Source organism: Acomys minous, assembly GCF_964271855.1.
Source record: "Acomys minous genome assembly, chromosome: 13".
Taxonomy (NCBI): Eukaryota; Metazoa; Chordata; class Mammalia; order Rodentia; family Muridae; genus Acomys; species Acomys minous.
In genome coordinates this window covers 105,795,677-105,938,945 of record NC_140495.1, presented here as the reverse complement: position 1 = coordinate 105,938,945, position 143,269 = coordinate 105,795,677, and the positions used below count along the sequence as shown (strand labels likewise).

General features: G+C 50.1%; 4 protein-coding genes and 1 long non-coding RNA gene across 6 annotated transcripts in view; 2 read left to right on the top strand and 3 right to left on the bottom strand.

Annotated features, from left to right (window-relative positions):
• The window catches only part of LOC311581347, an 84,773-nt gene extending 46,969 nt beyond the window's left edge, over window positions 1-37,804 (top strand). The window contains exons 3-4 of the long non-coding RNA XR_014773750.1: window positions 36,996-37,070; window positions 37,677-37,804. This is a non-coding gene — a long non-coding RNA (uncharacterized lncRNA). The remainder of the gene's footprint in view (window positions 1-36,995; window positions 37,071-37,676) is intronic.
• Window positions 36,979-39,944, bottom strand: TFF2 (trefoil factor 2). The gene is made up of 4 exons (XM_084753473.1): window positions 39,459-39,944; window positions 38,642-38,791; window positions 37,668-37,814; window positions 36,979-37,044 (listed from the first exon to the last, which is right to left on the bottom strand). Exons 1-4 carry the CDS (start codon window positions 39,535-39,537, stop codon window positions 37,031-37,033), a joined length of 390 nt encoding a protein of 129 aa, XP_084609599.1. The 5' UTR covers window positions 39,538-39,944; the 3' UTR covers window positions 36,979-37,030.
• Window positions 39,945-51,240: 11,296 nt separating this feature from the next.
• Window positions 51,241-54,051, bottom strand: TFF1 (trefoil factor 1; the record flags this gene model as incomplete). The annotated part of the gene is made up of 3 exons (XM_084754351.1): window positions 51,241-51,318; window positions 52,022-52,174; window positions 53,976-54,051. 3 exons carry the CDS (start codon window positions 54,049-54,051, stop codon window positions 51,302-51,304), a joined length of 246 nt encoding a protein of 81 aa, XP_084610477.1. The 3' UTR covers window positions 51,241-51,301.
• A 15,429-nt stretch (window positions 54,052-69,480) lies between these two features.
• TMPRSS3 (transmembrane serine protease 3) lies at window positions 69,481-87,143 on the bottom strand. Its single transcript, XM_084753185.1, has 10 exons — window positions 86,778-87,143; window positions 86,300-86,423; window positions 82,724-82,849; window positions 81,476-81,519; window positions 80,972-81,137; window positions 80,065-80,234; window positions 77,532-77,627; window positions 75,523-75,665; window positions 74,741-74,893; window positions 69,481-70,909 (listed from the first exon to the last, which is right to left on the bottom strand). Exons 1-10 carry the CDS (start codon window positions 87,001-87,003, stop codon window positions 70,892-70,894), a joined length of 1,266 nt encoding a protein of 421 aa, XP_084609311.1. The 5' UTR covers window positions 87,004-87,143; the 3' UTR covers window positions 69,481-70,891.
• Window positions 87,144-100,050: 12,907 nt separating this feature from the next.
• UBASH3A (ubiquitin associated and SH3 domain containing A) lies at window positions 100,051-133,993 on the top strand. Of its 2 annotated transcripts, XM_084754004.1 has the most exons (14): window positions 100,051-100,200; window positions 101,831-101,884; window positions 106,119-106,305; window positions 107,533-107,731; window positions 110,738-110,907; window positions 112,048-112,256; window positions 120,779-120,905; window positions 124,940-125,039; window positions 126,362-126,484; window positions 127,328-127,420; window positions 129,216-129,360; window positions 129,974-130,080; window positions 130,967-131,076; window positions 132,888-133,993. In XM_084754004.1, the coding sequence occupies exons 1-14, from the start codon at window positions 100,088-100,090 to the stop codon at window positions 133,023-133,025; spliced, it is 1,875 nt and encodes a 624-aa protein (XP_084610130.1). In that variant the 5' UTR covers window positions 100,051-100,087; the 3' UTR covers window positions 133,026-133,993. The 2 variants fall into 2 exon arrangements, with proteins under 2 accessions (XP_084610130.1, XP_084610131.1); XM_084754005.1 differs by lacking the exons at window positions 129,974-130,080; window positions 130,967-131,076.
• The last annotated feature ends 9,276 nt before the right edge of the window (window positions 133,994-143,269 follow it).

The following is a 143,269-nucleotide window of genomic DNA, read 5'->3' as shown; positions in this document are numbered from 1 at the left end:
ACGGTGCTCATGGTACTCATGGTGCTCTTGGTGCTCATGGTGCTCATGGTACTCATGGTGCTCATGGTACTCATGGTGCTCATGGTACCCATGGTGCTCATGGAACTCATGGTGCTCATGGTGCTCATGGTACCCATGGTGCTCATGGTACTCATGGTACCCTCTGTGCTCATGGTGCTCATGGTGCTCATGGTACTCATGGTGCTCATGGTGCTCATGGTGCTCATGGTAGCCTCTGTGCTCATGGTACTCATGGTGCTCATGGTACCCTCTATGCTCATGGTGCTCATGGTGCTCATGGTACCCTCTGTGCTCATGGTACTCATGGTGCTCATGGTACCCTCTGTGCTCATGGTACCCATGGTGCTCATGGTACCCTCTGTGCTCATGGTACTCATGGTGCTCATGGTGCTCATGGTACTCATGGTGCTCATGGTGCTCATGGTACCCTCTGAGCTCATGGTGCTCATGGTGCTCATGGTACCCTCTGTGCTCATGGTGCTCATGGTGCTCATGGTACCCTCTGTGCTCATGGTGCTCATGGTGCTCATGGTACCCTCTGTGCTCATGGTACTCATGGTGCTCATGGTACCCTCTGTGCTCATGGTACCCATGATGCTCATGGTACCCTCTGTGCTCATGGTACTCATGGTGCTCATGGTGCTCATGGTACTCATGGTGCTCATGGTGTTCATGGTACCATTTGTGCTCATGGTGCTCATGGTGCTAATGGTACCCATGGTGCTCATGGTACCCTCTGTGCTCATGGTACCCATGGTGCTCATGGTACTCATGGTGCTCATGGTGCTCATGGTACTCATGGTGCTCATGGTACTCATGGTGCTCATGGTACCCATGGTGCTCATGGTACTCATGGTGCTCATGGTGCTCATGATACCCGCTGTGTTCATGGTGCTCATGGTGCTCATGGTACTCATGGTGCTCATGGTGCTCATGGTACCCTCTGTGCTCATGGTACTCATGATGCTCATGGTACTCATGGTGCTCATGGTGCTCATGGTACCCTCTGTGCTCATGGTGCTCATGGTACTCATGGTGCTCATGGTGTTCATGGTGCTCATGGTACCCTCTGTGCTCATGGTACTCATGATGCTCATGGTACTCATGGTGCTCATGGTGCTCATGGTACCCTCTGTGCTCATGGTGCTCATGGTACTCATGGTGCTCATGGTGTTCATGGTACCCTCTATGCTCATGGTGCTCATGGAACCCTCTGTGCTCATGGTGCTCATGGTACCCTCTGTGCTCATGGTGCTCATGGTACTCATGGTGCTCATGGTGTTCATGGTACCCTCTGTTCTCATGGTGCTCATGGTACCCTCTGTGCTCATGGTGCTCATGGTACCCTCTGTGCTCATGGTACCCATGGTGCTCATGGTACCCTCTGTGCTCATGGTGCTCATGGTGCTCATGGTACCCATGGTGCTCATGGTACCCTCTGTGCTCATGGTACTCATGGTGCTCATGGTGCTCATGGTACTCATGGTGATCATGGTGCTCATGGTACGCTCTGTGCTCATGGTGCTCATGGTGCTCATGATACCCATGGTGCTCATGGTACTTATGGTGCTCATGGTGCTCATGGTGCTCATGGTACTCATGGTGCTGATGGCACTCATGGTGCTCATGGTACCCATGGTGCTCATGGTACTCATGGTGCTCATGGTACCCATGGTGCTCATGGTACTCATGGTACCCTCTGTGCTCATGGTGCTCAGGTGCTCATGGTGCTCATGGTGCTCATGGTACTCATGGTGCTCATGGTACTCATAGTGCTCATGGTACCCATGGTGCTCATGGTACTCATGGTGTTATGGTACTCATGGTACCCTTTGTGCTCATGGTGCTCATGGTGCTCATGGTACTCATGGTGCTCATGGTGCTCATGGTGCTCATGGTAGCCTCTGTGCTCATGGTACTCATGGTGCTCATGGTACTCATGGTATCCTCTGTGCTCATGGTGCTCATGGTGCTCATGGTACTCTTGGTACCCATGGTGCTCATGGTACTCATCGTGCTCATGGTGCTCATGGTACCCTCTGTGCTCATGGTGCTCATGGTGCTCATGGTACTCATGGTACCCTCTGTGCTCATGGTGCTCATGGTGCTCATGGTACTCATGGTGCTCATGGTGCTCATGGTGCTCATGGTAGCCTCTGTGCTCATGGTACTCATGGTGCTCATGGTACCCTCTGTGCTCATGGTGCTCACGGTGCTCATGGTACCCCTGTGCTCATGGTACTCATGGTGCTCATGGTACTCATGGTGCTCATGGTACCCATGGTGCTCATGGTACTCATGGTACGCTCTGTGCTCACGGTGCTTATGGTACTCATGGTGCTCATGGTACTCATGGTGCTCATGGTACCCATGGTGCTCATGGTACTCATGGTACCCTCTGTGCTCATGGTGCTCATGGTGCTCATGGTACTCATGGTGCTCATGGTGCTCATGGTGCTCATGGTGCTCATGGTGCTCATGGTACTCATGGTACCCATGGTGCTCATGGTGCTCAAGGTGCTTATGGTGCTCATGGTACCCATGGTGCTCATGGTACTCATGGTGCTCATCGTACCCTCTGTGCTCATGGTGCTCAGGGTGCTCATGGTACCCTCTGTGCTCATGGTGCTCATGGTGCTCATGGTACTCATGGTACGCTCTGTGCTCACGGTGCTTATGGTACTCATGGTGCTCATGGTACTCATGGTGCTCATGGTGCTCATGGTACTCATGGTGCTCATGGTGCTCATGGTACCCATGGTGCTCATGGTACTCATGGTACCCTCTGTGCTCATGGTGCTCATGGTGCTCATGGTACTCATGGTGCTCATGGTGCTCAAGGTGCTTATGGTAGCCTATGTGCTAATGGTACTCATGGTGCTCATGGTACTCATGGTACCCTCTGTGCTCATGGTGCTCATGGTGCTCATGGTACTCATGGTACCCATGGTGCTCATGGTACTCATGGTGCTCATGGTGCTCATGGTACCCTCTGTGCTCATGGTGCTCATGGTGCTCATGGTACTCATGGTACCCTCTGTGCTCATGGTTCTCATGGTGCTCATGGTACTCATGGTGCTCATGGTGCTCATGGTACTCATGGTGCTCATGGTGCTCATGGTACCCTCTGTGCTCATGGTACTCATGGTGCTCATGGTACTCATGGTGCTCATGGTACCCTCTGTGCTCACGGTACTCATGGTGCTCATGGTACCCATGGTGCTCATGGTACCCTCTGTGCTCATGGTACTCATGGTGCTCATGGTACTCATGGTACCCTCTGTGCTCATGGTGCTCATGGTACTCATGATGCTCATGGTGCTCATGGTGCTCATGGTGCTCATGGTACTCATGGTGCTCATGGTGGTCATGGTACCCATGGTGCTCATGGTACTCATGGTACCCTCTGTGCTCATGGTGCTCATGGTGCTCATGGTACTCATGGTGCTCATGGTGCTCATGGTGCTCATGGTACTCATGGTGCTCATGGTACTCATGGTGCTCATGGTACCCATGGTGCTCATGGTACTCATGGTGCTCATGGTGCTCATGTTACCCATGGTGCTCATGGTACTCATGGTACCCTCTGTGCTCACGGTGCTCATGGTACTCATGGTGCTCATGGTAGTCATGGTGCTCATGGTGCTCATGGTACCCATGGTGCTCATGGTGCTCATGGTGCTCATGGTACTCATGGTGCTCATGGTACTCATGGTGCTCATGGTACCCATGGTGCTCATGGTACTCATGGTGCTCATGGTGCTCATGGTACCCATGGTGCTCATGGTACTCATGGTACCCTCTGTGCTCATGGTGCTCATGGTGCTCATGGTACTCATGGTACCCATGGTGCTCATGGTACTCATGGTCTTCATGGTGCTCATGGTGCTCATGGTACTCATGGTACCCTCTGTGCTCATGGTGCTCATGGTGCTCATGGTACTCATGGTGCTCATGGTGCTCATGGTAGCCTCTGTGCTCATGTTACTCATAGTGCTCATGGTACCCTCTGTGCTCATGGTGCACATGGTGCTCATGGGACCCTCTGTGCTCATGGTACTCATGGTGCTCATGGTACTCATGGTGCTCATGGTGCTCATGGTACCCTCTGTGCTCATGGTGCTCATGGTACTCATGGTGCTCATGGTGCTCATGGTACTCATGGTGCTCATGGTGCTCATGGTACCCTCTGTGCTCTTGGTGCTCATGGTGCTCATTGTACCCCTGGTGCTCATTGTACCCCCTGTGCTCATGGTACCCATGGTACTCATGGTACTCATGGTGCTCATGGTACTCATGGTGCTCATGGTACTCATGGTGCTCATGGTACCCATGGTGCTCATGGTGCTCATGGTACCCATGGTGCTCATGGTACTCATGGTACCCTTTGTGCTCATGGTGCTCATGGTACTCACGGTGCTCATGGTGCTCCTGGTGCTCATGGTACTCATGGTGCTCATGGTGCTCATGGTGCTCATGGTACCCTCTGTGCTCATGGTGCTCATGGTGCTCATGGTACCCATGGTGCTCATGGTACCCTATGTGCTCATGCTACCCATGGTGCTCATGGTACTCATGGTGCTCATGGTGCTCATGGTACTCATGGTGCTCATGGTGCTCATGGTACCCTCTGTGCTCATGGTGCTCATGGTGCTCATGGTACCCATGGTGCTCATGGTACCCTCTGTGCTCATGGTGCTCATGGTGCTCATGGTACTCATGGTGCTCATGGTACCCTCTGTGTTCATGGTGCTCATGGTACTCATGGTGCTCATGGTGTTCAGGGTACCCTCTGTTCTCATGGTGCTCATGGAACCCTCTGGGCTCATGGTGCTCATGGTACCCTCTGTGCTCATGGTGCTCATGGTACTCATGGTACCCTCTGTGCTCATGGTACTCATGGTGCTTATGGTACACATGGTGCTCATGGTACCCATGGTGCTCATAGTACCCTCTGTGCTCATGGTACTCATGGTGCTCATGGTGCTCATGGTACTCATGGTGCTCATGGTGCTCATGGTACCCTCTGTGCTCATGGTCCTCATGGTGCTCATGGTACCCATGGTGCTCATGGTACCCTCTGTGCTCATGGTGCTCATGGTGCTCATGGTACTCATGGTGCTCACGGTACTCATGGTGCTCATGGTGCTCATGGTGCTCATGGTACTCATGGTGCTCATGGTGCTCATGGTACCCATGGTGCTCATGGTACTCATTGTACCCTCTGTGCTCATGGTGCTCATGGTGTTCATGGTACTCATGGTGCTCATGGTGCTCATGGTGCTTATGGTAGCCTCTGTGCTCATGGTACTCATGGTGCTCATGGTACCCTCTGTGCTCATGGTGCTCATGGTGCTCATGGTACCCTCTGTGCTCCTGGTACTCATGGTGCTCATGGTACTCATGGTGCTCATGGTACCCTCTGTCCTCATGGTACTCATGGTGCTCATGGTACCCATGGTGCTCATGGTACCCTCTGTGCTCATGGTACTCATGGTGCTTATGGTGGTCATGGTACTCATGGTGCTCCTGGTGCTCATGGTACCCTCTGTGCTCATGGTGCTCATGGTGCTCATGGTAACCATGGTGCTCATTGTACCCTCCGTGCTCATGCTGCTCATGGTGCTCATGGTACTCATGGTACTCATGGTGCTCATGGTACCCATGGTGCTCATGGTACCCACTGTGCTCATGGTGCTCATGGTGCTCATGGTACCATGGTGCTCATGGTACCCTCTGTGCTCATGGTACTCATGGTGCTCATGGTGCTCATGGTACTCATGGTGCTCATGGTGCTCATGGTACCCTCTGTGCTCATGGTACTCATGATGCTCATGGTACCCATGGTGCTCATGGTACCCTCTGTGCTCATGGTACCCATGGTACTCATGGTACTCATGGTGCTCATGGTGCTCATGGTGCTCATGGTACTCATGGTGCTCATGGTACTCATGGTGCTCATGGTGCTCATGGTACCCTCTGTGCTCATGGTACTCATGATGCTCATGGTACCCATGGTGCTCATGGTACACTCTGTGCTCATGGTACCCATGGTACTCATGGTAATCATGGTGCTCATGGTGCTCATGGTGCTCATGGTACTAATGGTGCTCATGGTGCCCATGGTACCCATGGTGCTCATGGTACTCATGGTACCCTCTGTGCTCATGGTCCTCATGGTGCTTATGGTACTCATGGTGCTCATGGTGCTCATGGTACCCTCTGTGCTCATGGTGCTCATGGTGCTCATGGTACCCATGGTGCTCATGGTACTCTCTGTGCTCATGGTACTCATGGTGCTCATGGTACTCATGGTGCTCATGGTTCCCATGGTGCTCATGGTACTCATGGTGCTCATGGTACTCATGGTGCTCATGGTACCCATGGTGCTCATGGTACCCTCTGTGCTCATGGTGCTCATGGTGCTCATGGTACCATGGTGCTCATGGTAACCTCTGTTCTCATGGTGCTCATGGTACTCTCTGTGCTCATGGTGCTCATGGTACCCTCTGTGCGCATGGTACTCATGGTGCTCATGGTACCCTCTGTGCTCATGGTGCTCATGGTGCTCATGGTACCCTCTGTGCTCATGGTACTCATGGTGCTCATGGTACTCATGGTGCTCATGGTACCCATGGTGCTCATGGTACCCTTTGTGCTCATGGTGCTCATGGTGCTCATGGTACCCATGGTGCTCATGGTACCCTCTGTGCTCATGGTACTCATGGTGCTCATGGTGCTCATGGTACTCATGGTGCTCATGGTGCTCATGGTACGCTCTGTGCTCATGGTACTCATGGTGCTCATGGTGCTCATGGTACCCATGGTGCTGATGGTACTCATGGTGCTCATGGTGCTTATGGTACCCATGGTGCTCATGGTGCTCATGGTACGCTCTGTGCTCATGGTACTCATGGTGCTCATGGTGCTCATGGTACGCTCTGTGCTCATGGTACTCATGGTGCTCATGGTGCTCATGGTACTCATGGTGCTGATGGTACTAATGGTGCTCATGGTGCTTATGGTACCCATGGTGCTCATGGTACTCATGGTACCCTAGTGCTCATGGTGCTCATGGTGCTCATGGTACTCATGGTGCTCATGGTACCCTCTGTGCTCATGGTACTCATGGTGCTCATGGTGCTCATGGTACTCATTGTGCTCATGGTGCTCATTGTACCCTCTGTGTTCATGGTGCTCATGGTGCTCATGGTGCCCATGGTGCTCATGGTACCCTCTGTGCTCATGGTACCCATGGTACTCATGGTACTCATCGTGCTCATGTTGCTCATGGTGCTCATGGTACTCATGGTGCTCATGGTACTCATGGTGCTCATGGTACCCATGGTGCTCATGGTGCTCATGGTGCTCATGGTACCCATGGTGCTCATGGTACTCATGGTACCCTCTGTGCTCATGATGCTCATGGTGCTCATGGTACTCATGGAGCTCATGGTGCTCATGGTGCTCATGGTACTCATGGTGCTCATGGTACTCATGGTGCTCATGGTACCCATGGAGCTCATGGTACTCATGGTGCTCATGGTGCTCATGGTACCCATGGTGCTCATGGTACTCATGGTACCCTCTGTGCTCATGGTGCTCATGGTGCTCATGGTACTCATGGTGCTCATGGTGCTCATGGTGCTCATGGTAGCCTCTGTGCTCATGGTACTCATGGTGCTCATGGTACCCTCTGTGCTCATGGTGCTCATGGTGCTCATGGTACCCTCTGTGCTCATGGTACTCATGGTGCTCATGGTACTCATGGTGCTCATGGTGCTCATGGTGCTCATGGTACCCTCTGTGCTCATGGTGCTCATGGTGCTCATGGTGCTCATGGTACTCATGGTGCTCATGGTGCTCATGGTACCCTCTGTGCTCATGGTGCTCATGGTGCTCATGGTACCCATGGTGCTCATGGTACCCTCTGTGCTCATGGTACCCATGGTGCTCATGGTACTCATGGTGCTCACGGTGCTCATGGTACTCATGGTGCTCATGGTGCTCATGGTACCCATGGTGCTCATGGTACTCATGGTACCCTCTGTGCTCATGGTGCTCATGGTGCTCATGGTTCTCATGGTGCTCATGGTACCCATGGTGCTCATGGTACTCATGGTGCTCATGGTGCTCATGATACCCTCTGTGCTCATGGTGCTCATGGTGCTCATGGTACTCATGGTGCTCATGGTGCTCATGGTGCTCATGGTACCCTCTGTGCTCATGGTACTCATGATGCTCATGGTACTCATGGTGCTCATGGTACCCTCTGTGCTCATGGTGCTCATGGTACTCATGGTGCTCATGGTGTTCATGGTACCCTCCGTTCTCATGGTGCTCATGGAACCCTCTGTGTTCATGGTGCTCATGGTACCCTCTGTGCTCATGGTGCTCATGGTACTCATGGTGCTCATGGTGTTCATGGTACCCTCTGTTCTCATGGTGCTCATGGTACTCTCTGTGCTCATGGTGTTCATGGTACCCTCTGTGCGCATGGTACTCATGGTGCTCATGGTACCCTCTGTGCTCATGGTGCTCAAGGTGCTCATGGTACCCTCTGTGCTCATGGTACTCATGGTGCTCATGGTACTCATGGTGCTCATGGTACCCATGGTGCTCATGGTACCCTTTGTGCTCATGGTGCTCATGGTGCTCATGGTACCCATGGTGCTCATGGTACCCTCTGTGCTCATGGTACTCATGGTGCTCATGGTGCTCATGGTACTCATGGTGCTCATGGTGCTCATGGTACGCTCTGTGCTCATGGTACTCATGGTGCTCATGGTGCTCATGGTACCCATGGTGCTGATGGTACTCATGGTGCTCATGGTGCTTATGGTACCCATGGTGCTCATGGTGCTCATGGTTCGCTCTGTGCTCATGGTACTCATGGTGCTCATGGTGCTCATGGTACGCTCTGTGCTCATGGTACTCATGGTGCTCATGGTGCTCATGGTACTCATGGTGCTGATGGTACTCATGGTGCTCATGGTGCTTATGGTACCCATGGTGCTCATGGTACTCATGGTACCCTAGTGCTCATGGTGCTCATGGTGCTCATGGTACTCATGGTGCTCATGGTGCTCATGGTGCTCATGGTACTCATGGTGCTCATGGTACTCATGGTGCTCATGGTGCTCATGGTACGCTCTGTGCTCATGGTACTCATGGTGCTCATGGTGCTCATGGTACTCATGGTGCTGATGGTACTCATGGTGCTCATGGTGCTTATGGTACCCATGGTGCTCATGGTACTCATGGTACCCTAGTGCTCATGGTGCTCATGGTGCTCATGGTACTCATGGTGCTCATGGTGCTCATGGTGCTCATGGTACTCATGATGCTCATGGTACTCATGGTGCTCATGGTACCCATGGTGCTCATGGTACTCATGGTGCTCATGGTGCTCATGGTACCCATGGTGCTCATGGTGCTCATGGTAGCCTCTGTGCTCATGGTACTCATGGTGCTCATGGTACCCTCTGTGCTCATGGTGCTCATGGTGCTCATGGTACCCTCTGTCATCATGGTACTCATGGTGCTCATGGTACCCTCTGTGCTCATGTTACCTATGGTGCTCATGGTAATCATGGTACCCTCTGTGCTCATGGTGCTCATGGTGCTCATGGTACTCATGGTGCTCATGGTGCTCATGGTGCTCATGGTACCCTCTGTGCTCATGGTGTTCATGGTGGTCATGGTGCCCTCTGTGCTCATGGTACCCTCTGTGCTCATGGTACCCATGGTACTCATGGTACTCATGGTGCTCATGGTGCTCATGGTACTCATGGTGCTCATGGTACTCATGGTGCTCATGGTACCCATGGTGCTCATGGTGCTCATGGTGCTCATGGTACCCATGGTGCTCATGGTACTCATGGTACCCTCTGTGCTCATGGTGCTCATGGTGCTCATGGTACTCATGGTGCTCATGGTGCTCATGGTGCTCATGGTGCTCATGGTACCCATGGTGCTCATGGTGCTCATGGTACCCATGGTGCTCATGGTACTCATGGTACCCTTTGTGCTCATGGTGCTCATGGTACTCACGGTGCTCATGGTGCTCCTGGTGCTCATGGTACTCATGGTGCTCATGGTGCTCATGGTGCTCATGGTACCCTCTGTGCTCATGGTGCTCATGGTGCTCATGGTACCCATGGTGCTCATGGTACCCTATGTGCTCATGCTACCCATGGTGCTCATGGTACTCATGGTGCTCATGGTGCTCATGGTACTCATGGTGCTCATGGTGCTCATGGTACCCTCTGTGCTCATGGTCCTCATGGTGCTCATGGTACCCATGGTGCTCATGGTACCCTCTGTGCTCATGGTGCTCATGGTGCTCATGGTACTCATGGTGCTCATGGTACTCATGGTGCTCATGGTGCTCATGGTGCTCATGGTACTCATGGTGCTCACGGTGCTCATGGTACCCATGGTGCTCATGGTACCCTCTGTGCTCATGGTGCTCATGGTGCTCATGGTACTCATGGTGCTCATGGTACTCATGGTGCTCATGGTGCTCATGGTGCTCATGGTGCTCATGGTGCTCATGGTACTCATGGTGCTCATGGTGCTCATGGTGTTCATGGTACTCATGGTGCTCATGGTGCTCATGGTGCTTATGGTAGCCTCTGTGCTCATGGTACTCATGGTGCTCATGGTACCCTCTGTGCTCATGGTGCTCATGGTGCTCATGGTACCCTCTGTGCTCCTGGTACTCATGGTGCTCATGGTACTCATGGTGCTCATGGTACCCTCTGTTCTCATGGTACTCATGGTGCTCATGGTACCCATGGTGCTCATGGTACCCTCTGTGCTCATGGTACTCATGGTGCTTATGGTGGTCATGGTACTCATGGTGCTCATGGTGCTCATGGTACCCTCTGTGCTCATGGTGCTCATGGTGCTCATGGTAACCATGGTGCTCATTGTACCCTCTGTGCTCATGCTGCTCATGGTGCTCATGGTACTCATGGTACTCATGGTGCTCATGGTACCCATGGTGCTCATGGTACCCACTGTGCTCATGGTGCTCATGGTGCTCATGATACCATGGTGCTCATGGTACCCTCTGTGCTCATGGTACTCATGGTGCTCATGGTGCTCATGGTACTCATGGTGCTCATGGTGCTCATGGTACCCTCTGTGCTCATGGTACTCATGATGCTCATGGTACCCATGGTGCTCATGGTACCCTCTGTGCTCATGGTACCCATGGTACTCATGGTACTCATGGTGCTCATGGTGCTCATGGTTCTCATGGTACTCATGGTGCTCATGGTACTCATGGTGCTCATGGTGCTCATGGTACCCTCTGTGCTCATGGTACTCATGATGCTCATGGTACCCATGGTGCTCATGGTACACTCTGTGCTCATGGTACCCATGGTACTCATGGTAATCATGGTGCTCATGGTGCTCATGGTGCTCATGGTACTAATGGTGCTCATGGTGCCCATGGTACCCATGGTGCTCATGGTACTCATGGTACCCTCTGTGCTCATGGTCCTCATGGTGCTTATGGTACTCATGGTGCTCATGGTGCTCATGGTGCTCATGGTAGCCTCGGTGCTCATGGTACTCATGGTGCTCATGGTACCCTCTGTGCTCATGGTGCTCATAGTGCTCATGGTACCCATGGTGCTCATGGTACCCTCTGTGCTCATGGTACCCATGGTGCTGATGGTACTCATGGTGCGCATGGTGCTCATGGTAATCATGGTGCTCATGGTACTCATGGTGCTCATGGTACCCATGGTGCTCATGGTACTCATGGTGCTCATGGTGCTCATGATACCCATGGTGCTCATGGTACTCATGGTACATTCTGTGCTCATGTTGCTCATGGTGCTCATGGTGCAGATGGTGCTCATGGTACCCATGGTGCTCATGGTAGTCATGGTGCTCATGGTGCTCATGATACCCTCTGTGCTCATGCTGCTCATGGTGCTCATGGTACTCATGCTGCTCATGGTGCTCATGGTCCCTCTGTGCTCATGGTGCTCATGGTACTCATGGTGCTCATGGTGTTCATGGTACCCTCTGTTCTCATGTTGCTCATGGAACCCTCTGTGCTCATGGTGCTCATGGTACCCTCTGTGCTCATGGTGCTCATGGTACTCATGGTGCTCATGGTGTTCATGGTACCCTCTGTTCTCATGGTGCTCATGGTACTCTCTCTGCTCATGGTGCTCATGGTACCCTGTGTGCTCTTGGTACTCATGGTGCTCATGGTAGCCTCTGTGCTCATGGTACTCATGGTTCTCATGGTACTCATGGTGCTCATGGTGCTCATGGTGCTCATGGTACTCATGGTGCTCATGGTACTCATGGTGCTCGTGGTACCCATGGTACTCATGGTACTCATGGTGCTCATGGTGCTCATGGTACACATGGTGCTCATGGTACTCATGTTGCTCATGGTACTCATGGTGCTCATGGTACTCATGGTTCTCATGGTACCTTCTGTGCTCATGGTACTCATGGTGCTCATGGTACTCATGGTGCTCATGGTACCCATGGTGCTCATGGTACCCTCTGTTCTCATGGTACTCATGGTGCTCATGGTGCTCATGGTACTCATGGTGCTCATGGTGCTCATGGTACCCTCTGTGCTCATGGTGCTCATGGTGCTCCTGGTACTCATGGTGCTCATGGTACTCATGGTGCTCATAGTACCCATGGTGCTCATGGTACCCTCTGTGCTCATGGTGCTCATGGTGCTCATGGTACCCATGGTGCTCATGGTACCCTCTGTGCTCATGGTGCTCATGGTGCTCATGGTGTTCATGGTACTCATGGTGCTCATGGTGCTCATGGTACCCTCTGTGCTCATGGTGCTCATGGTGCTCATGGTACCCATGGTGCTCATGGTACTCTCTGTGCTCATGGTACTCATGGTGCTCATGGTACTCATGGTGCTCATGGTTCCCATGGTGCTCATGGTACTCATGGTGCTCATGGTACTCATGGTGCTCATGGTACCCATGGTGCTCATGGTACCCTCTGTGCTCATGGTGCTCATGGTGCTCATGGTACCATGGTGCTCATGGTACCCTCTGTGCTCATGGTACTCATGGTGCTCATGGTGCTCATGGTACTCATTGTGCTCATGGTGCTCATTGTACCCTCTGTGTTCATGGTGCTCATGGTGCTCATGGTGCCCATGGTGCTCATGGTACCCTCTGTGCTCATGGTACCCATGGTACTCATGGTACTCATCGTGCTCATGTTGCTCATGGTGCTCATGGTACTCATGGTGCTCATGGTACTCATGGTGCTCATGGTACCCATGGTGCTCATGGTGCTCATGGTGCTCATGGTACCCATGGTGCTCATGGTACTCATGGTACCCTCTGTGCTCATGATGCTCATGGTGCTCATGGTACTCATGGAGCTCATGGTGCTCATGGTGCTCATGGTACTCATGGTGCTCATGGTACTCATGGTGCTCATGGTACCCATGGAGCTCATGGTACTCATGGTGCTCATGGTGCTCATGGTACCCATGGTGCTCATGGTACTCATGGTACCCTCTGTGCTCATGGTGCTCATGGTGCTCATGGTACTCATGGTGCTCATGGTGCTCATGGTGCTCATGGTAGCCTCTGTGCTCATGGTACTCATGGTGCTCATGGTACCCTCTGTGCTCATGGTGCTCATGGTACCCTCTGTGCTCATGGTACTCATGGTGCTCATGGTACTCATGGTGCTCATGGTGCTCATGGTGCTCATGGTACCCTCTGTGCTCATGGTGCTCATGGTGCTCATGGTACTCATGGTGCTCATGGTGCTCATGGTACCCTCTGTGCTCATGGTGCTCATGGTGCTCATGGTACCCATGGTGCTCATGGTACCCTCTGTGCTCATGGTACCCATGGTGCTCATGGTACTCATGGTGCTCACGGTGCTCATGGTACTCATGGTGCTCATGGTGCTCATGGTACCCATGGTGCTCATGGTACTCATGGTACCCTCTGTGCTCATGGTGCTCATGATGCTCATGGTTCTCATGGTGCTCATGGTACCCATGGTGCTCATGGTACTCATGGTGCTCATGGTGCTCATGATACCCTCTGTGCTCATGGTGCTCATGGTGCTCATGGTACTCATGGTGCTCATGGTGCTCATGGTGCTCATGGTACCCTCTGTGCTCATGGTACTCATGATGCTCATGGTACTCATGGTGCTCATGATACCCTCTGTGCTCATGGTGCTCATGGTACTCATGGTGCTCATGGTGTTCATGGTACCCTCCGTTCTCATGGTGCTCATGGAACCCTCTGTGTTCATGGTGCTCATGGTACCCTCTGTGCTCATGGTGCTCATGGTACTCATGGTGCTCATGGTGTTCATGGTACCCCTCTGTTCTCATGGTGCTCATGGTACTCTCTGTGCTCATGGTGCTCATGGTACCCTCTGTGCGCATGGTACTCATGGTGCTCATGGTACCCTCTGTGCTCATGGTGCTCATGGTGCTCATGGTACCCTCTGTGCTCATGGTACTCATGGTGCTCATGGTACTCATGGTGCTCATGGTACCCATGGTGCTCATGGTACCCTTTGTGCTCATGGTGCTCATGGTGCTCATGGTACCCATGGTGCTCATGGTACCCTCTGTGCTCATGGTACTCATGGTGCTCATGGTGCTCATGGTACTCATGGTGCTCATGGTGCTCATGGTACGCTCTGTGCTCATGGTGCTCATGGTGCTCATGGTACTCATGGTGCTGATGGTACTCATGGTGCTCATGGTGCTTATGGTACCCATGGTGCTCATGGTACTCATGGTACCCTAGTGCTCATGGTGCTCATGGTGCTCATGGTACTCATGGTGCTCATGGTGCTCATGGTGCTCATGGTACTCATGATGCTCATGGTACTCATGGTGCTCATGGTACCCATGGTGCTCATGGTACTCATGGTGCTCATGGTGCTCATGGTGCTCATGGTAGCCTCTGTGCTCATGGTACTCATGGTGCTCATGGTACCCTCTGTGCTCATGGTGCTCATGGTGCTCATGGTACCCTCTGTCATCATGGTACTCATGGTGCTCATGGTACCCTCTGTGCTCATCTTACCTATGGTGCTCATGGTAATCATGGTACCCTCTGTGCTCATGGTGCTCATGGTGCTCATGGTACTCATGGTGCTCATGGTGCTCATGGTGCTCATGGTACCCTCTGTGCTCATGGTGTTCATGGTGCTCATGGTGCCCTCTGTGCTCATGGTACCCTCTGTGCTCATGGTACCCATGGTACTCATGGTACTCATGGTGCTCATGGTGCTCATGGTACTCATGGTGCTCATGGTACTCATGGTGCTCATGGTACCCATGGTGCTCATGGTGCTCATGGTACCCTCTGTGCTCATGGTACTCATGGTACCCTCTGTGCTCATGGTGCTCATGGTGCTCATGGTACTCATGGTGCTCATGGTGCTCATGGTGCTCATGGTGCTCATGGTACTCATGGTGCTCATGGTGCTCATGGTTCCCATGGTGCTCATGGTACTCATGGTACCCTCTGTGCTCATGGTGCTCATGGTGCTCATGGTACTCATGGTGCTCATGGTGCTCATGGTGCTCATGGTACTCATGGTGCTCATGGTACTCATGGTGCTCATGGTACCCATGGTGCTCATGGTACTCATGGTGCTCAAGCTGCTCATGGTACCCATGGTGATCATGGTACTCATGGTACCCTCTGTGCTCATGGTGCTCATGGTGCTCATGGTACTCATGGTGCTCATGGTGCTCATGGTGCTCATGGTAGCCTCTGTGCTCATGGTACTCATGGTGCTCATGGTACCCTCTGTGCTCATGGTGCTCATGGTGCTCATGGTACCCTCTGTGCTCATGGTACTCATGGTGCTCATGGTACCCTCTGTGCTCATGGTACCCATGGTGCTCATGGTACCCTCTGTGCTCATGGTACTCATGGTGCTCATGGTGCTCATGGTACTCATGGTGCTCATGGTGCTCATGGTACCCTCTGTGCTCATGGTGCTCATGGTGCTCATGGTACCCATGGTGCTCATGGTACCCTCTGTGCTCATGGTACCCATGGTGCTCATGGTACTCATGGTGCTCATGGTGCTCATGGTGCTCATGGTGCTCATGGTACTCATGGTGCTCATGGTGCTCATGGTACCCTCTGTGCTCATGGTGCTCATGGTGCTCATGGTACTCATGGTGCTCATGGTACCCTCTGTGCTCATGGTGCTCATGGTGCTCATGGTACCCTCTGTGCTCATGGTACTCATGGTGCTCATGGTACCCTCTGTGCTCATGGTACCCATGGTGCTCATGGTACCCTCTGTGCTCATGGTACTCATGGTGCTCATGGTGCTCATGGTACTCATGGTGCTCATGGTGCTCATGGTACCCTCTGTGCTCATGGTGCTCATGGTGCTCATGGTACCCATGGTGCTCATGGTACCCTCTGTGCTCATGGTACCCATGGTGCTCATGGTACTCATGGTGCTCATGGTGCTCATGGTGCTCATGGTGCTCATGGTACTCATGGTGCTCATGGTGCTCATGGTACCCATGGTGCTCATGGTACTCATGGTACCCTCTGTGCTCATGGTGCTCATGGTGCTCATGGTGCTCATGGTGCTCATGGTACTCATGGTGCTCATGGTGCTCATGATACCCTCTGTGCTCATGCTGCTCATGGTGCTCATGGTACTCATGCTGCTCATGGTGCTCATGGTCCCTCTGTGCTCATGGTGCTCATGGTACTCATGGTGCTCATGGTGTTCATGGTACCCTCTGTTCTCATGTTGCTCATGGAACCCTCTGTGCTCATGGTGCTCATGGTACCCTCTGTGCTCATGGTGCTCATGGTACTCATGGTGCTCATGGTGTTCATGGTACCCTCTGTTCTCATGGTGCTCATGGTACTCTCTCTGCTCATGGTGCTCATGGTACCCTGTGTGCTCTTGGTACTCATGGTGCTCATGGTAGCCTCTGTGCTCATGGTACTCATGGTTCTCATGGTACTCATGGTGCTCATGGTGCTCATGGTGCTCATGGTACTCATGGTGCTCATGGTACTCATTGTGCTCGTGGTACCCATGGTACTCATGGTACTCATGGTGCTCATGGTGCTCATGGTACACATGGTGCTCATGGTACTCATGTTGCTCATGGTACTCATGGTGCTCATGGTACTCATGGTTCTCATGGTACCTTCTGTGCTCATGGTACTCATGGTGCTCATGGTACTCATGGTGCTCATGGTACCCATGGTGCTCATGGTACCCTCTGTTCTCATGGTACTCATGGTGCTCATGGTGCTCATGATACTCATGGTGCTCATGGTGCTCATGGTACCCTCTGTGCTCATGGTGCTCATGGTGCTCCTGGTACTCATGGTGCTCATGGTACTCATGGTGCTCATAGTACCCATGGTGCTCATGGTACCCTCTGTGCTCATGGTGCTCATGGTGCTCATGGTACCCATGGTGCTCATGGTACCCTCTGTGCTCATGGTGCTCATGGTGCTCATGGTGTTCATGGTACTCATGGTGCTCATGGTGCTCATGGTACCCTCTGTGCTCATGGTGCTCATGGTGCTCATGGTACCCATGGTGCTCATGGTACTCTCTGTGCTCATGGTACTCATGGTGCTCATGGTACTCATGGTGCTCATGGTTCCCATGGTGCTCATGGTACTCATGGTGCTCATGGTACTCATGGTGCTCATGGTACCCATGGTGCTCATGGTACCCTCTGTGCTCATGGTGCTCATGGTGCTCATGGTACCATGGTGCTCATGGTACCCTCTGTGCTCATGGTACTCATGGTGCTCATGGTGCTCATGGTACTCATTGTGCTCATGGTGCTCATTGTACCCTCTGTGTTCATGGTGCTCATGGTGCTCATGGTGCCCATGGTGCTCATGGTACCCTCTGTGCTCATGGTACCCATGGTACTCATGGTACTCATCGTGCTCATGTTGCTCATGGTGCTCATGGTACTCATGGTGCTCATGGTACTCATGGTGCTCATGGTACCCATGGTGCTCATGGTGCTCATGGTGCTCATGGTACCCATGGTGCTCATGGTACTCATGGTACCCTCTGTGCTCATGATGCTCATGGTGCTCATGGTACTCATGGAGCTCATGGTGCTCATGGTGCTCATGGTACTCATGGTGCTCATGGTACTCATGGTGCTCATGGTACCCATGGAGCTCATGGTACTCATGGTGCTCATGGTGCTCATGGTACCCATGGTGCTCATGGTACTCATGGTACCCTCTGTGCTCATGGTGCTCATGGTGCTCATGGTACTCATGGTGCTCATGGTGCTCATGGTGCTCATGGTAGCCTCTGTGCTCATGGTACTCATGGTGCTCATGGTACCCTCTGTGCTCATGGTGCTCATGGTACCCTCTGTGCTCATGGTACTCATGGTGCTCATGGTACTCATGGTGCTCATGGTGCTCATGGTGCTCATGGTACCCTCTGTGCTCATGGTGCTCATGGTGCTCATGGTACTCATGGTGCTCATGGTGCTCATGGTACCCTCTGTGCTCATGGTGCTCATGGTGCTCATGGTACCCATGGTGCTCATGGTACCCTCTGTGCTCATGGTACCCATGGTGCTCATGGTACTCATGGTGCTCACGGTGCTCATGGTACTCATGGTGCTCATGGTGCTCATGGTACCCATGGTGCTCATGGTACTCATGGTACCCTCTGTGCTCATGGTGCTCATGGTGCTCATGGTTCTCATGGTGCTCATGGTACCCATGGTGCTCATGGTACTCATGGTGCTCATGGTGCTCATGATACCCTCTGTGCTCATGGTGCTCATGGTGCTCATGGTACTCATGGTGCTCATGGTGCTCATGGTGCTCATGGTACCCTCTGTGCTCATGGTACTCATGATGCTCATGGTACTCATGGTGCTCATGGTACCCTCTGTGCTCATGGTGCTCATGGTACTCATGGTGCTCATGGTGTTCATGGTACCCTCCGTTCTCATGGTGCTCATGGAACCCTCTGTGTTCATGGTGCTCATGGTACCCTCTGTGCTCATGGTGCTCATGGTACTCATGGTGCTCATGGTGTTCATGGTACCCCTCTGTTCTCATGGTGCTCATGGTACTCTCTGTGCTCATGGTGCTCATGGTACCCTCTGTGCGCATGGTACTCATGGTGCTCATGGTACCCTCTGTGCTCATGGTGCTCATGGTGCTCATGGTACCCTCTGTGCTCATGGTACTCATGGTGCTCATGGTACTCATGGTGCTCATGGTACCCATGGTGCTCATGGTACCCTTTGTGCTCATGGTGCTCATGGTGCTCATGGTACCCATGGTGCTCATGGTACCCTCTGTGCTCATGGTACTCATGGTGCTCATGGTGCTCATGGTACTCATGGTGCTCATGGTGCTCATGGTACGCTCTGTGCTCATGGTGCTCATGGTGCTCATGGTACTCATGGTGCTGATGGTACTCATGGTGCTCATGGTGCTTATGGTACCCATGGTGCTCATGGTACTCATGGTACCCTAGTGCTCATGGTGCTCATGGTGCTCATGGTACTCATGGTGCTCATGGTGCTCATGGTGCTCATGGTACTCATGATGCTCATGGTACTCATGGTGCTCATGGTACCCATGGTGCTCATGGTACTCATGGTGCTCATGGTGCTCATGGTGCTCATGGTAGCCTCTGTGCTCATGGTACTCATGGTGCTCATGGTACCCTCTGTGCTCATGGTGCTCATGGTGCTCATGGTACCCTCTGTCATCATGGTACTCATGGTGCTCATGGTACCCTCTGTGCTCATCTTACCTATGGTGCTCATGGTAATCATGGTACCCTCTGTGCTCATGGTGCTCATGGTGCTCATGGTACTCATGGTGCTCATGGTGCTCATGGTGCTCATGGTACCCTCTGTGCTCATGGTGTTCATGGTGCTCATGGTGCCCTCTGTGCTCATGGTACCCTCTGTGCTCATGGTACCCATGGTACTCATGGTACTCATGGTGCTCATGGTGCTCATGGTACTCATGGTGCTCATGGTACTCATGGTGCTCATGGTACCCATGGTGCTCATGGTGCTCATGGTACCCTCTGTGCTCATGGTACTCATGGTACCCTCTGTGCTCATGGTGCTCATGGTGCTCATGGTACTCATGGTGCTCATGGTGCTCATGGTGCTCATGGTGCTCATGGTACTCATGGTGCTCATGGTGCTCATGGTTCCCATGGTGCTCATGGTACTCATGGTACCCTCTGTGCTCATGGTGCTCATGGTGCTCATGGTACTCATGGTGCTCATGGTGCTCATGGTGCTCATGGTACTCATGGTGCTCATGGTACTCATGGTGCTCATGGTACCCATGGTGCTCATGGTACTCATGGTGCTCAAGCTGCTCATGGTACCCATGGTGATCATGGTACTCATGGTACCCTCTGTGCTCATGGTGCTCATGGTGCTCATGGTACTCATGGTGCTCATGGTGCTCATGGTGCTCATGGTAGCCTCTGTGCTCATGGTACTCATGGTGCTCATGGTACCCTCTGTGCTCATGGTGCTCATGGTGCTCATGGTACCCTCTGTGCTCATGGTACTCATGGTGCTCATGGTACCCTCTGTGCTCATGGTACCCATGGTGCTCATGGTACCCTCTGTGCTCATGGTACTCATGGTGCTCATGGTGCTCATGGTACTCATGGTGCTCATGGTGCTCATGGTACCCTCTGTGCTCATGGTGCTCATGGTGCTCATGGTACCCATGGTGCTCATGGTACCCTCTGTGCTCATGGTACCCATGGTGCTCATGGTACTCATGGTGCTCATGGTGCTCATGGTGCTCATGGTGCTCATGGTACTCATGGTGCTCATGGTGCTCATGGTACCCATGGTGCTCATGGTACTCATGGTACCCTCTGTGCTCATGGTGCTCATGGTGCTCATGGTGCTCATGGTGCTCATGGTGCTCATGGTACTCATGGTGCTCATGGTGCTCATGGTACCCTCTGTGCTCATGGTGCTCATGGTACTCATGGTTCTCATGGTGTTCATGGTACCCTCTATGCTCATGGTGCTCATGGAACCCTCTGTGCTCATGGTGCTCATGGTACCCTCTGTGCTCATGGTGCTCATGGTGCTCATGGTACTCATGGTGCTCATGGTGCTCATGGTGCTCATGGTACCCTCTGTGCTCATGGTACTCATGATGCTCATGGTACTCATGGTGCTCATGGTATTCTCTGTGCTCATGGTGCTCATGGTACTCATGGTGCTCATGGTGTTCATGGTACCCTCCGTTCTCATGGTGCTCATGGAACCCTCTGTGTTCATGGTGCTCATGGTACCCTCTGTGCTCATGGTGCTCATGGTACTCATGGTGCTCATGGTGTTCATGGTACCCTCTGTTCTCATGGTGCTCATGGTACCCTCTGTGCTCATGGTGCTCATGGTGCTCATGGTAGCCTCTGTGCTCATGGTACTCATGGTGCTCATGGTACCCTCTGTGCTCATGGTGCTCATGGTGCTCATGGTACCCTCTGTCCTCATGGTACTCATGGTGCTCATGGTACTCATGGTGCTCATGGTACCCATGGTGCTCATGGTACCCTCTGTGCTCATGGTGCTCATGGTGCTCATGGTACCCATGGTGCTCATGGTACCCTCTGTGCTCATGGTACTCATGGTGCTGATGGTACTCATGGTGCTCATGGTGCTCATGGTACCCATGGTGCTCATGGTACTCATGGTACCCTCTGTGGTCATGGTGCTCATGGTGCTCATGGTACTCATGGTGCTCATGGTGCTCATGGTGCTCATGGTACTCATGGTGCTCATGGTACTCATGGTGCTCATGGTACCCGTGGTGCTCATGGTACTCATGGTGCTCATGGTGCTCATGGTACCCATGGTGCTCATGGTGCTCATGGTAGCCTCTGTGCTCATGGTACTCATGGTGCTCATGGTACCCTCTGTGCTCATGGTGCTCATGGTGCTCATGGTACCCTCTGTGCTCATGGTACCCATGGTGCTCATGGTACTCATGGTACCCTCTGTGCTCATGGTGCTCATGGTGCTCATGGTACTCATGGTGCTCATGGTGCTCATGGTGCTCATGGTAGCCTCTGTGCTCATGGTACTCATGGTGCTCATGGTACCCTCTGTGCTCATGGTGCTCATGGTGCTCATGGTGCTCACGGTGCTCATGGTGCTCATGGTACTCATGGTGCTCATGGTACTCATGGTGCTCATGCTACCCATGATGCTCATGGTACTCATGGTGCTCATGGTGCTCATGATACCGATGGTGCTCATGGTACTCATGGTACCCTCTGTGCTCATGTTGCTCATGGTGCTCATGGTGCTCATGGTGCTCATGGTACCCATGGTGCTCATGGTACTCATGGTGCTCATGGTGCTCATGATACCCTCTGTGCTCATGGTGCTCATGGTTCTCATGGTACTCATGGTGCTCATGGTGCTCATGGTGCTCATGGTACCCTCTGTGCTCATGGTACTCATGATGCTCATGGTACTCATGGTGCTCATGGTGCTCATGGTACCCTCTGTGCTCATGGTGCTCATGGTACTCATGGTGCTCATGGTGTTCATGGTACCCTCTGTGCTCATGGTGCTCATGGAACCCTCTGTGCTCATGGTGCTCATGGTACCCTCTGTGCTCATGGTGCTCATGGTACTCATGGTGCTCATGGTGTTCATGGTACCCTCTGTTCTCATGGTGCTCATGGTACTCTCTCTGCTCATGGTGCTCATGGTACCCTCTGTGCTCATGGTGCTAATGGTGCTCATGATAGCCTCTGTGCTCATGGTACTCATGGTGCTCATGGTACCCTCTGTGCTCATGGTGCTCATGGTGCTCATGGTACCCTCTGTGCTCATGGTACTCATGGTGCTCATGGTAGCCTCTGTGCTCATGGTACTCATGGTGCTCATGGTACCCTCTGTGCTCATGGTGCTCATGGTGCTCATGGTACCCTCTGTGCTCATGGTACTCATGGTGCTCATGGTACTCATGGTGCTCATGGTACCCATGGTGCTCATGGTACCCTCTGTGCTCATGGTGCTCATGGTGCTCATGGTACCCTCTGTGCTCATGGTACTCATGGTGCTCATGGTGCTCATGGTGCTCATGGTACTCATGGTGCTCATGGTGCTCATGGTACGCTCTGTGCTCATGGTGCTCATGGTGTTCATGGTACCCATGGTGCTCATGGTACTCATGGTGCTCATGGTGCTCATGGTGCTCATGGTACTCATGGTGCTGATGGTACTCATGATGCTTATGGTACCCATGGTGCTCATGGTACTCATGGTGCTCATGGTACCCATGGTGCTCATGGTACTCATGGTACACTCTGTGCTCATGGTGCTCATGGTCCTCATGGTGCTCATGGTGCTCATGGTACTCATGGTGCTCATGGTACTCATGGTGCACATGGTACCCATGGTGCTCATGGTACTCATGGTGCTCATGGTGCTCATGGTACCCATCGTGCTCATGGTACTCATGGTGCTCATGGTACCCATGGTGCTCATGGTACCCTCTGTGCTCATGGTACTCATGGTGCTCATGGTGCTCATGGTACTCATGGTGCTCATGGTGCTCATGGTACCCTCTGTGCTCATGGTGCTCATGGTACCCATGGTGCTCATGGTACCCTCTGTGCTCATGGTGCTCATGGTACTCATGGTGCTCATGGTACTCATGGTGCTCATGGTTCCCATGGTGCTCATGGTACCCTCTGTGCTCATGGTGCTCATGGTGCTCATGGTACCCATGGTGCTCATGGTACCCTCTGTGCTCATGGTATTCATGGTGCTCATGGTACCCATGGTGCTCATGGTACTCATGGTACCCTCTGTGCTCATGGTGCTCATGGTGCTCATGGTACCCATGGTGCTCATGGTACCCTCTGTGCTCATGGTACCCATGGTGCTCATGGTACTCATGGTGCTCATGCTGCTCATGGTGCTTATGGTACTCATGGTGCTGATGGTACTCATGGTGCTCATGGTACCCATGGTGCTCATGGTACTCATGGTGCTCATGGTGCTCATGGTACCCATGGTGCTCATGGTACTCATGGTGCTCATGGTGCTCATGGTGCTCATGGTGCTCATGGTACTCATGGTGCTCATGGTGCTCATGGTACTCATGGTGCTCATGGTACTTATGGTGCTCATGGTACCCTCTGTGCTCATGGTGCTCATGGTGCTCATGGTACCCATGGTGCTCATGGTACCCTCTGTGCTCATGGTACCCATGGTGCTCATGGTACTCATGGTGCTCATGCTGCTCACGGTGCTTATGGTACTCATGGTGCTGATGGTACTCATGGTGCTCATGGTACCCATGGTGCTCATGGTACTCATGGTGCTCATGGTGCTCATGGTGCTCTTGGTGCTCATGGTACTCATGGTGCTCATGGTGCTCATGGTACTCATGGTGCTCATGGTACTCATGGTGCTCATGGTACCCTCTGTGCTCATGGTGCTCATGGTGCTCATTGTGCTCATGGTACCCATGGTGCTCATGGTACTCATGGTACCCTCTGTGCTCATGGTGCTCATGGTGCTCATGGTACTCATGGTGCTCATGGTGCTCATGGTAGCCTCTGTGCTCATGGTACTCATGGTGCTCATGGTACCCTCTGTGCTCATGGTGCTCATGGTGCTCATGGTGCTCATGGTACCCTCTGTGCTCATGGTACTCATGGTGCTCATGGTACCCTCTGTCTCATGGTACCCATGGTGCTCATGGTACCCTCTGTGCTCATGGTACTCATGGTGCTCATGGTGCTCATGGTACTCATGGTGCTCATGGTGCTCATGGTACCCTCTGTGCTCATGGTGCTCTTGGTGCTCATGGTACCCATGGTGCTCATGGTACCCTCTGTGCTCATGGTACCCATGGTGCTCATGGTGCTCATGGTGCTCATGGTACTCATGGTGCTCATGGTACTCATGGTGCTCATGGTACCCTCTGTGCTCATGGTACCCTCTGTGCTCATGGTACCCTCAGTACTCACAGTATTCATGGTGCCCACAGGACTCATGGTACCTTACAGTACCCATGGTGCTCATGGTGCTCATGGTGCTCATGGTGCTCATGGTACCCTCGTTGCTCATTATACTCACAGCACTCTTGGTATTTATGGTACAGTAGTGCAATGAGTATTTATGACAAATCATGGTTACACATCTATTCTACTGAAAATGTTTAAGCTCTGCAGATTTGATAATATTTAAATTGGGAAACAGATTTTATTTTTATCTATTCCACATAAGCAAATTGGTTGGCTCATTAATAACTATAACATATACACACCCCAAAAAACACCTACTTGGCTGTCAGTCATAGCAAGTCATAGCAGACCACTTAGCAGTATGGGTATATCCCGGACACATGTCTTCTTCTTTTAAAAAAATGTTATTATGTTTAGTTACGTATTGTGCGTGTTTGTGTGTGTATACATACACACATGGCATGTATGGTGGTCAGCAAACAACTTGAGGGATTGGTTCTTTCTTTCTGCCATGCTGCCAGCAAACATTTTCAGCCTTTACCTGCTCCCTAACCCACACCCCAGACAGAATTTTGCTGCGTAGCCCTTGCTATCCTGGATTCACTTTATAGATCAAGCTGGCCTTGAATTCAGAGAGATCCACCTGCCTCTGCCTCCCAAGTACTGGGATTAAAGGCGTGCGCTGTCAAGCCCAGCTCACATGATATTTGATCGTGTGTTCACTGCACTTTGTGCTCTATCGTTGCTTTAGATGTTGTCTTAGTTAGGATGCCTATTGCTGTTGATAAAACATCATGACCTAAAAGCAATTTGAGGAGGAAAGAGTTTATTTCACTCACAGTCCCATAGAATAGTTCATTATCAGAAGCAGCGAGGGCAGAAACCTGGAGACAGGCAGGTGCTGATGTAGCGTGGAGGGGTGCTGCTTACCAGCCTGCCCCCTGTGGCTTGCTCAGCCTCCCTTCTTATAGGGACCCAGGGCCACCAGTGGAGATGTGGTACAATCCATAATGGGTTGGACCCTCCCCCAATAAGCATTAACTAAGGAAATGCCTTATGGTGGCACATGCCTTTTTTTTTTTTAAGATTTATTTTATTTATTATGTATACATTGCTATGCCAACCCTCCAGAAGAGGGCATCAGATCACATTATAGATGGTTGTAAGCCACCATGTGGTTGCTGGGAATTGAACTCAGAACCTCTGGAAGAGCAGTCAGTGCTCTTAATCTCTGAGCCATCTCTCCAGCCCCGGTGGCACATGTCTTTAATCCCAGCACTCAGGAGGCAGAGCCAGGCATATCTCTGGGTTTAAAGCCAGTCTGGTCTACAAAGTGAGTCAAGCACAGCCAGGGCTACACAGAGAAACCCTGTCTTGGAAAAAAAGAAGAAGAAAGAAGAAAGAAGAAGAGGAAGAGGAAGGAGGAGGAGGAGAAGAAGAAAAAGAAGAGGAAGAAGAAGAATAAAAGAAAAAAACCTTACAGCCAGACCTTATGGAGGACTTTTCTCAACTGAGGCCCCCTCCTCTCTGATGACTTTAGCTTGTATCAAGTGGACATAAAACCATCCAGCACTAATTAGAGCGGATTTGCTGTAATGTGCTAGGCTCCCCCAGCGTGTCCATCTCATGCTTGCTGTGTCCACGGAATCGGAGCATTCTGAGTGATGTGCTATTTAGTGCATGTACAAGAACAGCCTGTGTGATGTTTGCACAGCAACTGCTCAAGCACATATTTCTGAGACTCTGTCCTATTATTGCACATATTGGCTGCGTGGGGCACAGACTGCATTCCTGAGCAGGACAGGAGCAAGGACTAGGAGATGGGGACCACTCACCTTCAACACTGTGACTCTACAGCACCAACTGTGTCCAGGAGCCATCTCAGTATGTCACACAAAACAAAGGAAAGTGGCTGTTCTGAGTTCCAGGAAACTGCCACTCACTGTCCCAAGATGGGGGATTGCTGAGTGCTTGTCGCCACAGGGGGACAAATGTCAACAACAGACAGTGGGAGAGAGTCCCTCACTTTTCACAAAATCCACCACATCTGGCACTGGAATCTTTTCCACCGGTGATGGTCACCTCTGCAGCCCAATAGACAGCATTTTACTGTTTCGGGGGAGACAAAAGGCAGAGGCAGCCTTAGGAAAGATATGGGTTGCCAAAACATCACAGCTACAGAAAGGATGTGTCAGATGGACCAAGCCCTCCGGTGGCCCTAGAGCCTCAGGTCGGGCAGCTCTATAGTGGCCATCAGGACAGGCCTGCTGGCTTCCTCTGCTTGAGAGAGCAGCATCTCACAGCTTCTGCCACCCAGGATGCTGAGGATGACAACCACTTTGCTGTCTGTTGAGGAGACAAAAACCTTACATCTCTTTCCCCTCACTCCTACCTACGTCTCCTCCAATTCTTCTCTCCAGTCACCCCATCACTGGTGTGTAGCCCTACCACAGAACTGAAGCAAATGGTGAAGTCTGTGGTCAGTCAATCACGATCACAAACGCGCCTGCATAATCCCTATGTCCTAACAGTCTCATTTTCCACACCCACACACCAAAGTCTAACCATCCTCCCAGAGCCATCATGCCCAACTTGTTTGTTTGTTTGTTTGTTTTGGTTTTTGTTTTGTTTTTTTTTTTTTTTTGGTCTTTTGAGACAGGGTTTCTCTGTGTAGCCTTGACTGTCCTGGACTCGCTCTGTAGACCGGGCTGGCCTTGAACTCACAGCGATCCGCCTGCCTCTGCCTCCCAAGTGCTGGGATTAAAGGCGTGCGCCACCACACCCGGCTTGCCCAACTTGTTTTTAAATGTCTTGGGGCAGGGGGAGAGTTTTAGCTGGGAGTTAATAATTGCTGAGTTCCTGCAGGCAGAAATACTCCTGAACGGAGAACAAACAGTCGATTTTTATTAGCCATCACCATGTGCACAGGTTCCAACCAGGTGCCGTGGGAGATACAAAGGAGACTATGTGGCTGCTGTTGATAAAATGCTTGCTGTCTGGGGGGGGGGACCTTGACTTCCAACCCCAGGAGCAAGTCCACCTGTAGGGTCACTGTCCTCTAGCAGCTCAATATATTGGGAAGGATTGATTGGGCGATGTATTCATTTTGCTGCACGTGCAATGGGTGGACGGGAAAGACCAGTTCTACACGGCCTCAGGACTAGCACATCACTACGTCTGGCAGAGGCCAAGGCTGCTCTGAGCAAAAGTGGCGTGGAAAGTGATGGGAGATGCTACTAAGGCATGGGGCATGGGACGGTCCAGAGCACCATGTGCCAGAAGAGACCCGAGTTAGACATATCAAGCTCAAGGACCAAGAAGACACAGACAGCAGCTAGGGCCGGGGCCTCTCACCTTTGTTTAGAGGGGAGGGCACTGCTCCTATCTATAAGCCACCTTGTGCTGCCACTGGGCTTGATGGATGTAACTGACCAAGCTGGGGCTTTCTTTGTAATTCCATTGACCATCAGCGTGATAGGAATTAGACTCGGCTGGCCATACTGGCTCACTTAGAGAAAGTGATTTCTTAGTTTTATAACCTGTTTTATGAAAGGTTATATATCCTGGGAGGCAGAAGCTGTGAGATGCTTCTCTCTCAAGCAGAGGAAGCCAGCAGGCCTGTCCTGACGGCCACTATAGAGCTGCCCAACCTGAGGCTCTAGGGTCACCGGAGGGCTTGGTCATCTGACACATCCTTTCTGTAGCTGTGATGTTTTAGCAAACCATATCTTTCCCTAGTTTTCTTCTGTTTAACACTGTATCAAATCATTCTGCTACAGTGTCATTTTATGTGTTAATTGTATTGTTAAATGTAAAGTATGTTTTGAAAGAGGAACAGGAGGAATAAAAAGAGGAAGAAGATGACCCTGATGATTGACAGGAAAAAGGTGGGATAAATCTCATTGGATGCTAATATCTTAATGTCATATTCGCAGAAGACATCACAGGGGATACCCGGAGAGTGAAACAGGCAGTTGGGTCTATATGAAGGGCAGGGTGTGTGGTAGAGCCACACAATGGACCAGAGACCAGTGTGCCACTGCCACTCAGTATGATCACGGCCATCTTGTACAGCAAACTCCACAGGCACTCAACACGAGGGCCAGGCCGACTTGCCCCACCGTGCTGGTCAAGGTCCACCCTTCACGCCGCAGTGACTCCCTTCTCCAGGCAGAGCTTTGACCTCAGTTGTCCTTGAGTTTCTCTCACTAGCCTCTCCTACTGGAGGACAGTGGAACTACTTCCTGCTCACCTCCCGAGTGCCCCCACAAGACAGAGGGTAGCCTTTGCAAGGGTATAGTGAGCAGAAGAAATAAGCCTGAGAAATCAACGTCGATGCCCTGGCCCAGAGCATGCCCATCAGAAGCGTGTGGCCCCAGCTCTGCACTGTAAGGGCAGACGTTAATTCTCAGCGATTGCCTGACTCTGAGCAGCCATGGGGCTCCTAGGGGGATTAGAAAATTGTCTCCAAGGCTGTGCAGTTGCTTGCCATTCTGTCGTGAGAGAGCCAGGTAAAACGGCAGCAGGCAGGATCCTGGGCCGGCTCCTACTGCTGCTACAAGGGCTATTTAGATTATAATCAATACTGTTGTGTGCCCAGGTACATGGCAAACAACGCGGCCGTAAAGCAGAAGGGCTGATAAGTAGCTCAGGGGTCATTAGGAGGGTTCTGAGTGATAAGGACCGAGAGCACGAGGAGCCAGAGGTGCCCACCCTTCCTGCATACCTTCCTGTGGGAAGAAGCCATGCCAAATTCTGCCATGACAGAAATCCTGTGCTTAGCCTGTATGCTGTGACCTCGAGTTGCTGACCTTTACCTCACAAGGTCTTGTGTTCCAGGCTATCCTTGGACTATTTACCTTTGAAAGAAGTAGGGAAGTCCCAACTTGGAACCACCCAGAGGATCTAGGAAGCTCTTACAGGGAACTACTCAGAGAGCTAGGAAGTTCTACAGGGAGCGATTCAGGCTATTGTATTCTTGCCCAGGGGCTAGGGTGAGTGAGATTAGAACAGATCCTATTGACCTTGCTCTATATATGTTCCTGCTAGTCGGCAATAAAGTGACTCTTGATCAGAAATTTCCTGACTTGATTCATTATTTCTCGAGTCTCTGTATCCTACTTCAATCCCTACTCCCTCTTTCAGGTGAACCCTGATTCGATTTTTCCCACAGGCTGGGACACGACACCTTCCTAGGTAACCAACACGAAAGATCTGCAGATCCCTCTAGAAATCACCTAAAGTCGCTTAGAGGGGCTCACAGCATAGTAGAAGTGGGACAAAAAGGGTATTGAGGTGTCTCATCAAAAGAACAATGTATAGCCAGGTATGGTGATGAACGCCTTTAATCCCAGCACTCAGGAGATAGAGGCAAGTGGATCTCTGTGAGTTCGAGGCCAGCCTGGTCTACAGAGTGAGTCCAGGACAGTCAGTGCTGTTACACAGAGAAATCCTGTCTTGAAAAACACACACATACACACACACATAATTTTTTTTTATATACTTTGTGATACCGTAGAAGAGTTTTAAGTGGATTTGTCCAAGGGAAAACTCTAGAAGCATCCATTTGTCTGACTACTGTCAGGGTTACAGCTATTCTCCGCTTTAGCCCTGTGTGTTTCCTGACCAGCAATACACTCCCTTTCTGCTCTCACCAACGCACACTGACTGCATGGCATTCAGTGGTTCTCCAAGCAAGGTTTATAAAACATCTCGATGACCAGAGGTGATTTAGTTCCCAGGCCTCAGAGCTGGGAACAGGGGCTGCGGTTTTTAACATCAGAGAAGACAGAAGCCACGCAGACACAGTATGAAACATGTTACAGTTTATAGCCAAGGTGTGACAACAGCAAGCAGCCTGTGATGGGGGCTGGGAAAACCCATCTGCTCTGTAATCCACGAACAGGGAGGTTGGGACAGAATTGGTCCGGAAGCACCATCGGCACAGGAAACACCATGAGATAAGAAAAGCTAAGTGGACAAAGCCAGTAAGATAACGTTTGCGGAGGCAATTGCGATACCGAATCTGTGGTTATGTCTATCGGACCGTAATCCTGAAATAACACAATATCTTACCTGCCCAACATTTGACAGTATACATATGCATGAAGAAAACAGTAGACCCTATAAAGTGGAAATGTTAGAGTCACATTACCATCAGGCTTGACAAAACCAGGAAATATTGATGTTTTTAAAAGAGCAATGAGGGGATGGAGAGATGGCTCAGAGGTTAAGGGCACTGATTGCTCTTCCAAAGGTCCAGAGTTCAATTCCCAGCACCCACATTGTGGCTCATAACCATCTATAATGAGATCTGGTGGCCTCTTCTAGCCTGCAGGTGTACATGCAGACAAAGCAATGTATATATAATAAATAAATACATCTTAAAAAAAAAAAAGAACAATGGGCCAGTAGGATTGGCGGGGCGGGAGGGGGGGGCACGGTGATGGTGGCGAAGGCACTTGCCACGTAAGCCAGGCAATCCGAGTTCCATTTCTGGACTCCAAGTGAGCAACAAATGGGCGGGTTTTGAAATGACAACAGCTTGGCAGGGTTGTTCTAGCAGAGATGGAGGCTGAAGGATACCAAGCAAACCAAGCAAACAGTAGTTCTGAGGAGCAGACCTGGAGCCAGGTCCCAGTGCTCAGCCTCAGGGAACCCTAACAAGCTTCACACGCCAAGCAGTCCTGCTCTGGAGGACCCTAAGAGGTGCCACACAGGAAACACAGGCAGTGAAGTCATGAGTCTCCTAGAAGAAAATGTAGCAGGAAGTTTTTGTGCCTTGGTTTAAGGCAGGTGTTTACACACACACACACACACACACACACACACACACACACACACACACACACACTCACACCATCATCATCATCAAAATTAAAAGGACTTACTCTTTGCCAGACACTAGGATGAGTCATGGTAAGCAGAAGGAAATATCTGCACAGCACACATCCATACAGGACTTGTTTGTTTGTTGGGTGTAAACCTAGCCTGGCCTAGAATTCACTACACCGCCAAGGCTGACTTCAACCTTACAAATCCCTCCCTCCTCCTCTCAAGGTACAGGAATTATAGGATGAACCTGTATCAGGGCCCCAGACCTTAGCATGACTGACTCCATGATGGAAGTGCCATTCAGGCTGTAAAACTCAGCATCTAGACAGTACCATCTGTCAAAAATGAAAACAGAGACCTAATCCATCCAGGCCCATAGTTCTGGGAAGTCACTAAATGTACTAACCTTACTTGTTGGCTTCAGTTCTGTTCTGGACAACTGTTATGTTTGTTTGTTTTTTGAGACAGGGTTTCTCTGTGTAGCCTTGACTGTCCTAGACTCGCTTTGTAGACCAGGCTGGCCTCGAACTCACAGTGATCCGCTTGCCTCTGCCTCCCAAGAGCTGGGATTAAAGGCGTGCGCTGCCGCCGCCACCACCACCACCCAGCTTGGACAACTGTTCTTAATTGAAGTGTATCAACCAAGGATGTGTTTCTTGGGCTTAAAAGCTCACCCTGAGAAAGGCTGGGGGCTACAGTGGGATCCTGAACACCCAGTCTAGTCACTGGTTGGCCAACAAAGGCATTCTATTGCCTTAACCCCATGTCCAAACAGTCTTCTCTGGGGAACACCTCACACCACAACACTTGCCTAGGACAGCGGAGTTATGGGTGGGATGTGAGAACACTGACAGAAAACAAAAACAAAAACAAAAAGCCTAAACTAAACAAAAGGCCTCACCAGAGTCAAAACTGTATAAACTGGGGCTGGTGGGATGGCTTGGTGGGGAAAGTACTTGCTGTTAAGCCTGAGGACTTGACTTCAATCCCTGGAGTCATATGGTGGGAGGAGAGACCTCTAAGAGAGATGGGGTAAGGGAGAAAGAGAGGTGATCATTGGCTCTTGGAGGGGTATGCCATGGGCACAGGGCGTTGGCTCTTGGAGGGGTATGCCATGGGCACAGGGCGTTGGCTCTTGGAGGGGTATGCCATGGGCACAGGGCGTTGGCTCTTGGAGGGGTATGCCATGGGCACAGGGTGTTGGCTCTTGGAGGGGTATGCCATGGGCACAGGGCGTTGGCTCTTGGAGGGGTATGCCATGGGCACAGGGCGTTGGCTCTTGGAGGGGTATGCCATGGCACAGGGCGTTGGCTCTTGGAGGGGTATGCCATGGGCAAAGGGCATTGGCTCTTGGAGGGGTATGCCATGGCACAGGGCGTTGGCTCTTGGAGGGGTATGCCATGGGCACAGGGCTCTCATTGCAAAGGTCCCAGGGGTGGGGCAAAATGATGCTCATTGCTTGACGAAAATAGTTTTTACACAATTGTGTGCGTTTGTCAAACTTGATGAATTTACTTAAGTTTTATTATTTTTGATTTGAGACTTGGTTTCTCTCTGTAGCCCTGGCTGTCCTGGAAGTTGCTCTAGAGGCCAGGGTGGCCTCAAACTCAGAGATAGCCTCTAGTCACTGCCTCTGAAGAGGTGGGATTAAGGATCTGGCCACCCCTACCAGGCTACTTACTTACATTTTAATGCGCATGACACGCACCAATACATCTGATTTTAAATAAAAGTCTGTGCTATAACTATTACCCTTATGAGTTCTACTAATGAAAAGACACTGGGTTGGTTACCCATCAGGATTGTTGGCACCTACCTGTGGCTACTGAGAAGTTTGGAGGCAGGCTTCTTCCCGAGTCGGCCAGCAGAGGGCACCAGATAACAGTGGCTGCCAGACGGGAACTACCAGGCAGGACTCAGAACGTATTTTACTGGGCTACTGAATGCTGAACAAAAATAAGTATGGGGGCTCCTGGCCACGGGCCTTTGGGGAAAACCTTGGTAACTCTGGCTCTTTTCTCCAAGCCTCCAGGAGACGGAGTAGGATTAGGGTGGGTCCCTTCCAGCAGGGCTTGGAGCAAAGTGGCATAAGGCTGGCTTCCCAATACATTGCCTTTCCCCAGCCTTTCCCAATCCATGTGACTAACCTGGAAGCAAAGGCTGTCCCGTGGATAGGCTGGACTCCCTCCCTGGGTTGTTTCCACAGGCACAGGGGTCTGGGGAAATAGGAGACAGCTGGAAATGGTGACAGCTCATAGTACTGAAGGGCAGGAGGAAGGGGACTGTGACGAGAAGAAGGGACACATGGGCAGGTCTGAGATCCGCAGAGCCAGGACAGGTGAACTGAGGCCCAAACCTCTTCTTCATCTGCTTCTTATCAGACTGACGGCTGCAAGGCCCTCCCACCAGGCCCCGTCTTTCCTGCTTCTCAGAGGTTCCTCCTGTGGTGGCAGGCACAATGGGTGCTTCTGACAGCAGATGGCATGGAAGGACGGGCAGAGAAGGCAGAAGCCATGGAGGGACCTTAGAGGGAAGGCAAGGGGAAGGAGACGAGATGAAGAGGAGAACATTTGAGGCAGTGGGGTTACAGGAAAAAGAGAGGCCGCTTTTCTGATTGCATCAAAAGTCACTATTGCTCCAGAGCCAAGAGGAGACTGTTGGTGGCCCTCTGGGGAAAGCAGAGGATGACACAATCTGAACACTGCTAGATGTCACGGGGCCAGCTAAGTCACAGTGTGAGGCAAGCAAGAGTAGAGTAGCTGAGAGACCTGCGACTGACAAGCGCAGCCCAGAGTGATGCGGACAGCTCTGCTGTGTTTTGTCAACTTGACACAGGCCAGGGTCATTTTGGAAGAGGGACTCCAGCTGACAAGATGTCTTCTTGAAAGGGTTGGCCTGTGGGCAAGCCTGTGTGTTTTCTTGATTGGTGGCTGGTGTGAAAGGGCCCACCTCAGTGTGGGTGCTGTCACACCTAGGCAGGTGGCCCTGGGTCCTATAAGAAAGCAGGCTGAACAGGCTATGAGGAGCAAGCCATGAGCAGCGTTCCTCCACGGCTTCTGCATCAGCTTCTGTCTCCACGTTTCTGTCTTTTTAAAATATGTATATATATTTTTTTATTAATTTATTCATATTACATCTAAATTGTTATCCCATCCCTTGTATCCTCCCATTCCTCCCTCCCTCCCACTTTGCCCCTTACTCCCCTCCCCTATGACTGAGACTGAGGGGGACCTCCTCCCCCTATATACACTCATAGGGTATCAATTCTATTCTTGATAGTCTGATATCCTTCCTCTGAGTGCCACCAGGCCTCCTCATCCAGGGGATGTGATCAAATATGGGGCACCACACGTTTCTGTCTTGACTTCCTGCCGTGAGTTCCCGTCATGGTGGCCTGTGATAGCGACGTGTAAGCCAAATAAACCCTTCCCTCCCCAGTTGTTTTTGGTCAGCGTTTTCCCCTAGCAACAGAAGAGCAAACTGTAGCACAATCCTCGGACTGTCACACAGCTGAATATGACTGACCGGCTCAGAAAATGGAACAGTCGTTTCACCAGAGTTTCCCAAGAAAAAAGTGGGGTTGGAGTGGAGCAAACTAGTGGTCCAGGTGTTAGTCCTGGAACTCAGGACTTCCCTAGGCAGCAGGGCAGGCCACTGGGTGATGCTAAGTAGCCTTCTTAGGCTGGGGAAAGGAAAGGAGATGAAAAACTTATTGGAAGCCAGCCTTCCGCCATCACTGAACCCTCCCGGCCCCTAACGGGATACCATCAACAGCCCTTAGACCAGTGGTTCTCAGCCCTTCTAATACAGTCCCTTATGTTGTGGTGACCCCCGAAACCATAAAATTATTTTCACTGCTATTTCATAGCTGTAATTTTGCTGCTGTGATAAATCATAACATAAATAATTTTGGAGATGTAGGTTTGTCAATGGGAGTCACAACCCACGGCTTGAGGGCTGCTGTCTCAGACGGCGCAGTGAGGAGTAGCCCCTGCTGGCACCTCCCTACCCACAACTGCCTTAGTGATGCTTTCTCTTTCAGCAACTTCCATTCGAGTATGTTATTAAGGATGCGCTCAGGCCAAGAAACACAGTTCAGGGTGCACTCCTGAGGCCCAGACCCTCACTGCTCTTGTTCACATTAGGAAAAGGAGGCAGTTAGTAACCAGGGACCACATCAAAAGTGAGTGGTCTGTGGAGCAATGGGTAAAAATGAAGGATTTTAGGAACTGAACTGTGGTTAGAGGTCATTTGTTATTCCTATAGGGCCAAAAGTCAGGGTCCACTGAGTTCTTTATTTGGTTTGGTTTGGTTTTTCGAGACAGGGTTTCTGTGTGTTAGCCTTGGCTGTCCTAGGCTCACTTTGTAGACCAGGCTGGCCTTGAACTCACAGAGATCCACCTGCCTCTGCCTCCCCAGTGCTGGGATTACAGGCGTGTGCCACCACTCCTAGCTTCAACTGAGTTCTTTAAAAAGAACTGAGTGTGTAGACGTGTAGACACGGTGGATTCTGAAGTTCACATAAGCACACAGCTGTCAGTGCTGGAGTGGCCTAGAAGTAACCAGTGGCTTGCTGCTCTCAGAGGGAGTAAAGAGGTGTTAGGAATATATCCTTACACACCTGTATATGCACACATTCACACACTGATGCTCACAGAAGCACACACCGATGTATTCACACACATGCACTCATTCACACGCTGTTGCTCACACATGCACGCACTGGTGTGTTCACACACATGCACATAGTCACACACTGTTGTTCACACATGCACATACTGGTATGTTCACGCACATGCACATATTCACACACTTATGCACACACATGCATTCATATGTGTATGCATATACCCACATACACACCCTGTATTCACACCCAAGCACATACACTCCCACACATACACACACTCACATACACACTGCCATCATCCATGGGCTTCAATGAAACCAAAGTTAAACTTGCCGGGTTTTAAGTTTTCTTTACTTGGAAAAACCCTGTGTCTAGCCACTGCTGAGGGTCAAGATGGTTTTAAAAAAAAAACAACCCAGAAATTGATGGCGTCTGGTTGAGACTTTCTTCTTCTGGCTTGCAGCTCCCAGGGAACCGGTGGCTTGGCAGCAGTAGCTCTCAGTAATGACAGTCTGGAGATGGAAAAGCACAGTGGTTGGTAAGTACACCAAAGAGCCGCGAGAGCCTGAGCTCAGAAGTGTGGTTGTCTCATAACAGACAAGTTCTGAGGGAGGACAAAGTGAGACAAGGATGATACCCAAGCCATAGCATCCTCTGAGGGCCTATTTACCCCAAACCGTTAGAAATTCCCCAGGAGAACATGCTGGCCAGTGTGGGTGGTCACTTGACAAACCACTGAGAGAAGGGAGGATGGCTCAATCAGCAAAGCGCCTGCTGTACAAGCCCGAGTGTCTGAGTTCGGGTCCCCGGAACCCACATAACAAGGTAGGTGTAATGAGGCATGGCTGTAATTCTAGTGTTGGGAGTGGGTTTGAGGGGGGCAGGGGGAGATACTCAAACCCCTGGAGCTCACTGCCCAAACCAGCCTAGCCGATTGGTGAACTCTAAGTTCAACGAGAGACATTGTCTTAAAAAACTGGGGTGGAGAGAGGCTATGGAAGATACTCATTGTCAAACTCTGGCCTAAACACACACACACACACACACACACACGAGGGAGGGGTGCTCCGCAGGTGGGAGTGTGTGGGAGCAGCTCATGCCAGGCCCCAGGCAGACCCCACCTGCAACCATTTACCTTCCACAGACTGTGGGAAGAAGCACCAGGGCACCTCAAAGATCAAGTTGGAAAAGCAGCACTGTCGATCGGCGCACTCCTCGGGGCTGATACCGGGGTACCCACAATTCTTACGGGCTGACACTTCCATGACACACTGCTCCGATGCTGGTTATGGGGAAGAGCAACATACAAGGCTCTGTCAGGCTGGCCACTCACTGAGGGCCACCAGTTCTGCTTTCCCAGGGACGTTGGATTTGCAGCCCCAGTGCACCCAAGGAGCTCCTTGGCATGGTGTCTCTCAGGATGATAATACCTAGGGGCTGGCCGTCCTTCCCACAGGAGGGCCCTAGTGTGGGGAGGTTGTCACAGGTGAGACTATCTACAGAACTGAGACCTCGGGAAAACCACGACTGAATCGGATCAACTCTGTGAAATAAGGGTAGCCCACTGTACCAAGCCCAGAAGAGGCGGGAAGACACTGATACCGGAAGGAACCTTGCATATAGCCACCCACCAGCATGATGAACACTGGGGAAGGATGCTCCCCACCGTGAGTGTGCCTGTGGTGGACTCACACACAGCTAGCCACGTGCATACTATATTCTGTTTGCCCTGACTCGAAACCCATTCCAAAAACAAGACAAAACAAAAACAAAAACAAAACAAAACAAAACAAAACAAAAAACAGCTGCCAGAAGCCTCAACACCCTCTTAACATCTGAAGCCTGTTTGCAGGGTTACTAATGCCATCTTATCTAAGGCCTCCATTTCTCTCTAGAAGTTGCATTTTTAGGTACAGGCACGTGTAGGTATAGGGTTTGGGATGGTGGTCAGGGTTGGGGATAGAAGAGGCACTTTTAAGGCTTCCTTTTTGTTAGCCTAGGCTAGCTCCAGACAAACAGCCTGGCTTGTAAGTACCTGCTTTAGGCCTTGCCCAGGGCCTCTGTCCTAAGCTAACGGCTGGCAGGAAGACCCGGCTCTCCAAAGTTTACCTTGGTTTGGAAGTGGGTGGAAACACCAGGGGACCCCGCCGATGCTCGAGTCAAAGCAGCATCCAAGATCGAAGCACTGGTCACTGGTGATGCCGGGGAAGCCACAGTTCTTCCTGTTGTGGGGTGTCAGCCTAGAGCACTGGCAGGGAGCTGTGGGGAGATTCGTTGTGGTCAGCTCTACCCAGTGTGCCAGGTGCCTGCCCCCAACCTGCTCTGGGGTCTTAGGAACCTTCCAGAATCCCATTGCCCACGGAGTGACATGAGGTCTTATTTTGCCCATGTTAGAGCTGTCTGGCTTCTTCCTGAGGAAACCACAGGCTTTTATGGAAACTTTGTTTCAGTTGAAGAGAGGGAGGGAAGGAAGGAGAAAGAGGGAGAGGGAGAGAGAGAGAGAGAGAGAGAGAGGGAGAGGGAGAGGGAGAGAGAGGGAGACGGAGACGGAGAGGGAGAGGGAGAGAGAAGAAACACGGCAACACCACAAACCTTCTAAAGAGGGTGACCTTGTGGACCTGGGCAGAGGTCAAGGAAGAAGGGGAATGAGATAGGTCCAAGACATCAGGCCCTCCTACCCTCCTAACCAGGCTGACACCTGTAGACATGGCCCTTCCGAATAAGAGATTTTGGGTGAGAGTCACACATTAGCACACAGGCTGCTGTCCAGCTCCTTACAAGCTGTCACCGTGCCTTTGTCCTTTGAGTCAACATAAAGAAAAGCCCCACGGAGTACTGGTGATGGGTGGCCTACTGCCCACCACTTGTGAAAAGTCGAACAGGTTCCTCCCCTCACCTGCAGAGTCTCCCATGCACTTTTACTTACAAGGTTTCTTGCCTTCCACCAGAGCACACAGCCCTAAGAGGAGGACCACTGCAAGGAGAGGGGCACCTCGAGGTACCATGTCTGCTCCGCTGTTCCTAGGCAGCCTGCAGAATGCTCAGTTCCCACTGGCTGGTATTTTATTGGCTCCTGTCTGTTTGTTCAATCATTCTGATAACGTCCCCCTACCAGTGGCCCCAGCCTTCTAGATCCTTTGTCTAAAAAAAAAAGAGCTGACATAGATCCAAGTGGAGGCCTGGAGGAGGCGGGAGAAACCCCTGAGAGTGTAGTCACAGGGTGGGTCACTTAGCAAGAATCAGGGTCCGTGCCAGGCTGCTGACTGGGGAATGGGCCACGTGTGCAGCTGGATCTGGGCACGAGCAGGGTCACACCCAGGAAGGGATTAGCCTTGTGCCCTGTTGCTTGGGATAAAGTTTGTGGCTTCCATAGTGACTTCTGGTTTTTTTTTTCGTTTTATTTGTACTATTTGGAGTGAGGCTACAGGGGAAATGAATGGCACAGAGAAGGGCATTCCACCCAAGAGCCCTCTTGGGGATGGGGAGCATCTCTCACAGGACCGTGGGAGGCACCTCTAGGGTACCTAGTTTGCATCCCTGATGCAGGGCACGCTACTGGAAGTGAAGAATTAAACTCTCACCATTGGAAAGGCAGCATTTAACAGTGCAGTTCAATAATCGTGCTCACCTGAAATTATGTACACCCCCACTGCGCAATGCCACATTCTAAAAGAGAGAAAGTGATATAGTGAAGAAAAATTGGTCCAAAGAAAACCCTGGCTGTTAGCATGGCTAACAGTGAATCCAAAAACTCTGTGCCTGGCACCAAGGGCGCATGGTGTCATCACGGGGGCCTCTAACAGGTCTGGGCAGCCCCATTTATTTGATAGCTCTACTAGTTAAAGCACAGGCTCTCTCCACTCACTGCCTGTAGCACTTACTCCTCGGCACCTAGGCAGACATTCCACAACACTAACGTCTCTAAAGTATGCGTCTCCACTGCAACCTACAAGTCTCTTCTCAGCCCCTTGCAGCCTCGCTTCAGACACTCTGGCCTGGTCTCATGGCCTTTTCTCCAGAAACCCGAGCAAGCCCTCCATGGCCCCGTGACTCTTAGATGTTGCACTTTATAAAAGCGGTGACGAGGTGATTGGTCTGCTGCTCGATCATATATGTCTCTTGGACCAGTGCTACCATGTGCCTCAGCCCCGACCAAAGCCTGCACAGCTGAGCCTGGGATTTGTTTCCTGTGTGGCTCTGTGTGAGCAGCAGGCCCCGGTGACTCTCCTGTCAGCTGCTCTCTTTGCAGTGACTCTTCTTTCTAGTGAAAGTCTTTCTAATGAGGTTGCAAGTTTACACCCGGGAGCAAAGGATCCTGCCCTCCAGTCACCCTTTCTGTTGTTCCAGTGCGGGGAATGCGAGGGCTCTTTAGAGCAGCACTAAACGCCTTAACAATTAGATGCTTCCACTTACCAGGAGATTGAGATAGATGCGAGGACTTCCTATTGGGACTCTAGGTGAGAGAAGTATGGAAGAGTGGGGAAATAGAAAGATCCAGAGGGTCCTAGAAACCTACAAGAAGAACATCGTGACAGGCAGATCTGGGCCCAGGGGCTCTGCTCAAACTACTGCACCAACCAAGGACTATCCATGCAGTAAACATTGAACCCTTACTCAGATCTAGCTAATGGACAGGACATTCTCCACAGTTGTGTGGAGAGCGGGGACTGACTCTGACGTGAACTCTGGTGCCCCATATTTAACCACTTCCCTTTGGGAAAAAACACAGAAAACAACAAAAAAAAAAACAAAAACCAATTAGATGCTTCCTCCAGCCTTGCTTTGAGCACAACTTTAAATATTAGCACAGTCTGTTTCTTGCCAAACCTCACATTCTTCTTTTCTCTTTGCTTTTTTTCTCTGGATTCTCATCATAAATTTGGGTCAAAGCAGCAAGTAAGAGCTGTAATATAGCCTGAATATTATTCTGTCTCGAAACTTCCTCCACTAAAGAAAATTAGTCCATGCTTTTCTTTTCTTTTTTTTCCTTTTTTTTTTTTTTTTTTTTTTTTTTTTTGGTGAACCAAAGAATTTTATTAGGGTTAATTACGGGAATGTGGGGGAGGGGTTATTTACAGAAGCAGAAATGACTCAAAGGCAATTATGCCATCAAAACCCATCCTAGCATGGATGACAATCCATGAAATCTGGAAATCCAGTACACTCTGCACAACCTGCGTGTAGCAAACGTAGCTGGAGTCCATGCTTTTCTTAAGGACATGGGCAGAGTGTGTCCAAATTCCTTGCCAGGGTAGAGGACAAATGGCCTCTTGATCAACTCCAAATAAGGTTTCTTCTCCTCTCAACTCTTACGAGCATCTCTTTGCCACTATCTCTTTTCTGTCTACGGTCTGGGGTTCTGAACTCCCGCCAGAACATCCCACTAACTTCTGCTTGCAGCCCTCTAGGACTTGTCTAACCTTATCTGAAAATTCCACTGTGTTGTTCCCAGACAAGTGACAAAGGCTATGACCCCTGAGGTCAGCTTTAATCATGGCACATCTCTCCACACTAAGTCTTTTGTATTAGTTAATTTTCCTCTTGCAGTGTTAAAATATTGACAGAAGCAACAACTCCAGGGAGTAAGGGTTCTTTACGGCTTACAGCTTGAGGGAGATTTCACTCTAGTATAACAAAGAAGGCAACGTGGCAGGGTGGCACCGTGGACGTGTGTGTGTGTGTGTGTGTGTGTGTGTGTGTGTGTGTGTGTGTGTGTGACAGAATTCTTCATATGGCTTCCAGACCAGGTATCAGAGGGCTCAGACCAGAATAAAAGGTGATGTGGCCTCACGGCCTTTCCTAGTAGCCTGCCTTTGCCACACAGGCATTTTCTTCCCTTATATGTTCCACAACATCCATTAAGTGTCCAAACATTTGAGCCATGACCGTGTGAAACACAAAAACAAAATCTGTAGAAACAAATCCAGAAATGGGAAGGGGGGGGGGAAGATGAGGAAACAGCAACAATAAAAAGAACCCTCTGCAAGGAAAGGGCTGAGAAACATGAAAGTGGAAATTCTGAGAATAAAATTGCATCTGAAATGGAATATTTGCTGTGTAGTTTTAGATAGATACAGCAGAGGCAGCTGGTTTGCTCCAAGCCAATGGGATGTCAACCGTTTAGACCACACTAGAGTAAAGGGGCTGGAGAGGTGAAGAGGATTTCAGTGACTTCTAAGATAATTCCAGACAGGCTCACCTAATCAGAGCACTGGTGGGAGGGAAGAGGAAAAGAATTGTTTATGAATGAAACCTTGAAGAAACGCTGGTCAGCTTTTTAACAAACTTGATTAGAGGTACGAATTCACAAATTCCAGAAACTCAAAGGAAGATAAATTATATATATATATATACACATATATATATATAATATATCACCTTGTCAGAAAACATTGATTAAGAAAATTCTTTTTTGTAAAAGATTTATTTATTATGTATACAGTGTTTCACCTGCATGTGTGCCTGCACACTAGAAGAGAGCACCCAGATCTCAGCATAGACAATTGTGAGCCACCACGTGGTTGCTGGGAATTGAACTCAGGACCTTTGGAAGAGCAGCCAGTGCTTTTAACCTCTGAGCCATCTCTCTAGCTTGATTAAAAAAATTCTTAACCACCTCAAAATTGTTTTGAGATGTATAGAAGAAGTCATTATTTGGAAACCTGTCCTCCAAGGTACCCCACAGGGACTCCAGGCTGAAGTCTCTCTGTGTTGCCTCTGTCCAGCCCTTCCCCTAACTCTCAGGCTGGGTTGGCTCAGTTATGGCACTTGCTTGATTGACCCTCTGGTAGCTTTCAACATACAGCTTAATCGAGTCTGTACAATTTCTTATTTGGTTTGTATATTGTAGGGAGCCAGACTGACCCAAGGCCATCTCAGAGGCCCTGTGAAAGGACAGAGGAAGCTTTAGTTCTGTGTCCTGGTCGAGAGCCAGTGCAACCAGAGGAGTCAAAGTTGCAGCTTCTGGGGACCCAACTCTCTCCCCCCTGGGGTGTCATTAGCAGTCCTAAGGCAGCTGTGTCTGAGGTACCCTGTCTTCTCTTTGCCTACATTATCTGATTTAGCTCCCTTCTGAAGTTGGCCACCACCACCCCAAATACACACACACACACACACACACACACACACACACACACACACACACAGACATACACACACACACAGACACGATACTCTACTTCTTAATTAACTTGCTTGGCATAAGTCATCAGCCTATGTAAGATCTCCTGGCCCCAGCTATTGCTCTTGCCTTCTCTCTCTCTTGTCATTTTTACTTCTCATCTCTGGTCCTCCCACTTGACACCTTGCTGTTTGGGACCCTTATTACTATGGGTTCAAGCCAGTACATCAATGACTTGCCATGTTGCTGTTGAGAGCAGGCCGGGCTTATGTGGCTCACACCGTTCCAGGCTTCCCTCTGAAGAGTTGCCCCATGGGGGCACAAGTCCCGAAGTTAATGATCAGTGCTGAAGGATTCCGTGAATCCTGGTTGAATTTGGGAATTTCTAATGACTCAGACACAAGGGCCACTTTCTCCCACTCACGGCTAAGGAACTTCTCTACTTCTCTTTAAGGGGCCTGTGCCTGCTTATCCAGCAGTAGGCAGCTGCCCACCCACAGAACTGCTCAAAGACATTACTCCAGTCCTTCTACAGAAACACCGGCCATCACATCTTGATACTGCAGAGCCTGGATCCCATTCATACTAGCCTGAGCACCTCCCCATGTGGTCCCATGTGTGGGCTTCTCTCCCAATCTTGAGTGTGTGAGTCACAAACTCATTGTTTTCAGTCCAACTTTGTGGGTGGAAGGTGTTTGGCCATCCTTGTAACTCTAGGAAGGGATCCCTCCCTCTCCAGAGAGCTGTAGTCTTATCTTTGGACTATCTTCAAGGATGTTTGTGCAGTAGATAACCTTGGGAGGTAGATAAGATGTCTCTCCCAGAGCAAAGGGTCCCTAAGAGCAGGGTTCCTCCCCATACACAATGCATTGTACATGGAAGTACCCTCTAAGCCTGTCCTATCATCTTAGGGAGGTGGCTCCAGGACCAAGGGAACATTCCAAGCAGTATGCTGTTTGTGCTGCTGGCTCCACAGGAGTAGGAAACCCTTTGTCTCTAGCCCAGGCATGGCCACGCTTACACCAGTGCTTGTGCGACTAAGACAACGCAGATCCCGGCACACTAACTTATGGGTTTGGAAGTAGCATTATATATTGTCCCTTCTCAGACTGGATGGATTCACCTCCTGGGATGGTTCAGGTGTGAATCTTTCCAAGGTGTGCCCTTCCAGGCTCTCTCTACTAACTCAGATGACGTAGACACACACATACACACACACATACTCATCAGCACGTGTGTGTGAATGCGTGATAGCTTTGCCTAATTGACTTTTTTTTCTGCTCAGAAAAGCTCATCTTAGTATTAATCACTGAAAAGAGAGGTTAAGATACACCTTTGAAACTGGCCACAATGGTGCATGCCTGTAATCCCTCCCAGCACTCTGGGAGACAGAGGCAGGTGGATCTCTGTGAGTTCAAGGCCAGCTTAGTCTACAAAGCAAGTTCAGGATATCCAAGGCTACACAGAAAAATCCTGTCTCAAAAGAAAGAAAGAAAGAAAGGAAGGAAGGAAGAAAGAAAGAAAGAAAAATACACCTTTGAAGTTCCATTTCTTGTCCTTGGGTCCCTGACCACAATCTGCCTGATGGCTTCAAAACCTTCCAGGAAACTCCTTGGCTGACACTTGCCAGGTCAATGTCTTCCTCCTTAGATTCCGTCTTCCATGAGGCTCCCAAGCAGTAAATAGTTCACCACGTGGCCCCTCCACCATCACAAAGTCAAGGATGTTTTCTTAAGTTAGCATTATCATTCTCCGGTGTTCTAAATGACCCTGCAAACATGATCAAAAGCCAGAGCTTGACTTGAACACTAGTTCCTGGTCTGGCCCCTAGTTCAACATTGAACAGAAGCCCAGGCTTATGTGGGGTATTATCTGAACCCAATGCTCCAGACCTGAAAGGTTCATAGACCAAGCAAAGGTACAATCCACACAGGTTTGCTGTATCAGCTCCAGTGCACAGTGGGAAGTGCAGGGAAGAAGAGGTTCAAGTCTAGGCAAGACTTGAACTCATGACCCTCCCGCCTCTCTGGCACCAGACCGTCAGCTATGAGATACTCAGGGTCGTTCCCTGCCTCTGTATCCCCCTCTCTAGATACCAAGGGTTGATTGAATCTAGGGCCAGCCATGTACTAGGCAAGCACTCTACCCTTGAGCATACACTTTATGTTTTATTTTTGAGACAAGGTTTCAACAAATCGTTTGGTCCTTGAACTCACCCAGACAGGACTTGAACTCATGATCCTCCCGCCTCGACTCCTGGAATAGCAATGACTACTTACATGGACCACTAGGCCCACCCCCTTCCTGTCATCTCTACCTTGCTGACTCCTTCCCTCTCCTCATCAAATGGCACACCTTCAAGGTTACCAACTCACTTGCCATCTACAAAGAATAAGTCTTAGGAGAGTCACTTGTCCCTCACAAGTGTCTCTGAGCGCCCACTGTCTACGCTGGATGCATCTTCCATTCTTCAGACTTTCCATTTATAGGAGTTAACCAGTCTCAAAACACAACAAACAACTAGGACACCAAACCTTTGACAAGTGCATTGGTCAGGGCCCAAGGACTGCAAGTCACCAAGTTTCCTAGGATGGCCTTGAACCGGTGATCCTCCTTGCTCAGCCTCCTGGATAGCTCTTATTGCAGGTTTGAACCACCAGACTGGGGTAGTATGAGCTGAGTTGATCCTCTGTGCCCTAGACTCACAGACCAAAGCCTAGCCGCAGTGCCTTGGAGCTGCCTGCATTTGGAGATGTTGTTTCCAAAGCCGTTCGTCCACAAAACTATTCACCGTGTCAGCGAGTTTCATCACATGTGGTTGTGCTGACAAAGATGTCAAGAAGACTTGACAAGTTCTCAGCATTGGGTTAAGATCAAGTGTCTGGGTCTGAGCTCATTGGACCACGGGGCTCATTTGACCAGTGCCTGTTGAAGGAGTTTTATTTTGAACAGATGGTGGTTTTTAAAGTCTTAGAGTCTGAGGATTCTGAGCGTGCTGATGGAAGGCAAGCTGCCTCCCTAATTCTGATTCATAAGCTTTGGGTTCCTCAAAAAGTAGAGAACAGAAGCCAAAAAAAAAAAAAAAAAAAAAGCAGAGGGGGGCCTTGAGTACAGAGCAGAGCTCTGTCCACCAAGCATGGGTGAGCCCCAGGATCGATCGACTGCAGAGATTAATGACTGGGTGACGTGGCGATTGCACAACACGCTATTAGCTTTCACCGTTAATAGCTTAAGTAGCACTGTGATACTAATTGCTGCTCAAAATCGGAGCCCTTGTTTCTTCATCCTCAAGGAGGTGGCCAATGTACACAAGCCATGTCACCCCGCACTTAGGGGTGTGTCACCGAATATGCCAAAGGGAGCTCCGCCTTTAGGAACGAGTCACCATGTTTGAAAGAATGGCTATAATCTTGAAATTTTTGAGTGCACGGGAGGTGGGGCAGTGTGCTTTAACCAAATAGATATCGCAGCAGTGGTCCTGGCAGGGTGGGAGTTACTCCTGCCGTGAGAAGAGCTAATTCGTACTCCGACAAGACAATGAGCCCAGAGAGCGATTTTGTTGAAATAGAATTTTAAAATAAAAGCCATTCCCAGGGCTTTGCAGCAATGTGTGTGTGCACGCCAGTAACGTGCACAGGCACAGAACACCCTTGGGTTCCATATGTGTTACAGGAAGTAGGCTGGGGCTGGGAAGCTGGGTGAGCAAGAAGAAATGCTTGCTGCCACTGCAGAAGATCCAAATCCCAGGTTCCCAGGGTTCCCAGGACCCATAGCTCCTAACTGCCTGTTGCTCTGACTCCTGGGGATCTGACACCCTCTTCTGGCTTGCTCAGGCCCCTATACACACACACACACAAGCACACATACACACATGCATGCATGCACGCAGAGTCTTTTTAGGAAAAAAATGCATTTATATTATCTGTGGCTTGCACTAAATTTAAAAAGCTAACAAGTGCACCCTCATCCCTCAGACAGGGTCCTGGGCATCAGTATGGCTTTAACAGCATCTCTAACACTGGTTGTCAATGGAATAGGAAATTCAAAAGCAAACGCAAGCACTGTTTCTTGGGAGTGGAGAATCTCTTGTCAGAAATAGAAGGAGGCACCCCCATATCACAGATTCCCCCATGAGCAGGCCGACCAGACCGGCCAGGAAGCAGCCGGTACATTACAGCGTTGCAAAGGAAGGTCTGTACTGGGAGTTTCCAGTCCTATGGAGTCAATGTGGAATGCTCTCAGCTGCTTATCTTGTTGGGCGGTTGTGTGCCCTTTGGAGATGTGCTGGGTCTTAGGTCAGCTCCAGCTCCCTTTTGTGCACAGCTCTACAGCCTGAAAGAAACCCCTGAGGGCTTCGCCCATACTCACCACACACCTGCCCCATCAAACCGGATCCTTCATGATGATTGAGTGTAGGAAGCAAAGTGACACGCTGGCCCAGTGGTATAGCACTTGCCTTTGTTGTTGTTTTGTTTTTCTTTTTGTTTTTTGTTTTTTGAGACAGGGTCTCTCTGTGTTAGCCTTAGCTGTCCTGGACTCGCTTTGTAGACCAGGCTGGCCTCGGACTCACAGCAATCTGCCTGCCACTGCCTCCCGAGTGCTGGGATTAAAGGTGGGCACCACCACACCCAGCCACTTGCCTTTTTAATCCCAGCACTTGGGAGGCAGAGGCAAGTGGATCTCTTGAGTTTGAGGCCAGACTGGTCTCTACAGAGAAAGTTCCAGGACAGCCAGAACTACCCAGAGAAACCCTGTCTCCAAAACAATCCAAAACAAAATCTCATCTGTCTTTAGTTACCTTGATCTGCCAGGTACACTGGCCACGTGACTTACACAAATGTGCTCACCTCAGGGGGTGCACTTACCACTAACCAGAACTGGACACATAGTCTAACCAAACTATGAAGGAAGATGTGGCCCTTAGGACTGTGTTGAGCCCCAGAAGAAATCCCAGCATGCCATGGTTCTAACTGTGAAAGGCACCATTCTTGAGGCTAGTCCTGGACTGAATAAAAAGAAGAAAGCTTGGTGAGCAGCAGCATGGCGCCCTCTCTGCTTCCTGACTGCAGATGCAATGTGACCCCTCAGGCTCCCGCCACCATGCCTTTTCTGCCATGATGGACTGTGTCCCCACCAACTGTGAGCCAAAACAAAATTCTCCTTTCTTAAGTGGCTTTTTTGGGGAGGGTATTCTCTCTCTCTCTCTCTCTCTCTCTCTCTCTCTCTCTCTCTCTCTCTCTCTCTCTCTCTCATTTTTTGAGACAGGGTCTCTCGGTGTAGCCTTGGCTGTCCTGGACTCACTTTGTAGACCGGGCTGGCCTCTAACTCACAGGGATCCTCCTGCCTCTGCCTCCCAAGTGCTGGGATTAAAGGCGTGCGCCACCACACCCGGCTTCTTGGGTATTTTCTTACAGCAACAAGATAGATAACTAGTGCAGACCGTATGATTAGAGGAAATAATGGAGAGGTAAGGGGTATCACTCTGATCCTCACAGCACATGTATGACACAGAACACATGTCTGCAGAGTATGGGTGCCATCAGATGCCAGTAGTCATGAGCTTTGATTCCAAATATTCCACAGCACATGCATGACACAGAACATGTGACTGCAGAGCATGGGTGTCATCAGCTTTGAATATGCACAGACCCTTTTTCTTTCTTTCTTTTTCCTTTTTTTTTTGTTTTTTTGTTTTTTGTTTTTTGTTTTGTTTTGTTTTTTGAGACAGGGTTTCTCTGTGTAGCCTTGTCTGTCCTGGACTCACTTTGTAGAACAGGCTGGCCTCGAACTCACAGCGATCCATCTGCCTCTGCCTCCCAAGTGCTGGGATTAAAGGCGTGAGCCACCATGCCTGGCTCAGACCCTTTTTCTTGTCATTATTTCCTAAAAGATGTGGTAGGACCACCATTTAGGACTGTGCTACCACTGTACTGGCATTTTGAGTAACAGGTGATTTCAACCATGTAATGGGACAGTGTAGGCTGTGTGCACGTTACCACACCATTCTACCTGAGGACTTTGTTGTCCTTGGGAGTTCCTAGAGCCTGTCTCCCAGGGACACCAAGGGGCAAATGTGTGCACTTGTCATGGGGGACAGGCTCCTTCTGTCCCACGTGTTTCTCTTTATGGGAGATGTCTCCTGGATGAGCTCATTTCTCTACTCCTCATCCTCGTGTCTGACTAACATAAAAAGAGAGAGGGATCCACAGGGTTCAATCCTTCCTTCTTCCTCCTGGGAACCATATGCAATAAGCATCTAGGTAGGGTCTCAGATGGAAAGAGGGATCCAGAGGCCCTGACCTGCTTAGTTGAGCTCCCTGGAGTGGGCTTGCTGCCCCCAAGAGGTGGGCTTCCCCACCCCATGAGAGCTGTTAGAGGTGGTGGCAGCTGTGATCCCCTTCTCAATGAAGCTGTTCATCTATAATGGCCATGCCAGGCAGTGACAGCTCCAGGCGGCCCTGTGTCCCTTTACTGCCCCTAACAGAAATGGGCCCAGCATGTAGGCCCACCGCTACATGTCTGAATGACTTAATAGTAAAAAAAAAAAAAAAAGATGGTGTTGGTCATGCATTAAACCTGCCCACAGCAAACGAATGAACTGGAAAATAGAGTGAGAGCCAAGAGATGATGAAGTTCAAAAGCCCCTCCTCACCAGGTGGAAGAAGCCTGGTGCCAGCTGAGGGTGGAACGCGTCTCCTTGGAAGAGATGCACAACTTGCCAGACCATCTTGCCAGAGAGACTGGAGCCCAGACAAAGTGATGGATGGAACCACACTTTGACCAGGCTGCTAAGCTGTACACACTTCCTGCCCTCTATTTAAACCTAAGCCTCATGTCAGGGTCTCGAAGATGGACTAGGGATAGAGGGCCACTTGACCTTTTTGTTCCTCTTTCCAATGTGGCCACATTAAATGAATCTGTCTGTCTGTCTGTCTGTCTGTCTGTCTGTCTCTCTCTCTCTCTCTCTCCCCCCCCCCTCTACTTCTCATTGTTGTGTCTTGACTAGTCCTCTCCCAGAACCGGAGACTGATCCTGGTTTGTTAGGAGTTGACAATAACTACAGCATCATGGAAAGATGGGTCTCAGCTTTTGGTCAGTCCCTCCTCCCCTGGATGGTGGTATTCGATGTCTGTCTTCAGGATTGATGAGGCCACAGCTCCAGATTGTGTTGGAAGCCCATGAGATCCCCCTCACTATGCCCCTGAGACCTCTGCCTTTGGTCTCAACCTCAGTGATAACCAGCAGAACTAATGACAACCAACCAACTAGATATAGGATATGTCACACCCGCTTCCAGCTACCTCCCTTGGACACCTGCAGTTAAAGGTTGAACCACAACAAGAAATCAGTACCCAAAAAATTGCATTTGACTACCAAAGAAAAGAAAGTGGTTTGCAGTTTTGTTTTGTTTTGTTTTTGTTTGTTTGTGTTTTGTTTGTTTTTTAAGGAATGAAGAACACAGAGTAGCATTCATCTCTTTTAATTTTCAGCCGAATTTGAGGACTAGAAGTCAGAGAGGTTGACCTGTGTCACCAGGCCAGATCCAGCCACAGAGCATGTGTGTATGCAGTGGCTGGGCCAGGTGATTCCAGTGCCTGGGTTGGTGGTGGTGCCAAGTCTTGATGCAGCCCCGTTCTCTCGGGTGGAATCTAGAAGGGACATTCTTCTAAAGAGAGCACAGATGAAAAGAACTCATGTTGTTTTCCTCTTTAAATGACTGCAGGAAGCTTTGACTCTAAGTACCAATGGGAACAGTCTTTGTAAGACATAAACTGTCAGGACTGGAGAAATGGCTCAATTGGCAAAGTGCTCGCCTTGCAAGCAAGAGGACCTGAGTTCAATCCCCACACAAGAACTTGCACTATGGTGAATCCCAGTACTGAGGAGATGGAGCCAGAAGGGCTCCCAAGGCTTGCTGGCCATGCAGCCTATTACTCATCTCAGTGAGAGACCCTGTCTCAAGAAGGAAGGTGGATGGCTCCTGAGTAATGAGACATGATGTTGACCTTGGCCTCCATGCACATGCATACACATGTCCACATGTGCCTGCGTGCACACGCCCACTTACACAAACGCACAGAGAGAGGCTGCCTTAACAGTCTGCTTGCTGACCCCTTCACTCCTGCTCCGGAGAGCATCCGAGGACGTATCTTGGATTCAGGCAAAGAGCCAAGTAAAAGTGGTCCTCTCCCTTGCCAGACTTTCAGCCCTGGCCCTTCACCTCTAGACCTGGATCCAGCCATGTCACAGGCATCCAAGCACCACCAGACAGGTAAAGACCAACCAGTGACACCGCCTGGCCCCACAGTCTCACGTAGTCCTCCCTACTAACCAAACCCTTATCTCAGCAATGTTAAAAGTGACTGTACCTTCTAGAGGCTCTTGGACGGGCATAGGATGGAAACACCATGGAAATCCACGGACAGTGTTATCAAAACAGCAACCTTTGTCCTTGCACTGCTGGGGGGTGACACCAGGGAAGCCACAATTTTTCCTTTCTCGGGGGTTCATGGTACACGTCTCTAAAGTAAGGACAAAAAAAGCAGAGAGGTAAGTCATGGGCTAGGTTCCTCGAGTTGCCCACGGTCTCAGTAGCTTCCTTCTCCGAGGAAACAGGACACTACCCGCTGGGATCCAGGTTCAAATTATGCAAGGGGATTATAGTCCTCACTTGCAGATGCAGAAAGCCTAGAGCTCTGGGACAGTTTGAGGACCAAGGCTGGCACAGCCGCACCTGCTAGGTGATGTACCACGTGGTCAGCACACTGTACTCAGCTAACAAATAAATCCTTGGTGAGAACTATACTTGCTGGCTAGGTGTAGGAACAGACTTGGCAAAAGCCAGGCACTGGGCCCAGTGACAGCATGCAGAGATGGAAGCAGAGGTCTTACCGTGCCCTTCCTTTTGCTCCAGGAAGCCGGTGCTCATTCCCAAGGATGTAGCTTTGTTTCAGATTTGACAGACAGCCAAGTAAAAGAGGGGCCCCTTGCCAGGCTTTCAGGCCTGACCCCCGCCCCCAGCCCTAGACCCAAATCTAGACACTAACAGACCCATGAAGGACAGGAGCCACACAGTACAGTCAACCATCCCAGTGTATGGAGGGTAAACTCAGGGATCCTGGGAGCCCTCAAGAAGGGCTGAGGACCGTAAGACTAAAGGATGGAGAGAGGGAGCTTCTTCTAGAGGAGGCTGAGAGGATGACAATAAGTATCCCAGGCACATATCAGAGGCCAGAGGCCTGGGAGGGTGGGAGTCATCAGGGGCTGCTCTCAGGGCTCTTCTCTTGTGTGAAGATCCACTGAAATATTCTGAAGAAAGGGCTCTTATCTTTCAAGATAAGATCGGGACCTGGCATCCATCTGCTGGTGGCCTCTGAGGGGCACCAGTCTCCAAACTGTGGTTCTGTTATAAAGCTAAGGTGACTATTGGCCACCCTGCAGGACAGCCAGGGGTCACAAAAAGCCCTGAAGCCATGGGAGAATCAGCAGCCAGAAGAGGGAGGGATATTTCTGCTCTCCTGGGGCCTCCAACTCCTCTTCCCAGAGGACTTAAAGATCTCTGTCCTGCCCACGTATTTGTGGTCGCGTGAGGAAATTATTGAAAGCGGGTTCCCTTCAGGAGTGGCGCAAACAACCACTCTATTTTATAGGATATATCTTTATATATCTACGGATAAATCTCTATGGAAGCAGGATCAAGTACAACATGTGACCCAGAAACAGGTGTTGAGCTCCTGAGTCCAGGGAATGGGGGGCGGGGGTTGGGGGAGGAGTGCAACTCCCACACTGGCCACTGTCTCACACCTTTCGTTGATACCCACCAGGCAGATGCTGTTCCCAGTCTACAGGCAAAGCAGCTGAGACAAGGTCATGGGTCACAAGGTCCTCCATCCCCGTGAGGGATGAGGGCCAGGTGGATGACACAGGGCTATGGGAGGGATTTGGCTCCAGGGACTCAGGATCAGGATGGATCTGTTGAAGGCCTAGTTACATCATAAGTGGGGCAAGGCCGCCTGCCGGGGAGAGACTGGCTGAATGTTTGGAAATGAGGATTTAAGATGAGTATAACATCCACATCATCAAGGGAAGATGGAGGCCTGCTGCAGAAGCCCCATTCTCCCTGCACCCTTATAGGTCCTCCTAGCACCCCGCCCTGCTGCTCCATCCTTCCCTGCTCTTGTAGTCTTGTAAACAGAGTAATGGCCTTCAAGGGCTCAGACCATTGGCTGCATAGGGAAAGGCTAGAAATAAACAACCTGGTCACAATAGCCTCTGGAGTCCAATATCTGCTGTGATCAGTGGGAAACAAAAGGCTCTCCTTACCTGCCTGCTCCTGGGCGAGGCTGCTGAGGGCTAGCATGAGGACCAAAGCGAGGACACAGGTTACCTTGCGCTCCATGGCAGCTTCACAGGAAGACCACGAGTGACAGGTGAGCCTCTGACCGAGTTCTTGCCTTTATACTGCTGGTCTGTTTGCTTGGGGTGAGATAGCATTTGCCAAAGGAGGGTCCACAGTGAGTAAGATTACAAGGTGTTTCTGAGATGCAGTCATGGGCTGAGAGTGTGCTGATAGGGGAGGCTAGTCCCTCTTGTAGCGTACACTGGGAAACCAGGGTAGCTCCCTGGCACGACCTTGATCTAGACCCAGGTGGTATTAGCAAAACCCTCCTGCTGAGTTAACAATGCCTCCTCAGTCAGAACTGACTCATAGCAAGAGACTGCAGGGAGGCCCTGCTGCATCAACAACACCCCCTTCCAAGTGACCCAAGAAGAGCCAGTGAGCCCCCAAGTGATCCAAGAAGAGCCAGTGAGCCCCCAAGTGATCCAAGAAGAGCCAGTGAGCCCCCAAGTGATCCAAGAAGAGCCAGTGAACTCCCAAGTGATCCAAAAAGAGCCGCTGAGCCCCCAAGTGATCCAAGAAGAGCCAGTGAACCCCCAAGTGATCCAGAAGAGCCAGTGAGCCCCCAAGGGATCCAAGAAGAGCCAGTAAGGCCCCAAGTGATCCAAGAAGACCCAGTGAGCCCCCAAATGATCTCAGGAGAGACAATGAGCCCCCATGTGATTTAAGAAAGAGCCAGTGAGCCCTCAAGTGATCCAAGAAAAGCCAGAGAGCCCCCATACTTCCAAAGTAGGTACATGCATTGTGTCAACCACTTGGAGGATCCAGGTCACCTGGTAGCAGGAAGTATGGGGCTGGGCAAGCTAAGAGGGGAAAATAAAGAGCCAGCTCCCTGCTGGCATGACTCTCTCCTCTACAGGGATGAACCTTTAGGATGCATCTTTCTAGCATCCCCTTCATTCTTGCATGTGCATGTGAGCAAAGCATTCCTAGGTCCCTTACTGAGGAGCCGTGCTCAGTGGGAGCCTGTCCCAGTGACAGCGTTGGGCCCTGAAAGTTTGGAAAGAGTTCAGGGTCCTCATCAACACTGTACATGAATCTTGACCAGCTCACCTAAGTGATTCCTTCTTTTATTTTTCTATTTAAGATGAGACCAGGCACATTCTGGGTGCTGTGGCCATAGACCGTTATTGTCTTTGCAGTGGAGTCCTTTTAGGAATAAGAATAAAAGAATGAAGGAAGGAAAAATAATCGTATACAAGAGCTAAGTGGAAAGCAGACACAGTGTGCTGCCTGGCACCTGCTGCTCCTTGTCCTCAGCCTTTGCCTCAATGTCCCCAAAAAGGCGCTCTACCTCCTGGGTCATAGTCTCTAAGAGGATGCCCTGTGCCCAGCACTCTGACTTACCCTCCTCTGCCTCTACCTTCATGATTGATCTCATGATCGAGCACGTGCAGCCACTCTGTAATGTCTGCTCACTGTTTGTACCCCTCCCCTAGACTGGAAGGTTCGTGAGAGCAGACTGTTTTGTTCTTGGGAGTGGCCCAACTTCAAGACCACAGCTTCAATAGGCATCAACTGTAGCTGTGAAGACATGAGTGAGTGAATGAATGAATGAATGAATGAATGAATGAATGAACCAACCACAGCAAAAGTGCTCTTCCTTTGGAGATAGACCAAGAGACCTTCATGCTAGCCTGGAAGAGGCTCTTACTAAGTAAGCCCCAGAGATCCTCGGGAGAAGAGCACGGATCAGAATAGAAGTACCACTCCCTTTTCCCTCCACTGCCCTTAAGCAAGGCCACAGGAGAGGGTCTGACAGGTAGAACCGGGGGCCTTCCGTGAGAGAGCTGAGTTCATCACACCCAAGGCATGCGGGGTTTCCTTGGTTCACAATGAGAGGGCTCAGAAAGCAGCGTGGAAACTGTGTGGCAGCTGAGAGACACAGAGCACAACCGACTCCAGATCTGTGTGGACCCCAGATAAACATTCACACGCATGAAGAAGCAAGATGAGCTCTGCCCGCCTGTCTGTGGTAGTGAGAGGGGGAGATGGGGAGAGGAGGCTCATAGGTGCTCATCAGCAAAAGACAGGCGAAAGGCTTGAAGTATATGGAAATGTCATTTTTGTCACACCGTGACCTACTCTACATGCAGTATTACATTGGGTACCTTGCATGAGAAGGAAATGAATTGGCCACACGAAGACATAGAACACAGTTATGTCAAAAGAGTCCACCTAAGACTGTAGATACTCAAACATCAAATATTGGCCAAACTAGGCCATCACCTAGGTAAGAAACACGCAGACACATATGGAAAGGGAAAGGCCCCGGCCTCAGCACAATGGCACGTAGGGGAAGAAGAAAATGAAGAGAGGGCACAGAAGCCCTCCATGCTTCTGCCGGGGTGTGGTTTGCTGAAGAAAATAAAGAAATTCTTCAAAGGCCAGTGAAAGCCAGTGCCATTCCCTGGGGTGGATCTGGGGATGCCCAGTGCTCCTGCAGGGCCACCCTAGGACCTCAAAGCTGAAACACCACAGAGACACCTACAGACCTTCACTTAGTGCACTAGAAATAACCACGTTCCAGAAGCAACCACAGTGTCTGTCAACAGATGAGTGTGTAAGAAAGTGATGACGTATTCGCAGTAAGGTTTGTGCAGTCATGAAAAAGGATGGTATTTTGTCATCTGCAGGAAAACAGAGGGGACTGGAGAGCATTGTGAGCAGGAAGTCAGGCTTGGAAAAAGCACCATCTGTGGAACGGAAACGAAGAGGAGGGCACCGTGTTCACTGAGATAAGCCAGGCACAGAAAGACATACACTCATGTGCAGAAGCTGAGCAACTGAGCTCACCGTGGAGCTGATGAGCACTGGGGGGCTGGCTGGGGTGTCAGGAGCGAGGGTTGGAGACGGCGGACGAAAGGCATAGGGGACAGTTAGAGAGGAGGCTAGCTTCTGATGTCCTTAGACACACAGTAGGACAGCCATGGCCGATAACAGTTTAGTGGACCTTCGTGTTGGTGGCATAGAAAGTTGACGGTGTCAGGCGACAGACATGCCAGTTGCCTCCATCTCATCACTGCGCATGGCTACCATACTCACACATCACACTGCACCCTATGAGCGCCGATGTAAACAGCCAAGTGTGGCAGCCCATGCCTGTAATCCCAACACTGGGGAGGTGAAGATAGGAGGACTGTGGAGGGTGCCTCACTGGCAGCCGACTTAATCTAATTAGCAAGTCCGGGTTCAGCGAGACCCCCGGCTGAAAAAAAAAATATGGTAGAGAAAGAGACCTGATGTTGACCTCTGGCCTGATACACTTGCATAGTGAGTGCACCCAGCCTACACACTTACATGTATACAAACAAAATACAAGTAAAACTCAGCTACTGGGTCCTGTAGCAGACTTGCGTGCTTTGCAAGCTGGCCCATCTTGCTGCCTATGGGAGCAGCCCTCCTGGGGCTTTCCCATGTCTCAGCTCGGGCTGACAGTCTCCTACTCCAGCTCTTCCCATGGAGGGAACTTGGAATGGGGGCGCCAGTTTCTCCTGTGCTTCCTGCCTACTCCGCCCAACCACACCCAGCATGGTGCACCCTGCCTCCACCTCCCCTGGCTCTGGGTGTTTGAGTGGCAGGAGAAGGGTTGGGAGGAAATGAGTTTACAGTGCACCTGCCCTCCCCATAGTGGTATCTGGACTGGATCCAACAATCTTGGGGCCACATTCTTGCTTCTCCACCTTGCTGGCTTTAGGAGCCCAAAGGGACTCACAATGTCTTCCTTCCTCCTCAAATAGCCCAGGATGGGGAGGCAAGCCCATGTCCTATCAGGCCTCAGGCTAACACGGAAATTGCAACCAGTGAACATGAAGCCCCCTTACCTACCAAGGTCCTGGGAGATCTGAGGCACCAATCACTCAGTCAGGGATGCTGAGACACCCTAGCCATCAGGGATGCTGAGACACACTAGCCATCAGGGATGCTGAGATGCTGCTGAGCGCAGCACTGAGCTTCCGAATCCTCCTCCAGCCAAAGGAGGAATGGATGAGCAGTGCAGTAGGGTGCGGGTGCCAAGAGCAGCTGGTTTATGGCAAGAGAACGATGACAAGGATTGGGGTCCACTGGCTTCTTCGGGGAGACCTCTATAAGCTTCCCAGAAGAGGGAAGAAACAGCTCTAAGAATGTCCCCCAAGAACAAGGCAAATAGACTGTGGGCAAGGGAACCACAGGCAGGAAGGCTATGTATAAGGAGGCCAGAGAGAGTGGGCAGGGAGCCGGGACAGGAAGGCTATGGGTAGGGGGGGCCTCTGGCTCCCTGAGCTGTGGACCATGAGTAGGCGGACATATCCAGTTCACTCTCCCCAAGACCCCTGCCTAAAGTGGAGCAGCCCTCCTCTCAATGAATGTCTCCAGACAACCACATCGTGAAACCATCTTGTCTTTACGCTCAGTGAAACGAGTCACACGCAGACACACAGACACTGCGCGATCTCACACGCCTGTGAAATGGTGAAAGACTGACCTGGGGGAGCAGGGTGTCGAACAGTGGTCACGAGGGTCAGGAAAGCATGTGGAATTGGAGCACTGTTGGTCAAAGCAAGAGAAGACTAAGCTTAAGAGATCTTCGGAGCAGTGCCATGATTTGTACTAATGACACTATTAGCATGGAAAATTCTTTTTTTTAAATAGATTTATTTATTATGTATACAGTGCTCTACCTGCATGTAACTCCTGCATGCAGAAGAAGGTACAAGATCTCATTATAGATAGTTGTGAGTCACTATGTGGTTGCTGGGAATTGAACTCAGGACCTCTGGAAGAGCGCAGCCAGTGCTCTTAACCTCTGAGCCATCTCTCCCGCCCTAGCATGGAAAATTCTAAGACCTGATTTTAACTATTCTTACATTAAAAAAAAAAAAGTCCATATGGTGACACTCAAGATACTTCAGTAACTTGACCTGGGCCAGAGGGATGGTTGGTGGGTAGAGGTGACTGCCGCCAAGCCTGACGGCCTAAGTTCCGCCTCCAGGACGCCACATGATGGAAGGACAGAGCTGACTCCTGCAAGCTGTCCCTCTGACCTCACACGGGCACACATGGCACACATGCACCCCCACAAAAATTAAGTAAATAGATGAATAAATGTGTGAAAGAGCAGTTTGGCTTAAGCGGCTCACGAGGTACACGTTTTGTTTTTTAATTGTTTGAGGCAGCGGAGTAGAGGGCACGAGGTCCGCGTGCTCACAGGGAAGTACTGGGGAAAGCAGGAATGTTAGGCACTCAGCCTTGTCTCTCCCATGGAAGGGATTTATAGCTATTTCCACCCAGAAAATGGGGAGCGGATGTAGCTAATAGCCTGGTGATCTGTGTTATCTTGGGGGCCACTTGAATCCCCCAGACTACTATGTCTGTCCCAGACTCTTCCTCCCTAAACCTTTATCCTGAGCAATGTTTCTCAGTCAAGAGAACCCATTTTTTCCCCCCTTCAAGACAGGGTTTCTCTGTGTAGCCTTGACTATCCTGGACTCATTTTGTAGTCCAGGCTGGCCTCAGACTCACAGAGATCCACTTCCCTCTGCCTCCCAGAGTGCTGGGGTTACAGGTATGCGCCACTGCTCCTGCCTATTTTTTAAAATGATTTATTTATTTTTATTTTATGTGCATTGGTGTTTTGCTTGCATGTATGTCTGTGTGAGGGGGTCAGATCCCTTGGAACTGGAGTTACAGACAATTGTAAACTTCCATGTGGGCACTGGGAATTGAACCTGGGTCCTCTGGAAGAACAGGCAGTGCCTTTAACCATTGAGCCATCTTTCCAGGCCCTAGGACCCATTCTTATGTGAAGAGGCCAAACAGAATTTGTGTAAGACTTATACTTTGCAAAGAGTTTTGATGTAGTCATTCTTTAACTTTTATCGTGACAACTGTCACCAGGAAATTTTTTCCAAAGTTGTACTATGTTTAAAAATGTAAAAAATAAACTCCCCGGGGTCATACACTAAACATTTGAACCAACACCAGCTAATTAAGTCAGGTAAAACTGGATTTCCATCTTGCCTCACACCAAGCAATCATTACTCTGCCAGCCCTGGTGTTCACAAAGTCCCCCACACAGCAGGGTCTGTACTTATAGCACACAGTGGCTTTGAACTTGTGATCCTTGTGACTCGTCATCCCTGGTGCTAGGGTAACAACAGTCAGGTAGCACCAGGTCTAGCTGTGCACACGTATTTTAAAACATCATTTTATGTGTCATAAATGTATATAATTTTACTTCTGAATTTTAAAATTAATAAACTAAGATGTATATTAGATATATGCACATGTATGTATATTTGTGTGTATATACATATATATTATATATGAAATGACTTAGTAAGGGGCCCACAACAGTTTTCAGAAGTCCCGAGGCTCCCGTTGGTGCTGATGTGGGATCCATAGCCCCTCAGCTAGGATGGGGGCCATGTCCCCAATAAAGGGCCCTAGAGTGAGGCTGTGGGACCATCCGCAGGTGTCTCTCCTATACCATACTGATGTCCTGACCTCCAGCAGCTGACACTGTGCCCTCAAAGATGACGAAGTTCAGGTGGAGACAGGGTGGATGTGATTGTTTCCTTCTAAAACAAGAGACCCGGCCACAGACACATCCTGTGAGTTCACTGAGGCAGCCATAGAAGCCAATGCAGTCTGGATCCTGGTGAAGAAAACCGTGAGGACCTTCCCAGACAATCAGTACCAGCTCTGAGCTGACTCAGACCCTCAGACGCCCAGACTCCATCCGAGTCTCCCGAGAGCAGCTGTGGGCTGCAGGTGCCTCTGGCCCCACCATGTGGGCAGCAAGGGCTCGCATCCTCCCGTATTGGAACCATCACTTGCAGAGTTTGAGGATTTTCAATCTATGTAGAGAATAATACAGCTACACTGTTACAGCCAAAGGAACTGGGCCCTGCAGTTTAAAACAACCTGAGAGGAAAATGGAAGGCAGCACAGGTGCTAGGACTGACAGGGTAAGAGAAGGTAGGTCTGTGGCTATCTCTGAGTTCCACTTCCCTATTAACTCAACTACTAGTCGTGAAGGATTAACGTTCATCATTGAAAAGGCAGTATATTACGGCGCAATTCAATAATTTTGCTCTCCTCAAATCAAAAGGAGTGACGCTGCCTTCCTGTCCTGGCAGGTGAGTCAGAGGGTAAGATACGGGGCTGGTGTTTGACTTTTGGGGGTGTTCCTTGGACCCACACCCCACTGATGTACTTTCCCTGAAGCTATTTCTGCACACCTTCCCTGAAGTCAAACACAGACTTGAGGTGAGCTGTGGGCTCCTGTAATCTTTCAGATATCAGCCGCTGGTGAGCGGAGCCACCCGTTCCTGCCCAGTGAGCCCTCCTTGCCCCACCCCATAAATCCCAGCGCCTCACTCCACGTGGGCCAATGAGGGGCAGAAGATATCCAGGCTCACGAGTGGTATATGATGCAGATCTCCAAGCCCTATGCCTTGTCCTCTTTGCCTCTTGTCACCCTCCTCCTCTGCCTCCCACATCAGCAGCTTCAGTGCTGGCCCAGCCTGGCAGTGAGTGAGCATGTCACAAAGGGGACGGCACCATGATTTTGAAGTGTTTAAGTGGGAGGTTTGGATAGTTTCCCTGCGTCTTTTCTATTTCTCTATAAAATGAGACAATGAAAAGTGATTTCAAAAAACTGCAGAGACAGGCAGATCTCAGAGAGTTCGAGGCCAGTCTGGTCTCTATAATGAGTTCCAAGCCATCCAGAGCTACAAAGTAAGACTCTATCTAAAAATAAAAAATAAAAAAAGGTTAATAATATTGACAATGCTATATTAAAACTGACAGCATTTAAAAGAGATAAGACACAAATAACTAATGCCATGAATATAGCAACAGATATCACCACAGACCCTACAGCCATCTAAAGGATCAGAAAAAAAAAAAAAGATTTGTTTTGCTCGTGATATAGTCGCTAAGAAGACACAGACCAATTCCTCAAAAATTCCAAACTGCTAAACTCAATTAAGGTGAAAAGTTGTTCCAAACAGTCCTACAATCTTGCAAAATTTTGAATTCATAGTTGGATTTCTAGGTCCAGTTTTTAAAATTAATACCAATTTCACATGATTTCTCTGGAAAACAGAGACTGGTGAATACTTCTTTCTTTCTTTATTTATTTATTTATTTATTTTTGGTTTTCGAGACAGGGTCTCTCTGTGTAGCCTTGGCTGTCCTGGACTCACTTTGTAGACCAGGCTGGCCTCGAACTCACAGCAATCCACCTGCCTCTGCCTCCCAAGTGCTGGGTCTAAAGGCGTGCGCCACCACACTCGGCTCTTCTTAACTAATTTATGAGCTCATTATCACCCAAATACCAACCAAAGCTAACCAAAGCCAACAGATCAGGGTTATTCGTGAACTTAGGCACAGACTTCTTCAAGAAAACACCAGTGCATAAAAAGAAGTATATGCGAAACCAATTAGGATTTCTTCCAATTAGGTAAGATCGATAGAACTCTAAAAATGGCCACAACGTGACTCACCATAATAAGAAACTAAACAAGAAAAATCATACAACCATATCAACTAAAGTAGAAAAACCAACAACATGTAGCACCCGTCTGTGGCTTTAAAAATCTGGAGAGATGGCTCAGAGGTTAAGGGCACTGGCTGCTCTTTCTGAGGTCCTGAGTTCAATTCCCAGCAGCCACATGGTGACTCACAACCATCTATAATGAGACCTGCTGCCCTCTTCTGGCCTGCAGGTGTACATGCAGTACAGAGCACTGTGTACATAATAATAAATACATACATAAAAGATAAATAAATAAAAATAAAAATCTCTTAGAATTGTGGTTACAGAAAAGCATCCACAAAATGCTCTGGCGATGTCGTATTTACTGGTGAAAGACTGGATGCTTTTGTCCTAAGGTTGGGAGTAAAGAACGGATGCTCCTTCTTATTCAGTGTAGTAACTGAGATGGTTGTTACGTAATTAAGAGAAACATACACAGATGAGACTAAATAAAACTGTTTGAAGATGTCATGACCACATCCACCTACATAAGGTCTTCAGGAGGTAGGGGTGCAGCTCCGGAGTGCGTCACATCATTAGCCTGTGCCCTCGAGGTCCTGGGTGAGACCAAATTCCAAGGAAACTAAAAAAGAGCTAAAGAGTCCAGCCAGGCTGCAAAAGCCAGCTGCTCCTCCACACACTGCCAGGAAACGTGCAGAAACACTGAAAACCCTACTGCCCTTACAGTCCCTCAAAAAATGAAATACAGAGTGAGACCTGTGTGCAGAACAAAAACAATGGCAAAACAAAACAAAACAAAACCCGACAGACTCCCGAAGACAGTTCAAAGGAAGTAAAGAGCCGGGCGTGGTGACACATGCCTTTAATCCCAGCACTTGGGAGGCAGAGGCAGGTGGATCGCTGTGATTTAGAGGCCAGCCTGGTCTACAAAGCGAGTCTAGGACAGCCAAGGCTACACAGAGAAAACCAAAAAAAAAAAAAGGAAACAGTGATGGGTACAGAATACTGACGGTGGGTCTGGGCAAGAGATGTGTCAGTTCTCCCCCAGACAGATCCGGTTCCCATGGAAATCCCAGCAAGGTTTTTGGTAGACATAAAAAAGCTTACGTTAGACTCTCCTTGGAGAGATGCTGGCCCCAGAAGAGCTGAAACAATCTCAACAACAAAGAGTGATGTGGGAAGAGTCCCTGATACGTAGGTTTACCATTGTGTGAGGTCAGTCCTGGAGGCAGTGTGGCCGTGGCCGAAGGGCAGACATACAGGTCATGAAGAACAGCTGAGGATGATGAACAGACCTCAAACATACGCCTGAGGACGATGAACAGAACTCAAACATACGCTCAGGCTATTTTGGTAAAAGAGTAGCCACAGTCCAGTGGAGATATCACTGGTGGAGCAAAGGAAGTCTGTGGGGTGGGGTGGGCGTGGGGGTTGGGGAGGGACTGTGGGCTGGTGGGGGGGCATTGCATCAATTACACCTCATTCAAAACACAATATACACCACAGAATTAAATGTAAAACATAAAACCTTTAAGAGAAACACAAACAGAATCATCTCCCAGGACCTAAAACTAAGCAAAATGTTCTCCAGTTTTGTTTTTTGTTTTGTTTTTCTGTAAACTTGAGACAGGAAAACTCCAGCGACCGGACCTCACCTTATGCTTAGCATCGTCAACTCGACACAATGGAGCATCGTCTGGGAAAAGGGTCTCAGCGAGGCATTGTCTAGGGCAGGATGGCGTGAGTTTATAGCTGTGTTTGTGTTGGTTCTGTTCACTGAGGTGGGGAGGACCCCGCTCACTCCAAGCAGCGTCATTCCCTAGGCGGAGGATCCTGAGCTGTGTAAGCACAGAGGTGGGACTGAGCACAGGAAAGCACGCATGCGCGCATTTCTCTCTGCCCTTGGCTGTGGGTGCTGCGACTAGCTGCTTTAGGTTTCTGCCCTCTGGCCTTCTCCATAATAACCTAGAATTACCAGCTGAACTAAACCCCCTTTCTGGCCTCAGACCTTTTAGTCAGGAGATTTTGTCATAGCGACAAAAATGAAACTAGGACATCAACCTTGAATTGTTTGTTTGTTTGTTTTTAAAGACTGATTTTATTAAAAGAAAAAAAAGACCGATTTTATTTTGAATGAACGTATATTTGTGTGTCTGTGTGCACACAAGTTCAGGTGTCCACAGAGGCCTCAGATCACCCTGGAGCTGGAGTTACAAAAGGTTGCGAGCGAGCATCCCCGCCTGGGTACCGGGAACTGAACTCAGGACCACCAAAGAGCAGCTCCTGCACACCAGCCACGCCTTCTAGGGCACCCCAGGAGCTAGTGAGAGCAAAGAGAGGGATGGCAGTAGGGCCAGGGGCCGCACCCTCCACAGGTGACTCTTGATAGAAAATGAGATGACAAGTGTCCAAAATACACATAAAGGAGAGTAAGCTCAGCTCCCCAGAGCCTCAGTTAGCACCAGGGTACGAAGGAGAGAAAGGAAAAGGCCAAGAAACCACAGTGGGGAAAGCCAAGAGTCCAGGCCCCGCCCCTGAGACATGAGCCCAGTGCTTGGAGAAGAGCTTTGAAACTTTGAACAAGCTTTGCCTGTCATTCTGGTAGAAGAGGAGGAGAGAAAAGGGAGGGGCTGGGTTAGGGGAGATGGAGGGGACCCGCTATGTCCGGTAACTTCTGTGCTGTGATAACTGAGATGTAACCCCGCCCCCTCCAGTTGTAACCCCGCCCCCTCCACTGCAGTGATCATACTCTGGCCATTTCTGTGTGAACTATACCCTGAATCATCACTTCTGCCTGACTCACACCACTCAGGCAGCCCGGGATATGGTCCAGGTCTTCTGGGAGATATCCTGGGCTCCAGTTTTTCCGGTAGCCTCTGATAATGTTTGCTCTTTGGAATGAAGAGATATGGAGACTTTTTAAAGCAAATGGTGACGTTAAAGTCTATCTTTGGGTGGCTTCTCTTTATTTCCAAGTCAATGTGCTGAAGCACTCAGGTGGTCTGTGGTGGTGGCTTGTTCTTTTTTTTTTTTTTTTTTTTTTTTTTTTAGGTTTTTCGAGACAGGGTCTCTCTGTGTAGCGTTGGCTGTCCAGGACTCACTTTGTAGACTAGGCTGGTCTTGAACTCACAGCAATCCGCTTGCCTCATAAGCCTCCGTAGTGCTGGGATTAAAGACGTGCACCACCACGCCCAGCTGGTGGCTTCTTCTTATAGCCGTCATTCATTCATCCCACTGGAATGTGTGAGCATTGTGTAGGTCCTCAGACTCAGTGCCAGGGACGCGGGCATCAATGGACCAGCTTCATTCCCAACAAACCTTCAGCTTAGAGTGGCAGACAGGCTCACACACCAATGACATTGCTAAGAAGGATTACAGTCCATGTGTATATGTGCAAACAGTCACATGCGCTCCGATTTGCACACATGCACACTCACGCATAGATCAAGAAGGCCATGAAGAAAGAAGGGATGTATAGTGGTTTGAAGGAGATGTCCCTTGAAGGCTTGGGCATTTGATCACTGTGTCCCCAGTTGGTGACGCTATTGGGGGAGGTTTGCATGGCTCAGCCTTGCCGGGGGGAGTTATGTCCCTGGGGACGGGCGTTGGGGGTAAAGGGCTACTCTGCATTTGAAGATGGGAGCCTCAGCTTCTGCTCCAGCGCGGTGTCTGCTGTTTGTCGCCGTGCCTCTCTCCCACGAAGGACTCTCACCCCTCTAGAACCATAATCCAAAGTAAACTCTCACTTGGCCGCGGCACTTTGTCACAGCCACAGAAAAGTAACTAACTCGGAGGAGGTTAGTGAACATGAGGGATGATAGAGTCTACACAAGCACACAGATGGGGGTGGGGGAGGGGTGCGTGCAACAAAACTGGAAAACAGCCCAGCTCAGGAAGGTGCTGCTGGCCAGCCAGCCAGCATGTCTCTGCATGCTGAGCTCCCCCACAGGCTCTGCTCAGACACAGAGAATGGTCTGTGCCTGAAGCAAGTGGAATAAAGCTTGCTTTTCACATGCATTGGGGGACGACAAGGCCCAGGAGGAAGTTTCTTTAAGAGAGATTTATTTAAGTTGATGCCATTTAAAGATGTATACAACAGAGGGGCTGGGCAGCTGGCTCAGTGGGTCAGATTGCTTGCAGGCAAGCGTGAGGACCGAAGTTCAGATCCCCAGATCCCGTGTTTAAGACAAACATGTTCAACATGGGCACATACACCCGTAATTCCAGTGCTGGCCAGGGCAGCACAGAAACGGGGTTTGCCGGTCCTTGCTGGTCAACAAACGGCAAACTCCAGATTCAATGAGAGACTTTGTCTCAAGGGAATAGGGAAGACAGAGGACAACACTTGACATCAACTGCTAGAAAGAGAAAAGCATGACCTCCCTGATGACCTCTGGCTTGAGTGAGCAGCTGTCTCTGGGAAGACCAAACACTGCCCTAGCGGAAGGAGTCATCCAGGAGCTCGGATCACCTATGCCTCTGACGGCTTTGAATGGGTTTGCAAAGTGTCTGGTCCCACGTTGCGTTTGTTCCCACTGCTGGTACGACAAGCCATTCTAAGACGGTACAGGGCTGGGCCAATGTGTGGCCTTGGGAAAGTGCTTCCCTCCTCATGCCCTGGACTCCTCATCACAGAAGAGGGATCACACCAGTCCAGTCTCTTAGTGTCACTGGGCTAGCATTTGGGCATCTCCACTTGAAAGCTAGTATTTGAGAGATGAGAGCTTGTGGGGTTTGTTCAAGGACCAGCACCTTAGCAGATGGATAAAGCTGTCTTTAGGGCTCTGCCTTGGAGAGTCCAGGGATGCAGCTTACGCGGAGGGGGGGGGGGAAGAGAAGGAAGAGAGGAGGAGGAGGGGAGCAGAAAGGCTTTGTCTTGAATGCAGTCTTAACTTCTAGCACCTTTTTAAATTTTTTTTATTTATTTGCATGAGCGCCCTACCTGCATGCACACCTGCCTGCCAGAAGGGGGAGCCAGATCCCATTATAGATGCTTGTGAGCCCCCATGTAGGTTCTGGGAATTGAACTCAGGACCTCTAGAAAGAGCAGACAGGGCTCTTAACCGCTGAGCCATCTCTCTAGCACCCTTTCTGTTTTGCCTGAGCTCTGTGGTGGAGTTCAAGCTCCTGAGAGGAGTTCCGGCGTTCCCTTCTGAAGGGCATGGTGGTTTCCGTGAGCCAAGCGTCACAGAAATGCCCATGCTTCTTGGTAAAGACTATGGAAAGGCAGTATGTTTTATGTCATATGAGAAACACTAGATGTTCTAGATTCTGTAATCTAAAGAAGTATGATTTAGCCGGGCATGGTGGCACATGCCTGTAATCCCAGCCTTCGGGAGGCAGAGGCAGGCGGATCGCTGTGAGTTCGAGGCCAGCCTGGTCTACAAAGCAAGTCCAGGACAGCAAAGGCTAACACAGAGAGACCCTGTCTTGAAAAAAAAAAAAGTATGATTTAGCAGCTAGCATATTGATCCTTTAGCGGGTTTCTTTCTTTAGAATTTTGAGTACCAGGTAAAAAGGAAGGGACTTGAGGCTTGCAGAGGATTAGGGGAGGTGACGCAGGCCTTGTGGGTAGGCAAGGGGGGCAGGGTGGGGGCGGGGACAGGGGCGGGGCACTTAGGGAACGGAAGCAGGCCTGAAGAGAGGAATTAGGCCTGGAAGGAGAAGACCTGAAGAGGGGCAAAAGGAGGCTCTGCCAAGAAAGGCTCCTAAGGAGCAGCGGAGCTGTCATGGTAGGAGTGTAGCGACAAAGAGCTTATTAGTAAAATGTGCAGGGCTCGGACCAGGCACCCAGCCCATGCTGATTGGCTGGTTGCTGTTTGTGTTATCCAAGACTATAAGCAACAACAGTGATCAGAGAAGGATGAAGTCACAACCAGCTGGAAATTTCCTTCTGCCAGCCTCATAGTCCGGCTCTCTCAAGAGGGATGGTTACATAGGGAAACGCCTCATCTCACAGCTTATACATATCACATAGACACTAGCAGTATTTTCAAAGAGAATTTGGCAAAATCATATATGGTCCAAAGGTAATAAGTGGAAAAGCCCAGAAAGAAACTGTTGGTAAGTCTTCAGTTACTTTTCTGAGTAGCATGAGGAAATCTCAAACTTTTCCGCTCCACCCCTCCAGGACATAAATGGTGCCTTTGTGCAGTGTGTCCACACGGTATATGCTATCCACCCACTAGGTTGGGGGGATAAGGGTTTCACACCACATCAGTGACCTAACCTGAGTGTTAGGAACTGAGCAGCTCTAGACAGGAGGGTGAAGTTGTGGTTTAAGATTGCCTTGGCCAGGGCTGGAGAGATGGCTCAGAGGTTAAGAGCACTGGCTGCTCTTCCCGAGGTCCTGAGTTCAATTCCCAGCAACCACATTGTGGCTCGAAGCCATCTATAATGAGATCTGGTGCCCTCTTCTGGCCTGCGGTGTATGCTCAGGCAGAGTACTGTATACATAATAAATAAATAATTCTCATCTGTAGGCCTCACCTGTCTGCTCTCTACCTGAAGTTGGAGAGGCTGCAAAGGACACGGCTTGACTTCTCCAAGGCTGCCACATCTGCTCTGTTGTGCTGGGTAGTTTTATGTCAACTTGACACAAGCTAGAGGCATCAGAGAGGAAGGAACTTCAGCTGAGAAAAAACCAGCTCCATAAGATCCAACTGTAGAGCACTTTTTGAATTAGTGATTGATGAAAGAGGGTCCTGCCCATTGTGGGTGGTGCCACCCCTGGGCTGGTGGTCCTGGGTTCTATAAGAAAGCAGGTTGAGTAAGCCATGAGGAGCAAGCCAGGAAGCAGCACCCCTCCATGGCCTCTGCATCAGCTCCTGCCTCCAGGTTCCTGGCTTGCTTGAGTTCCTGTCCTCGCGGCTTTTGGTGATGAGCAGCAATATGTAAGTGTGAATGGCCACGCGTTTCTATAACTGCTGTGCTTTATTGTTAGCTATGATTGTCCATCTCTTCCTATGACTAATAGATAAATTACACCATACAGATGAGCGCATAGGAGAAAGAACCATCTGTATAAGGCTCAGAGTCACTCGCAGTTTCAGGCACCCACCCTGGGTCTTGGGACATTTATTCTACTCACAGAAATCTGAGTCGTGGCTCTGATCTGGACAGGGTTGAGTCTAAGCACAATGGCTATGTGCCAGTTTGTCTTGGTGGTGTGTACACACACACACACACACACACACAGAGGCACACACACACCTTTCCTGTTGCAGCCACAAGGCAACCGATTCATATTCTGAAGACTTACTCTGTGACAAGCTTGAACGACCAATGGCTACATCCTCATGTAACCCTCTTCTGTTCCGGGGTAATCTGGGAACCACAGGACTGTGAGCCATGCAGGAGGGTCCCAGACGCCATTGGCTGTGGTACATTAGCGGAATGCCTGAAGGGGTGGGACAGACCCGATGACTTAGGACCCTTCTATTCAACTTGCTTTTAGTGTCCTCCAGTCTTGTCTTTGCTGAGGCCTGGGTCCCTTACTCTGTTTATGAGTCCCATGATGCAATATGGGATGCCTCTAAAATGCTGAGGAACCTGTTCTAATAGGAAAATGCTAACTCCTGACGTGTGGAGCCCGAGGAAATGTGCGCCCAAGATTTCCGTTCCCGTGAGCCATCACCACTCATTCACTCACTCAAGCCTAAGGTCAAGCCAAGCTAAGAGAAGGGGCACCTTCCAGAAGCAAGGCATTCGTCAAGCACCAAATGCTATGAGAAAATAGTGGAATAAAACCTTAGGCTGGGCCGGGCATGGTGGCACACGCCTTTAATCCCAGCACTCAGGATGCAGAGGCAGGTGGATCACTATGAGTTCAAGCCCAGCCTGGTCTACAAAGCGAGTCCAGGACAGCCAAGGCTACAGAGAGAAACCTTTAGGCTGAAGCATTCACAGAGTCTGCCCACTCCTGAAAGGGGCTGTTGGAAGTAGACATTGGGATGAGATCCTGGCCTCAGGTCTGCACCGGCAGGGGTCGATGGTTCTGCAGGAGAGCTTGCCTGAGTTGGAAGCGGCTCTGAGGAAAAAAATCTAGAGAGATGGCAGGGACGAGTGCGGCTGATGCACATGAGTTGGGGGGTGGGGTGCTTTTGTCTTTGTGAAGCACAGACAGAGCTCCAAGGTCATGTTAGCCCCAAAGCCCAGTGACCGACTGGGGTCTTTAGCAGCAGGCAGCCCCAGGCGTCAGGGTATGGAGCGTGCTCTTTCCTCTGGCTCTGTTTCAGTGTGATGTGCAGAGCAGTTAAGGTTGGACCTCACTTCCACCATGGCCACACAGGAGTCCAGGGAAGGCTCAGGCCGTGTCCACCCTCAGGAGCTTGGGTGCTGGCTTGTTCCCTCTCGTCAAGTCTTCAGGTCTCTCTACAAGTGAAAACAGAGGTCACCATCTTTTCCCCTGCAAGCCATGTGTTGGACATTATGACTGAGTTTCCATTAAACGTTATCAATGGTCATTGGGGATGGCTGGGTCTCTGAGGGAGGAGGGTGCCAGCTCTGGATGGCCCCCACCCAGAAAGGCCTCTGCACTTTTCAATCCCTGCCTAAGATTGTCCTCAGTCTGCTATATGAAGGTGCTAGCAGGTGCATCTTCCTGAGGACTAATTTGAGTAATTTGAAGCAGAATAAGTTTGTTTTGAGCCCTAAGGGGAGAGGAAAACATGGTAGGGACAAGTCAAACCCAGGACGATCTCTATGAAAGGGAAGAGGGCTTCTGGATCTTTCTTGAGCTACTCGGAAAGAGATTCAGAAGCAGGTGTGTCTGGAAGGTGACATCTCCTGCAGGCCCTCAATGGTCAGAGGCACCTGATCACTAGGATACCCTGAGAGACTGTCACAATGCCCAACCAGCCACCACAGCGAAGCCCCTCAGGGAACAGATACTTGAGGAAGCAGCCCTGTCTTTTCCTGTTGGCCAGGGAGTCTTAGTACACCAGCCCTTCTAAAAGGATGTTTATTTTTGGTTGTGAGCCTAGCCTTTAACGGCTGAGCCATCTCTCCAGGATGTTCAAAACACTAAGATCACCTGGTCCCTACATCAAATCCCCACCCCCCAACTGAGCCTGACTGGCAGAGGGTCCTGTCTTAGCAAAAATCTAGGGAGATGGCAGGGACAGGTGCAACTTATGCGCATGAGTTGGAGGCGGGCGTGGGGGGTGGGGGTGGGGGGGGAGTGGGGGGTACATTTGTCTTTGTGAAGCACAGACAGAGGCCCGAGGTCCTTAGCAAACAGCCAAGGGAGGATTTGCCCACCGCAAGTTTGCGATCTGTTGATCCCTCTGGGCAGTCAGGCTGAGGTCCTGATCTGGGTGTGGCTGTACTCATAATGAGTCCTTACTAGCTTGAGGAGTGTTGTAGGACCCACCACTGAGTGTAGCACACTGGCAAGGAAGGACCCCATCCCTACCACGCACGCACGGCTTCCCAGCCTGAATCCCTGACTGCCCCGTACTCCTGGATGGCTGACGCATGACAGGAGTAGATTGTTGGCTTTGTGGTGGTTTAGCCTTTCAGAACAGTCACGTGGGACCTGTGTCGCAAGAGCTGCCACAGGAAGGGCCACTTGCTTTCCAGGGTTTCTCTATCTCTTGCCACACACCCCCCAGGTACACATGGCCCATCTGCGTTCTATTCTTATCGGCACAGTGCCGTCAACGGCCTCTGCACAAGGAAGTCACCTGCTCAAATGCCCATTTTCACAAGGGGAAGACAGGTGTTGGCTAAATTCTGTACTGAAGAAAAGCCTGTGGTACTAGTATAATAAAGCCAGCAGACTGCTCCAACTGGCAGCCTCCTACCAGTCCGGGACTAGCAGCCAGGCCTACACGTGCCAGCCCCTTTGGATTCCATCATGCACCATAGAGGGAAGGCAGGCTGCAGAAAACCACAGCTGTGACTAGCAGTTCTGAGACCTGAACCTGCCCCGCCTCGCCAGCTGCCACCTCATCTCCACCCTTCCCCGACACAGGAGCCGTGTTCAGGGTTCTTTCTCAGTTAAGACCAAATACAAATGAAGAAGCAGAGAGCTGGGGTGTAGCTCAATGGTGGAGCCCCACCTAGTACACACAAGACCTTACATTTAGTCCTCAGTACTAAAACTGAAAAAGAAAAAAAGACCTTGAGTTAAACCAATAATGAAGAAATAGTAATTAGGACTGGAGAGATGGCTCCAGAGGTTAAAAGCGCTGGCTGTAGAGGACCTGGGTTTGACTTGCAGCACCCACATGGCAGCTCACAGCTGTCTGCAAGTCCAGTCTGAAGAGAGCCGATGCCTCTTCTGGCCTTAACAGGCCTCAAAGACACGCACGGTGCACAGACATACAGGCAGACAAAACACCCGTACACATAAAACAAAAATTAAATTAAAAAAAAGAAAGAAAAGAAACAGAAATTAACACCTGAGGAATGCTAAGGGAGTTCTTGAACGTATCTTTTCTTATTCAGCCAAAGGCTTCAAATGACAGGAATTCGTTATAAAGGTCCCCTTGGTGGCTCAGTGGTTAAGAACACATACTACTCTATACTGCAGAGGACATAGGTTTGATCCCCAGCACCCACATTGGGCAGTTTACAACAGCCTGTCACTCCAGCTCCAGGGGAATCTAACCTCCTCTTCTGACATTTGAAGGCATTGTACTTACACACACACACACACACACACACACACACACACCACACATACACATACACATTCCTCCACATAAACACATAGAAAGACAAACACACACACACAAACACATACATACACACAAACACACACACAAACACATGCACACATACAGAAACACATATGTACACACACATAAACACACACACAAACACGTGCATACAGACACACAAAACACACACACACACACACACACACACACTCCCTCATCCCTGCACATAAAAATACACAAAGACAAATACACACTCACGAGCTCCCCCACTTCCCCCCACAGATATAGACATACACACACACCATTACAAAATAAAAGTAAAATCTTTAGTTAAATAAATAATAACTTAAAAAAAAAAGTCTGTGTGCAGCTCAGTGGTAGATTACCTCCCTAGCATGCATGAGGCTTTGGGGTTGAATCCCGGAACCCCATTAACTAAGTATGTTGGTACATACCTGTTATCCCAGCAGCTGGGAGGTAGAGGCAGGAGATCAGAAGTTCAAGGTCATCCTCAGCTACCCAATGAGTTAGGTGCCAGTCTGGGTTTCACAAGACCGTGTGTCAAACACCACAGACACACAAACACACACACACACATACACGTATAACTTATGAAGGTTTTGGAACCCCACAGCTGAGGAGACTGAAGGGCAGGAAGGAACACGGTTTTCCCTTGGGATGACAGGAAGATTTTTAGAACTGAACAGAGGTGGTGACCACACACATCGCCGTATCAAATGTCAGGAGATACTGTCTTTTAAAATGTGGTCTCTGTTACGTAAACCTCACCCCTACTATGTCAGGAGAAATATCTATGAAACTGGACTAGGGAACAATGTGAGGCCAGTCTGGGATAAAGTTATTAAATATTTGCCTAGTCTCTGGTCTGTGGCTGGACCTTACCTCCCTGCAGGCCTTCCCCACTCAGAAGGGAGTGCACTGTGGACATCTGGCTCTCATTGCAACAGGGCCTGTGTCAATTGGGACATCTCTTTGCCTGGTGCCCAGTGACTCTCAGTTCTTTGGTGGCTCAGGGTTCCCCTGCCTTCCTCTTGCTCACCTGGAGCCTCTGTAGACCTGTCCAGATTCCCCGTCTCTGAAGCGATCCTTCCTGCTTTTAGGACTCCCTGTTTCACCCTGGCCCTCAGCAAGGTGTTAACTTCACAAGGGCATTTGGGAGTCCCCCTCACCCGCCTCTACCTCATCTGGACTCAACCCACCCACCCCTCTGTTCCATGCACATATGGCATCCTTAACTCACCCCATTCCAAGGGGACACCTCATCCACCGGTCACCCTTTTCCCTGCTGAGTCAAGCGGGCCCATTCCTCCAGTCCCTCCCCTGTGTGTGCCTGGATCACACCCGTGGGATTAACTGTGCTCTAGAGCTGACACCCAAAGCCACCAGATCACTGCAGAATCAGCATCCTTTCCAACCCCTCCCGGCTCCCTATGGCAGAGCTGTGGTCACACTGGGTGCAGGGAACATGTGAGCTGGTCAGTCACCTCCACCTCCAACTGGGGGGCACTCCACCCACCTCCAACTGCTCATGAATCCAATCCAGGAAGGAGGTGATGCGGGTGTAGACTCCGGGCTTGTTCACCTCAGCACAGCCAATTCCAAAGCTTGTGGCCCCCACCAACTTCCACAGTCTCCTCTCCTGGCACACCAGGGGTCCCCCGCTGTCTCCCTGGAGAGCAGACGAGGGCAAAGGTCAAGAGGATGGAGCAGCTCACTTCCCCGGGTGGCACAGACGCTCCCATTCACAGTGCGCATGGGTGACACCACGTGCACATCTCTGCCCGTGTAATTCTAGAATGGATGGGGCTGTCCCCAAGCCTTGGCTTCTGGCCTGTGTGGGAAGGGTCTCCCCGCCAGGTCCCAGCCACCAAAACTGTGGAGGTCAAGGGTGGCCTGTGCAGCCCATGAAACTGGAAGGGAGAGTAGTGTGCGTGAGGCGACCATCACTCACTGTGTTTACAGGTAGTACTGAGTCTCACCTACTGTGGCTTTTGGGAGCCCAGACCCATCAGCTCATACCTGCCTGCTGCTCTGGTTGGCCCCCTTACACACTGAGAATCAGGCTGGAGAAGATGAGGGAAGGCAACACCCCATGCCCTGGAAGACTGGGAACCTGGGTAAACACAGGCGGCCGGGCCACCACTGGGAAAGCCAAGGCTATCTCTTCCTTGTGCCATGTAAATTTGCTTTTTGTTCAGTCACAGGGAAGCTGGCAGAGGCTTGTGTGCCATGGGCTGGGTCCCTATGCCGGACCCTTGGCTGCAGCCGTGGCCCCAAGGGTAACTGGAAGTCCTTTACCTGGCAGCTGTCCACGCCGCCCTTCAGATAGCCTGCACAGAGCATGGATGGGGAGATGATACCGCCGTACACATCCCTGTGGTTGCAGATCTTGTTTGAAATTAAAGGGACGGCCGCATGGTTCAGGATAGGGGAGGCGTCACCTGCCTCAAAGTAATAAGAAATGTGCAGTGAGGAACCTGGTTAGAGAACAGAAAGACAGGAAAACCAGGGGACAAGGGACGTGCCACCTGACACAAAGCAGTCACAGTTTGGGACTGCCACGGAGCACATGGAGCCCAGAGTGTCCCTGCTGAGGGCGCTGTACGTTCTCACCTCTGCGTCAGGGCCACTTACTCCCTTAAGGGACCCAAAGTAGAAGAGAAGAGGGAAACAGTAGACAAATGTTTCTTCCCACGGCCAGCCAAGCCCTTGACCTACCCCAATCAATCCACATTACAAAAGGGAAACTGAGGCCCCCTGAAGGCCACACAGCCAGCAGTAGGGTGACCCTCCAAATAGAGGTGTGGGCCCTGGCCTTGTGGCCATGCCATTAGCCAGGGAACCTCACAAGTGTTCAATAGCCCGGATGACGTGAGTAAACTCATTAGGACTACAAGGACTTATCAATGACTCAGAGAAGCAGAACTTAAGAGACAGATCAGCCTGTCGGCCTTGAAGCCTAGGATGAGGCCATGAGCCCAGGAGTATAGAAGTAAAGGTCATAGGATAGCTGTCATTGGAGCCACCTAGGGAGCCAGCCTACCGGCACCAGTGACCCCTGAGGCTGACCGGTGGCTTTCTGACCTATAGCTGGAAGGTGATAAACGTGAGCTGGCCTAGATTTTGAGAGCTGGAGGCAGAAGAGTTGCTGTGAAGTTCGTGGCTAGCCTGGGCTACATAGTGAGTTCCAGGTCAGCCTGGGCTGCAGTGAGAGCCTGCATGGAAACGTCTCCAGAGGAAAACACTGAAATTCCTGCACAAGCTGAATTATATAAGCCCCGTCTTATTTGTCTACCTGTAACCAGGACACGTGACCTTGTTTGGAGCAGCCTTTACAGAGGCCACTAAAATACCATCTCGAGGCCAGGTCATCTTGCGTTTAGGGCAGTCTCTAAACCCAACATGGAGACAGGGATCAAGGGACTGAGGAGATGGGTCAGCCAGCAAAGTGATTGGTTCAATACCTAGAAACCACATTAGGGAAAAACAAATAAACAAACAAAACAACCACCTAGACACTGGGATTGCAGTGATGCATCATCCAGCCAAGGAACACTGAAAATTATGAGACCACCAGCCCCTGGGGAGATGCTGGGACAGACCCCCCACCTCAGGCCTCTGGACACCTTGACCTCAGACTTTAGAACTATGAGAGGACTCATGCCTGCGCTTTGGAGCTTTTTGAGCCATCCAGACCACTGTAGTTTGCTACAGTTTCTACTGACAGCTGCCTGGCCTGTGTCTAGAAAAATGCACAAAGGAAAGCCATTGCTGGGGACCTTGAGCACCGAGACCATGTCAGCACTGTGCCTTGATGCAAGGGACACAGATGTCCCTGGCAGGTATGTGACCATGACTGATGGTACTACCGCTACTAAAGCAGTGGGGGCTCCTGGGAGCACCTTCTATTCCATGTTTGTAGGCGAAAATAACACACCGTGCCAGTTCTCTCAGGCCTATGCCTGCCTTTTGCACAAAGCTTGAGAGGTCATCAAGGTGAGCTTCACGTACTGCGTCAGTAGAGTAAGAGGGGAAGGGGGAAGGGGTGGGTGGAGGTCTCTCCATGGAGAAGTACCCACACATCTCCCTCATAGCTCATTTCTCTCCAGAGAAGCCTCAGAAGTTCACACTGTCCGAAGCTGAGTGACACCATGATAGCCCAAGGCTACCCTACTCAGCTGTGTGTTGCTGTGAACAGTCGGCCCACCCTAACGCCCCGAGCTGGGACCTCCAAGCATCCTGAGAGGACAGCACAACGGAACATTGGAGGGGCCCTCCTCCCAGCCTCTGGCTTTCAGACCACTGACCTCCGTCCTCCGTGGCCCCCCATCCTGATGTCCAGCACAGTTTCCCATCGGGGAAGTTCTCTTCAGAGTTGGGCAGACAGATGGGCTGGATGGTCTCTGTCAGAAGGCAAACAAGGATGTGAAGTCCCTGATCCAACTGACCTTGTGTTCAGGTTTCCGAATCTACCACCTCCTAGGGAGCGGTTTGGCTTTGGTCATTGAAGGCAGCTGGCTCAGAGCAGAAGCCCCGCCCACTCATCCCCCAGAGTCCCTAAAACTCCACTGTAGCCCTAGACTGTAGCCTGAGTCCCCTGGCTGTAAAAGATGGTTCAGGCTTGAGGCCTAGGTGGACCTCATCACTGTTGCAGGAACCATAGGAGATGGTAAACAAAGGGTTGATTTATGACAAGATTTTATTTGCCCAAATGGGCCCCGGGTCACACTTGGCCCTTGGGTCCAGGTTGGTCACTTCTGGTCCAGACCTTAAGTGTATACTGTACTTCCCAGAACATCACACTGTGGATGTTCTCACTGCCCCTGGTGTTTGTAGTGGCAGCAGGCCTGTATCTAGGCTGTGCCACTGATACCCGAGCAAAGCCCAGCAGCTGCATATTTAAGCCCAGGGCTTTCTTATGAGCAGCGCTGGAGATGCCGTCCCCACTCCCATCCTGTGTGGTGATAGCAGAAAAGTGGAGACAGGTAGAGACATGTTTGGCTCTTTAGCTAAATACATCACAGACATCTCCTTTTCTAGAATCAAGCATCACCACAACAATTAGCAAACAGCAGCCCCGCAACCCAACCCCAGCAGTGTTTCTCTCTGTTGCTCTAGAAATCACACACGCTCATCTTGGGGACGTCCCTGCCTGCCTTCCAGAGTGTTTATCCTTGGGAAGGTCAGGACTTTCACTTAGGCCAACATCCCTCCTGTTTTGTGCCACTGACCGAATGACAGAGAGTTCAAGTGGGGCTGATGCCCCCCTGTTATAGGGGGGTCCCATAACAGCCAGAGGGATGAGCTTGGACTCATAGATGCAGTCTCCATAAGTGCTTAGAGTCGGGGGGAGAGGGGGGGAGATCGGGTCTAAGAACACCCAGTGAGCTGAGGATGCCTAGCACCATCCCAGAGGTGAGGAAGAGGGAGGCTACTGCCAAGCCCTCAAGTTGCCCCATCCTGGAGATGACCTACAAGATGTCCCACGCAGCAAACACCAGGGCAGGAAAGCGCTGTCTGCCCTGGGTCCCTGAGGACAGGCGACTCTCTTCCACCACCTAGTGGCAGCAGGTGGAATGGCCTAGAGAAGCTCTTCCTGCCTGCTGCTGGCACCAGACTGAGAGGCCAGAGAGTAGGACCTGGAAGGCTGTGAGAGTAAGTTAGCACTAGAGCCACAGCTGAAATTAACAAACAAGATGGAAAGAAGGCAACAGGCTGGAGCCCTGTGAGAAGGCTCAGTCTCCTGACATACTCACATTGAAGGCACATCATTTGGGCCGGGAAGATGGCTCAGCTGGCAAAGGGCTTGCTGCGCAAGCATGAAGACCTGAGCTTGATCTATGAGACCTATGTGAAAAGCCAGCTGTAGAGACACTGAGCCTGTGACCCAGTGCTGGGGAGGGACAGACAGACGGGTCCCTGGGACTTCTTGGCTAGTCAGCCTATTAGGTAACTCTAGACCAGTGAGAGAACCTGCACCCCCCAAAAAACAAGGTGGAGAGTCCCTGAGGAACAACATTCAAGGTGACCTCTGGCTTCCATGTGCATGCACACACATACACACCTACTCTTAATGAGCAAACACAATGCACACACATACCGACACACACCTTTAATGAGCAAACAAGAGCATATATACACACATACACACACCACATGCCTTTAATAAGCAAACACAAATGCACACACAGGAGTGTGTTCACACATACCCCTTTAATAAGCAAACATGATGCACACATTCAGGAATGTATATACACACAAACACCTCACATACCACACACCTTTAATAAGCAAACACAAATGCATGCACACACATAGGAACATGTACACACACCACACAGTAAGCAAATGCAATGCTTTTGCATATACACACACCTGTAATAGGCAAATATAATGCACACACAGGAGCAAGTATACATGTATACACAGCACACCATTAATGAGGGAATGCAATGCGCATACACACACTTTTAGTAAACAAGCACAGTGCACACACATAGGAGCAAGTATACACACACAATTATGCACACTTTTAACAAGCAAGCATGATGCACACACACAGAAGCAAGTACACACACATGCACACCACACTGTTAATGAGGAAACACAAAGCACACTCACAGGAGCATGCACACAACACATACATACACACATGTGCACACACACATCTTGAATGAGCAAACACAACAGACCTATGTCAACACCCAGCTGAATCAGATGTTGGAATTTCCTGGCAAGGATAATTAAGCAGCCGTCCTAACAGTGCTTCAGCAGGCAGCCCCTTGAGACAAAGTAAAAAAAAAAAAAAAGCAGCTGCCAGGTGTAGAAGCCCAGACGTACCGTCAAAGGTGAGTGGCTCAGCCAGCTTCATGAGGGCGATGTCATTGCCCAGCCGCTTTGGCTTGTACTTGCTGTGGTAGATGATTTTCTCCACCAGATGGGAGGGCACAGGACTGTCCATCAGGGACACCAGACCCACCTGGATGGCCCAGGACTTGGGGTGGTAGAGGCTGAAATGCACAGAGAGGTGAATCTCAGGACAGACCCGTCCATGCTGAGCTCTAGTGTCCCAAGAGAGCCGAGGGAGATGGTGAGAGATGTCACCAGGCAGGAGATGGCCCTACACATCTGTGCCCCACATTGACCACACTCCCAAGTCCTGCACGGACACAGAATACCCCATGTACATCCCAGATAGGTCACTCTCTCCACTGACACCCAAGAAACATGCATTTAAGAACTGGGCTTGGCTTTGCTCTCTGTGGAGGCCGTCTGGACCTTTTTCCATTGGACAGTAACCAAGCAGGGAGAAAAAAGGCAGAGAACCAGCCACTGAGTCTAAGATTCTTTCTGTGATTTCCTTGCCATCTAAACTCCTGACAGACAACAGCTTGGTGGGGGTTCACTATTCTCTGGGTGACCTGCACTTCCACCCCATGGTACCCTGCTCTGCCATAGCATGGATGACCTCTATGGGTCTCCTTCTGCCCTGAGCCTCCTTTCTCCTTTTTCTACCTTTTCTGTGCCAGCCCAGTTCATGTCACTCCCAGACACAGAGACAGGTCCACTGTGAGGAAGGCGAGGCTGCACGGCTGCACGGCTGCACGGCTGCACGTGGCTTTATGGAGACTGGCTTCCTGCCTTCCTGCCTTGTCCTCACTCCCAGACCACCTGATCTCCATCTGACCCAGGACCAAACAAGGCTCTGGGAAGAGCAAAGTCTGCGGCAGCAGGCTCAGGCACTCACTCGTAAACGCAGTGTGCAGCAGTGACGATCCACAGCGGGGTGATGACGGAGCCGCCGCATAGGTGGTACCCCTGGAACTGGAGGCTGACCTGCCAGGGCCACTGCTTGAGTGACGACATGTTTCCACCCACGATGCGGGGGCTGTAGCCAGTTCTCATGCCACAGGCTGCAGAAGAACAAGGGTTTATGGGTAAGCTGTGTGGCCTTTTAGGGGGGAAATGCTGTCAGCACCCCAAACCTCCTACCTTGTCCCTGTGCCTGTCCCCCACCCAGAGCTCACACCAATCCCACAGTGGGAGCTGGGGTAATGAGGGTTTGTGGGAGGCAGTGGGAAGAGCTGTTAGTGCAGAGAGTATGTGTGATCGCCCCGCCCTTCTGCAGTGTCCCTGCTGACAATGACCTCCTGGCCCCACATTAGCATCCAGGAGAAGGGGTCTTGAGCTGTCCCAAGGTAGGGGATATGACTCCACAAGGACGGGTTTCCATGTTGCCTACATAACTTACCTGAGCACTTCAAGGTGACCACGTGGCCTGAGGCACAGCCTTCCCTACAGTGGAAAGGAACAGTTCATGGACAGGCAACAAGCTGCTGTTTGCAGGGCAGAGGTCACAGACATGGAACCTGGGGCCTGGGTATCAGAGGAAAGCCTGGCTTCAGAGCACCTGTGGCATGTGGCCCCTACTTTAACCTGGGCCCCAGCAGGGAGCTCTCTCAGAGCTGGGGACCTGACTGTTGCTAAGGGAACCTGGTTTTTCTTTCCCAGAGTTTTTTTTTCGGGGGGGGGCGCGGGTGAAGGACAACTGGTGACTGTGAAAGCACTTTACAAAGGCTATTGTCTTAGCTTCCTCTTCCTTTCCTGCTTGTTTGCTTACTTTGAACACATACACACACACATACACACAACCACACATATACACACACATACACACATACACATAAACACACAAATATACACGTACATACATACAGGCAGACACACTCACATACACATACACATATACTCTCTCATACATACATACACACACTCACACACATATATACACACACAACCACATACACATACTAAGACACACTCATATACATACATACTCATACATAGAAATATACACATACACACATAACATGAATATACACACATACACATACATACATGTAATCACATATTCACACACATACATACATAATACACACATGCATATACACAAGTGCTCATACATACTCACCTACACACATATATACACTCACACATACATATACACACCCTCAAACATACACACACATACACTCATACACTCATATACACAAACATACATAGATACCACACAACTCACACACACATGCATACACACATGTATATAGATAGACACAACATGTATACACACATACATATACTCAGAGACATGCCTATACACATATACTCACACACACACACACACACACACACACACACACACACACACAGGACTCCCTGTTGTCAGGCAGGCCCAGCAGTGGCCTAATGGCATACCTGGCTGCTGTTGCTCTTTTACTGGACTTCCTTTCTGACCTCTACTGAACTGTATTTTCCAGGGTTGGGGGGGTTCATCCCTGCACCCTGGCCTATGCACCACCATCCTAACCATAGCAGTGAGCTCCACCCTTGCTTGTGGAGGTGGCATTCTTTCCCCTCATGGAGTGCACCGCAGCCTCACACACCCAGCCTATGCCTCAGCACCAAGGCGGACAGCAGTGGCATCTATATAACCCCTTACCTCGTGTACACAGAGTGGTGTAATGCGGTCACCTTGTCATCCGGCAGTAAGTGGTTGATGGATACAAAGTCGCCCTGGAACTGCTCCTCAAGTGCGTCCACTCTGAGGTGGTCCGAGCTTACATAGCTGCAGGCACATTGGAAACCCAGACCCAACAGTCGCAGTGACTGAAATGTCAGTCACCCCACAGCACTCACCAGGTTACAACATTACACTTTGAGGACCTCACTTGGTCCTCCTCAAGTCACCAAAGGCTTCATTTTGCTGATGAAATGCACATGCTATAGCCAGGCATTCCAGGCTGGCTGTGGCCTGCAGATCTTCTTGCTGACCCACAGTCCACAACCTGGCCTGCCCACCCACCCAGCTCCAGCCACAAAGAAAGACCACTTCCTGCCACACATAAGTGGTCTCCACCCTGCCCACTCTAATGTACTTGATTTGTTGGGAGCCAAGCCTGTGGGGAGGCAGCTAGAAGTCTAGCTCCTGAGGGTGAGGGTTAGGGGACCAGGAGAACCTGTCCACTTTGCCCAGCACTGTCATGGAAGGCAGTGACTCAAGAACCCTGGGGCAAAAGCAAATGGGTTCAGTGCCAGGAGACAGGTGTACACAGCCATGGTACAGAAGACTCAAAGAACCTAGACTGTGGTAGCACATACCCAGAATATAAGAAATAGAGAAGAAAAAATGCAGAATTTAAAGAGTCCCCAAGGAAGGAGAGGAGCAAATCATTCTGCAAATGGCTAACATCTCACTAACCCAGGAGTTTGTCACACCGGATACCACCCAATTGCTGCTAAGCACCACAGGGCAGGGACTCATGTAAGTACAGTGTGGTATCCAGTCGAGCATGGGTTTGAAGAAAATGCCATCAAGATGTTTTTTCAGAGCTGGGTGGTGGTGGTGCATGCCTTTAATCCCAGCACTTGGGAGGCAGAGGCAGGCGGATTGCTGTAAGTTTGAGGCCAGCCTAGTCTACAAAGCAAATCCAGGACAGTCAAGGTTACACAGAGAAACCCTGTCTCGAAAAAAACAGCAACAACAACAAAAAAGATGTTTTTCAGGCATTTCCCTGCTGAGGGAGGCTGCAGTAGAAGGCCTTGTGTGAGGGAGCCTGCTTTTGCTGTGATGTCAGGTCATGGGGAAGATGGGGAAGATGATGAGCTGGCCCAGAGGGAGCCTAAGTGTCACAGGTGGAACCCACAGGCCACCTCAGAGCAGCAGCCACCCCCAGCACAGCCACAATCACCCCCTCACCACAGCCACGATCCCTCCTACTGACCACTGAGCCCACACAGCCTTTTAAGGTGGATGCCGATGTTATCCATTCTAAAGGAGGAAAGCAGTCGAGCCTCACAAGGCTGGCCTGAATCTGCACCAAGATTTGAGCCAACTGGCTTGACTCGTTTGGGTTCTGATTTTTGTTGTTGTTCATGGTGGTGGTGGTGGCAGCAGCGGCAGCGTTTTGCTTGTCCACCGCTATTCCAGATATAAGAGCTAGATGGCATCAGAGGAGGAGGGATTCTAAAGAGAGAAGGGAGCAGTGGGGGGGGGGGGGAGAATAAACAAGAACATAGAGTAAAGCCAGAGGGGCTGAGGCAATGGGAGGGTGGCATGCCCATGGTGCAGGAGAAAATGGTACAGGGAGACGGGTGTAACCCTAACCACCCTCTCAGAGGGAGGAAATGGAGGCTCGGGGTTGGGGGTGGCAATTAGAACCAGGAGCTGCCAGCCCTGTCAAGTGGCTCCAATGTACCTGGAGGCCTGAAGCTCCTATCCAGGGTCCACAAGGAGGAGTGCAGAGGACTTGAGCTGAGCGTGTTGGGACAGTATGGCGATGGCTAGGGATTTGGAAGGGAAGAATATTCCAGAAGAGAAAAGGCAGAATGGGAAAGAGACTGACAGGAATCAGATACGTGATGAGGAAACTGAGGCTGTTTTGGTGTATGTGCATGCGTGTGTTTTGGTGCTGTTTGAGTCTCCTCCTTTTCTTTAAGCAGTAAAAGCTATATAATTTTCAACATTGTCTCTGAGTAACCTTTGCAGCTGTCACTGAGTTTCAGTCGCAGCCTGTTTTAGAGCCCAGGCACGCAGAGGGGAGACAGACCTGAAGGACCTCAGCTGCAGGGCATCTAGGATCCTGCTGGCTTGGATTCCTCCCCAGATGGTGTGTGCAGCCATGTGATTTTGAGGGTCCTGCTTCCTGCATTATAAACTAGGATGTCGGTCTGTCTGAGTTTGCCACTGTCGATCTGGCTCAGCTCCTAAGATGAGTGTGGGAACATGGGAACCTGCCTGTAGTAAATTGTGATCTACAGAACTGAGAAGTCAAGAGGTGGAGCTGGAGAGATGGCTCAGTGGTTAAAAGCGCTGCCTGCTCTTCCAGAGGTCCTGAGTTCAATTCCCAGCACCCACATGGTGGCTCACAACCATCTATAATGTAATCTGATACCCTCTTCTGCAGATAAAGCACTCATATGTAATAAATAAAATAAATAAATCTTTGAGAGAGAGAGAGAGAGAGAGAGAGAGAGAGAGGTAATGGCACCCAAGGAGGCAAGGCATGGGTCAGGAGTCAAGAGGGACGGCCGTGAAGGAGAGGGTGCCCTCAGTTGGCGCCACAGTGTGGAAAGCCAGCAGGTGGCTCCTAACACTGAAGGCAGAAAGATACTGTCTTAAATGGCCTCCTAAGGCTGAGGGTGTTTTGAATAACTGCATCCTTTGGGGCCCTTGAGGATGTGTGTGCAGACATGGATATGACCAGCAGGACCAGGTGCTAGTGTCTCAACATCTGCTCTTTAATCTGCAAAGCACTGAGCCAGAGTATTTTTTTTTTCCACTCAGAATTCTAGGCTTATGAGAACTGTTCACTTTCCATTATGGTTTTTTTTGTTTGTTTGTTTTTGTTTTTGTGGTTTGCATTTTGGTTTGGATGATTTTTATTTTTGACCAGAACTCACTTTTCAGCTCAAGCTGTTCTCAAACTCTCCATGTAGGCCAGGCTGGCCTGGAACTCACCTTGCTTCTGCCTCCTCTGCCTCCCCAGGGCTGGGATTACACGTGTGCCAGCACGCCTGCTTATTGCAATGGTAGAATGAACCCCATGGCTTTGTGCATGCCGGGTCAGTGCTCTACCCGCCCAGCCCCAGCCCCAGCCCCAGCCCCAAAGATCTAAATTGCTTTTGCAGCTAAGGCCCTAGCCTAGCCATGAGAACTCCTTCAAACACAATGTTCCGTGTGACTTGGAGTCACCTAGCTGCTTGGGCCTTGTCTTGCTCCCTGTGAAGGAAAACAGAGCCAGATACCATGAGGTTGCCGTAAGAATGAAGTGTGAGCCAGGCGTGGTGGCGCACGCCTTTAATCCCAGCACTCCGGTGGCAGAGGCAGGCGGATCGATCTGTGAGTTCGAGGCCAGCCTGGTCTATAAAGTGAGTCCTGGATGGCCAAGGCTAACACAGAGAAACCCTGTCTTGAAAAAGAATCAAGTGTGACATGCTAAAACATCTAGAGGGCTCTTGACTGACCTGCAGCGATCTGCCCTTATTCTGTCATCCTTGTCATTTGTTCCTGACTCACCTGGGAAACCCCAGCTGGGCACAGGCAATCTTGGCATAGTGGCTTTTCCAATCATCGGAGCACATGGTTCTCCATGCAGCAGCCGTGAACACTTGGAGGGCTGCTCGTTGGCCACTCACCCTCACTGGTCAGGCAGAGGGAGAAGGGCAGTGAGTACCAGGGCGGGCAGGCTGAGGCCGGGCAGAGACCACAGCACCCCATTTTGTTCCACGAACCCCCTCTTCCAACCTGACCCATTCCCACCCACAGCCCCTCCCCACAAGGCGCTGCAGTTCTCACGATCTGTACCCTGAGACACCCCCCACACTCAGAGCCTGTCTAGTCTCCCACAGAATAGTCCTTCTAGAACCCCACTAGGCACATCCCAGCTGAGGACAAGGCATGGCGACGGCTACGCTTTGAATCCATCTAACAGGAACGGCAAGCGCTGGGTTGTGTTCACTCTCTATTCCTTCCTGCAGTGAACCGTGTGACTCACCGCACCGGTATTCGTCCTCCCCGTCCTTGCAGTCAGAGACCCCGTCGCATCGAGCTGTCAGTTCAATGCACTTGAAAGATGAATGGCACCTGTACTTGCCAGAGCAGTCGAAGTGGACTGGAAAGAGGAGGAATGACAGAATGCTAGCGAGTGGCCCCTTGGGTGTGCAGCACAGACAGCTGGGCCATGCAGCCTTGGACTTGCCCATCAATAATGAAACCTGCATTGAAACTACATGCCAAGCATCAGCCTGTTTCCTTCAGCCTTGCTCCGGTCCTGAACTCCAAGGGGCGGGGCTGCCGCACCCACGGTATCACTCCCTCCAGGAATCACAAGTCAGGGTGCATTTAGGGTTCAAAGGCAAGAACAAAACTGCATGGCTGTAGCCAGCTCACCAAGCCAGCCATGCAAGGGTCTCAGATGAGCCCTCTCAACCAGCCATGCTTTCTTCTACTCTGGGCCTGGAGCCAGTGAACTGTGGGACACACGGCTGAGCAGGAGGCAAAGTACACTGCCCTGTGCTGCAGTTACTTTAAGGAGAAAATGAGAAACTATGTGAAACTGTGAGAGAGCCCCTCCCTCCCCGTGACCCACTTTCTCAAAAGCCTCCCTAGGAAAATAGCCGGCACGCGTGGTCTGACTTGAATGGAAGTCTTTGTCTGCTCCACCCCAGCCTCCCCCTTCGCATCCCAGAGTCCTGTTTCATCAGCTACCTTTGAGTAATTCTAACTGGGCAGATACTCAGGTGGCAGAGCCCGGAACACAGCCAGCAGCCCCTGCCTATTCCTACTCTGGTTTGACATTCGTGCCGGCAGACAGAACCCGTAGCCATCAAACCAAAAGGACACCGGCCACCAGTAATTAAGGCCAGGCAGCAGCAAGTATGAACAGGGGGTGGGAGTTAGTGGGGGCTCATGCAAGTTTAAACGCTGGAGCGGGTACCCGAGCAGCTACTCAATTATGAATAGCACTCACCTCCCAGGCCGATAGCCAGCGCCAGTATCAAGGCAATGATCCCGATGACGATGATCGGAAAAAACTTCAAGGGCAGCAGGGACAGGATCTGCGCAGCCACTGCATCTGCATCTGAGAACCGAAGGGGGGGGGCGTGGGGAAGCTAGGGGCCACCAATTTTGAGTGACATAAAACTTAAAAGTTGAGCCACGTGTCCTGTGTCTCCTCTGTACAGAGAAAGTGCCCGCCCAAAGAAAGCTGACTTCGTTAGATGGATGGCCACGTTGTCTAGGTCACTGTCACTCTCACCCTCCCAAGCTATGGCCCAGCTCTCTGGTCCAGCTTAGGAGACATTGCTGTGGGTTGAAAAGTATCCTCAAAAGGAACCTTTGACACCCTAACCCCCAACAGCCAAGAATGAGATCTCACTTGGAGGTCATAGAGAAAACTAGTTAAGATGAGGTATCCTTAGGGCAGCCACTAATCTTGTATGACTGGTGTCCTCGGGAAGGGGGGGGGCGGATATTTCAACACAGACATGCATAGAAGAAAGATGGCAAGAGAAGACTCGGGGAATGGACAGCCGTGTAATAATGAGGGCCAAGGGCACAACGATATGTCCACAATTCAAGGAGCTGCTGGTCAAAGACCTGCATCTGTATAGGGCCTGGCGGGTCTTGTGTGCATCCATGAGCATGGGACCTTATGGCATCAGGGACCTCAGACTTCCAGACCCCAAGAGGGAGACAAGAAGACTGTTGACTGAGCCACCCACCTGTGGCATTTTGTCCCAGCAGCCCTGGGAGAACAGTTGAAGAAAGTCCCAGGTCCCGAGGATGTGTCCAGAGATGGGAGTGTGACATGAAAATTTTATACCCATGTGCTTGAAGCAAGGGCGACGCCGGGCTCTCTCAAACCATCCCAAGCTGGCCTTTCCCCGACAGAGTGATCTTCCCGCCTTTGTTCTAGGCCGTGTACCCCATTTGGGCAGAGGCCACCATACATGGAGCAGTCCCCCAGTATGGGGCTGTTCAGTAGTAGCTCACTGCCCGGTTGATTATATCTCCGGTCCTCTTCCATATCAGAGCTGGCACAGCTCTGCTTGCAGCTCATAAAGACTGGGGTTCCTAGACTCTGGTTCCTTCAGCTCTCATGGGCACCACCCACTGGGGAGGGGGCTGGCGGTGACAAGGGTGATGAGGTCATCTGCTATGCAGGGAGTGACAAATCCCTGTCCTTGACCCAGGAGCCTCATGTAGCCTGGCTGAATCATCTATGAAATCACAGCCGGCTAACCCACTACAAGTAAGGTGACCGCTGATACCCAAGTTGCCCTGGATAGCTACAGCATGTTGACCCCCTCGGCTCTGGACACACTTGGCTTGATGGTTGGTTTTCTGTCAACTTGACACAAGCCAGGATCATCTGGGAAAAGAAAATCTCAACCGAGAAAATGCCTCCCTTCATCAGATTGGCCTCTGAGCATACAGAGAAAGCGTTTTCTTGGTTAATATGGAACACAGGAGAGCCCTGCTCCTTGTGGGTACCACCACCCTGGTTCTGAATGGCATAAGAAAACAGGCTACTGAACAAGCCAGTAAGCATCACTCCTCTGTGGCCTTTGCTTCAGTTCCTGCCTCCAGGTTCCTGCCCTGCTTGAGTTCCTGTCATCACTTCCCTGGATGAGCCGATATAACTCTTTCCTCCCTGGGCTGTTTTTGGTCATGGTGTTTATCGCAGCAACAGAAATCAAACTCAGACACTTGGGATTGTGGGTAAAATGCATCTCTCTCCAGAGGCCCCACAAAGGCCTGACAAGCAGGAAGACCACCCAGCCTCCCTGGAAATCAACAACAACAACAACAACAAAAAGAACCTAAATTCATCCTAACGTCACAATGACTTTGCTGTTGCCACATCTGCTTTTGCTCACAGTGGAAGGGCCCGCCAGCTTCTCACACAGCACAGGGGTGGATCGTGTTTGCTTGCCATTTGTGTGAGATGGGAGATGTGTCCACAGAGCTTAAGAGCAGATGCAATTTTTGACCCAGCAATGTCACTTCTAGGAATTCATCTTAACTCTGTCATGAGTGTACACAGATTCCAATCTCCACACACCCTGTGGAGGGTGACTTTCATGAAACTGGCAAACAGGAAGTAGCCTGAACAGCCAACAAAAGGGCATCAGTAAAGCCTTGGCGTTGCTGTGGCACACACGGGATAGGGTTCCTTAGGGGGGCTTTTCAATCCGTAAACTCACTCCTCCCACCTGCCCTTCATACTCTGTGAGCAGTCCAGATGGCTTAAAAAAAATCCTTAGGGGATCTGGATGCACATTCAGAGCGGTGTCCACGTTCCCACCCTCCCCCAGCCCCAGGGGTGGTCATTTCTACTGAGCCTGACTCTCAGGACCAGCAAGCAGCTGTCAGCATGAAGACCCCATCGGAACAGACAGGGAGGGGCAAGGCGGGGGCGAAAAGGGGGAATTGCCTTACCGTGCAGGTATGTGACTCAAAAAACCTGCTTTCCTTCTTTTCGTAGTTGGACCACTCATTTTAACCAGGCACTTATCCTCTGGTGACACACAGCTTGCCTGGATTTTCTAGAAGGGCTGTGGCCACCAATTCTAAGGTCTCCCCAGAGGGCTCAGAGTTTTCTGGGACAGGATTTGACCCCTTTTGGAGTGAACCAGAACCACTGTGGAGTTTGGATCTCTGAAAACCTCCCAAGAAGAGAGCTTTAAAAACAAACACGCAAACAAGAACACTGCCTCCAGGGAATTCAACAAGTACTCCTGGGCACCCTCCAACTCTGTGGTTCTGCGAGATCAGGAAATGGCAATGTGAAAATACCCAGGGAGGGTGGGAGTCACAGCAGAACCATAGAGTTGCCTCATCTAGCATGTGTAAGTTTCGGGTTCAATCCCCAGTACTGGAGAGAGGAAAGAAGGAAAGAGAGAAAGACAGACAGAGGGAGGTGTGCATGTATGTGTGTGTGTGTGTGTGTGTGTGTGTGTGTGTGTGTGTGTGTGAGAGAGAGAGAGAGAGAGAGAGAGAGAGAGAGAGAGAGAGAGAGAGAGAGAGAGAACACAAGGAGACGCCCCCTACCCCCAGACACTTGACCACATTCAGCACATCTACAAAAGGCCCACACCACAAAGTCCCACCTACCTGGTGCCACAGGACTTATTTTCAAATCATCCAAGCCAAAGAGCGACCGGAAGGAGAAAGGGGCTTCGGCTGCTGGAGGATCGTTCTCCCCCATGGTAACTATCTCAGGACCTCTGATGCCGGCTTCCGGCTCCACCTCCACCTGCTTAGGCAGGGATGAGCAGGGTTGGTCCCTGTGGGAAGTGTGGGCACCAGGGGTGCCTCTGTCCCATTTTAGATCCTTTCAGTCAGACATGAAGCCCACTTCCCTGTGGATTTGTCACAAACACCTGTCTACGCAATTTTCTCTGAGCCATTGTAAGCAGAGTGGCTTCTATAGCTGACAAAAGAGCGGAACTTTAATTCCTCTGAAGCGACAACGATGGTGCCCTCTGTGTAGCCAATCTTAAAAACCAATCAAGTGGCACTTTTAGAGATAAGCCTTTTTGCCACACAAAAGTCACTGCGTCACTATTTGGAAGACCGTGACTTTCAGAAGGATTTTTAAGACTGCCGTCCTCTGTCCTTCAACGTTTTGGTTTTTCTTTCTAGCCATAAGGTTTACCTGTCATAGACATAACATGTCCCGATACTCTATTTGTGTGTCTCAAATTGTAGGTAGCGTCAGGGTAAGGGCACAGTCACACTATCGGTAGCTTCCCACAAGCACAGCCCTTTCCTGGCTCACGCTGGCATGACCTAATTGAAAATGAAAGTATCGGAGCCCTGGGGACCCAGGCCACCCAGCCAAGTGAGGAGTGGCTGGGAGCCTCTGCCTCAAGGCCAAACCCACACAGGGCTCAGGGCTCTGTTTCCTGCCGTAGAGAGCTTCCAGAGAGGTCCAGAGAGATGGAGGGTGCTCCCAGGTGGGTCCTGGGTCATCCTCCCAAGCACACAACCCCGGGCGCTGTAGGAATCTGCTTCCATCAAGGCTGAGGTCCACAGAGGCCTGCTGAAGGCTGGTGAGCACCAATGACGAATCTATGTCTGCCTTCTTGCTGACTACCTGTTGTGTTTATCCACATCCCAAGCAGAGCTGCTCACCATCAAAAACTAACCTTGCTTATCACAAGGTTCTAAGGCTCTAAGATTTCGGCAAAATCAACCCTTGGGGGTGTATTCCCTCCCAAGGAGGCCTTGGTTGGCAGAGCCTACGTGGGGAAGCAGGGAACTTCCTCAGAGTACATCCTGGAAGCGTCCCCTCCCCCAGGGGTCCCTTACTTACCATTTCTGGAGCCGCCATCATTCAAAACAGTAATAATTTCCCTTTTCATTATAAAAATGAGCAGGCGGGTACGCGGCTGGCAAAGGGGAGTCCAGTAGGGAAACAGTTGTACCAAGTCACTCAGCCTTGTCGACTCCGTCACTGAGGCCGGCGGCATCACCGCGGCGCCTCTGTAACTCAATCTGGATGTGGCTATCAGGTGGCCCTGGTGGTATGGCCGCAGAAATGGAGGGAGCAGCTTGTAAATAAGCAAAGCCAGAACCATAGGAGTGTCACAGAAGAACCGTAGGGTCCAAGAACACTCCTTTTGTTAAGATGAACAAAGGAACCACACCCAGTGCCGAGCAGACAGCCCCACAGAAGGGCAGGTCGGCACTTTGCTGGGCAGTGCCATCCACCCAGGTGACTGAGGACAAAAGGCTCAGACTGGAGGGAGCCATGCACTTTGCAGGGACTCGGAGCTCTATGCTGCAGGGGTCTCAGGACATCTGAGTTCTCCCATGTGGCCTTGGGCTGTAAAGCATGCCGGAGGAGATACAGATGGTGACAGAGAGGATGGTCTCTAAGAAGAGACCCCAGCATAGGATTTTCTTAACAGGCAGCCATTACTTCAAAGGCAGGAGAGAGGACGCACCTGAGAAAATCCCCATGCTCGGAGACAGAGGAGGAAAGGTCACTGAGGGAGGAGACTCTGGAGTCTGGTATGGAGCTCAGACGAAAGTTAAGTTCCTGGTGAGTGCTGGACTCCCAGAGTCTGAGCAGGCTGTGTCAAACATGAGCCTCAATGGGTACACTCTGTGCTCATGGCAATGGCTGACGAGGTATTTGGAAGCACTGTCTCCTGATGCTGAGGCAGGAGGATCATGAGTTTGAGGCCAATGGGCTACAGGACAGGTTCTAGACCAGTCTGGGAGTAGTAAGACCTGAGGGGAGGGGTTGCCCAGGCAATATAGTTCACTCCATATTGCTGCCTGCCTCCACGTTCTCCACCCTTTCAGACATGTCTGGATTCACTCCAAGTCCTCCGTGTTTACAGGCCCTTTGTCATCTTTGACTACTCTCCTGATCCCAAAATGAACATCTGTTGAGATGGTCATAGGAGATTCGGCTCTAGAACCTTTCTCTACTTTCTCCAAATCGAAGCATCTTAGACAATGATCTAGAATGTTCTATCATAACCCCCACGGTGACCTAGATTGTGAACCTAAGTGGTCAAACAGTACTGAGGTATAACCAAGAGCCACCAGGATGTAGGCCAAAGGTCAAACAGCTTTCACATCTCCCTCGGCACCACTTGCATACAGGTGAGTTCTCTTTGGCAAGTTTTGGAGTCAACTATTGATTTGGATGGTTTCTTTTCTCTGTCTGACCTAAAAGAGAGCTTTTTAAGGTATGAGGAAAGGAATACATCAGCCAGAGGATTTCCTGGCTGATGCGAAGGAGCTTTCTCCTCCCTCCCTTGTCCCCGCGCCTTCTTTCTTTCCTTCCTTCCTTCCTTCCTTCCTTTGTTTTGGTCTTATTTCCTCGCTTCAGCGTCACGTTGTGTAGCCCAGGCTACACCATTCTGCTGCTGCAGCCTCAAATTCTGGGGTTACAGAGAAATGAGTCAAAACATTTTGTGTTTCAGTATATTATAGATATAAACATAATTGCTGAAGATTTTTATAGACTGACTAGAACTTACGGGGTGTAGAGTGTGCGTGTGAGTGTGTGTGTGTGTGTGTGTGTGTGTGTGTGTGTGTGTGTGTGTTGGAATGTTGCAGGGCAAGAACCAAATCATCTTGGTCTACCTTTAATCCCCTTCGCGGTCATTTGTCACCCATCTCTTTGTCTGACCTAACAGCCCTTCAACCAACAAGCAAATCCGTTGGAATGCATAATTCAACAGACCACCGACTTCTCCCACCCTTAAAGCTAAGCATGGCGTCAGATGGCATCTGAGAGTTATAGGAGAGATGTCTCAGCTCTCCTGGAGCCCATCTATCTGATGTCCCTGGCAACGTGTTTGAAAATGCCTTCACTTAGACTGCCTTTTGTTCTGTGACTATAAAAAGTTCCCGGGACATTTCCACAGGGAAGCATTGTCCTTCAGGGTGACTGGACGCCAGGTGACTCCCAGCTCGATCACAGTGCCCTCACTGCCTCTCAATCCCCTTTGGGGCAGCAGGTGAGTTTTGCCTTGATGGTAGCAAGCTTTGTCTGTTTCTAACATTCAAATTCAAGATAAACAAGTTGACTAGGAAATTCCTCTTGACTCCCTCAGAGGAAAAGGAGGGCAGATGGAGGACTGGAGTCCGTCACAGCAAAAGGAAACAGGCCAAGCAGAGAAAGGGTGTGTCGGCTGACCGTTCGCTGTAGACTATGAAGGAGAAGGAAGGTGACAGAAAGCAAAATGGTGGTTGTGGGGTTAGGGTGGAGTGAGAGGAAGTGGGGAGATGCGAATCAAAGGGTGTAGATTATAGATAACGTCGCATGGGCACATCCAGAGTCAGGTGTGTGATCTCACAGCTACAGTGCAGCACTGAATGCTGGGAAATGTGGAAAGCTGGTTTCAAAGGGCAGAGGGTGGAGTTTGGTTCCCATCGCCCATGTTAGAAGGCTCACAACTGCCTGTAACTCCTGCTCTAGGGGGTCCCCAACACCCCTCTCTGGCACCCTCACACGTGTGCATGCATACACACAAATAAACCTTTTTATTTAAAAATAAAAAATGTGACAACTTGAGAAGTCATATATAGAGAAGGGATTGTAATTAAAGTTTTAAAATATTATAGAAAAATAAACTCACATTTTTAAGGTGAAACACTGAAGTCTCTTCTCTACAATAGGGAGTGGCATGGGGGCGTTATCACATCTATTCAGCATCTTATTTGGGGGCCAATGTAGTACAATAAAAGCAGAAAGACAGAGAGACAGAGAAAAGAAAGGAGATTGGAAAAAAAGAGGATAAATGAGATGAAAAAGAAGGAAATATAAAAAGGAAAATCATAAGAACCAGTGAGCAAAAAGGACATGAAGCTGACTGTGGTGGCCCACACTTTTAATCCTAACGCTGGGGAGGCAGAGGCAGGTGGATCACTGAGTTTGAGGTCTGCCTGGTCTACAGAGTGAGTTACTTTATAGGGCAGCCAGGGCTACACAGAGAAACCCTGTCTCAAAAAACCAGAAGAAAAAAAAAAGTGGCTTGTCAAGTTAATTCACAAACACTGATGCAGAACTCCTTAATCAAGTGTTAGTGCACTGAGTCCAATGACTAATAGTAAAATATTTAATGATATATTCAAGTATATTTATTACTATATAAATGCTATATATAAGTATTACCTGTTACATAATATAGTATAATCATAAAGAATAATATAATATAATAATATATTATATATATATAATGTGCATGTATACGTTTGTTGTATATTTCAGTTTCAGGGGACCTGATGCCGTCTTCTGGCCTCTGTGGGCACCAGACATGCATATGGTACACATGGGTACATTCAGGTAAAATACCCATACCCATATGTATATGGTTATAGACTCAGAAGATTAGTCTTAGGAAGCCAGATTTACTTAGCATCAAAAAGCTTACTTTTTGCCTTCAGTGGAATAATAAGGCAAATTGTGGTATAATAAAATCACATGTAGCCCTAATGCTTCAACAACAACAACTTGAAAGGGAGAGGAAAGCTGCTGTTATTGGGGAAGATCAGATCTTAAGTCAATAGAAAATGCAAAAGAATTATCTGCAGATCCAGGGGTGATAAGCAGACTCAGCGAGGTCTCTGAATGTGGGATAACCTTATACAAAAATCAGCTGTCCTTCTCTACCACTGCCAACAACTGGGAACTAATGCTATTTTAGAGCATCATTTACATGGAGAGATGGCTCCATGGTTACGAGTACCAGCTGCTCTTCCAGAGGACCCAGGTTCAGTTCCCAAAAATCCACATGGCTGTTTGCATTGTCATGATAGGTCACAACTAGGTTGTTATTCGGGGGACCTGATGCCCTCTTCTGGCCTTTGTGGGCCACATACGTACATTCAGGCAAAATACCCATACACATAAAGATTAAATATGCATTTAAATATTATTTAAAACCAGGCATGGTGGTGCACTACTAGAGTCCACAAATTTGGAAGGTAGAGGCAGAAGGATCAGGAGTTCAAGGTCATATTTAACTGAGTAATGAGTTCAAAGCCAGCCTGAGCTATATGATGAAATCTATATCGTATATATGCATAAATTATATGTATGCAATTTATAACAGCAACAAAAACATAAATGGAGGGACCATTTCATTGGGTAAAGTGCTTGTCATACAAGCCTGAAACCTGAGCTTGAGCCCTAGAACCCACACAAAGATGGAGGGAAGCCGGACATGCCTCCCAGCACTCGGGAGGCAGAGGCAGGCAGATCTCTGTGAGTTTGGGGCCAGCCTGGTCTACAAAGTGAGCCCAGGACAGCCAAGGCTAACACAGAGAAACCCTGTCTCAAAACAATATACACACATATGCAAAAAAAAAAAAAAAAAAAAAAAGATGGAGGGGGAGAAGCAACTCCACTAAGTTACCCTCTGACCTCCACACATGGCCATGATGTGCATGCACCCACAGGTGCACAATAGACACACACAAAAATCATAAATGGAATATTTTTTAATTAAGAAAAGAAACTAAAAACTAAAAACACTACCAGGAGAAATTAAATAGAGAGATCTATACCATGTTCATGGACTCAAAGGCATAATACTGTTCAAATGTCGATTCTCTCTCAAATGATCTGCAGATTCAATCTAACCTCATAAATTGTTTCTGGAAAAATAATAATAATAATAACAATTAATGACTGGAACTTTTGTTGCCTTTAGCATTCCTTTCCTTGCTCTTTTCTTAAGATCAGTTTTATTGAGGCTGACTTCACAGGCTTTCAAATGAGCCCATTCTAAATACTCAGTTTGGCCATCTTGGGGAAAAAAAAAATGACACCACTGTAAACACCAGTCAGTCAGGTCCCTCAGGCCACAGCTTACTCCCACCCTGCCTCGGGCAACCACTGGTCCTCACAGCTACAGATCAATCTTAGCTTGTCTGGCCCCGGGCACTCAGCACAGTGAGCTTTTCTGTGCATTGGTGTTGCAGGGAGCAGGGCGGTGGGGTACTTCCTGGAGCAGGGCGGTGGTACTTCCTGGAGCAGGGCGGTGGTACTTCCTGGAGCAGGGCGGTGGTACTTCCTGGAGCAGGGCTGGGGTACTTCCTGGAGCAGGGCTGGGGTACTTCCTGGAGCAGGGCTGGGGTACTTCCTGGAGCAGGGCTGGGGGGTACTTCCTGGAGCAGGGTGGTGGTACTTCCTGGAGCAGGGCTGGGGTACTTCCTGGAGCAGGGCTGGGGTACTTCCTGTGTGTGAGCACAGCTCCCCTGAGCACACAGCTTCTATTGTCTGCCCACAGTTGGGTCTGACCTGGGCTATTTGGATCATTTGGGACTATGACGAGTGAAGCCACCGTGGACGTTTTAAGAGGGGTTTCTGTGTGGACGCGCATTTTCAGTTTCCCCTGGTAAAATCTAAAGTCAGAACTGGTCATGTAGTAATTGTATGTTGACCTTTGTGAGACATAGCTTGGACGTGATTTCCAAAGGAGTTGGACGAAGTACAATCGCATGAAAAACACAGGTGTTTCGAGAGTTCCCTGGCCTTGTTAAAGCCCGGCCTTGTTGGCTTTTTTGACGTTAGCTCCAGGTCTCGCTGTGGTCTTCATCTACATCCTGCAGGGATGGATGAGGCTGGGCATCTTTCATGACTGTCTCTTCTTCATCAGGCATCATCTAGACACTTTCCCAGTTTTAGGCTAGTTTTTGGTTCTCTCATTAGCTGTAAGAATGCATCCTTCGCATATTCACTGTATATTCCGGGTATCAGGCCAAGTATGTAGGTGGGGAACGTTTTCTCCCACTCTGTGGCTTAACTTTTCTGTCATTTCCTTGACAATACTTTTCAAAGACTAAAGGTTTATGAGTTTGATGAAGCCCCATGTGGAAGAATAAAAGATCACCCACTGTGATTGCTATGCCCTAAAAACGTTTTATAAACCAAGACACAGAATGCAATTTTTTTTTCTTCTAGGCTTTTTTTTCACAGATTTTATAGTTTTGGCTTTTACATTCAAGCCCGTCATCCATTCTGAATTAACTCTGCACATGCTGTGCTGTTTCCCCAGCAGCCCTTCCTAGGGGGAATTACAATGCCTGATTATTGACCAATATCTGTGTGAGCCATTTGTACCCTCCACCGTACACACGCAACCTGCTCTTCGAATTTACATTAAAAAGCTAAGAATGTAGAGCAACCTCACAGACACAGAATCAGGGTGCTCTCACATCGTAGTGATTAAAGCACAGACGTGGCAACGACAACGGACAAACCATGACAGAGAACATGACAGAGCAGGAAGAAAACTACATCAGTCGGTCACACAGCTCACAACACCGCTGGCTTGTGCTGGTCTTGTCGATGGAAAAATAAAGAACCTTTAGCCCTACCTCACACCACACACAAAGCGATTTCTACCCGGCACTGAGCTAACCAGGAACGACAGATGACAGCAAATCTTCTAGAACACAGCTGAGGAGACCATGTTCACCGGAGCGGATAAACAACAATTTCTCAGACAGGATGCAGAAGATGCCAACCAGAGCTTCCACAGAGTGATTTTTAGAAAGACTGACAAGGAGGGGAAAGGAGCAGAGAGCTCCCCAGAGAGGCTGTTCCGTGACCAGTAAGCCCGTGAAACAGCCCTGGTATCACAGTCCTTCTCGAAAATGCAAATTGAAACCTCAGTGAGATGCTGGGTATGAACACAGAGCAGAGGGCTGCAAACGCCAGGCCTCTCACCCTCTGCTGGCCAGAGGACCGACTGTCACCCTAATACCACAAAAAGAAAAAGAAAAGAAAGAAAGAGAAAAAGAAAAGAAAAGAAATCAGCTATGACAGAGCGTGTGTTCTGGTGTTCTATTTACCCGAGGGTTGAAATTACCCTACAAAAGAGATTTGTGGGGGAAGGGCATAGCCACAGGAAGAGTTCAGGGTGGGACAGGGATGCTTCTAAGGGTCTGGAAAGTTCTGCAGCATAATTTCATAACCTGGATTGCTGGCACTGGACAAGATCAGCCTTTGCTGTACAGACAGTCCTGGGCACTGCAGCATCTGTGGGTTGACATCCACTAAGTTGCCCGCATGTCCCCACCCCTCTCAGAGTTTTGGCAACCACAAATGTCTCCAAGGTGCTGCCAACTGTCCCTTTCGAGAGGGGTGTAAAGCTAAAAAGCTCTGGGTGTTACATTATTGGTTCATTGACCCTGGGCGGGGGGTGGGGGTGGGGGTGGGGGTGGGGGGGGAAATATGTTCAATTTATGGAAATCCCTCATGTTACAAGCATAGCATTGAACTTCAAAAGTTCTTCAATAAAACAGGTCAATGAAAACCAAAAATAAAAAAAAAAGAAAGAAAGAAAGAAAAAGAAAAGAAAACGGTTTTCTAACATGTTTAGAGAAAAAACAAAACAACAGCGTGTCTGCAGACATGGAGGCTTAAGGCCCAGGGTGGCGAGGGCAGGTGCCCAGTGGAACAGCCAAGGGAAGCCTATTCCAGGCTTCTGATCCCCCCCAACCCTGTCCCACATACTCAGGTATCCCTCCTTCCAAATGCTTCCCCGAGCGCACAGCAGATCCCGATGATGAGCTTTGCGGCAGACCCCGCTGTGGATGCAGGTGAGTTTGGAAGCCGCCGCTGTGAACCCACAAGGAGAATTCAAGCCCAATCATTGTGCAAACAGGATATTCGCTGGTGTCAGAAAGATCAAAAAAAAAAAAAAAAAAAAAAAAAAAGACTTGAGGTTTCTCTTCACAGCCTCAGCCTGCCTCCTTCTCCCCTCTCCCTTTATCTGGCCCTTGCAGTGAGCAGGCGCCTTTTTGTACAGCAAGCAGGAAGACATGGCTGCGGGGGAGACGCAGCTCTATGCCAAGGTCTCCAACAAGCTCAAGGGCCGCAGCACCCCCTCGCTCCTGGACCCTCTCCTGGCCATGGGCATTCCCACACATACCGCGTGAGTACTGCGGCTGCCACGGCCCCACCGCCTGGCTTCTCTGCCTGGGTGGACCCCTCTGCTCCACCTGCCATACAACTGGATAACGGAGTGGTGCTGACTTCCTGCTAAAGTGCTCGCCTTATAGTGTGAAATGGTGTCTGAGAAGAGGGCTCCCCTTCCTCCTGTTTATACATGGAATGGTCTTGGCCTTCTGATGGAGACCCCGAAACATGTGCACGTCGGCAGCCATGTGGGTCTCTGGCTGCCCACTTGGGCTTGGAGTAGAGTGGGAGGGCAATCGCTCCTGCAGAGCAGTGACTCCAAAGGCGACATTTCAAGTTATCTGACGCTGATATGGCTCTCTAAGGCTAGGATCCCCTGAAAGAACCACCATTTGAGTTTCTAAGCAGCACAGGGAACGCCATTTGTCTCCGGGAGAAAGGAATGGCCTGTGAGAAATTCCAGAGACAGCTGAGGGCTCATCCAAAGCCGCCAGGCTCAGGGAGGAAAGAGATGCTGCTGACCTTAGTGGTGGTGCTGCTCATTGCAAACCTGCCTCTTAGCTGTGGTCCTCTCAGAACCTTTCTCCCAGGGAGACACATCAGAAGTGTGCTTCAGGGGACCCAGGGCTCAGGGAGTGAGCCCCATACTCCTTCAATGAGATAACAGCACCCTGGCCATCCTGGAAGACATGATACTGAAACTGGTCCCTTCTCCCAATACCACGGCTTTGTTGACACTAAATGGGGAACAGAACCCAGTCCCTCAGGGAGCCATCAGTCACGCGTTTACCATCCAGCTGCGGGTGAGAGCACCAGGCCTAAAGAGTAAGAGCCTGCTGTGAGCCTAGGACAGGGGCCGCCTCCCAATGCCTCCGAGACCCCACTGTGTTTCACTGCTCAGGTTGTATGGGGAGTTCACCTTCAAAATCGCTGCTAGCTGTTTACAGTTGACTGCTAACAGTAAATACCCGAGTGTCTTAAAGTTCTTCCATAGGCAAGGCTCATAGCATAGCCTCTCCAAGCAGCTACATTCCTCATGCAATTAGCGGTAATGCTGGGCGGCACCGCATTGGGTTCCAATGGGAACCAGCTGTACCAGCCAGTGATTTCTGGGTCCGTGCCCACTCCCATGTCTTTGGCCCAGCTCAGCCAAACTCAAGTCAACGGATTTACATGCCAGGTCCGCAGATTGAAAAAGACACATGGGAGCTTCGAGGAAAGCAGCAATGAGCATCTGAGAGTGAGGGACCCAGGAGAGGGATGTGGACCAGCCTGCCCAATTGTTGCAGGGCTGCATCTGTCAGGCAGCACAGGCCCGAGGCAGAAATGCAGCCCGTCCCAGCCGACTGCAGCATCCACAAGCGTTGCAGGGTAGCAGGGCGTAGAGAGGAGAAAGCAAGAGAGAGCAGAGGCCAGGCCTTCAGTACCAGGACTCCAGGGCCCAGGAACAAGAGAGCGAATGGGGCTTGGGGCATGAGTCACTGTGTGAAAGATGGAGATCTTAGTGTAAGGGCACTTGTTGGGAAGTCCAGCAGCTTGGCCCTGGTAGGGCACAGCGTGGATGAGCAGCCATTTGACTACTAGAAATCAGCCCTTCCAAAGAAGAGACAACTGAGCCTTGACCATCCTGTGTTCACGTTCCACAGGCTCAAAGCACTAGCAGCTACAGGGAGGAAGACTGCAGAGGAGGCCGCAGACTGGTGAGTGGGGTGGGAGCTGCAAGGGTTATAGGGGGCTTGGGGTGACACCAGCAGGGCTCTGCCTCTCAAGGGTGGGTCCTCTGAGTGGGATGGAGTGTCTGCGGAAGTGACTCAAAATAAGATCCATTTCCACCCATTAAGAGAGAAGAGAGAATCTAGAGATTTTCTCACTTAAAAGCCAGATTTACAGCTCTGCACGGATTCTGCCCAGCATGCTGGGTTCCAGTACAAACACACATGCACGCTTGCACGCATATGCACACACAACTGATTTATTTCAAATTGAGCTCAAAAAGAGATTCATGTTTATGATATATATTAACTAAGTAGGAAGGTGTCATCTTTGTTGATAAAAAAAAAAATGCACCTTGCTCTCAGGCCACCGCAGATGAGAGGCATTTAAAGACAACCACGAGTCCCTAAGGTATCTCTGGGTACACCTGTAGGGGGGCTGGGGAAAGAGGATGCTCCTTAACTCTCACTCCAGCCACCCGCTTTAGGTGGAGGGTGGGGGTGGGACTGAGGTGGCGGGTAGGGGTGAGCCTTGGGAGGGGGGGAAATCCTTGTTCTTAGGAGCTTCTCCCCAGCCCTGGTGTCACTTGACACCATCTTTCCTCCCAGCTGGGAAGTCCTCCTGCTCCTATCTGAAGAAGCCACAGTGAGAGTTGAACTGAGCCAGCCAGCCGTAAGAAGCAGATCCCGGCCTTGGCTGTGGCCAAGTGACGAGGGCTTACCTATAGAGCAGGGGGACCTGGGTCCTGTGTTAGGTCCCTTATCCTGTTGATGAAACCAAATGCTTGACAAAAGCAACGTGAAGGAGGAAGGGCTGATTTGGGAGTGTTTGAGGCTGTACTCCATCATGGTGCAAAAGCCATGCCATGGGGCAGGAGGGTGAGACAGCTGGGCTCTGTGCATCCGCAGTGAGGAAGCTGAGAGAAATAAATGTTTGGTACCAGAAGCACACTCAGAGGCGCTGCCCTCCTCCCCACTGTTGCTCGGCCCACTCTTTGCTTTTTCTCATCCCAGTCCCCTATCCATGAGATGGCATCACTCGCTCAGGGCAAGTCTTCCTTCCTCAGTTGACCCAGCCTAGAAGCTCCTTCATGGACTAGCCTGGCAGTTTCTCTTCTGAGGTTGATTCTGGAGTCTAGCAAATGAGCAATGAATATTTACTATCCCAGGTTCCATGCCTAACCCCACCTAAATGAAACAAAAGTTCCTCCAGCACTGGAGAGAAGGCTGTTTGGGCCCAGGGTTCTGTGTTCTGGGAGAACCCCTTCCTGTAAGACCACAAGCCGCAGAGCTCACAGGCAGAGGGCGTACAAGCAGAAGGCTCACAGGTAGAGAGCAAGGATGCACAGGCAGAGGACACACAGGCAGAGGGTGCATAAGTAGAGAGTGCACAGGCAGAGGGCTCGCAAGCAGAGAGCATACAGGCAGAGGACACACAGGCAGAGGACACACAGGCAGAGGGCACACAGGTAGAGGGCACACAGGCAGAGGACACACAGGCAGAGAGCATACAGGCAGAGGGCACACAGGCAGAGGACACACAGGCAGAGAGCATACAGGCAGAGGGCGCACAGGCAGAGGACACACAGGCAGAGAGCATACAGGCAGAGGGCGCACAGGCAGGGGGCACACAGGCAGAGGGCGCACAGGCAGAGGACACACAGGCAGAGGGCACACAGGCAGAGGGCGCACAAGCAGAGGGTACACAGGCAGAGGGCACACAGGCAGAGGGTGCACAAGCAGAGGGCTCACAGGCAGAGAGCTAGGATGCACAGGCAGAGGTCTCTCAGACAGTTGGTGCACACACAGAGAATGCACAGGCAGTTGATGCACAAGAAGAGAATGTACAGGCAGCTGGCTCACACACAGAGGGTAAACAGAGCTCACAGGCAGTACCTCCACTAGACAGGGGAATGCCCAGAGTCCCGACAGTCTGACAACACAGACAGACAACACAGAGGCAAAGTCTCTACAAGACCTGGGGACTGCCCAGAGTTCCAGCCATCTGAATTCAAAGCCAGCCTCCAAGTTCAAACTCTTCACTATAAGCCAAGCTCAGTGCTGGGAGGGGCGGCGTGGATGTCACCTGCCAGTAACAGCCTAGCCAGCGAGACTCACCAAGGAAGAGGGATGAAGCCAGGTCCCCTACACTTAGCCAAGAGTGGTCCTAACATCTTATAGGAATCAGGGAAGCACGGGATTAAGAAACCATTAAGTCACAAAGGACCTTGATGCTGTTGAGGAGGAGGCAGTGTACAGTATAGGTCAGCGCTGGGAATATGGGAAGCTGACCACCTAACTCCACATAGTTCCCACTCTAGCAGAGATCTTAAAAATCAGATACATGGAGTGCTCGATTACTGTGCTGGAAACTTTGAAAAAGTGAAAGTAATTGAAAAGAGTGGTGCATTGAATAGGAATGTCCCAGAAAGACTCATGTGTTTGAATGTCTGGCTCTTAGGGAATGACCCTATTAGTGGGTGTGGCCTTTGTCGGGGTGGGTGTGGCCTTTGTCGGAGTGGGTGTGGCCTTGTTAAAGGAAACGTGTAGTGGTGGGAGTGTGGCGTGGGGGGTTGGGGGAGTAGGCTTTAAGGTCTCAGATGCTCGAGCTAGGCCTACTGTGGCATTCACTTGATCTTGTGGATCAAGATGTAGACCTCGCAGCTCCTTTTCCAGCCCCATGTCTGCCTGGACACTGCCACATTTCCCACTATGACAATACTGGACTATGCCTCTGAAACTGTGAGCCAGCCCCAATTAAATGCTTTCCTGTGTAAGAGCTGCCAAGGCCATGGTGTCTCTTCACAGCAATAGAAACAAAAACATCCCTGGATTTGGAAATGGGTAGAAGCAGTGTTCCATATGTGTTGGATGGGTTGTGAGGCAGCCTTGAGAAGACCCTGTCCTTCACACGGCAGAGCCCGAAAAGCAGGTCACAGAATGGCTTGAACAGTAGCTCATGATTTTATGCAAACACACACGCACATACTTGCTGGACCTGCTCAAATGCTCACCCCAAAGGGGTGAGCTCAGGAAAGAGGCACAAGGAGAGCCAGGAGGTACAGGCCCACCTCTGTTGCAGATTATCATCAAAGAGAATTTGTTTACACATCCGGTGTCTGCCTGGTGATAACACCCCGCTTTGTAGCTGTAATGTGACATCACAGGCAAGTGTCCATCACCAGGAGTCCTCCAAAGCTGTAGTTTCAACGAGCGCATGCCAAATAATATGACTCCTGTTTAGCTTTTGCGTTAGAGAGATTTTCCGAGTGAATTTTTGCCTGTGCTTCTTGCTCGTCCCTGGGGAACAAATGTCTTGAAGCAGAAATATTAATTTAAGACACTGAGTATTTTCTTCTGCATGTGCTGGCAGACCGCTGTAAGGAATGGGGGCACGCCTGCAGCTGTGGTCTGCGCTTTTGACACAATGGAAAAAAGCACTGAACCTTTAAAATAAATGCCTATCAGCCAGGCACAGTGGCACAAGCTTGTAATCCCAGCACTCAGGGAGGCAGAGGCAGGTGGATCTCTGTGAGTTCAAGGCCAGCCTGGTCTACAAAATGCATTCAGGACACCCAAGGCTACATAGAGAAACCCTATCTTGAAAAAAACAAGCAAACAAACAGATAGACAAATTGTATCTTTTTCATTTTGGAATGAGCTTGTCTTTGGTGCTGTACATCAGTTTTTCTTGTATTTAGAGTGATTTGCTTAGCTAGGTGTGCCTCACACCTATAATCCCAGCAGTGTGGAAGCCCAACTGGTATAAACAATGATCTGTCTCAATAAACAAAGAAATGCTTTTTAATAGAAATAAATAAGTACTTTTTGAGTTAAAAAAAAACACACACAGCAGTATTCATCTAAATGTTGTCCAATCTTTTGTGGTTCCAATTTTTCCATTTAACTTGAAGTCTATGGTGAAGTCAAAATGTGAAAATTTTTCCCTGTGTGTTTCAATACCACAAAGGTACCTAGACCAGCACTCTTCTAAATGTTGGTCATTGGCATACTATAATGGGGCTGAGAGGAGGAGGAGGTACGCATTGGTCTAGCCTAGAGCCACAGAGCCCCACCACTAGGTGCCATCTTGCAGGGATGGCCACAGCGCTGATGTGTTTGTGTGAGATCAGCGTGCCCCACACTTCGTGCTGGTGTCACAGCTGTTACATGTCCTCAATGGGGACAACCCCAATTGACATGAGAGTGTTTTCTGTTGCAGGCTGCGTGGCCACTGCAGTGACCCTTCCCTGGATGACCCCATCCCCCAGGAGTATGCTCTCTTCCTCTGCCCCACGGGGCCCTTGCTGGAAAAACTCCAAGAGTTCTGGAGGGAGAGCAGACGCCAGTGTGCGAAGAACAGAGCTCATGAGGTCTTCCCTCATGTGACACTCTGTGACTTTTTCACGGTGAGTCCACTTCTGAGGCCTTAAATGCTCATCACTAGTTTCCTCTGATAACCAGGCAACAACAGAGCACAACTGACTTATTCTAATCAAGACATTAGCGTGATCTGGCTTCTTTGCAAGGAATCTTTTCCTTCCTCTGGTCAACTTCAGTTCATCCTTCAGGACCCAAGTCATTTTAGAGTCTTCAGCTCCCCAGGCAGAAGGAGATGTGACCCTAGACTCTCTGCATCTCTTTGTAACTATCTCTAGGAGCACATTTGGGTGCTATGAAGGTGATATGCCCCTCTAGGAACGCAGATGTTGCCCTGGTCCTTGTCCATCCAGAGACTAGCTAAATCCTGAACTGAGCAAAAGCCCCTGTATGGTGAGAACACTGATGAGTGCTGGGTCTGGCTAGGCATAAACCAGGGTCTTCTCTGCATCAGGGCCTGGCCCTCGGGGAGGAAAAATGATCAAATCAGCAGCCTTCCCAGGGAACATAGCCAAGGCAAGAGGATGCACGGTTGCTGGACAAAGAAAAGAAGGCCTGAGGTTAAGGAGGAGGACCTGCAGCCGACTCCTCTACACCTCTGTTTGATGATTTCAAGAAGGGCCCCCCTACACCTGGGACATCAGGGCAGAGCTTCCTCCTGCCCTGTTCCTCCGCAGTGCTAGAGGAACACAAAGCACAACGGGCAGCAAAGAAACTTCCAGAAGCTATCCCCTGGGAAACAGCACCTCCCACGCATCCACGCAGCATCCCTATGTGCCTGAGACCAGCGGGTCTCTGGGGTCAGAACTAAACCACTGCTTCCTGTGGTGGAGGGGGGTGGGGGGAAGGGGGGGGAGGGTCCAAGCTGGGATCCCCAGGGACGCCACAAGCTTCCTCAGAGTTGACTGGAGAATTCCAGAAAGTAGCATACAAACTGAGAAAACCAAGGCTCACAGAAGGAAAGAGGACTGACTCAGGAGGTGACAGGGTTGGAGGGGTAGGGGGAGCAGTGATAGGGGGGGCAGGGGGACTGCCAACCTAAGCATGTAAAGGGGATTATGTTCCAGGAAGACTTCTTATCCAAGATGCCTCAAATAACTGAGCAGATGATATAGGGGGGCTGTGACCCTTCACCCCATAACTGTGGGGGCTGGATAGGGAATATCCTTGGACAGAGCAATTAAGCCTTAATTCTCAACAGGTGGATCAACTCAGCAAGCACTGAGGGCTCGTGCTCTCTGCTTCTCTTCCCTTAGTGTGAAGACCAGAAGGTGGAGTGTTTGTACGAGGCTCTGAGGCGTGCTGGGGACAGGATCCTGGGCTCCTTTCCTGCCCTGGTTCCGCTTGCTCTCCATTCTTCCATCAGCTACCTCGGCTTCTTCATCAACGACGGCCCTGCTGACGTCATCCGGGAATTTGCCATGGCGTTCGCCACAGAGGCATCAGTCTTGGCAGGTAGGAGACCCCAGCTGTGGGCAGATACACCGAACCATGCCCCAAGGCCATGATGGGTTACCTCCTGTCTGTGGTGATGGCTCTTTAATGGCCATCCTCCATGGGATGGTTTGGCTCTTTTTCTAAGGCAGCAAGGACATCAGCCATTGCCCTCAGACAGACGTCTGTCTCTATGTGCACAGATGGGTCTTATAGGTCTCACCTTAAGAGGGGCGGCAGGGGCGGGGGAGGGGGAAGTTCCAGGGGTATATCCCAGTTGGTAGAGTGCTTGCCAGGGCATGACATTCTACCCTCAGCGCTGCGTATTCCAGGCACGAGGTCCACACACCTGTAACCCAGAAAGGGGAGGCAAGAGGGTTGGAAGTTCAAGAACGTCCTTCACCATATAGCAAATGTGACTCCTACCTTTATTACATGAGACCCTGTCTCAAAGAAGAAAAAGAGAAGGAAGGAAGGGAGAAAGGAAGGGAGGGAGGGAGGGAGGAAGGGAAGGAGGGAGGAAGGGAGGGAGGGAGGAAACTAAAGCTGAGACTGCCCAACAGGAATCCCTGCCCAGCATCACTGTATTAGGTTATACAGGGTCCCCCTCCCACCACCAGGAGCCCCAGAATGGCACCTTACTTAAGATGCAATTAATTAAGATGAAGTCCCACTGGAGTAAAGTGGCCCTAAGTCAATAACTGGGTGACTGAGACCTAAATCAAAACCCTAAATCGATAACATGGTCCTGGAAAGGACACATGGAGATAACGAGGAGACCACTTGACCACAGAGGCAGAAATGGGCAGGATGGAGCCCCAGCCAAGGGAGGCGGGGAGAGGGCTGACACCAAAGGACCCACCCTTAGAGCCTTGGGAAGGAATGTGGCCCAGCCCACACCTTGATTTTGAACTTCTGCCCTCCAGATCTCTAAGACAATAAACTCCTGTTGTTTTACACCACCCAGGTTGAGTATCCTATTGCGGTGGGAAGTGGGTGCTATGCTCACCCATCCTGGTGGCCTGGAACTGAGCAGTGTGCCTCATGGACCACTGCCAGGGCTCTGTGTTGATAGGCCTAACTTCCTGGGAGAGCTAGCCCTGGCCTCATATCCATCTCCTGACCCTGAGTGGGCTCTCCCGGCTTCCCAGGCTATGCCTCAGTCGGACCTGAGTTGCTAGGAGAACCCCTCCTGGGATGACAGCTCAGGATGCCCCAAGTCCCTCCCTGCCCACACTGGCCCTCTCAGTGAAACTGAACCCAGGTTCACAGGGCAGCAGAGGGAAAACAAAAGCCTATTCAGAAGTCAGCATGACTCACCCCTGGGGCTCTGGGGAAGCCAACCCAGGTCTTTTCCAGGCTGTGCTGACTCACATGGGGAGCCCACCCCTCCCCAGCTACTAAAATAAAATGTCACAAAAGGAATTTCCCATCACCTACACACACCTTCATGCCACCTGTGCAGGCTGCTTGCCCAGAAGCTTAGGGTTCAGGGACCTGGCCAGGGTCCATCTGGCTGGGTCCCCTATGGTGAACTGATCATCATGGTGTCTAAGCCTTCCAGAACTTTTGTGAGTGAAATAGCAAGCACATCCTATTTGCTTCCCAACGTGCACCAAGAGATGACAAGCAGCTTTTGGGCACTGAGAGTCCTCAGTGGACTCCAGGGTCCTGGAACCAGATGTCTTTATCCTCAAGTCCTAGCTGTCAAAAAAGAAACTAAGCTGGGTGTGGTGGTGCCTGCCTTTAATCCCAGCACTTTGGGAGGCAGAGGCAGGTGGAACGCTGTGAGTTCGAGGCCAGCCTGGTCTACAAAGCGAGTCCAAAACAGCCAAGGCTACACAGAGAAAAAACCCTGTCTCGAAAAGCAAAACAAACAAACAAAAAAAGGAAACTAAGTTAGAGTGTGACTCTCAGTTAGGGCCGCTGTGGTGACAAGGACAGAAGAGCCTTGAAGTAGGTCTCTCCACAGCAAAGTCGGTGTGATTCCTATTAAGACATCAGGCTGCTTCCTCAAAGCCTAGGATGCTTATGGTCAGCTGGCCCCAGATCTGGCTGTCCCTTTGATACTATCCTCTGTTGTTTACCAACCCGAAGGACTCAAAGGCCAAGCTGGAGTCAAAAAACAAAAATCAAAAAACAAAACAAAACAAAAAAAAACCCTCTCAAAGGGCAGAGGTCATCACAAAGCCTGGGCCTCAGGGCTGCCAGGGTTTCCAGGAAGGAGAGTCAAGTGAACGTTAGACATGCCGCAAGTTTTACAGTCCATCACTTGAGGAATTTTCTTCCTGAGATTCTTCTTTAAGCAAGAGGCATTGGCCTGAGCTGGAGTAGTGGTGGTGGTGGTGGTGGTGATGGTGGTGGTGGTGGTGGTGGGTGGCTCAGTGGGTAGAGTGCTTGCCTAGCAATGATGAAGCCCTAGGTTCAATCCCCAGCAATACCTAAACCAGGTGAAGGGGTACACACTTATGATCCTGGCACTCAGGAGATAGAAGCAGGGGGATCAGAAGTTCAAGGTCATCCTCAGCTACATAACAAATCCAAAGCAGTCTAGGACACGTGAGATCCCGTCTCAAAGCGAAACCAAACCAAACCAAGCCAGCATGAGCCTAGAGTCTAGGCCCCTGTCGTGTGTGTGCACCAGAGTAGGAAGGGGCCGTTCACTGCATTTCTGTCATTCAGACTAGCTTGCAGACTAAGAGCTCTGAAGGCCTTGAGCCACATCCCTGTGCCTGCCTTTTGTTTTTCTTCAAAAAAAAAACTCTGCAAGCATCCAACCACATCCTTCCTAATAGAGAGCCCAGTCCTTGTCAAGAGAGCCCCCCCACCACTGCGGAGCAGGTGCGGTAGAACAGAGCCGTGACTGGGAAATGTTTCTGCCTGTTCCAAGAGGTAGCAGTGACATTCAGGGGCAGGTTCTCAGCACTCCCATTCTCACCCAACACTCACAACGGGTACCCGACACGCTGTGTTCTCTTGGCATTCGGGATGAGCGAGCCAACAGCCCGCATTTGCTTGATTCCACAGACTGCGCCATCAAGCCCTGCACCAAGCAGCTGCACCTGACCTTGGCCCATAAGTTCTACCCTCACCATCAAAGGACCCTGGAGCAACTGGCCAGAGCCATCCAGCCCAGCCATACCTGCCAGTGGACAGCCGCCCTCTACTCCCGAGACATGCGTTTTGTGCACTACCAGGTGAGAGGCCCTGGCCAGCCCAGCCTTTCCTACTGGTAGGAAGTGAATAAATGTTCCCCTAAAAGCACTTACTCTCACAACCTTCCCTGAAGAAAAGAGGGGGCTTGCCTCTGATAGAGCCCTCTCCTCATGTGCAGTTTAGAAGTAGCATTCCTTTATAGATAAGTTGGGCATATACAGTCATATCAAAAGACGATGAAAGCCTATTGTCGAGATGTGTTAATACATGGTTTGCTTTTAAACTCATCCTACGTAATGATTCCGGAGGGGGGGGGTGCTTTATTCCAAGGTTTCCTTTCCTAAGAGCTGATTGGTTGAGGAAGAAAGTATGTCACACAGGGCCTAAGTATGAGGAAGCCACAACATTGCCTGTCATTGGGGACATTATAAATAGCTTCACACCAAGGAAGATCGACATACACATTTGGTCACACTATAAGGTCTTTCCTATAAGAGAAACAGGTGTGTGTGTGTGTGTGTGTGTGTGTGTGTGTGTGTGTGTGTGTGTGTGTAAATGATGGATGAGTGGGCGGGTGGGTGGACAAGTGGATGTCTGGATGGATGGATGGATGGATGGATGTCTGGATGGATGGATGGATGAAGGGGAGTAGGTAGATGGACAGATGGACAGATGGATGAGTGAATGGGTTACTGACGGGTGGGTAGGTGGATTGAGAAGTAGATAAACGGACAGATGGATGACTAGATGGATGAATGAATTAGAAAATGGATGAGTGGATGGATGGACAGATGATGGAGAAGTAGATAGAGGGGTGGGTGGATGGGTGGATAATAGGATTTGAGCAGATGGACAGATGAATGCGAGGGTAGGTAAGTAGGTGGTGTGGGTGGGCAAAAGGATAGACAAGCATGTGCAGGCAAATAAACAAAGGTCGGAGGGTGAGTGGTGGATGGGTTCACAAAAGGATGGGTAGAAGGAAGGAAGATAGACATAAACTTTTACTTCTAAATCTACCCTAAGATTTCCACGCTGCGGTTTTGGGCTATGTTCTACACTGTGCTTCACTAGGCAAGGTCTAGAGGGACACAGAAGGCCAGGCAGAAGGTATCTGGCCTCCTGCCGCTATTGCTTACCAGCCAGAGCCTCACCAGAGTGTGGCTCTCCTGCCTCCTTTCTAGACCCTGAAAGCGCTGTTTCAGTACAAACCCCAGAACGCGGATGAGCTGATGCTCAGTCCTGGCGACTACATCTTCGTGGACCCCAGTCAGCAGGAAGAAGCCAGCGAGGGCTGGGCCATGGGGATCTCACATCGGACTGGCTGCCGGGGCTTCCTGCCAGAGAACTACACGGAGCGAGCCAATGAGGCTGACACCTGGGTTAAGCACAGGTGAGAACCGCCCTCTCTCTCTCTGTCAGTTACCACCTGAAGCTGGTATGGTTGTCTGTAAGATGTATTTCCCAGAAGCTGGCATATACTCCTGGTGGTTTGTTTCTTCTAGCGGTTTCTTCTAGCTAGATTCTGTCGTTAGAAAGACTTGCAGTCCCATGCTGGCCACATTATCTCCCTCCCCCCTCTTCTCCCTCCCCCGTGCCTCACCCCCCACTCCCACGCACACAGTAAACATCGGATCTATTCGCGGTTTCTGCTGATAATCCTCCCAGAGATCAGCTTGCTTCAAATTACTCTTCTGAGATAAAGCCCAAATACTGTGAAGTACTTCCTTCTTATGAACACCGCACAGTCCACACAGAGGTCAGAACTGGCCCTTGTAGCATTCTAAGGAGAGGTAGCAATTTTCTATTGCTCTATAACAAAATGACACAAATTTAACTGGGCCCCACCCCACCCACACACACACACCCAGATTAAGGGTCCCACAAGGCTCTGATCCTGACGTGGCTAGCACTGGGATCTCATCTGATGCTCAGGGTCCTTTCCGAAGCTCGTATGGTTGTCAGTAAGATGTATTTCCAGAAGCTGGCATACTCCTGGTGGTTTGTTTCTTCCAGATCAGTTGGGAGATCTCTTTATTTTAGTATCTAGAACCATCCGTTGAGGCTAAGGATTTTCAAAATTATCAGCACTAGAGGGTTGTTGTTCCTTAAATTTACTGGTCTCCCCCCCCCCCCATGTGTCCACCTGCCTGCCCATTTTACTATAAAGAAAAAAAGGAGGAACTTGGTGATAGCTTTGTCACTGCGCTTAGAGGTAACCTGAGCTACTTAACCAACTTCATTCTTCATCAGTTCTGTTCCCCGTAAACAGTGTAGCTAAGCATTTTTGCTGCAACACAGGGACCTTTCCAAGCTTCCTACGTCTGTGTCTCCATCCTGTGGGCATCCTTGGGCAGCAGCTGTCACCCTCACACTCTATGTGCACTCTGCCAGGAGTAACCGTGACTTTTTTTTTTTGGCTGTGTGTGTGTGTGTGTGTGTGTGTGTGTGTGTGTGTACAAACACATTGTGTGTATGAGTGTGTTGTGCTTGTTTGCTGGACATGGTCTGTGGACAGATTTTTCTAGCCTCTGTATTCAGGGAGTGTTTTTCTTGTGTCTCTTTGTATCAAAGCTGCTCATAAGGCAAAGCTGTGGAAACAGCACTATTTTATTTATGTGTTTATTGGAAGCCAGTTAAAGAGTGTGGTAAAAGTTCTGGTAGCTAAAACTTCTGTTTTGAAAAAAATTAAGACACAATGTATTTTAAATATTCAAAACAAATGATTGGTTTTGGTCATTTTTTTAAATAGAGGGTTTTCTGAAAACATTTATGAAGGGAGATCAGGTGACCTCTATGCTGCTATTTCTTTCTGTTAATTAACCTTACATTTGGCTTCACATGACAAGCCAGGGACAGTGTTTGTGTTCTTGAGCTAGCCCATGAAATGGAGTTGACTGTGTAGTAGGACTCAATTTTTTCCTCCTGGCCCCAAGCTCCCAGAATATGACTCATAAGACTCAAAATATAATTACAAATACCTAGGCCATATAGCTAGGCTCTTCTATGACTATCTCTACTTAAAATAACCCATTTATACTAATCTACATTCTGCCACATGGCCGGTTACCTCTGCTCAGGTACCATGCGTCTGTCCTCCTCACATCTTCCTAGGTGAATCTCTCTACTCCTCGCTCTATCCCAGAATTCTTTCTGCTTACAGGATGTCCCATCTTCTATTCTACCCTTTCCTATAGGCCACAGGTTTTTTAATTGACAGGTGTTGCACCCTTATAATACACAAGATAGTCTCTCTGCAATTGACAACAAAGTAGGTCCTCTACCACCCCTACCTGGGCAGGATCTCATGTAACCCAGGCCTCCCTGGGACTCACTATATTGCTATATAACCAAGGATGACCTTGAACTTCTGATCCTCCTGTCTCCATCTCCAGAGTACCAGCAGTATAGACATGTGCCATCCCATGGGTTTCATGTACGTTAGGCAGCTGAGTTAACCATGGATTCTTATATGTATTTATGAATCTGCCGTGTATACTAATTTAAAATAGCATTTAAAACGCATAGATTCATCCAGTTCTGCTGGGGGCCATTCCTTGTTATCTTGGCTTCATATGCTAATTCATAAAAGCTGAGGAGCAAACGTAGAAACTCAGGAAGAAAGCCTCAGCCATGACTCCAAGGCTGTCACCTCAGCTGTCAGCTCATGGTCCACTGAGTCACAAGGGCCTGCCGAGAGAGCTGAATGCCCTCTTGTGAAAGCTGAGTTCCCAGCTTAGAAGGTGAAGGGCTGAACAATGTCACAAAAAACAAGGGAGCTTTGGTTTCCTGCAGAAGCCACATGGCCAGTTGGCTGCTCTAAAAACAGAAGAGCATAGGACAGGAGAGGTCAGCATCTGATTCCAGGTGGCTTTGAGGGGAGGGGCTAATAGCCCCTCATCCTTCTCTTCTTACCAAGGGCAAAAGATCTCACTGTGACAGAGGTGCCATCAGCCAAGGGGCAAGCCTGGGTCTGCAGCTGCAGTGAGCTGTGGCTAACAACAGCTCCATGTCACCATTAATGTGTCCCCTGCACCTCTAAGTGTCCCACCTTGTGATCCTGACCTTCCTGGGAGACCAGTTTCTCTTAGGAACCAGTGTGTATTCACACAAAGTTGTAAGAAAAAGCAAGTTCTGACTGAATGCTGTGGCATTTCTGATGGCCCCTATTCCCCCAGTAGAATCAGCCCTTCCTCACAGGACAGCAACAAGCCCCCAGGCTGACTGTGGCATGGCTGTAAGCTGGGAGGTGGCAATGGGCTGTCTCTGGATTTTAAAGCTGCTAAAACTTCTTTTTTATTTTAGTTTTTCGAGGCAAGGTTTCTCTGTGTAGCCTTGGCTGTCCTGGACTCCCTGTGTAGACTAGGCTGGCCTCGAACTCACAGCGATCCACCTGCCTCTGCCTCCTAAGTGCTGGGGTTAAAGGCATGTGCCACCACACCCAGCTAAAAATTCTTTTAAACTTGTAAAGAGGTCTTAGTTTGGTACACGGTGGTGTCTAGCTTTCATTCCAGTACTTAGGAGGCAGAGACAGGCAGCCAGGACTACACAGTAAGACCCTGTCTCAAGAGAGGTCCTGGCATGCCTGAGTGTGTCATGAAACTGTTAAGCAGGGAGGAATGTGGTCAGACAGCTGTGTGCACAGATAGCTGACCCTCGGGCAAACAGCTTGTTGTATAGACATTGGATATATATCTCCCAAGGCCACAGGACATGCTTGATATGGATAGCAAGAAGCACTGGTATGCCAGCACCCAGGAAGAGTTCTGCAAAGCACGCAGGAAGAGGCCCCTTCCTGCTCAGAGGACACCATCCCAGCCCTGAAGGTGCCTGCTGTGTGAACACGTCGTTCTTTACAGGCAACGCACCAGCACCGGTATGACGTTCCCCAGCCTTGACGATGGTGGCTACAGGACTCTGAGGACCCAATAGTCTGATCTAACGCCCACTTGTTACTTGCAAACCACATATTAGTGAAAGGTAGCTGCGGGGGAGGGCACACTGCTGAGCTGCCTCAGTTTCAGACGTCTTCAGAGGGTGTGCATACGGCCCCGGCTGAGGACCAGAGAGCCAAAAGCTGGGCTCAAAGCCCAGAAGGAAGCTGCCTTCTAACCACACGACGACATCGCACCGCAGAAGACTTCAAACCCCACAAAGCAAGCTGGTGGTAGGAGACTCCCCCATAGCAAGGGCACTGCTGCTGGGTGAGATGCACCCCTCCAAAAACCCATGCGTTGAAGCCCTGATGGACATTTCTTTTTATTTAATTTTTTTTTAAAGAGAACAGCCTTTAAATTAAGGTATCCCTTATCTGATCTTACCTTGTTCAGAGCGACAACTATTAAGGACACAAAGGAGAAGATACCAACTTATCTTTCAGGCCCAGGACAGAATCCCCCAAGATAAATCATAAGTCCTTGTATCATCTATTGATCTTGGACCTCCTGGTCTCCGGGGCAGTGAAACAAGGAAACCTGTTCTGTCACTGAAGCCCCAGTCTGTGTGATGGTAGCCCCAGGACTTTGTCTTTTAAATGCTGCACCCTGAGGTGGGCCCCCTTCTAAGAACAAAGGAGACTAGAAACATATCTATTTCTAGGGCACAAGCTAACCGCTAAGTGACTCTCTTAAGTCCAAGAGAAAGACGAAAATGGCAAAATGTCACGTGCTTCCCTCTCTCTACTCTCCCCACGGGTGGGCCCCTCACCCTCTCGATTGCATTTTGTAATTGAAAGACTAGCGGACAAGCCCGACTTCCTCTCTGACTGTAAAGTTCACAGATGTCCCTCAGAGATAACAATGATTCTACTGTCTGAACTGTGAGCCCCCGGGTGACACAGGTGCCCCTGCCTTGCCCTCAGGAAGAAGACCGTGACCTGCACTTCCTGTGTCAGGACTCTTCAGCTGTCCGTGCTCTGTGTGACACGCTTGTTGAAGAGGGGCTGTCTGTGGCTCCAGTGTGTGTCACTCTTCAGCTACGGGATCCTCTGATACCTCATCTCACTGGCTTCTGCAGTGTCAGTCTGCATGAGGAAAGTCCATATCTTCTGGTAGTGTGCCTAGCCTTTAATGGCTGAGCCATCTGTCCAAACCCCGACTTCATATGGAAGAGCCCGTAAGAGGTTACACACTGAGACAAGACAGACCACGGTGACAGGAACAGAGGACCATAACTTGTGGGTAATAAAAAAAAATAATAATTGATGAGACAAACGAAATGGCTCAACAGTTAAGACCACTGGCTGCTCTTTCAGATGGACCCAGGTTCAATTCCCAGCAGCCACATCGCAGCTCACAACTATCTGTAAATCCAGTCCCAGGGGATCTGATGCCCTCTTCCGGCCTCCGTGGGTATCAGACATACATGCAGGCAAAACTCCCATATACATAAAGTAAAATAAAGTGTTTAAATGTATGAATGACATCAAAATGCCACAAAGGTCGCAGATGGCCCAGGGCTTGGTCCCAGATGTCAGGCAGACAGTTGCAGCCAAGATGCAAGGCGAGTGATGCCATGTGGCCTAGACAGGTCTCAGGCTGGAATCCTGGGGACCTGGTGTTGTCTGCCATGTGATAATCTGTTCTAAGAAAAGGTCTGAGAGACCTGGAGAGATGGCTCAGAGGTTAAGAGCATTGACTGCTCTTCCAGAGGTCCTGAGTTCAATTCCCAGCAACCACATGGTGGCTCACAATCATCTATAATATGATCTGGTGCCCTCTTCTGGCATGCAGGTGTACATGCAGGCATACATATAATATGTACATATAATAAATAAATCTTTTAAAAAAGAAAAGGACTGAGCAAATAACAATATACCTCAAGGATGGCTGAGGAGAGTGAGTCACCAGGACTTGTCAACTTGAGTCACTTGTGAAACTTAAGACAAAATCGTAGAGTGGCCATTTGCTAGAATGTCACTGAATGAATTCATCTAAATGAAACATCAGGAGAAGAGAGCTGAGAAGATTTTGGCACCAAAGTAATGAGTGAAGGGATCAGCTTGCAGCTGAATGAGTGGCGTTCTTGGCCCAACACATACAAGGCCCTGGGTGTGATCTACAGCGCCCCCTATGCCCAGGTGTGGTAGTGCACACCTGTAAACCCAGAACTCAACAGGGGAGAATCAAGTGTTCAATGGTATCCTTGGCTACATAGTTTAAAGCCAACCTGGGATATATGAGAGCCTGTGTCCAAAAAAAAATTGTTTAAAGGAGATACTAATGGTACGATAAATTAAAATCAAAATAGGGTGTGGTTCTAACGAAAGAAGACAGCTGAGTGGGACCAACCAGGTATTAGGCAACAGAGAAGCTTGGCATCCTGGGAAATTCGTGTCTGGGAGCCCCCACAGAAGCTGAGGGAGAAGAGTGAGTGACAACAGCAGTATTTATACCCCATCCACATAGTTCACCCAATCAATGCCTGGCAGAGACAAGAAATAAACAGAAGAAACACGTTTTTTTAGACAAATATGCTTCTGGCTTCTGGGCTGGGAGAGCTGTGATGGGGCAGAGGCAAGAGAGTATCTCAGAATGCTTGGTTGGCCTGTCTTTGGTTGTGTCCAGTCGCTGCTTGGCATGCATGGCCTCTGTACATTCAGAACGACCCAGGGAGAGCAAGAGGAGGCCTGAGCTTTTCCATAAGGCGTTAATGATGTCCACGCTCCTGTGAGAAGTTCCTGTCTGAGCAGCTTCCTGCCTCAAGCTTTCCTTTGAAAATGGCTGTGACTCTGGCCTTAAGTGGTCCTGAGCCGTACCCTCACCCAAAGCCAGCTCAGTGGTGCCGCGCGCATCACTAAGAGGAGAGCCAGGCTTACAGTGGCCATGTCAAACTTCACAGGCTCCCCAGCTCCTTCAGGGGAAAGCCACTCTCTCCCATGGCTCAGCCAGAAAGCCTGGAGTTGAGCTTGGGTGTGTCTCAGTGGGAAATCACTGACCTAATGTGCAGGTATGATCCATATAACACTGCAGAGAGAGGATGTGGAGGGAGTGGGGGGGGGGGAAGCAGAGAGGAGGATGAGAGAGAAGCCTGGTGCAGAATCCTCCCCCACAGCTCAGGTTACTGCGCACACGCTCACCAAATCCGACTGCTCCTCACACTCGCTCCAAGCACCAACCTCAGGCAAGCCCTGAGGCTCTGCACCCCTAACAGCTCCCCTGTTCTACCTCTGCCTCTCCTCCCTTGGCACACTCTGTTCCAGCCACGCTGGCCTCTGCTGCTCCTCTAACCCTCAAGAGAGTCGAGCCACGGCACATCTGCCTCCTCAGCCTGCCCCTGCATCCATCCTTACCCCCATCCCCATCCATCCACATATGCTATGTCACTCACAGCCTTGAGGGATTTGGGGAAGCTGTGACCACCCCCAGATAGCCAGAAGCCTGCTCAGACAGGCCACACCTTCACTATTGCAGCCCATAATATCCCACCTTCTGAAGCCCAACTGTGCAATCTGCTTTAAAAAAAAAAAGTGGGTCAGGGTTTAAATACGGATGGATGCAAAGATTAGGTGGTTGAATTCAATGGCTGACAAAGTCGTGGCCACCTTTTCTTTTTCAGTGTGTTGTAACCATTTTCCATGTTCCCAATAATGAATCAAAACGTTCCTTGTCCCTGAAGGAATTGGAGAGTAACCCTGCTGGGTCAACAGAGAGTGAGAGCTAAGACTCTCAGACTTACAGGGCGGTAGGCAGAGCTTTTCACAGACTGCAACCCAGAAGAGCCTAGAGTGTCTGTCCAAGAACCTCAGGAGTGGCTAACCCCCACTGGGACCGCGGGTTATTTTTAAACAGTTTGCAGAAACTTTTCCTCGTATGAAATGATTTCTGCATTGGGGAAATCACTCCTTTTCTGCTCCAAGAAGGAGTCCTGTGCTCTGCATTGCTCGCTCAACCTCCTCTCTCACCACCTGCCTGTTACTTCCAAACAGGAAGGAAGCTTGTGAGTGTAACACCCCTTCCTGTTTCATCTCTTGGGGTTCACTTTCCAGTTTTCTTTGACTCCTCTCCTTCTGGCATGTCCCCAGATTGTCTCCTGATGGCCTGTTGACCCTGTGGCCTTTTAGGTAATTTACAGTTTTCTGGTTACTTGTAAGTCCTCAGGAGCTGTTAGTACCCACTACCCACAGAATGATGCATCTCTAGCTCTTGAGGGTGTCTGGCCAACATTACAATATCCCAGCCACTTCTGTCTGAACACCTCTAGCTATAGTAGATGCTAAATCAGAAGATGGTGTGTGAGCGGGAATAGATTTGGTGTTCACTAGAGGTCCAGAACAGGCAGGGCGTAGGGATGGGGCACGGTGGGGAGGGGAATCAGCTGAAGTTTGTGTTTGGCAGGTCTGGAGTCCTCGGGGCAGCCCAGCAGGTAGGGACCCAAGAAAGATCTAGGACTATAACGTGTGGCTGAAAGTAGCTTGGAGACAGATTCCACTGTTCCATGGAGACCTCCACCTTAAGATTCCCACCCTGCCCTACATGCACGGGAGCATCCATTTTACTCGAGGGCTGCTGGTCTCGCCACCAATCTCATCTAAAAGGCACCTTCTTGGTGATGCTGAAAACACGAGAGCTTGGCACAGTGACACACATCTGCACTCCTAGCTCCTTGGAAGGTTGAGGTGAGAAGCTGTCTTAAACCAAGAGATCGTGGCCAGCTTGAGCAACACAGAGAAACTGCCATCTCTAAAATAAAGTCATATTTGACCAGCATCTGGGAGTGCTGTTGAAATAGGATGGCATCACCGTGGTGCTAGAGCCATGAGCCAACGAGTCATGCCCCGAGCACTCTGCACATTTGGCTTCATTTTGTGGTCCTTACTGCAGAGGTGAGGCACATATTCCTGGGAACATTCATGATCAGAAACCATGGTGACGATATGTCATGTCTGTGTTCACAGCCTCTCCTCTTCCCCCACAGGACATACACATTCAGTCTAGCCATGGACATGAACTCTAGGAGGGACGGTGAAGCCAGCAGCAGGAGAAATGGGGAGTCCCACACCCCGCCAATGCCAAGGAGCATTAGCAGCATACAGGCTCTGCAGGTAACAGGGCCCTGGTTTTGTTGCTGTTGCTTTGTCTTGATTTTGGTTCTTTGCTTGGTTCGGTTTGGTTTGTTAGTAAACCATGCTTGCTGGTATAACATCATGGTAGCCATAGCTGCTAGACTTTGGCTTTTCTCCCAAGTGAGGATGAGCCTATACACACAGGAGCCCCTCCTGAAGGTTGATGTATTACTGCCAAGGACCCTCGGGCTTTTCCCCAAACACAGGCCTCCCCAAGAACACAATGAGCATACACCCGGTGAATGTGAAGTGCTAAGGACAGCCTGGAAAGTTCCAGAGAGCTGCTGCCCACTCACCACCATGACCTGAGTCTGCTGGGCACTGTCAGGTTAAAGTTAAAACAAAATAAAATAGCAGCTTCTGTACCTCTAGATCACAGGTTTTTTGTTTGTTGTTTTGCTTTGTTTGTTTGTTTTACCAATTGATGCAACCATCTGGGGATGGAAAATATTATAGAAGACTGAATCCCATCCTAATCAGCTTCCCAGTATTCCAACAAAATACCCAAAATGACCAGCTTTAAAAACTGAATGCTTTGTTCTGGTCTGTTTGTCATGGTCTTAGAGTCTTCAGTCTGTCATCATTCAGACCTGTTGCTCTGGGCCTGTTCTGGCACAATCTACTATGATGGCGGCAGATAGGGAAGGAGAGCTGGTTACCTGACAGAAGTCAGAAAGCAAAAAAAGGAAGGGGCTGGGTAACAAGAGCCCTTCAAAGTCACAAGTCCAGTGACCTAACTTCTTCCCACGAGACCTGACCTCCTAAAGGTCCCACTCTCAGTAGTGCCATAGGCTGGCCACTAGACCTTCCACATCCAAGCTTTTGAATGACATTCAAGATCCACACTGGCTGTGGTGACACATATCTGTAATCCCAGCACTTGGTGGTGGTGATGGGGAGAGAGGTCGAAGCAGGAGGATAGCCATGAGTCTTGAGACCAACCTGGGCTACACAGAAAGTTCCAGGGCAGCCTGGGCTACATTGTCAGACAATGTCTCAAAAGAAAGAAAGAAAGAAAGAAAGAAAGAAAGAAAGAAAGAAAGAAAGAAAGAAAGGGAGGGAGGGAGAAAGAGGGGGTGGGAGGGAGGGAGGCAGGCAATCACTGCACCAGTACTGAGCCATTCAGACTTTGCCTGTCATTGTTCTGTAAACAACACAGCATAATTACTGTTCACACAGCATTAGGTGTTTGAGTCGCCTGGAGAGAGTTAGAGTGCACAGGGCATCAATGTGCCTATGCTCAATAAAAATATCACATCATTTTATACAAGGGACTTGAGCATCTGTGGCTTTGCTACCTGCAGGGGTACTCAGCCCACCTCAGGGGCACTGTGCACTGTGGGATCTGTGCGATGGCTGCCCTACTCACTAAGAGCACGTGGGCAGGCAGGGATTGGCCAGCTATAGGAAGGCAATGAAGAAGATGAGGAAGGGCTTCTTACCTGGGTGCTCAGAGGCAAAACACTTACACCTGGGCATGTGGAAAAGCTGCCTTGGGATGGACTCAAGCATGGGTGGTCTTGGAGGGCAGAAGAAGAAGAAGAAGAAGAAGAAGAAGAAGAAGAAGAAGAAGAAGAAGAAGAAGAAGAAGAAGAAGAAGAAGAAGAAGAATTGCAGTAAATGAGCAAACTATAAATAGATTAGTGTGTGTGTGTGTGTGTGTGTGTGTGTGTGTGTGTCTGTGTGTCTGTGTCTGTGTGTCTGTGTCTGTGAGAGGGGGGAGGGAGGGAAAAAGAAACATGAAGAGATAGATGGATAGATAGATGATAGATTGTTGGAAGATGATAGATAGATAATAGACAGTAGATAGTAAATTGATAGATAAGTGATTATGTAGTAGTTATTTTTCCTATTGCTGTGATAAAACACCACAACCAAAGGATCTTATAGAAGAAAGCTTATTTGGTTTATAGTTTTTATTAGATTTCTCTAGAGAAACAAAACTGGTAGAATAAATATCTATGTATTAAAAAGGGATTTACTAGAATGGTTTACAGGCTGTGGTCCTGTGCTTCCAACCATGGCTGTCTCCCAGAGGAAAGGACAAGACTCTGGTAGTTGTTCTGTCCTTGGGGCTGGAGTCCCAGAGGATTCCTAGAGAGCTGCCGCTCTTCAGCCTGCGTTGGAGTCCTGAGGAAATGGGTTCTCGCACCTGCAAAGGAATGCCTCAGCAACAGGAGAGATGACAGTGAGGGTGAGGGCAGGCAGGCAAAAAGCAGAAATGTCCTCCTTCCAGGTCCTTTTATCAGTCTGTCACCAGGATGGGTGGCCCAGACTGTGAGTGGCACCTCACAGGCATGGTCAGCTGCTTGGTTTTCAGTTGATTCTAGACGTAGTCAAGTTGACAACCAAGATCAGCCATCAAAGCATCCCATCAATGGGGTAAGAGTCCATCATGGTGAGAGGGCAATGCAGCAAGGAGCGGGTGTGGCTGGCAAGAGCAGGAAGTGAACAGTTCACATCCTTAAATGCAAAATCAAAACAGAGCAAAGTGGGACTGGAGAGATGGCTCAGAGGTTAAGAGCACTGGCTGTTCTTCCAGAGGTCCTGAGTTCAATTCCTAGCAACCACATGGTGGCTCACAACCATCTGTAATGAGATCTGATGCCCTCTTCTGGCCTGTAGGCACATATGCAGGCAGAGCACTGTGTACATAATAAATAAATAAATAAATCTTAAAACACACACACACACACACACACACACACACACGGAGCAAAGTGGAAGAGGGGCAAAGCTTTCATCTCTTAAGGTCTGATTCCCAACAACATACTTCCTCCAACAAGGGTGTACCTCCTAAACCCACCCCAAACAGTACTGCCAGCTGAGGACCAAGTATTCAATTACCTAAGCCTATAGGGGACACTTTTCATTACAACCATCATAGATAGATAGATAGATAGATAGATAGATAGATAGATAGATAGACAGATAGACAAATAATACAAATTTAGACAGTCAGCAGTAGGTGTGTGTATGTGTGTGTGTGTGTGTGTGTGTGTGTGTGTGTGTATTGATGATAGGTAGATTTGGGAAATAGATACATAGAATAGATACATAGATATATGGGCATATACATAATATAAATTTAGACAGACAGGTAGGGATATATATAATTGGGATGTGTGTGTATATATATATAATACATACATACATACTTGGGAGATAGAGACAGATAAGTGATAGATAGATAGATAGATAGATAGATAGATAGATAGATACAGACAGACAGACAGACAGACAGACAGACAGACAGACAGAAAGACACTTGGAAGAGACAAAAAAAAAGTGGAAAAGTACATGTCTGTAATGGGGCCAGTCTTCTTTTCATCTCCCTTATGAAGTCATGGAGCCCAGGAAATTAAACAGGGAAAAATAAAAGCAATCTCCTGGCCTCACACTGTGAAGGCTGACAGCCTGACCACAGTCACTGGGCAGCCTGACCACAGTCACTGAGCAGCCTGACCACAGTCACTGGGCAGCCTGACCACAGTCACTGGGCAGCCTGACTACAGTCACTGGGCAGCCTGACTACAGTCACTGGGCAGCCTGACCACAGTCACTGGGCAGCCTGACTACAGTCACTGGGCAGCCTGACTACAGTCACTGGGCAGCCTGACCACAGTCACTGGGCAGCCTGACTACAGTCACTGGGCAGCCTGACCACAGTCACTGGGCAGCCTGACTACAGTCACTGGGCAGCCTGACCACAGTCACTGGGCAGCCTGACTACAGTCACTGGGCAGCCTGACCACAGTCACTGGGCAGCCTGACCACAGTCACTGGGCAGCCTGACCACAGTCACTGGGCAGCCTGACTACAGTCACTGGGCAGCCTGACCACAGTCACTGGGCAGCCTGACCGCAGTCACTGGGCAGCCTGACCACAGTCACTGGGCAGCCTGACTACAGTTGTTGAGCACCCTGGGAGAGGCTCTGTCTCTAGGCCATGGCTGGTGGATACTGCAGACTGAGTCTGGTTATTAACTCCTTGCCCCATTGCTCCCACCCCAGGCTACCATTGCGAGGAGAGGTGTTCTGGTCGTACGCCATGGGGAGAGAGTGGACCAGGTCTTTGGGAAGTCTTGGCTGCAGCAGTGCACTACCACCGATGGTAGGTTGAGTCCAGATGACTCTAGACAGACTGGCTATATGTCCTTGAGGGACCCTAGATCCCAACAATGCTGTCCCTAAGAGCAACCATGGCAGAGCAGCTGCTGGGCGAATGTTAGCACCGCCAGGCTTTGGGGTCACTAGTGTGGATATGGAAACCCACCCACATACACATTGGCCACATGTCTGAGCCAGGCCCTTGGCATCAGTTCAGTGACTTGTGACAATTCTGGTTTCCCCTTTTCTCTGATGACGAGGTTAAGCCACTCGTTTCTGGTCACACAGCTCATAGCTGAGGGACGGTATTGTTTCCTAGAAAGAAAATCCCAATCATTCCATTTTATCAATGAAAACTCAGGAACCAGATGCTGGGGTGAAAAATTTGCTCGCTCAGAGAGGTAGAGTAAGCACCCAGCTGACCTTTCTATTCAGCTGACATCCCAAAAGGAAAAAGTCCTTCCTCCTTCTCCACACTGACCATTCAACTCAATGTCACTCCTTTCTACTTCCTCTGCATCTCTCTATCCATCCTCTGGACTTCCTCTCACTCTCTTATGGTTTTTTTTCCCTATATTTACTTCCTGTCAATCTGGTTACTTGCTCTACCTCTTGACCTAGTGTTAACTTCATTTAATCCTGTTTACAGAAAGCTCCTGGATTAAAGGTGTGTGCTAGGGCTGAGCCACACCACAAGTGCTTGTTTACAGTAAACAGAGAGCTCTAGGCTCAAAGACTGAGTCACACCACAATCAGAAACAGGTTTTTACAGTTCACGATCTTGGGGTTCACAATGGGATCAAACATCTTGCAACAGGTCAGGATTTCTAGCAGGTTGAGAGACCTTAATCAAACTCAAAGGGACCAAGGTGTCATGCAGCCCCTGTTTTCTGGTCCTGCATTCAAACACCCAACTGAAGAGTTCCCAAGGTGGGTCACCTTCACCCAACTGTGGGCTGTCGCACCAGCGCACATGGGAGGCTTCACACTGTCCCCAGTTAACTGATAACTACTAAGAAGCTTGTCCTGGGGACACAGCTTCCTCTCACCTGTGTGAGCGTTGAGGGCTAAGAGGATAAAGTGGGCTCCTGGCCCCTGGGGCTCAAACCTAAGTGCTCTGCATTTGAGAACAAGTTACAAGCCTGCAAAGCAATATCTTTTCCATGTATTGAGTGCACATCACAGAGAATATTCCATAAATGACAACCCTGGCAAGGACTTAGAGAATAGCCTTCCCTGGGGTGTGGGTCTCAGTCTTGGTGACTTGGGTGACAAATGAGATCTGACTCAATGGTCTCAGATGTCTGCTACTTGTTTCTACCTTAGGAAAATACTACAGGCCAGACCTGAACTTCCCCCGAAGCCTGCCCAGGAGGAGCAGTGGCATCAAAGACTTTGAGAATGACCCACCATTATCATCCTGTGGAATTTTCCAGGCCAAACTTGCTGGTATGTCTAAGAGTGAGCCCACGGTAGGGGGAACAGTAATGATTATAGCTGTGTACACTGAACCCCTGCCATGCAGCCTTTGCCATCAGTATCGGTATCTTCCCCTACCAGGACACAGAGATTGTCTTAATTACTGTTGTACTGCTGTGGTGAAATGCCATGACCAAGACAACTTATAAAACTAAGCATTTAATTGAGGGCCTGCTTACAGTTCCAGAGGGTTAGCTCACGGTCATCACGGCAGGGAGCATGCTGGCAGGCAGGCACGGCATTGGAGCAGCAGCTGAGAGGTTGTATCCTGATCTACAGGCAGGAGGCAGAGGGAGACCTCAAAGCCCGCCCCCCAGTGACACACCTCCTCTAACATGGCCACACCTCCTAATGCTTCCCAAACAATTCTACCAACTGGGGACCAAATATTTAAATATATGAGCTGGCGGGGGGGGGGGGGGAAGGGAGGAGGGCATTCTCAGAGATGCTAGATCATTTACCCAGGGTCACATAGCCCCTCCATCTTTCAACACAGTCAAGCCATATGGCTCACATGCCAAGTACAACCCCTTCAGTTTCCTCTTATTCCTGCTCTGTGGCCCTCGGGGTGGAACCTCCAGTACCTACAGGCTCACTGACCCCTGGGCCACCCCCCTCCCACCATAAAACATAACAATGTAGTCACAAAAGTGATTGCTGGTCACAGTTGCAGGTTCTACCCTAACCTGGTGGAGGGGGGGGGCCTGCAGTTGTGTGCAGCAGTGGCTTGGAAGCCTCATACATCCCTGCCTGCCACCAAGACAAGCCCGCATCCTGGGCTGACACATGAAGGATGCACCTGCTGTTTTCCAGGAGAGGCCCTGCTGGACAGCGGAACCAGAATCACAGCAGTCTTTGCGTCTCCAGCCCTGCGCTGTGTGCAGACGGCCAAGCACATCCTGGAAGGTGGGTGAGCAGCTCAGCCTCACCTTGCCTCTTGGCTTGACTTGGGGCTGCTCTCCATGGGGAGCAGAGAGGGAATGGAGGTGAACAAGATGATGGGCGGAGAATGGGCACAACTAAGCTAAAAGGCAATTAGAAACCAGCCACCTAGAAGCTGCTGGAAAAAATGACGCACTCACACCTCAGTATGGTAGGGGACCTGTGGGGACAGGTGTCACAGGGCCAACATCTGTCATGATACTTTGCTCTGTGGCTCCTTACTGCTGGGGCTGCTGCCGACCCTTCTAGATCCGTGAGTGACTTCCCAGAGCAGGGTCAGTGCAAGAGGGGAGCTGTCCATCTTCCTTTCAGGAAGCCGCTTGCAGATCCTGTCAGGCCGTGCAAGACAACAGAGCTATGTGGGAGGCCAGTGGTCACCCGGGGTTCTGCCCACATGTAGAGGGTCATGGAAGTGTACACAGCGTGGGATGAAAGCCCTCTTTGTTCACTGCAAAACAAGGTTCCTGTCCAAAGTCAGCAGTTAGGAGGCAGGGGCCATGCCTCTAGTGTGAACCCCTCTTGCCTACTACATTTTCATCCCATTCACAGACAGCCTCACTCAATGGGTCTTTTGGTCAAGATATAAAATGCTTGGGAAGGATGTGCCATGAGGGATCAGAATGTTCCAGATGTTCCCCCCCCCCCCCACTCTTTCCCTCTTGCCCCGTCGGGATTCCCTGTCACTATCATCATATCCTTCTAACAAGGGTGAGACTGTAGGGCTGGAAAGATAGCTCAGAGGTTCAGAGCACTGACTGCTTTTCCAGAGGTGATGAGTTCAATTCCCAGCAACCGCATGGTGACTCACAACCATCTATAATGCAATCTGGTGCCCTCTTCTGGCGGGCAGATGTACATGCAGGCAGAACACTGTATACATAATAAATATTTTTTAAAAAACGGAGGTAGGAGGGTAAAACTGTGAGCCTGCTGCCTATGGTGGTTCCCTAGAAAAGCATCATGGCCCCCTTGATGGGCAGCATGCTGTCAGCCCTTGGAGGACTACAACTGCCTGGTGGCTTGGGTCTTTGACGACACCGCAATGCTGTGCTTAAATTCCAGGATGACGTTTGCCAGGAAAGAGTCACATGTGTGAAGGGTTTCCTTGGACTCACCTATAGGTTGGAGTCTTAGTTTGCTTTTCCATCACTGATAAAAATGCTAACCAAAACCAACTCGGAGAAGGAAAACGTGTATTTGACTTAGCTTTCCACGCCACGATTCATCAGTCAGAGCGGTTGTGTGGTAGGGACCCACAGCAGAACCCTGCAGGCAGCAACTGACATCATGGAGGGGTGCTGCTTACTACCGGCTTGCTCCCCATGGCTTGCTCATCCTGCTTTCCTCAGAGCACCCAGGATTGCCTGCTCAGGAGCGGCACCACCCACAGTGGTTCTGGTCTTCCCACCTCAGTAATTAACCAAGGAAAATGGGCATAATAGTGCACGCCTGCCATCTCAGCACTTGAGATGCAGAGGCAGGCAAGTCTCTGTGAGTTCAAGGCCTCTACATGGTGAGTTCCAGGGCAGCTAGAGACTTGCCCTACAGCCTGATCTTACAAAGGCATCTTCTCAATCAAGGTTCCCTCTTCCCAGATGACCATAGCTTGTGTCAAGTTGACCAAAAAAAAAAAAAAAAAAAAAAAAAAAAAAAAGCTAATTAGCATGGTGGATCTAGCTATGAAGAAACTTCTTTCTGTAATACTGGCAATGCTCTACGCTTGTTTTCCACTGACCCCGCCCCCCACCACCACCCCCAGAACTCAAACTGGACAAGAAGCTAAAGATAAGAGTTGAGCCCGGCATCTTCGAATGGATGAAGTGGGAAGCCAGCAAGAGCACTCTGACCTTCTTGACCTTGGAGGAGCTGAAGGAGGCAAACTTCAATGTTGACCTTGACTACAGGTATGCATGTACCTTGCGAGTCTCTGCCACTGAGGCCTCTCTAGTTCTTGTCAAAGAAACTCTGTCTACTGAGGTGGGGCCCTGCACTGGAGAGTGAAACAGACTGAACTGTACCTTTAGCAGGGGCAGCAGGGAGGCGATGGGAAATGGCTTGAGGGGTGTGGGCTTGCTCAGCCACACCAACAAGACTCCTCGTGAAGGCAGCTACAGCGAACACACCATCACCTGGAGGTGATGGAGGCTAGGGGACCTGACCACATATGGAAGATGGGGTGTCCCTCTTCAAACTGGCCCTGCAAGGATAGACACAGATGGCCCTCATCCAGAAGAGGTTCCTGAAGAGAAGGGTCTTCATCCTTCTCCAGGGTGACTATCCCCAAGTAGTCTGAGATGTACAGCTTTCCTGTTGTCAGTCAGCCTCCACACTGGTGGTACCACAGCCCTCTGCCAGTGTGGAGCACACCCAGGAGCCACTTCTGGCCACGAATCTATGTTCCCTGCCTGGGAGGTTGTCTGGGGCATCATGGTCCTTCTCCACTGCTCCCTCACACTCTTGGTCTCCAGAAAGCTCTATCTAGGGCAGCATCCACATCTCTCTCCATCCCCTTTCCAGGCCTGCGTTCCCCCGCTGCTCCCTCATGCCAGCTGAGAGTTATGACCAGTACGTGGACAGGTGCGCCGTGAGCATGGGACAGATCATCAACACATGCCCACAGGACAGTGAGTGTCCCATAGGCTTGAGGAGGAGCCGCCTCAGGCTTCCCTGGGATGGGATTGGCTGATTCGAAGCTATTAATGTCCCCCACCTCCCCACGTCCCCCACCCCCATGCTCTGGCCAAGACAGTATCTCATCTCCACCATGACAGGGAGTGAATGCATACACCCATAGTCTGTGTAGCCCTGCATGCTCTGGTGCTGAACACCGTTGGGTGGATCTAAGAACATCAGGGGCTTCACAAACTACGTCTGTCCAAAAGACTAGAGTTAGTCCGAAGGAAACAAGAGAAGCCTAGAATGACAGAAAGATGGGGTAGCCGATGGCTAAGGAAAGTGAGGCTACGCCACAGGCCACCTGCCCTAACTACCAGCCGTGCTCCCCACTTTCCCAGCTTCACACAGTCAACCACCAGCTTTCCGAGCTTCACTTCCTCCAGCATGAAGCACACACACAGCATGGATCCCACACCAGGCTCCATCTGCAGCCCACCATGTCACCTGAGGAAGTTCCTGGAGGCCTGCAAAGGCTTATCTAAAGCAGACAGCATCTCAGACTCACAGTGATAAGCCAGCTAAAGCGATCGGGTCGGGTCTTGGTGGCAGCCATCCGATACCCCACCTGTGGCTGACAGGACCTAGGCAGCCAGCCATAAGGGGATAGTGGCTCGGAACATCCCTATGCCATCCTCGAAGCTGGCACACAGTCGACTCATCCTTCCTACCCCCAGGCCCCCATGTGGGAAGCCGATGTACTCTGAATCATGGGCAAATGACCTCCCACTCCACCACCTCGGGGGCATGGTAGCTGGACCCGCTAGACTTGAGGAAGCCTATATGTTGTACGGCGCTCTCTGGGCCTGCTCTGACCTTGAGCTGTTTCCTCTACAGTGGGCACCACCCTCATTGTGAGCCATAGCTCAGCGCTCGACTCCTGCACGAGGCCACTCCTCAGGCTCCCACCCAGAGAATGTGGGGATTTTGCCCAACTGGTGAGAAAGGTATGTGTCCCCACCTTTTGCCTCAAAGTAAAGCAGGCTCAGGGTCATGGCACTTTTTATGGAAATGAAAACAAATGTCCAGCTAGCCCAGGCCTGGCAGGACCACGTGAATGTGCCCGCCTGCTCCCTGTCAAGAAGTTTCAGGGTTTGTCCTGAGAAGGCCCACAGTTCATCTTCCTGAAGCTCTAACAGCACATCTTCCTGAAGCTCTAACAGCACAGCAAAGGTCCTGTATGTAGGCAGGAGTTAGTGTTTGAGTAAGAGGAGAAAGGTGGGACTGCGTGGCCCTGCCTTCCTCCTGGAAGCCTGGGAGGGGCACTGAGAGTTGTGACCAGGTGCTGGGCCAGTGTTGTGCAAACCTCTAATGACAAGCTGGTGGCAAGCATGCAGAGAAGTGGCATTTTGGGTGACCTACTGAACATGCCCCAGCAAAGCAGAGAGTGCAATGGCGCCGGGCCATGAATTATTCTCAGAACTAGTCTCTGTTTGTCTCTGTCTCTATCTCTGTCTCTGGTCTCTGTCTCTGTCTGTCTCTGTGTGTGTGTGTGTGTGTGTGTGTGTGTGTGTGTGTGTGTGTGTATGTGTGTGTGTGTGTGTGTGTACATATGTGTGCATCTGTCTGCTCTGTCTCTCTGTCTCTTTCACCTGCTGCTCAGGGCTAGGCTCTGGTGCTCTCTCTCTCTCTCTCTCCTTCCCTCCCTCCCTCTTTCTCCCTCATCAAGCTAATTAATCAGTGATTCTGTGCCCTAACTCTTGGTATAAAAAATTGTAGATAAAAGCTGGCCATGGTGGAGCCCGCCTGATGTAATTGTAGCTACTCCGAAGGCTAAGGCAGGATGACCGTGTGAGCTTATGAGTTTGAGAGAAGCCTAAGCAGCATAGGGAAGCTCAGTTCAGTTAGAGGAGGGAGGAAGGTAGGAGGAGGGAAGAGGGACGAGGAGATGGGGAGGAGGAAGAGGAGGATGAAAACAAGGAAATAAGAAACCTTCTAAACTCTGGAACTTTCTTATGCTGGCGATTTGGAGTCCACTCCCACCCTGCCCCAAATTAGAGAGCCTGCTGTGCAGAAGTTCATCCAAGGCCTCTGCTGAATGATGAGCCTTCCAGTCAGGATCAGCAGGCAGGACCCTGAAGAAGCAAGGCTATCCCTTGCCCAGCCCGTCACACCTTCCTGGCAGTCCCTATCTGCAGATAGGATGACTTGTCCCCCACCCAACGGTGACCTCTGCTCCAGCTCCTCCATGCATCTTGGAGTTTTTGCAAATGTTGTCCAACCAGAGAATTTTTAGACTTTAGAAAGAGGGTGAGGTGAGGGAAGAAAGGCATGCCAACAGAAAAGCCTTTAACACAAGGACCCACCAGGCTGGTCCACTTTCAGAGGAAGGCCTGAAGGTCTAGGGTTTCACTTTGAACTTTATTCTATTGTCTAAAGCCTCCATCCTGAATCTTTCTGTACAACTGAGGCGGGAATAAGATACTTTGTAGCTGATTGGCAGGGTCCTCGCTGTCCATAGATATGTGCTACCTGGTAATTCTGTGGGAAAGGAGGACTGGTCTATGGCTCCCAGAATACTTAGCAGCCCTACTCCAAGTTATGACCAATCTCACTTGAGATCCCATTGTTGGGAAGGCTAATTATCCCCAAACGAAAGTAACATGGTAGATGTTGGCTTTGGTTCCATGGCTCCCAGGCAGCCTGGAGCCATCTGGTCCCCTCCATGATGTAGAGACACGTTGTCTGTGGGTTTAAGAAGTGCTCCAACATTGATTGACTTGTAACAACATTCTAAACATCCCAAACCCGCTTCCAGATCCCCTCTCTGGGAATGTGCTTCTGTGAAGAAAACAAAGAGGAAGGGAAGTGGGAACTGGTGAACCCACCAGTGAAGACGCTGACACACGGGGCGAACTCGGCCTTTAACTGGAGAAACTGGATCTCGAGCAACTGAGTTCGCCCAAGCTTTCCAGGAAGAGGCGGCTGCCCTGTGCCAAGGCATGAGGGGCTGTGGTCATGATTACAAAGGTGGTCTAGCCCTGTGCCTGCTGTGACCGGGAGAAGCGCCAAACAGACTTGATGTTCAGGGGTCTTACCATGGCTCATACCTTCCTCACTGCCAGCTGCGGATCTGCTGTCCTGCCAGCCTGACCGCGAAGGCCAGATCAGAGGTCTGGATGGGACACCACATTGCAACGTGTATGCGAGGTTGGAGAGAACAGAGGGGCTGTCTCACTTCCAGGATCTGAAGAGTCCCCAAGCCCACACTCAAAGATGCCACCTTTCTGTTTTTTATGTTCTTAGCATCCCTCCTTCTTTCCGTAGCACTCACTCTTTAGCCAGGGACACAACAACTGAAAGAGGAACCGTGGTCAATAAAAGAATTTGATCTGGCCCACCAGATCAAAGCCAGGACAGCTGCCGGCACCAGCGCGCGTGTGTATGGGTTCTGTGCGGCTGCAAAGACAGCAGTGCTCGAAAGCAGCGCAGAACTCCTAATGCACAGACTAGTGTGTGGTTCTGGAGGTCGGTGTGGGATGTGCTTCTCCTCAGATTCCAGAAGACTCTTTCCCAGCCACTTCCAGAATCCAGAGGCATCTATCCCTCCTAGCAGTGATGTTCTATTGCAAATCACTCCGTCTGGGGACGTTCCAAGGCACAGTCACATAGCCCCTGCCTTCAGCCTCCTGCCTCCTCCTCACAAAGACCCTGGGATAGATTAGGCTCAGCACCCCCAGAATCCTCTCCCACCTTAAGATCCTTGACAACTGTGCCTGCGAGGTCCCTTAGCCACAGAGGTCACATGTTCATGGTCCCAGAAGTGAGGAAGTGTCTTCGAAGGCCATTCTCCAGCCTACCTCAGCCTCTGTTCTTCCAAGCACACCGTGGCTATTGTACAAGGGTCCAGACATAAAGATCTGAATCCACTACACACACTTTGTACAGGGGTTGTTGTTGTTGTTGTTGGGGTTTTGGGGGGGTTGTTTTCGTTTTGTTTTGTTTTGTTTTTTGGCTTGTCTTTTCTCTCTTCTCATCAAGAGGGAGGGATGGGAGCTTTGTGAGTGGAAAGTGTGAGCTCCTTGCCCTGATAGGAAGAACTACCCGCAAAGGCGGCAGGATGCCTTCTCCTGACGGTATGAACCCAGCAGTGCCTCTGGCTTGGAAAACGGTGGTCCAGTGGTAAGTGGGATTCTCCGTGTCCGCCTCACCCTACAGAGCCCACCCTGTTCCCCCAAAGCCTATACATGGGTGTCTTACGTTGGAGCCACCCCCACACATCATGATGATTTTTTTTTTTAATGTGTCCTCCTTTTTTCGCTAGCTCCCTGTTGCAAAATTCTGGTTACTTTTCACTGCTGTGCTCTGGGCTTTGACTGAAGGTAGGAAAGCCCTGCAAGGGAGGAGAGGGGGGACAGGGACTGAGGAAGGGAGAGATTAGGGGAGGGAGAATTCTTAATACCCTTTTTCCTTCCTCTCTCTGGGCTGGCCCTTGATGCTTCTGAGCTCATCAAGGACATCCCTGCTGGCAACATCTGGGTGGACACTGGCCTGGCCCACCTTCCAACGCCCCTGTTCTTTGACTTTTTCATTTCAGAGCCAACTTGAGTTTTTAAAAATAGAATTCCTATTGTCATGTGTCCTAGACAGGGCTGTGCTCTTTTCCTCTCAAATTCAACCAATAGACAGTTATGCAGGGTTCAGAGGTGCAAACAAAGAAAATGACCCTATCAGTGGGCAGGTCAAAAGCTCAAGGCATGTCCCTGGGGAAGGCTGGGGAGCAACCTAGAGGCTGGGCCATCTGAAGAGCTATTGAAACTCACCAATGCAGACTGAATCAGTTAAGTGCTTCAGTGTGAGGCTGTATTTGAAGACAGAATTTTTTTTTTTAGATTTGTTTATTTAATGCATATGAGTGTTCTATCTGCATGTACACCTGAAGAGGACATCAGCTCCCAGTATAGATTGTTTGTGAACCACCATGTGGTTGCTGGGAATTGAACTTAGGACCTCCAGAAGAGCAAATAGTACTCTTAACCACTTAGCCATCTCTCCAGGCCCTGGAGACAGGATCTTTAAAAGGGAAAAAATAAGTGTGTGTGTGTGTGTGTGTGTGTGTGTGTGTGTGTGTGTTAGAGAGAGGGGGAGACTGTAAGCACTTGGGTAAGCACAAGCTACAGGGACTATTCAGATGTCAGAGACAAATTTGAACAATTGGTTCTCTCTATGCACCTTTATATAGTGTCTTGGTTACATTTCTATTGCTGTGAGGAGACACTATTACCAAGGCAATTTAGACAGCATTAATTGGACTTGCAGTTTCAGAGGGTTAGAGCCCAGGATGACAGAGCTGAGGCATGCCAGCAGGGAGAGTTGAGACGTCACACCTCAGTCCACCCACAGTGACATACCTCTTTAATCCCTAGTCTTTCCCAAATGGTTCCACCAAATGTGGATCAAGTGTTCCAACACATGAGCCTGCAGCGGCCACTCGCATTCACGAACCTACGGGGAGATTGAAGGCTGGTGGCCAGCTTTGAACCCCAGTCATCTTTATCTCCTGAGCCATCTTGCTGACCTGGAGATAGGACTTTGAAAGAGGCACCTGATGGTCATTAGGACCAGCTCATCCAACCTTATTGTCATTATAATAAAAGGAGAGCCAGGCCTTGGTGTCACAGGCCTTTAATCCCAGCACTTGGGAGGCAGAGGCTGTGAGTTCGAGGCCAGCCTGGTCTACGAAGTGAGTCTAGGACAGCCAAGGCTACACAGAGAAACCCTGTCTTGAAAAACCAAAAAAAAAAAAAAAAAAAAAAAAAGGTCAAGCTACAAATACATACACACTGTGGTGATTGAATGACAATGGCCCTCATAGCTGGGCGTGGTGGCGCACACCTTTAATCCCAGCACTCCAGAGGCAGAGGTAAGCGGATTGCTGTGAGTTCGAGGCCAGCTTGGTCTACAAAGTGAGTCCAAGACAGCCAAGGCTACACAGAAAACCCTGTCTCAAAAAAAAAAAAAAAGAAAAGAAAAAGAAAGAAAAAGAATGGCCCTCATAGGCTCATCTATTTGAATGCTTGGTCATCAGAGAGTGGCACTACTTGAGAGGGATTAGGAGGTGTGGCCTTGTTAGAGTAGGCATGACACTGGATACAGGCTTTAGGGTTTCAGAAGCCCAGGCCAGGTGCAGTGGCTTTTTCTCTTCCTGCTGCCTTCAGATCCAGATGTGGAACCCTGCAGCCACCATGTCTGTCTGTGCACCGCCATGATTCCTGCCATCAGGACAACAGACAAAACCTCTGAAACTGTAAACAGGCCCCAGCTAAATGCTGTCTTTTTAAAAGAGCTGTCGTGGTCGTGGTGTCTCTTCACAGCAATGGAGCACTGAGACACACGTACAGAGAGGCAAGCCTGTGAAGATGTAGCAGGAGACGCCTTCTGCAAGCCAAGGAGAGGAGGCCTCAGGAGGAAGCAGGCTGTGACACCTTGATGGTGGGTTTCCTTTTGATTAAGCATCTGGTCTATGTACACTGTATAGCAGTCACAACAACTGCTATAGTGCATGAAGGTCATTGCCAAGAGCTGCCAAAACTGTCCCACCCAGGAACTGGACACTAGGCAAGTTGGGCGGCTCCAGGTGAAGTATATAAAAAGCAGTGGCATCAGCTGGGTCTGTCTACACAGCGCACATGTTGCACTAAGCATCGTAAGTAACACAGAGATGATTGGCATCGCACGGAGGACGCATGCGCGCCTGTTGTGTGCAAAGATGACTCCGTTTTTGGGCGTCCCAACATCTTGGTACCTACAAGGATCCAGAAGCCTGTCCACGGCGAACACCATGGATGACTACAGAGAGCACAGACCAGGCACTGGAGTCAAGGAAACCTATAGGGCGCCTAAATAGAGCACAGGTTATTCTAAGAACAGGAAGTGGTCATATCTGACCACATGGTCTTCCACTGTCGCTAAGAGTAGACATGTCAACATCAGAAAACTCTGAGTCAAGCTCGGAGGCTCAGAGCCTGACCCTCACCCACACTTGTTGATTCTCCACCTCCTACTTCCTTGTCTGTGAAATGGGTGAACATCAGAAGCTTGGGGGGGTGGGGAGGGGGCGGTCACTGAGTGGTGATCAACCCACCTGAACTCCAGCTGCGGAAATGGTTCTGTTGCTGCTTATATGGCAGCTGGCTTCAGTGGAGCTTTCTAGAAAGCCTCTCCGCCCTGCGGACAAGCTCATCAAGTCTAGTGTGACCAACCATATGCCCGCACTCAGTATCAATTCTGTGGGGAGAGAAAGGCGATACCACCTGGGATTTGAGAAAAAAAATGACTAAAATAGATTTTTCTGTGTCCTGGAATGCAAGAAAATCATATGCCAATATAGCAAAATAACAGTTTTGTTGATGTCAGAAATCAGAGTATTTAAAAAAAAAAAGAAGAAGAAGAAGAAGAAGAAGGAAGGAAGGAAAAGAAATTCAGAGCTGGCTCCTTAAAAGAAGCAGATGACAAAAATGGCTTTCATGGGCCCTGGATTCCCAGCAGTATATAATGATATATAGAAATGACAATGTCATGAAGAAACCCATTACTTTGGACACCAAAAGTAAATTTTTTTAAGTAAGGCAGGCTGCACCTTGGCTTTGTCTACCCATAGGCACAAGCCACCCAGCACTGTGATGAAGAGTCCAACATAAAAATTTTGACTTTATCAGTGAAGAGGCCACAGAACTGCTAAGGCTGGGAAGAATGGCCCGAATGGACAAATTGGAAAGGAGGACACTTCCTGTCCTTTCCAGGGCTGGAGGATACTTCCTGTCCTTTCCAGGGCTGAGGTGCAGAGCTCACTGGAGAGTGTGCCCGCCACTCCAAGGAAAGAGCCACACCACCCTGCAGCCTCCAAGCTGGAGCTGGCCCCAGTCTGGAGGAAGCTGCTAAGCTGAAACTGGCCAGACCAGATGCAGATGTAGGACATTTCTGCAAGGCACGATGCCTGGGCATGTGGCATCTCTCCCCACATGGCCACGTGTAGGTGATTATCCATCAGGCCAGGCAGAGTCCTACCACAGTGCTCAGCATCATCAGGGGAGAAACGAAGATGGCAGCAACCAGACAGAGGGAGAGACAGCCCTTCCTCCTGCAGCACGGTTTGTCCCTGCTGAGGAAGCTTAGCACCTTGTCACTGCAGAAAAGGCTGGCACATCACTACTGAGGCAGCGCAGTGTGGCAAGCAAGGCAGTGAATGCCAAGAAATTGATGATTGGCACAAGCTATTATCTTCGGAAGAAAATCATCCTGAAGTAAAGTGTGCTTTAAGCCTGCCGCATGCATGAATGCAAGCATGTACATACATACGCAGATCAAACTAAGACTCAAAATGTCAAACTGCTCTTCAAATAACTACAGCATAGGGAACAGCCGCAGAAACAGCAAGCCTCTATCACTTTTCAAAGCGACACAGTGTAGCACCAAGTATCAAACCAGCAACACCAGGTACGGACTTCAGCTCTGGGTAAGGAGTGCTTACAGATACCTTCTCCCCTCCCCTCCCAGGAAAGGCTGTGATACCAGCTGCTGTAATGCACAGCCACACCTCAGGCTATCACAAGTTACAAGTTCGCTCTCACACCGCCACCGCCATAAAGCAAAAGCTGCAAGAAAGTGAGCCACACAGAATTTCTGGTCTCCCTGTGTACATGAAAGTTACACCATCAGGAGCCAGGTGTGTGGGGCACACCTTTAATCCCAGCACTCGGGAGGCAGAGGCAGGTGGATTGTTGTGAGTTTGAGGCCAGCCTGGTCTACCAAGACTAACACAGAGAGACTCTGGCTTGAAAAAACCAAAAAACAAAAAACAAAAAACAAAAAAAGAAAAGTTACACCATCCATGCTCTCTACTAAGTGTGTGATAGGGAGGTGTTTTAAAAGCAATATATTTGCCTTAGTTTAAAATCTTGGTGAAGAAGAAACTGGAACAACTGTCTGAGCTATTGGGAAAATGATGTCAGTGGATTTGCATGTGGAGAGATCACCACAAACTCTAAGGGGGAAAAAGAACCATAAAGAAAACCCCACATCAATGGTCTGCAAGAAGAAAAAAAGAAAACAAAACTAAAACAAGACATGCTCCTTGCTGCAGTTTCATTTATGTTGCTGTGGGAAAACACTCCAACCCTTGGTGTTTTGGATTCTGAAATATTTGTCCGATTCTCCCTCCTTTCTCATTTCTCCATCTGCATTCAGGTACTTAACACTGTTGGGGCCTCACAGTCCACACCAGTGTCCCTCCCCACTCTTCTGTGGTCAAGTGTGTAAGCCCTTTCCCTGGCACACATGCTGGATGGACGGTGTGGCTCTAGAATGTGCTCCCACAGGCCAGAGGTCTAGCTGGCGTTGGCCACGTGTTTGAACCTGCGGTCCCCAGGTAGCTGGCGGTGATGTTTGACAAGTGTGGTAGCTTCTCCTTCAGGAGAAAATGCTGTTACCTTACACTTGCAAGTCACCACTCGTGAATGAGGGAAGTCATTCTCTCAGGCTTGCACTTACTTGGCTCTCGTACACAGCCCTGGAGCACCTACCTAGGATGGTACACAGTGCATGAGACCCTCTTACCGAGCAGTCAAGACAATCCTCACCCCAGACACGCCCACAGACCAACCTGATAGCGTCAATTGCTCAACTAAGACATCTTTTTCAGGTGATTCTGGGCTGAGTCAAGTTGACAGTTAATGCTAAGCCTAGCATCCATCCTGGTCTCCAAGAAATGTGCATCGGGCAACAGTAGATACTAAACCTGCCCCCTCTGTCCGCTGGAAAAACATCAGCAGTTATTTTTTTCAAGGTGTTTTCCTTACCACTGCAAGTTCCAAGTGAGGGCTGCACTGTGAGTCCCTGCCACCAGAAAGAGAAGGGAAGAGGGGGCAAGGGGAGAGGAAGGAAGGGGAGAGGAGAAGAGAGGAGAGAAGAAATGAATCAAGTGAGGCTGCTTGGTGGTAGAACATTTTTCCCTTCGTGAACAAGGCCATGGGGTCCACCCTCAGCACTGGAAGAAACACACTGAAACACCTTACGTCTCTTAGCAGAAAGCATCCCACAAAGAATGACAGGCCTGAGTGACTTTACTGGTAGACTTTGCCAAGCTAACTGCTCCTAGAAGGTGGCTGTGCCTTATCATCTAGAAAATACACTTCAGGACACTGTCATCCCTTGTCTGCGGGGCCAGTGTCTGTGGGGTTAGTTGCCATCCCTCCAAGGCTCAAAGACACACACACAGCAGTAATAAATGTTAAAGGAGGTGGGGTGTTGCATCCACCTGAATTAATATTGGGATAGTTCTGCTTTTTGGAAGCTATGTTTAAACCCACAGTGCCTGATTTTTAATATCAACTTAGTTATAAACCTGTGTGTTAAGGATAGCCTGGTTATAGGTGGGTTTGGTCCCTAAGGTTTCAGGTCTCCACCGGGAGCCTTGGGAACTAACTACACCATGGGCAAAGGGTGGAGGGGAGCACTGTGATGCTTTGGTAAGAACGGATACTTGAGGGGAAGGACTGGTAGTAACTGCCCCCAGTCCCCCTTCGGGGCCCAGCAGAGGGGCAGCTTTCAGCATCCTCCGTGTCTCCCCCTTGGAGAGGGACACAGAGGTTCGTTCCCTGGTCCCATGACCAACAGCGGTGGTGGAGCCACTTGTGTGTGTCCGTGACTGTTAAGGGATTTGACTGACCGGCTTGCCGCTTCTGAGCTATTTGGAGGAACAGTTGGAACCGGTGTGCTGTTAGCAGGTTCCTACGCAGGTGCCAGGTTCTGCTGTGACATCAGACGTCTGGGGCTCCCATGCGGTGAGTTCTGGGGAAGTCATCCTCCCCTCCTCCGCTCCACTCCTTGCCACCACCCACCTCTCTTCTCCCACCCTTCCTCCACTCCTTCCTTTGCTTAGGCGTATTGTTATTGACACACAGATATGGAGCCACAGGCTCAGGATGAACTATGCTGACCCTGTTGTGTCTTGTGCCCTCCACCCCTACTCCAAACACGGCGTTCCGATGACAGCCTGTTTCCTAGCCGTGCCCATATATTAAACAAATAAGATGATCCCTGAGTATAGTTGCACATGGTACGGCCTTAGCTACTGTTTTTATTGCGGTGGCCAAACTACTGCCCCCAGTTACAACATGCTTTATGATAGTGACACAGCCCTGCATTTTGTAAAGTCTGGAACTTTGCTGAACTTATGAAAAATATTTATCTTGCATTTTTCAAAGGGTCATAAAAATCCAGCAATTTGTGGAGTCCCGTGTTTATATACTCTTAAAAGCCCAAATTGTAGAAAATCCCTCACCAATACGTCTAGTATTCAGCTGATGCCGCGTGGATCACTGTGAGGCGTTTGATGGAGTCACACAATGTCAATAAATGTCCAGGTCTCCCTACGTGTGGTGTTCTGAGCACATCGCCTGTATCGCCTTACACGGCCCTCAAGGCAGCCTCTGAGAGTCATAAATTACATAAAACACGGAGATTCCCCTGAGGTAGAGGGGATCTTAATTCAGAACAAGGCTGCTCTGGCAAGAGATCACATCCAAAGACCTTCTAGGTCTGTGTGATCTGGCTGGAATACTGACCAGCCTTTGATCCCAGGAGACAGAGGCAAGCAGATCTCTGAGTTCAAGGTCAGCCTGCTACACAGCAAGTTTCAGGTAAAGAAAAGCTTAGGTCCAGGTGCAGTGGTACAGGCTTTAATCCCAGCACTCAGGAGACAGAGGAGGCTAGTCAGTGCTGTTCAGGCGGTTGAGTTGAGCCGGTGAACTGAGAGGCTGGGTGGTGGAGCTGAGTTTGGAGTTTGTGGCAGTTCAGTTCATGAAATTCAGAGGCAGTTTTTATGGGGGGAGTTTTACAGAAACAGGTTAAAGAAAGAAAAAGCTAGACACAGGTGAAGACGGGGAGCCAAAAAGATTAGAACAGATTGCCAAAATTAGTGTGAGGCCAAGCAGAGCAATTCAGTGAGAAACTGAGAGGAGCCAGATTGAACCCGTCAGCTTGGGGAGGAGTTTAAGTCAGAACAGCTGAGTTGAACCAGCCAGCCAGAATTCAGAAAGAAAGAACTAGAAAGGGTGAGTTTATTCAGCAGGAAGTCTCAGACGCTGTAAACATTCTAGGTCTAGATTAAATTGTATGGCCGCTAGAGGTTTCCAGGATTAGGGCCTAAATTAGCAGGCAGAGGCAGTAATCCTCTGAGAGGGAAATCACTTTAGCACCCAACTGTCTTCCCAGACAGTAGGGACCTGAATCTACAGTCTAGATCTTCTCAGCTTTTGGACTAGACCACGGCACACTACGGAAAGTGGCCTCCCACCCAGGGTGGCCTATGACCCAGGAGTCCCTGGGAACACTCAGGTCTCCCCAGACTCTCAGAAGCAGACACCCAGAGGTGCACAGCCAACTGTGTTTCCTCTGAAGGTGAGTTTCCTGCATGTGCAGAGAGTCTCGAAAGAGCAAGAGCTGGGGGGTGGGGGTAGGGGGGAATAATCACAGCAGCCCAGGGGGAGAGGGTCATGATCACTCACACTGTTCTTGGTAACTGAGTAACAGTTGGGGTGGGGTGGGGGTGTCAAATCACAGCTGCAGCATTCAGAGTGAGAGGTTGGGTTGGAGTGTGGGGTGATTCTGAGGGCCGAGGACCAGGGGAGCTAAGAGGTAGGCTATTCTGACATGGCATCCTCACTTGGGACTTAAGACTACTTACTGTGTGACTCAAATGCTGAGAGAAATGCGCTCAATCGTTTGTTTTGCTTAACAATGGCCTGAGCAAGGACAAGTCAGCCCCCAATGAAATGAAAAGAAATGTCTGCTGCAGTGTCTCCAGGAAATGAGAGATGGGAAAGCGGGTGGCTTGTAAGCAGCAGACACTGTTGCTACCTAGCACTCTGTCCTGGGAAGTCTAAGGAACAATGAGAAGAAATGCTTTGGGAGGTAGATAGAGCCCGGGCCCAGCACTGGGACTGACTGCCTCCATCTCACTGGGACGAGATGAAGCGCTTCCCTTCTGAGCTGCCCTGGGGAAGAGGAGGCAAAGCTCTATGGGATGGGATTGAAGAGTTTCTAATTGGGCTGGAGAAATGGCTCAGAGGTTCACTGACTGTTCTTCCAGAGGTCCTGAGTTCAATTCCCAGCAACCACATGGTGGCTCACAGCCATCTA

What these genes read in the sequence shown, in the direction of transcription:
- UBASH3A (XM_084754004.1), top strand. Translation starts at nt 100,088, where the DNA reads ATGGCTGCGGGGGAGACGCAGCTCTATGCCAAGGTCTCCAACAAGCTC. An exon ending in CACTCTGTGACTTTTTCACG is followed by an intron (nt 106,306 to 107,532) that starts GTGAGTCCACTT and finishes CTCTTCCCTTAG; the next exon opens with TGTGAAGACCAGAAGGTGGA. An exon ending in TTGCCCAACTGGTGAGAAAG is followed by an intron (nt 131,077 to 132,887) that starts GTATGTGTCCCC and finishes ACCCGCTTCCAG; the next exon opens with ATCCCCTCTCTGGGAATGTG.
- TFF2 (XM_084753473.1), bottom strand. Translation starts at nt 39,537, where the DNA reads ATGGTACCTCGAGGTGCCCCTCTCCTTGCAGTGGTCCTCCTCTTAGGG. An exon ending in GGTGGAAGGCAAGAAACCTT is followed by an intron (nt 38,792 to 39,458) that starts GTAAGTAAAAGT and finishes ATCTCCCCACAG; the next exon opens with CTCCCTGCCAGTGCTCTAGG. An exon ending in CCACCCACTTCCAAACCAAG is followed by an intron (nt 37,815 to 38,641) that starts GTAAACTTTGGA and finishes CCCCATAACCAG; the next exon opens with CATCGGAGCAGTGTGTCATG.
- TMPRSS3 (XM_084753185.1), bottom strand. Translation starts at nt 87,003, where the DNA reads ATGCAGGTTTCATTATTGATGGGCAAGTCCAAGGCTGCATGGCCCAGC. An exon ending in GCCCAGCTGGGGTTTCCCAG is followed by an intron (nt 82,850 to 86,299) that starts GTGAGTCAGGAA and finishes ATGTGCCTGCAG; the next exon opens with CTATGTAAGCTCGGACCACC. An exon ending in TGAGCCACTCACCTTTGACG is followed by an intron (nt 77,628 to 80,064) that starts GTACGTCTGGGC and finishes GCCTTCTGACAG; the next exon opens with AGACCATCCAGCCCATCTGT.